The sequence below is a fragment of the Pygocentrus nattereri genome, chromosome 2, assembly GCF_015220715.1.
Source record: "Pygocentrus nattereri isolate fPygNat1 chromosome 2, fPygNat1.pri, whole genome shotgun sequence".
NCBI lineage: Eukaryota > Metazoa > Chordata > Actinopteri > Characiformes > Serrasalmidae > Pygocentrus > Pygocentrus nattereri.
Window position 1 is genome coordinate 23,973,277 of NC_051212.1, and position 109,155 is coordinate 24,082,431.

The window sequence follows — 109,155 nt, forward strand, 5'->3', positions numbered from 1 at the left end:
TGGATCATTTTTAAATGTTTTTTTGGACAGCAATGTTATCCACAATGTTATAATATCCATAATGTTATCCAAAAAAAAATAATTCATACAAAAGTTCAAGGCTAATGAACAGTATTAGTGATTATCTTGAATATGCAATGCCTTTGGTTGCCAGAAGCTTCCATTAATTCTTAGCTACATTAGCCTCGTCACTCCAGTGCAAAAATAAAGAAGCAAATTTCAGACATCAAACATATCTTGGCCAGTCAAGTACACATGGGATAGTAGAAAAATGGCCTTTGAATTTTCCCCAAACTATTGCTTTAATAATGCAATAATATATATATATATTTTTTTTTTTCATTCATGTAGCATTATTTATTAAATGTAATAACTGTATAAAGGTTCAGAATGACTGTTTTCTGTGGGTTTTATTGCTCTCTGTATCTACTTCACACCAGTAAGCCAGTAAGTGCAGCTTTAATATTAGTGAGGAGCCGCTCTGTGTTGCTTTTCAGTGGTTCCCAGGAGGACATCTGAACACAAAAACCAGTGTTTACTGACCCCCACATTCACACCTGGTTGACTGAAATGCTCCACTAAACTATGGCTGTTTTGCTCTGAGTAGATCAAAACCTTGTGCACTCTTGAGTTATGGTCCCTAGCTTAACCTTCTTTTAAGCAGCCTTATGGCTGTGTCCGGCAAGTGTCCACTCAGACATTTGGCTGTCCATGCTCTTCTCTATTCTTGTATCACATTTAAGAGCTGGACCTTATGATTAGTTTTCCGCATCTTGGCAAACAGCCCATATTTCATTTAGATCACATCACCAACGCAGTGGGTCCCGCCTTGGGGGCTGTTCGGGCGTCTTGGTAATGGCTTGGAAAACGTCTGCGTCAATAAATCTAGCTCCCCCGCCGGACCACTCCAAAGCTTCGCACTCTCCAAATGCATTACTCTCCAGAGAGAAGAGATGGAGGCTTGTAGAGATTTCATTTTCTGTTTGCCGGAATCCATTATGGACAGAAAAGCCTGGCTAGAGTGAGTTTGTGCAACGTCCAGTTCCTTCTAGCGCTCCACTTGTGCAGCGGCCCTTATTCTCCCCAGGTCTTCTGTCTGCTGTCTCTAAAGCTGGACAGCTCCAGGTCTCCTGCCTCTGCCTGAAGGGGCTGTGGTTCTGTCTGGCACAGCATGCATGTCTATGAACATGTGGTCTGAAAAACTCACCACTGTCATCTGGGTATAGTTCAGCAACCCTTCTGTTACCTAAAGGAATTCTCCACTGGGTCTCAACCTCATTTACGGCATTTGCTGCATACGATTAATCACCACAGATAATCATTTTGATTTGTACTTAGAAAAGAAAGAAAAATAAGATCATCTGGGCACTTTCTGAATTCTGCCAGTAAACATGTGAACAGGTACAATTCATTCTTTCGGAAATTGAACTAGTTTTCCAGATAAGGAAAAAGTGCTTCCACCTGCTACCAAAATTCAAAAAGGGGGGTCAGAGGTGTAACGTTTCAACACGCACTCTATCCTCAGCTAACGGGTAACTTTATCTGGTTAAAAACGTGACATTTGGGCCTACATGCAAGGGCCTTTTTCGGATATCACATGACCTTTTTACTGAAGATAAGAGCGTAGCACCTTCACACCTGAGACTAGTTTTCTAGAAGAAAGACTGAGTGCTAATATGTTACCAGCATGACACTGCATGTGGAGTTTTTACAGGTTCCAGCCTGATCAGGCATGGCTACCAGAAAAACAGGAAAAGCAAAATAAACATTCTTGTTTATCTTGGCTGTTGCATCTCTCCTGTCTATGGTGTACAAATACATCCTCACAAATAATACTCAACAGCACTGTTTTTAGTAAAAACTTGTAATGGGGCATTTTATATAAGAAATGCAAAAATCCATACAGCAAAGAACAAATTAAGTCAACAAACAACATCTTTGGCAGATGACAAAAAATGTAAACAGGACAATGGCATAATAGAACAATCAACACTTCGAACAAGAAACTGTAAAGTTAAAAAAGCAAAAAACACAACAAAACAAACAACAAACAACAAAAATTAAGGTTTTGGCAATGTGACGGCCCACCAGAATCTTATTATCTCAGTCTGCATGTTCATCGATGCAAAACCGCGTCTCCTCTTATGTTGGGCTGGATTGTACTCTGGCTTAAATAAGTGAGGCCTGGGAAATTCCGGCCTTAGCACCGTACTCTTCTGTCCTTCTATTCTTCCAATCCAGTACCGGAGTCGGTCTCTAATCAAAGGCCTTTATATAGTGCAAAAAAGGCTGGCTGCTGTTTTTTACAGTTGATCCTACAAAGGTCATTTTCGAAAAGGTGACTGTGAGACTGTGTTTGGCTTGGGTCCTGGAACAGGTCTGAAAGAGAAATCAAACAATATGTTGGTTTCCTAAAAAGTATCTTCATAACAATGTATTATTAAACATCCTGTAAACCACTTAAAACCTACATGGATACATTTTTATGTTTCTTCTAATTAGGCTTGTCACAAGTGATAAATTGCAGCTTTTTAGCTGCTTACAATTATTTAGGATGACTGCAGTTATTTGCCATAGTTGTTAGCATTCACAATCATATGTTCACCAACATAACTATATTGTTGCCATGCCTTACTAAGTGGTGGTCACGACTTGACTATATCATTCCGATGCCTTACTAAGTGGTGGTCACGACTTGACTGTATTATTCCCATGCCTTACTAAGTGGTGGTCACGACTTGACTATATCATTCCCATGCCTTACTAAGTGGTGGTCACGACTTGACTATATCATTCCCATGCCTTACTAAGTGGTGGTCACGACTTGACTATATCATTCCCATGCCTTACTAAGTGGTGGTCACGACTTGACTATATCATTCCCATGCCTTACTAAGTGGTGGTTACGATTTGACTATATCGTTCCGATGCCTTACTAAGTGGTGGTCACGACTTGACTGTAATATTCCCATGCCTTACTAAGTGGTGGTCACGACTTGACTGTATTATTCCCATGCCTTACTAAGTGGTGGTCACGACTTGACTATATCATTCCCATGCCTTACTAAGTGGTGGTCACGATTTGACTATATCATTCCCATGCCTTACTAAGTGGTGGTTACGATTTGACTATATCGTACCGATGCCTTACTAAGTGGTGGTTACGACTTGACTGTATTATTCCCATGCCTTACTAAGTGGTGGTCACGACTTGACTATATCATTCCCATGCCTTACTAAGTTGTGAACAAGCAAGCTAATCAGTGAACATGGTCCATTTCAACTTTTACTATAATAGTTGCATTTGTATGGAAAACACTGTCTAGCAGCTCTTTAAATGAAACAGTCTGTGCATTCTTCAAGACTCTGTAGAATTTATGTTGATCTTTTGCTTCATGATGCACTGCAGTGGTGACGGACTTCATTATTGTGCATCTTTCTGATGCTGACCTTGACTCCATCTAAACTCACATGAGCCTTTCTTTTTCATTCCAGTCCTGTCTATGCTCATGTATAGAGAAGCAAAATAATAATTGCCTATTGTGTGTACTCACACACCCACCACCACACACACAAAATACTGAATATGAGATGGACACCCCACTGAGCTTATCAAAATCAAATCCAGCTCTCACAATGCGTGGCTGATTCTTAGGAGTCATGGTGTCACCAATGACCGATTGCTACTGCAGCTTCTCATTGTAATCCATATTTTATTGCGCAACGTTGGTGGAAGCACCACCTCCAAAGCCCCCTCCTGTCCCCAATGCCTAAGATTTGGATGCAAATCAGGCGGACCTGCTCTTTTCTCTGCATTAGAGGGCAGCTTCTACTCAGAGCCTCAGATATTCATGGAGGGACGTAAAAGCACTCTTATCTTTAAATTTAAGCTCTATTTGCTATGGCAACTCTGATCTCTGAGGACTTTGTTGATGCAACTGTAGAAGGTTAGTGATCAACTGATATAAGTCTAGAATGGAGGTGCTGTTTCTTTTCTCTTTAGACTGGAAGCTTTTGTGTCAGAAGATAATGGATAGAAAGCTGTGGGCCAGCCAGGTCGGTGGCTGCGGGGTTATCTATGCCTGTTCAGTGTTATTTTGGTGCAGTGTTGTGAATGGACCCTGTCCTCTTCGAAGGTCCTTGACAAGTGATATAAAAAGGACACAGAATTGTATTTTGGATTCGTCCATCTCGGTTAAGTACAGGAGACTTGTAGGAGATTCATGTAATGTGCGCTATCTGATGTATGTGCAGTGTATATTGCATTAAGATTCAGCCGAAGGACTTCTATGCTCACATGACATAGGCATAAGGGGAATGTCATATTCATTACTGAAGTAATTGAAGAGTGGTGCGTTGGGGCTTTCTCACCTGAGTGCTCTGAGAGGGGGGATAGCGGTCACCTTGCCCACGGGCTTAGAGCCCACAGCAGGGGGCATCATCACCAGCAGCCCCCCGCTGGAGGGTTTGGCTTGGGTTCCTCGTGCAGGGCTCAGAGGGAGTGGCCTCTGGGGGGGTGTGGGGGAAGGTTTTGGATATAGCTCTGATGCCTGAGACAGAGAGAGAGAGAGAGAGAGAGAGAGGGAAAGAGAGAGAGAGAGAGAGAGAGAGAGAGAGAGAGAGAGAGAGAGAGAGAGAGAGAGAGAAAGATAATAGGAAAAGAGCAAGGAGGGAAGAAAGAGTAAAACTACAGTTGGTCTTTCCTCACAATGTGAACAAGCATCCATGACACAAATCATTTGAAACTGATAACTGTCACTATTGGCTCCTCCCACTCCTCCATATGCTTTTTGTTTACTTTTTGATTGTCCACGTGCTTTTTTATTTTGGTTTTTACAGTCTTGCCCCCTTGTTTCGTGACTCCATCCCTGATTGTTTCCATCCTGTTTTCCTCCCGTCCCTCGTTATCCCTGTTTTATAAGCCCCATGTTTGCCCTGGTCTGTGTTGGTCTTTGTTTGTTTTGCTAGTCTTTGTTTGCTTTGTATGCTTGTTTGAATTGTTTGTATGTCCTGTTGGAGGTGTTTTGGTTTGTGTTTTTGTGAGTGTATATCCTCATGTCTGCCTATCGATCTCTCAGTGTTGGTTATATGAACCTGGACTGTCATGACCACGACCCTGGATTTTCCCTCAATAAAAGTCGCTTATCTCAGCACATGCGTCCGCCTCCTCCCTCTCCGCCGTTACAATAACACTGTAAATGTAGGTATTTTGAGATGAACCAGGTCGTGTGCACAGTTTCTTCTTATGCAAAAGTTGCATTAAAAAATGGCTAATATGTAATACCAATAACACATCATGTCATGTCACAACAGAAAATGTGCCATATTTTAAAACCACTTTCAAAAAATATGAATACAATTATTTATATTTAATACTGCCTTCTCCCCTGGGATAGGCTCCAGCACCCCTGTGATCCAGAAGGATAAGCGGCTTAGATACTACTGCACTGCACTAAATTAAATTAACCAGGTCTAATTATTCTCTTTTTGTAATATGACGTCTGTGATGTACTGATGACATGCATGACATGAAAGTCATATTGCGCCATACTGTTATTGCCATACTATCACAATAAATACTATGATATTGCTCAGCCCTGGGTCAAATGAAAAAGGATTAGAACCAATGTGACAAACAAATGTACACAAATGTACCACTGCATGGAAATCGACATGCATCTGTTGTCTCTAGGTTTCATGACAATTCTGAGCCATCCAAACGGAAGTATAGCCCTCCTGCAGCCCTGATTGGGAATGAGTTTGCATTGTACTGTTGCACTTATGACATAAGAACACTGGAAGACTGCTTCTTCAACCCACTGGCCTGCACACATTACTGGTTCACTGCTGTGAAGGCCTTTACGCACTAAATAAATGGTCACAAAAATGTTCTGACAAATCTGGTGCAACAGTTTTTTTTGGTTTATTCATGTTGTGTGGTCATGAATAAAACAAACAAACAAGCAGAATGTCTTTAAAGTGACAAAAAGACTTCCTTAGCTCCTCACAAAAACAGTGGGCAAATAGTGAGGCTACTTTCTATTTGGAAAAGTAAAAGGAACATGAAGAGTTTTGTCATCTCACACGGGAAGTGACACTTTGTACGTTTTTGGAGACACAGCACCACACATGATGAAGCAAAGGACAATCAAATGTTAAGAATGTTGACAATCAATGTCAAGAATCTTGGCTGTCGCCATGCCAAAAGTTGAGCCAACAGTGATTGGTCAAGTATTTGTCGCCTATGAAAGTTACAAAAATTGGACAAAGGGCTAATAAAAAAGGTCACATTTTCACCATCTGTGAACGGGTGGTGTGCAAGGACATCAGTTACACTCACATTCCAATTTATTTACTGGCGTCTGAATGAATCACGCTCGTGTGAAAAGGCATTAACACACCTCTGTGAAATCATGAAGGCCTGGCAAGTAGCAGATAAACTGCAGTGCAGATCCAGGAAAACTAACATTTAAAAAAAAATCTCTAGGCCACTTGTGCAAAACTAGTAGTCCTCTAGTACTTGCATGAACAAATGAAAGAATGGACTGTCCTTACCCCTGGGTTGCGTGTGGGGTTGAGCGGAAGGGGTTTCTTGGGTGGGCTGAGTTTGGGAGCAGTAGGGCTGGACTTCGCTGCCTCCAGAGGTTTGCTAATGGGAGGGGGAGGCCGAGGCACTTTGACATCGCGAAGGTGTGGAGAGGGGGCGGGACGAAGGGGCCTGACGATGTTGACTGGCTGGGTGCCGTTAGAAGCGAGGCCTGGTCGGAGTGGGAGAACCTCCTTACTGGTGTGAGGTAGCTAAAGAGAACAAAATATGCATAATCAATATTTCTATAATCGTTACAAGAAACTACTTTGTTCAAATTTCCCTTTACCTCAACATGTGATCAATCTTATGTTTGATATTTATATCTGATATTTGAGTTCTGTAGGTTTTTTGTAGTGCTTTTGAAGTTTTGGTCTGGAGCAACAATGCTAGTGCAGCACTGTGAAAACTGCAGGTCTAAATCATCATACATTTGCCTCACACCACATTGATTTGTTAAGTCTCAGATTTCTTTTGTTTTCTGACACTGTATGGCTTACTATTATCTCTAAAAATGATATACGTAGCGGAAACAGTAGTAGAAGCCACCCTGTTGGCTGATAATAAGATGACTTTGTCTACACTTTTGTAGATTACTAGAATACTTTGGAGCAAGAGGGTTTGCAAAGTACTGACTAAGCTTCTATTACATGTTAGCTACATTAGCCTGATAGCTCAAGAGTAAAGCTAAAGAGGCAAACTTCAGACAACATGTCTAAGCTAATCAACTACATTGGGAGAAATGCAAAACTGTGTAAATCTGATCTTTTACAGAATTTTTCCTTTAATGCTACACCAAGCAAAAAGTACTTCTCTCTTATAACTTTTTTCTGTGGATAACCGGATAATCATTGGATAATTCAGTACCAATCAGGTGATGGTCAGTAACTTGTGGTAACAGGATAAAATTTCTGAACAAAATAATAATGTTAGGCTGCATTTTAATTGCTGGTGTTACTGCTTTGTACCTTGAGATTGGTGCTTTTGTTGGAGGGTCCCACTACTTTCAGATGGAAAGCCGGGTTTAAGTGTCCATTGTTTCCTTTTTCTATAGAGCTCTCATGTCTACTGAGGTAAGACGCCCCACACACACACAGACACACACACACACACACACACACACACACACACACACACACAAACACACAGACAGAGTTATGTGACAGGAAAAAGGACTTCTGAAGGACATTCAGTCTATTTCACAGGACTCTATAGAGAAATGTTGGCTGAATTCTGAATGTGTTATTTTTTTTTTCAGCAGAGTTTTTCCAAACATAAATTAAACTCTCACTGGTCTGTGAAGGCCAGCGACACAAATGCCTTCCAGCAAAAAGAGCATGTGGTCCTTGAAACTCTGAACTATCCACAACAGCAGCATATGCCTAGGACATTTTAGGTCTACAGTGCCTTGCGAAAGTATTCACCCCCCTTGGAATTTTTCGTGTTTTACCTCACAACCTGGAATTAAAATGGATTATTTGAGGGTTTGCATAATTTCATTTACAGAACATGCCTACAACTTTGAACATTTGATTTTTTTTATTGTGAAGCAAACAGCAAATAGGACAAAATAACAGAAAACTTCCGTGTGCATAACTATTCACCCCCCTAAAGTCAGTACTTAGTAGAGCCACCTTTTGCAGCAATTACAGCTGCAAGTCACTTTGGACAAGTCTCTATGAGCTTGCCACATTCCTCCCATTCCTGCCCATTCCTCAAGGCAAAACTGCTCCAGCTCCTTTAAGTTAGATGGTTTCTGTGGGTGAACAGCAATCTTCAAGTCTGACCACAGATTCTCAACTGGATTAAGGTCTGGACTTTGACTAGGGCATTCCAATATATTTACGCGTTTCCCCTTAAACCACTTGAGTGTTGCTTTAGCAGTATGCTTTGGGTCATTGTCCTGTTGGATGGTGACCCTCTGTCCCAGTCTCAAATCACTGACAGACTGAAATGGGTTTTGCTCAAGAATATCCCTGCATTTAGCACCACCCATCTTCCCCTCGACTCGGACCAGTTTCCCAGTCCCTGTTGCGGAAAAACATCCCCACAGCATGATGCTGCCACCACCATGTTTCACTGTGGGGATGGTGTTTTTGGGATGATGAGATATGTTGGTTTTGCGCCAGACATTGCGTTTTCCTTGGTGGCCTCCCACATGCCTTGGCAAACTCAAAATGAGCCTTCCTATGTCTGTAAGTAAAGGCTTTTTTTCTGGCCATCGTCCATAAAGCTTTTTTTCTGGCCATCGTTCATAAACCCAGCTCCTTCAGGGTTAGAAACCTTTGGTCTCTGTGCTGCCTCTCTGACTAATGCCCTCCTTGCCTGGTCTGAGAGTTTTGGTGGGCAGCCCTCCTTTGGCAGGTTTGTTGTGGTACCATGTTCTTTCCATTTGCTGATAATGGATTTGATGGTGCTCGAGGCGTTCATCAGAGATTTGGATATTTTTTTATAACCCAACCCTGACTTGTACTTCTCAACAACTTTGTCCCTGACTTATTTGGAGATCTCCTTGGTCTTCATGGTGTTTGGTTAGTGGTGCCTCTTGCTTAATGGTGTTGCAGCCTCTGGGGCCTTTAAGAAAAGGTGTGTATATACTGACAGATCATGTGACATTTAGACTGCACACAGGTGGACTTCATTTCACTAAGCATGTGACTTTTGAAGGTAATTGGTTGCACCAGAACATTTTAGGGTTTTATATATTTTATATATATATATATTTTTTTTTTATATATATTTTTATAATTTCACTCCACCAACTTTTTTACACATACAGTTCAGATTAAAAAAAACATTTAAATACAAGTTGCAATGTCACAAAATAAAAAAGCCAAGGGGGATGAATACTTTCGCAGGGCACTGTAAATGTGAAAGTTTATTATGATTATATTTTGAGGACTGAACTGTTTGTGTTTCAGTGTGTGCTGCTATAACTGAAGATAAAACAGTTCTTCTTGTTGAAGTATGCTCCAACAAACGCCTTGACTTACATATAGACCACATTGGACTGCATGAAGACCGCATTGGACTAAACTGTTCCTATCAGATTTTAGTGTGTTAGTTCACCCTCTATTGGAGTGACACTATTCTGTACCACATCTACAAAATACTGGCATTTTTTCCATTATTATGTCTCTAAACTGTGGAACTCAATTCTACCTTTAATTAAACATCTTTAAAAAGAACTCTTCAGAAGTATTAAACAAACAGGACTTTGTTCTATTACTTTCAAGCTTTATCACCTGTCTGTGAAGCACTTTGAGCTGTCACCAGCATAAGAAATCTCTGTAACTATTACTATTATTATTATTATTATTATTATTATGAATCATCTTACATGGAAGTACTCTAAGCAAATCCTGGACTATCCTTTAGAGGATGAGAAATATTAGGGTTTTTGCTACACTTCAGATGTAATTACTTTATTATATATTTAATAACAGAATTTTACATCATGAATTTTACATTTGCATGTGATGTAATTCTGTATCTCTTTTCTGTTTGCTAAGCAATGACAAAACCATGGCAAAAATGTCAAGACATTTTTCCCTCTGCAAAACAAAACCCTCCTTCAGGGAGTGATTAGTAAGAAATAGTCGATATCGTGTGTGTAGTACAATACAGCATGGAACTGCAACTTATATATAGAACTGTAAAAACCTCAAAGAACTATCTGAATAGAAAGCAAATGGCTTTTGCATGGTTGATTGGTTCTTAATGACAGAAAATCTGTACTGAAAATCTTTACAGAACCTTTTACAAATGTTTCTTTGTAGCACCAAAAAGGTTCTACTCTTGTTACAAGTCAAATACCCTTTTTAAAATATGATATGGAACAAGACATACTATAGTATTCTTTATCACACGGATCTTGCCAAATCACCTTTTTAAACACTATATGGACAATTCATTTTTTAAGATTATTTTGACTTCTTTTCATTAAAAATTTAGATTGATGACTTTAATTTTTAAATAAAAAAAACTATTGAAAAAAAAAAACCCTCCTTGCTGTTCCATGTTTTCATGTTATTTTTGTGATTTTATGTGAGTACAACTAGTCATATACTGGTTAGTGTTTTTATGTTATGGTTAAAATTAGCTAAAACTATCACTACAAAAACAGTCAACAACAAGACATTAAATAAAGTTTCAGAAGTAGTATGAATGTTTTGATATTGAAAAATTGGAGTGTTCAGTCTTTTATTTTAATCAAATAAACAGGAAGTGTTGGGTCGTTCAAAGCTAAAGGGTTTAGTCTACGGTCCAAGGCTTTGGGATTTCAACTTTGACTTTGTACCCTTTAGAATTGTAGTGTATTTCACGCACAAACTTCTTAAAAATTTTCGTGGGAATTAGACTCTTCTCCTAACATCTTAACACTTGGTTGTTTATGCTGCTGTCCTAACTGAATAGTCGGCTGTGCTGCTTGTGGTAAATAAAGATCAATTTCTGAAGTCCTGGTCTGATAACAGTTGGATAACCTGAATCTGTCATAAATTTCCTTGATCAAAATCGTTTAGTTCTTCCATTTATTCTCACTGAACCACTTTCATCGCCCCGTTGACTGTAATACCTGTTAGCCTTGTTCTTTTCTCTCTGTGACAACCACTTGTGGTAATAGGAAGTCTTGATCTTGATGCAGTAAAAGGCAATGAGAACAGCAGGCAGCAGCACCAGAAAAGCAAAGAGCAGGCCAACGACCAGCCCCACCTGACCTGAGAGCACACACCAAATACATAGATGAGCTTTACAAACAGACCTAAGTACCACTTTCACCATAACGTGTGGACCCCTAAATATCAAAATAACAGTCTGCAGACAATCATTACACAGAACCATAACATACTGTATTATAAATTACTGAGAAAAATCGCAAAAGCGTCAAAGCCCTTGTCACCTTGAGATGGGCGGAAAAAACAGAAACACTGACAGAAAAGAGATTAATAGAGAAGGTGACATTCTGATAAAAGGTGAGTGAGGGAGGGAGAGAAAGAAAGAGAGTGATGGGAGACTGGATAGTGAGAGAATAAGAGATAAAATCATGGTGATATTAATCTTTCAGAGCGGGGTAAGGAAGAGAAAGCAGAGAATGATAGAAGGAGCGAAGGTGAAGCTCACTGTCGTACTGCACCGGCCCGCTGTCCACACTGCCTCCCAGTCCAGGTTTGTCACAATAGGGCGGCGCCCAGCCGCCGTTACAGTGACAGTTCCCATTACTGTTGCACACCTGCATACAAACCAGCATATTACAGTGAATAAGGACAAACAGAAATCACCTTCAGTCTGATTTGAGCCTGACTTTCATCTGCCTTCTGCTTTTTTTTCGTTGTTTTGCTGTGTGTTCATCTGGCACAGACAAATACACAAAATCTATTTAGTGAGATTTTTTTCTTTTCACAAATGAAAGAATTTGTTTGGTGAAAAACTCATTTATATGTATAATTATTATAATTCTTATTAGAATTTCCCACTTAGATGCAGTCCATCAGCCAAGTCACTGTTGCTATCCAAAATTTGCTTCTTCAGTTATAAACTGCAGCTACAAGGCTAATGCTACTAAAACTGGAAGTCAACAGGCACCAAAACATTTTGCGTAAACACATCCCCAAAGCTTCTCTCAACCTGCTCAAACCACAACCAGCTCTTCACTAAGGTCGTGCAGACTTGTTGATGTGTTTTAGGACACAGTGTGACTTACTGTGGACTATAATAATGAACAAAACTTCACTTTGATGCTGGACACTGCGGGCATCCACTTTTGACAAAAACCTTTGACATAAATGTTTAAAAATACAAACAACAGTAATGTTGCATTATGTGGATGCATAGAAAGGGGAGTCAGATTCTGTGGGGGCAGAATTCAGCACAACACCAATGTCTAAGATAGCTGCATTAAACTGTATAGTGCTTTTTTCATTTTTAGAATACCCAGTAAGTCGTACTATCCTCTAATTAGGATAGTTTTAGGGATTTATTTACATAAAAGTTTGGCTGACTATTGGCTGCTAGTGTTTCTAAGTGTGGCGGTGCAGAGATAAGCAAAGTTAGCCTGGTCCAGCACTGAACTTAAGAAGTAAACCTTGGACATGAATATATCTTGTCTAATCGACTACATCTGAGGTTTGTTACTTTAATGCCAAATGGCTGCAAGAGCCAAGTCTAATCTACATATAACCTATTCTACTGCTTTTCTGTCATTGCCATTGTTCTTTTTTGAAGGTGTATACTTGCAATCCCTTTCCTTTCCCTATAAATGGAATGTTTCATATTCACAACTCGTTTCATGTCTAATATAAAACCAAATCCAGAGGCCTCCAAAGAAAAAAAGCAGAAGCCTGAGGTATTGCAATGACGCTGTATACTTTGCTCACGATCCGCAACTGCTGCTAAGCCACAGGATCAATAGGAATCAAATGATAATGCAAATGAATAATAAAAAGGGGCTTTTTCGAGTCACTAATCCACCCTCAAAGCCCATTCTTGTTTGGCTGCCCTTTTGAATCCTGACAGAGTAAACAAATGAGAAATAAAAATGAGAGAAAGGAAGAAAAAAGGGAGAAAGACAGGAAAGGCAAAAGGATTAAGGATGACAGAGTTGGGTGTTTATGCTGCTGGAAGGCTGTTTAGGACCATTTGACCAAAAACACACTTAGCAATAGGTTGGCTGATGTAAGAAAATGTTCGTCTTTAGGAGTGCCAGCAGGGGCAGATATCTAAGCGGCCCATGGGGTGGTATTAAAGGATTTAGAGGTGTGACTCCGTCAGGGTTAAGACGAGCTTAGGAAGGGGGAGAATACTAAAGTTTATGCTTATAATGTGGGTGAGTTAAGTTTCACTTAGTTTAGACTGCCATCATAAAGGAAGAGACCAGTTTTAAAATCATTATTTTGGATTGTTAACCAAGTGCAGCACTCTTTACAAAGAAAATCTTACCCCATGACCATTGCAGCGAGCTATGCAAGCCTCCAGCTCAGTAAAAGAGGCGTTCTGGCACCGGCGATCTTTGCACACCTGGAAAAGAGGAAACAAATATAGCTTTAACATGGAAACAATTCAGAGATTCAGTTTTGGTGGCTGATAAACATGATGGTGCTCCCAACATCAAATATGAAGAATGATGAGTGATATCTTAATCACTGACAATATACCTGAACATATAAACATACAAATAGGTTCAAGTTAGGTATGAAATGATCTCATCCTGTTGTATGTAATTTCACAGCCTCCAACCATTGATTTCTTAAATATGTTATCATTTCCAGTGTTTCACACCAGGATTCATATTAAATTCTGATTTCTAACCGAGATTAGCTCTTTTACTATGAGTTGCTTGTTGCATATTGACCGGCATATCCAGTGCTGCCTTACTAATTTATCAAGTAATGATACTGAAACATTCTTAGCACAAATCTCCAGTGAGAACAGGGCTGCTGGAAATTAGTCAGGATTATTAGGCTAAGAGTTGCTGAAAGAAATGATGTTATTGTGATATGTGTAATTCAAACACGTACTATGCTGTTTATTTGGAGCTGTTCATTTTTCAAGCTGAAAAAGATTTGGATTTAACAAGACCACAATCACAGTTCAAAGTCAAAACTACTAACAGCCTCTAACGTAAGATAAACATTTTCTGGGTTACTGTGTTTTCTTGTGCTCATTTTAATATTATGGCTAATGATAAATAACACCACAAAACAGCATAAATATTGGTTTTCTTCAATCAAGTGTTAGCTTTAACATCAGCTCTAGTGTCTCTGTTAATTTAACTGAAAAGCTAAGTTCAGTCGCTCAAACCTCATCTTAATTAGAGGTGAAAATTTCACTTTAAAGTGCAGTGACTAAAATATGTATCTATTTACCTGATTTATTTAATGTAAATATGGTTAACAGAATCTTTTTATGTGCTTTAAATTGGCCTACATTTATATTTTGTGTAATCGCAAACATGTATGTCTGCACTAAATGCCCTGTAAAGCGAGTTTCTGAGTAATAAAAGGTTCTCAGAGGTGCTATATGTCTATATGTTTTCCCTTTGTGCTACTGACATTTTTAGTCTACAGATGCTAACTGGCCTGGGCTGAAAGTTTGATGCTTATATTAACAGCAACTAAGTGAGGTGGGGCTTGTTATAATTGTGTAAATGTTCAATTAGTGTGAAAAAAGTTAAGAGGCAATATTATTGAGAGGTATGCTGCATATACATGCATAAAACATCATTCCATGCCCCACTGCAGGATTGAGATAAATAACAACAATACACAAACAATGGAAGCAAACAGCAATGTATACATGTAGTAATAGCACTACATGTAGGCTATTGTAGCTCCATTCCTTGGATGTTGTGTGTGTGGGGTGGCTGTGGTATCCACATCTATGAAGTGTTTTGAACAGACATGTTTTTAATGCTGCATTTTGTCACAGTTTGAATTTTGTTGTGCATTTCCAAGTATGCCTAGACTTCAACTACAAGCTGTTCTGCACTTATGCTTCTCAAAAGATCAACATCTGGTTTATTTCACCACTATGACATGGCAGCAACAGTTAGGAAAACTGAACTCCACTGTGGAGTTTTCATGTCAGTGTTGCAGCTCCACTAAAATTAAAACATTTGCTGAGCCTGCTTTACTTGCCTTTCCCTCTCCACACTTGGTTCCAGTCATGACAAGGCCAGGATCTGGTAGGTCTCCTTGGCCATCCTGGGTGCTGTACACATACGTGCCCCGGCACTTCACCTCGATTCCATCTGTGCGGATGGTGGTGTCGATCGATACAGCGTTGGTGCCCTTTGGCTTTTTGGCAGCACTGTGACACTGAATCTTCCCACACTTGGCATCGCTGTGGGAAAGAGTTTTTACACAAACAAATGTCAGATTTCTCCTAATTATTCTCTGCAGAAGTGAGCACAATGAACAGCCAAACTGCAGGAGATAATTCTACATTATTGACACTGACTTTCCAAATATCACAATGGAGACAATTTTATAGAGCTAGCCTCTATTATCTGCCTGAAAATAAAGAATGCTTAGGTTTCAAATGAGTAGAACGGAGTAGAAACATTTCATCTGTTAACTTTCACCATGATCACCTTGATCAACCATCTCTTTGCCGTATGCTTAATCATGACATTTCCCTTACCTTTTCTCACACTTCACATAGTTGCCATGCACATCCTTGCCGCAGTTTCCGAAGGCATTTCCTGCTGCATTCACATCTTGGAAACAGGCATCGTGTGCAGGCCGTGCACCTGGACAAATCACATTCATTTTTCGACCTTAATCTGCAACACTGTCATGCTCACTTACTTAAAAGGTGTTTTCTACTTAATCTTTCTGTTGAACAGAACATACAGTACACACACCACTACAATAATATGGACGAGTTTCTCTATAATTGGAGGCTTCAGCACCTGCCCACTGCTATGTTTGGAGTCAATGCGTTTTCTACTCTTTTAATATGTACTGGGGAACGTGCTGAAATTACTGTGCGTGGTAATCAACTGTAAGTTACAGATATGGCAGAATAAGAAAAGGCTGAAAAACTCTTTTTTTTACTACACTTTCTAAAATGAAATCAATGTTCAATCAAATTTCTTCTTGCACTCAGTTATGTTATTTCAGTACAGACTCTTCATGTGGTCTAAATATTGGAAGAACTGCTTATTGGAATGCCCTCATTACTTCAAAAAACAAAAATCTTCCCTGTGTCAGTGTAGGTCATAAGTACTTTACAGACAGATGATTTAATAGTTTAACAGTAAGTGAGAAAATTCAAGTTGAGTTTGATGTTCCTCTATTACAGTTACTGTTCAGTGACAGCAATATAAGGGAAAAAATGTATTGAAAGTTATTCATTTAAAATCAAATGAAGCAATGACACAGATCAAATTAAAATGTCAGATACCAAAACAAAGGCAGACATGTAATTAAAAGCAAAATTAAAGATGGATTTTCAAATGTTTAGTAAAAGTGTGCACCAGGCTTGACTGTCCCTCAGTTTAGATGCATAAAAACAGTTAACAGGCCTCTCCATGTTTTCTGTATTTTATGAACAGTATTTGTAGAAGGCCAGATTCTGCGGATCTAAGATTGCAATCTAGAACATAAACAGACTGTGAGGTACGAAGGCACTTTAACGTCTTTTAGAGTTCTCAAAAAGAAGTAAAAGAAATGTAACGTCTACTCTACAAGATACAGGCAGACAGTGTGGTTCTTTGAGACGGGTGATATGAGCTCTCTTTTTTATTAGAATCTGTGTCGCAATGTGGTAGAAGATATATTGTTTTCTTGGGAAGGCCTGTAAAAAGATTACAGCCCAGATGTGAGATATTTTAACTCCACATGCTCAATGTTTTGACATTTCATCAACATTATTTCCTCTTGCTTACTGTATCATCATTAATAGTGCATGGGCTGATATGAAAATATCTGTCATCCACCATACATATTAAGAGATCCATGTGGTGACTCTAAGCATAATGGTGTGTGTCTGGTCTGATTTGTGTGTTGTTAACTACAAGCCTGACTGGACTGGATGCCACAGCCAGCTGGAGAGGAGTTTCACCACCAGAATATTTAACAAGCGTTTGATCAGCAAGGCTGACAAAATCCCAAATGTGTTTAATTACTGTTTAGAGCAAAAAGGTGAAACTTGAGAGGATTTTTTTGTTGGAAGGTGATTGACTTAGGGGATTTGGATCAATATAGGAACCAAACAAAAAGGACTGATGCGAATAAAAAGAAGCCAGAGAATGAAAAAATTCAAATGCAGATTCTTGATGAATCAAATCTGCAGACCTATTTCACGTTTGTAAACAAAACCCTTAAGCCCAGACAGCTGCGTCATCTACAAGCACCCCAAATCAGCGCTTCACTCAATCAGCCATCAGAGGGATATAATGCTCCAGTCAGCTTCAAATTTCAGGAAATGACTTGCCTTCTTCTAAGTAATTTAAACAACTGTGTTCCCAACAGGACCCAGGGAAATTTAACTAGGCCCACCTTTCAGAATTTAGCTTAGCAGACAACATAGCAATCAAGAATACCAACCCTAGATCTGTGATTGCCTATGGACCTGTCTTATTATTCCACATGTAAATGTCATGCACTACAGTAGACTAACAAATGGTCATTATTTTCTAAAATTTTGTATCTTTAAAATAGTAACTTTATAGGAGATGGGGAAAAAGATTAATAAATTAATATCTGCTAATGTAAAAAAACATTGCTTTTCAACATTTCAAAATGCTGCTGTTTTCAAATGGTAATAAAGTAATAAATAAAAAAATCATAATACAGCAATAAATCATGGACAATGTCACTTCCAAAGTTTTAGCTACCATTACAATCAATCCACTGAGACAGAATGCTTTATCTGATACCATTTATATAATCACTACAGTATTGTTTTAGCAAGAAATTAATATTACCATATTAGTTCAGTCATTGTATAAAAATACATAAATACATACAAATACTAAAGATATTATGTATTTTTTCAACATAAAGCAGAAATTGTATTATGAATATAGACTTTACAGTAAAATACTAAACACTCTAGTATAGTATATAGTACAGTATTTTAGGTGTGTGCTCTCACCGTAGCCCCAGAGCTGCAGGCACTGTTGCTCATGAGTAAGACACATGCCATTATAGCAGTAGGCATTGCCAGACTGGCAGGAGGAACCGTCCAGCAGGTAAACATTAGAAGGACAGTAAGGTGATCCTCCAGTGCAGTACTCAGGGAGGTCACATGTACCAGCTGGACCACGGCACATAGTGCCTGCCTGCTTCAGCTGAGAGACCGGATGGGGAACAGAGGGTCATACAGATATCAGTATTCATGGACGTGCTTATATGATTAATCAGAATATACACTATGGAACAAGCATTTGGAAGTAACACAAACACTGCAGACATAACAAATTTTTTTTTGGTTCAAGAGAAAATGGATTCTAACTGACTGATTCTTCAGTTAAAAATATTTCACAATTCATTCAGTCAGAGACCACTGAAAGAAAATGCTGGCCCTTGATACTGTGCATAATGATTTCTAACTTACCTTGACTTTAAAAAGAAAGAACCGAGGGAGAAGACAGTTTTAAAGTCAAAATGAATCGGATATGATGCATATTCCTTTCATACTGTGATGTATTTCAGAGTGAAAAAGGGTCTCTGAGGTAGCTAAGTGTTCTCACTTCACGATACGTGGAGATGAATTTTGTGTTTTCAATAAAAAAAAAGCTGAATTTTGTGTTTTCAATAATATGATTTGATCCATCATGCCTAAATTGAATAGGGATAGAATAACAACATGTGATTTCTGGTGAGGTCAGAGAGAAATGACGGAAGGAAACCAGAGACAAAGCAATATGGGTACATGACAGTGACAAGGAGAGAGAGACAATTAGAGATCTGGAGAAACAGACAGGGAAGAGCGACAGAGAACAGAAAGAGGATATGGAGTGGAGGAAGAGAAAGGGCCAAGAGGAAGGAGAGACAGAGACATAAATAGAGTGATGACAGTTGGACACCTTGCAGCCTTCACAGCAGACACCATGGGCACACTGAGCGTCTTCCTTCAGTGTGCAGTTACTGGCGTGGCAGCAGTCATTCGTACACTCCTGTAGGAAGATGAAAACACAGACACAGACACAAACACACACACACACACACACACACACACACACACACACACACACACACACACAATTACACACGTAAGCCACCTCTCTGCTTTTGTTACTGGCTGCTGAAGCGCATAAATGTGTGACCCTGTACCCACACAGTCAGTCACTTAGTGCAAGTTGAGTTATTCACAGCTAGCTCAGGCCTTATACAGCACACATATAAGCCGCCTGCACATGGACTGTGGGTGGTGAACGGAATAGTTTTCTTGATCGATGTGTCAGAGAAAGTAGAAAAGGCAAGGAAAAAAAAGACTGAACTCTGGATGTCAGATGCTAAATGATGCCTGCCACCTGCATTTCCACTGGTGTGTTGTGGGGTTACCTCCATACGCTCAGGCTTTTGACAGGCATCAATTTTACAGCAGAGGTGGACACGTGGAGAAAAGATTACACAGACATGCGTATGGGTGAATTTTAAAATGCTTTGTGTAGTGTGCATATGCACGTGTTCACAAACACAGCACATGCACACTAGCAAAGCAACGTTTCCACATCTGCCGCTGTTTCCTCTGACATTTCCTAAATAACTAAAAGCAGGTGACAGAAAGAATGAGGGACTAAGCACCATTAGGAGTAATTAACACATCCACAATAACTGTATGGCAGGACCAGCTCCAATAAATCTGTCTGAAGCTGGAGGGTAGGGCAGCCAGATGAGTGTGGCATGTTGAAAGGTGGCCTGAGGGTCACTGCAGCAATACAAACATTCATTGCCTCACATCACAACCAGCAGAATGCGCACAGGATCACAATGAGTGGTGTCTTTAAAATACCCAAACAGTTTCTAACCAAAGCCTGTTAGAATGTGCTGTTTGCAATGGTATGTGTACTATTTATGTATGTAAACATAAGGTTTCCAGTCCTGATTCTGAAGTATAGCCATCTGCAGCACATTTTAGTGTTATCCCATTCCCAACACACCTGACTAGGGTACGGCAAAGGACTGAATATTTGCAATATACTTGTGATTATTTTTTGAAGACACAAAAATAATATTGTTAATTATGAGTGTATCTTGCACATTATGCATGAATTTGAGTTTCCATAAGACTCTGGCAGTTGCAGCAGTCTTGTGATTTTCCTTTGTGTTTTGCGAGTATGACCATTAGAGCTACATGATTAATTGTATCTTTATTGTGATCACAGTATGAGTATCTGTGATGAACACATCATTAATGTCTGCAATGACAGAATGAAACAAATTACATTACATGCACTAAGCATGAGTATGATGTAATTATAATTTGCAGGAAGGTAGTGTCAGGAACTGTCTCCAATAGTAGAGAAATTTGCTTGCACACACAGCTCAAAAACTACTAATTAATCTTTAACTAAATAACCTGTAATAGTACTTTTAACATGACGACCAGTCTCAATCCCAGAGTTATGTACACCTTTTTAAGAAAAAACTTCAAACATTCCAAAACATTAAGGAAGTGGGACAGCATAATGGATAACACCTCTGCCTTACTCACTGGTGTTCAGGTCCCTCTTCAGGCAGGAAAACCACTGTTATAAGAAAGACCGCGGCCCTTATATTTGCCTACCAGGTCCGTACAGAAGTGCTTACTACAAGTCCTAATTTACTGAGAGATGGGAAAATCTCATAAACATGAATTAACTAGTTCAAACAGTATTCCTTGTAGATTGCATGGAACTAATATAAATGCTTTATGATTGTCTACCATTACAAAAAACTAAACACTCTTTAAAGTGATTTCAGAGAGAATGCATTAATATTGAGATACAAACTCTTTATTTTCCAAAACGCTGAAAAAGGTGGCGATTTTTAAAGCATACTGCCCAGCCCTAAACCTCACTCAATGCATTAGCTGATAGACCTTTCATGACTTTAAAAGGGCATGTTAAAGCAGTGTTTTCTAACTCCAATCACAAAGACCTGACTGTACCGCTTTGTTTTGTGGTTTCTATGATCAAACACACCTAATTCAACTCAAGATGGGCTTGAAAATTTGCTAATGCTATGACTCAACTGTGTTAGAGTAGGGAGACACTAAAATTTGAAGTGCAGGGGTAGTTCCACCAGGACAAGTACTGGGAAGAGCTGCTGTACACAATGAACAACAACTCTTTCAGCATAATGCTCAGTAGATATTGATAGTGCAGAATAAGATTCCTAATAAGAGTCCAGGTGTTAATGTATAATTAGGATTTGGAGTCTCAACTAAAGTCTACCTACACCAGATGGCAACCCATCCACCCATGATATGAGCACTGACAGCCTGCCAATTTGAGCTTTGCAGGAAGGTGAGATTTTTCTCTCCACACCACATTTCTGTCATTCATTGTTATGCATCCTATTTTCTATAGTTTGTGTAACTGCATTAAAGAACATTTGATTTACCACTTTCCCCCCCAGTGATTACGAAAACAACAAATCCTAAATATTAGTCATAAATAATTATACTCAAATAAATAAGCGTTACAATTAGATTCACACAGAATCATTGATTATTGTTTGTTTATAATCATTGTTTTGTTGATTAAAAGTGTTTGCTATGAGTAATACAATTTTTTTTATTTAATACATGACAGGGAGTCCATGTCTCTATCTTACCTAATGTTTTGTTAGCAATGTCCTCTTTAACCCATTAAAATCTGGCTCCAGAGTAGCTTTGTTGTGTGCATGGCCATGTTTGGCATAATAAAATGTTTCAGCATACAGGGCTTTCTGTGAGCCAACATGTTTTGTATGACTACACAAAAGATGGACTCCAGAATTCAAAGGATAAGAATATATTAAAAGACAGAAATTGACACTTTTGGCTCTGCATTAGTTTAATTCATGATTAATCAAAAGCAGGTAAGTTTGTTTGAGTCAGACATGTGTAGAGTGTGTGTGTGTTACCTCTGGCTCTCCGCAGTCACATTCCTCTCCATCCTCTACAAAGCCGTTCCCACATCTCTTTCCCCCAACCAGGTCCTTCATGTTCGGCATGTTGAACAGGCACATTCCCCCTCCTTTTTGAAAGTAGTTGTCCAGGTCCTTCTTGCTACAGCGGCTGAATACCTTAGGGAACGGATGCCTGTCGGGCATGTGAAATGGCATGATAAGCACAAGATAAAAGGCGAATATAGATAGAGCGAACTCTGGCAGAGTGCAGCAGACCATTACAGCTTTCACATGTGGAAACAGTAGAGTTTACCCAGCACAGAGGACTATGATGGTGCTTACCCTGTAGCTGCTGCCATCACACAACCTCCCTGCTCTGCTGTGGCCTCCACACAGCAGCCCTCATGGTCATGACTCATGCCAAAGTTATGGCCAATCTCATGGGCCATGGTGGCAGCTGCCCCAATGGGCAGTTCTGAATGGTCCTGTAGGAATTACAGAATATGCACTGGAATAAAGTGACAAAGTGAATTTAAAAACTTTAATTGTGTACATTATTTCCACATTATGTACACTTTTGCGTTAAGTGTACACTACAGACCAAAGGCTGTAACACAAATGTAACCCTGAGATGCCACAGCTATTCATGTCCTGGAGTTCAAGAAAGCATAACAGGCCTCACTCTCTCTGGGTGGGTAGGATGATCCTCCCTTTCCCTCACTCGCTCAGTGCAATGCTAGCCAAGGTGTGGGTCTGTTAGTTGATGTTACAGAACTGGCAGTTAGCATTCTCATGTTGACATAGCATTAACAGCAGTTCAAAAAGATGAGGTGCCTGGCATCATGTTTCTCAGAGAAAGCACATGCTAGTCCTCACCCTTCCAGCTTGGCAGTAGGGCTGCAAGTAACGATTATTTCAATAATCGATGAATCGGGCGATTCGTTTTTCGATTAATCGATGAATCGGAGGGTGGTGGTCATTTCCATGTCTTTATTCAGAAATAGAACATTGAATAACAGAACAAATAAATGCTTACAATAATTAAATAATAGATTAAATCAAATAACATTTATTAATAAATTATAATAAAATAAATTAAACAAAGAAAAATAAGTGCATCTCTGATGCAAACACTAAATACAAACTAACTCACTGATACAAACTCACTCACTCCCTTTCTTTAGGAACTTTGCATTGCAATGCAAAAATGTTAGCATGGCAACATGCTCCTGGCTAAGGCTGGCTCTCTTTTTAGAAACTATATTACCTGCTGCAGAGAACAGACGCTCAGACGGTGTTGAAGTACCAGGAATGCATAAATAGGACTTGGCTAGCCTAGCCAATATAGGATATCTATCTCTGTTAGCTTTCCACCACTGCAGTGCATTTTGTTCCTTGGCAATGTTTCTTTCTCCAAAGTATGTGAGGACTTCATTTCTCACTTGGTTTTGAACATCGTCCCCTTCGCTTGCTCTGTCCTCGTCTTCACCATCAGAACCAAGGAGAGAATCCAATAGGGTGGCACGAGGTCCTGATTCAGCACCTGGAGTATCGGTGGAGGTGCTACTGCAACTGCCATGCTGCTGCACATCCATCTCCCTTTTCTCTGCGTCGGTCATGTTTCCTTTGTAGAATTTATTTATATGTTAAAGATATGATAAATGTTAACTTAATGTTAAACTTATTTTAAAGAATCCGCCTCCGCTCCGGCTCCGCCTCGCTATGTTCAACTCGCTCTTTTTTTTTTGCGTTGACGAAGCGCCGCAGGTGACTAATATGACAAGGCGAGTGAAACATAAATCGTGCGACACAACGAATCGATAATCAAATTCGTTGCCAACACTTTTAATAATCGATTATTATCGATTTTATCGATTCGTTGTTGCAGCCCTACTTGGCAGCTTCATTTGTGGAACACTTAACTAGTGGGTGGACTAAAGTCAGGTTTAAAAAGTTCAAAAATTTCTGTTGTTTACATATTTTTGGTCTGTAGTGTAGCTATATATAAGAGTTGACTATATGATGACAAAAATATGATTCTAGGGCAAATGTACAGAAAGAATGTACAGCAAGTTGACCTCAATCCAGCAGAAACTGAGGGTTCTAGTAGGAACAGGGTGTTTTATTTTCTAAGGGACTGCCCGTGTTGGGATGACTTTTTCAGGACCTGGACCATAAAACAAACAGCACGGTGTGGTCCTCGTAAACTACAGGCTGCCTCGTGACAAGTTACAGGCCACTTAAATGATTCCTAAAACTAATGCTCTGGCAGAGTTCTGTCATGATTTGAACTGGCTTGTGTTAGGAAAGTTCCAGCATCGTTCCAAGTCTAGTTTTGTGGAGGGGCACCTGTGCTTATACGTGGTCTAGCATGTTCATTGTACATATGAGTCAGTTTTGTAGCTGGCACAAAACCTCCACTTGGCGATTAGACAATTCCACATCAATCATTTGCTATTTGCAGCTGTTGGTAATGGACAGTTGCTATGGGGCAAGTGGCCACTTGGAATATGCTGTTAATGGTGATTAAGTTTACAGAGATTACAACATATCCCTATGCTATTAGAGGCCATTAGAGTTAGACAAGCCACTTAGGATTCTGAAGGTGTTCAGGCTGCATTCCCGTCTAGCCTTGGTCATCTTTCACTGGAAGCATTTTATTTTTTATTTTTTTCTTCCTTAGAGAAAAACTTTCTGATGTACCTCCTATATCATAAAAATAACCATACCACAAAAAGTATGGACAGTGAAACTAGCACAGTCCCAGTAATTTACAGAATGGTATTTAGTTAGTGATGTGAAAGTCAACATGTTAATAATGTGTAAATGTAATAAATTATAAATGCCACTAAATTTTTGTGTGTTATTATTAAGTGTTATTAATACAACCCAATGGCCAATGAAGTTGGGGTGTGGTGTAAAACATAAATAAAAACAGAATGCAATGATTTGCAAATCCTTTTCAACCTATATTCAATTGAATACCCTACAAGGACAAGATATTTAATGTTCAAACTGATAAACTTGCAAATATTCACTCACTTTGAATTTGATGCCTGTGACACATTCCAAAGAAGTTAGGACAGGGGCAACAAAAGACTGGGAAAGTTGAGGAATGCTCAAAAAACACCTGTTTGGAACATTCCACAGGTGAACAGGTTAATTGGAAACAGGTGGGTGTCATGATTGGGTATAAAGGGAGCATCCATGAAAGGCTCAGTCGTTCACAAGCAAGGATGGGGTGAAGTTCACCACTGTGAACAACTGCGTGAGCAAATATTCCAACAGTTTAAGAACAATGTTTCTCAACGTGCAATTGCAAGGAATTTAGGGATTTCATCATCTACAGTTCATAATCTAATCTAAAGATTCAGAGAATCTGGAGAAATCTCTGCAAGTAAGCAGCAAGGCAGAAAACCTACACTGAATGCCCGTGACCTTCGATCCCTCAGACAGCACTGCATTAAAAACCGACATCATTCTGTAAGGGATATTACCACATGGGCTCAGGAACACTTCAGAAAACCACTGTCAGTGAACACAGTTCGTCGCTCCATCTACAAGTGCAAGTTAAAACTCTGCCATGCAAAGTGAAAACCATATATAAACAACACCCAGAAACACCGCCGGCTCCTCTGGGCCCGAGCTCATCTGAGATGGACTGACGCAAAGTGGAACAGTGTCCTGTGGTCTGACGAGTCCACATTTCAAATTGTTTTTGGAAATCATGGACATCGTGTCCTCCAGGCCAAAGAGGAAAAGGACTGTCCGGATTGGTATCAGCGCCAAGTTCAAAAGCCAGCATCTCTGATGGTCTTGGGGTGTGTTAGCGCCCATGGCATGGATAACTTGCACATCTGTGAAGGCACCATTAATGCTGAAAGGTACATACAGGTTTTGGAGCAACATGTGCTGCCATCCAAGCAACGTCTTTTTCAGGGACGTCCTGCTTATTTCAGCAAGACAGTGCCAAGCCACATTCTGCACGTGTTACAACAGCGTGGCTTCATAGTAAAAGAGTGCAGGTACTAGACTTGCCTGCCTGCAGTCCAGACCTGTCTCCCGTTGAAAATGTGTGCCACATTATGAAGCGCAAAATACATCAACGGAGACCCCGGACTGTCGAGCAACTGAAGTTGTATATCAAGCAAGAATGGGAAAGAATTCCACCTACAAAGCTTCAACAATTAGTGTCCTCAGTTCCCAAACGCTTATTGAGTGTTGTTAAAAGGAAAGGTGATGTAACACAGTGGTAAACATGCCCCTGTCCCAACTTCTTTGGAACGTGTTGCAGGCATCAAATTCAAAATGAGTGAATATTTGCAAAAAACTATAAAGTTTATCAGTTTGAACATTAAATATCTTGCCATTGTAGTGTATTCAATGGAATATAGGTTGAAAAGGATTTGCAAATCATCGTATTCTCTGATTATTTATGTTTTACACAATGTCCCAACTTCATTGGAATTGGGGTTCTACAATTTCCTAGCATTACCCTTCAAACCATTTGTAGTTCCACTTTGAAACCCTTCCACTCATATGCTGTTGCTAGGACTACGATTGTAGCCATCTAGTTCTAATGCAGCTTTGAAATGGCAGCTTCCATTGCAGCCAGCTTGTCTCTCTTGATAAAAACAAAGTTATGGTCAATTACTACCATGCAATGAACAACAAAGTACATCCAGTCTGAAGTTTCATTTACAAGCAAAACCCACCGCTGATGTTGGCAATATCAGTAATTCAGCAGACTACATTGGACAGGGCTCAAGAAAGAATTATGGATAAATCAATAAACAGCAAATTAAAAGCAACAACGAAGTGAAAAAACAGTTTTCCTTGAAACAAGATGTAACATAGCAGAATGAGAGTGAGCATGCTACAGTCGCAGAGGAACACTGGGCATGATGAAAACGACAAACTGCACTGACTCTATGGGGAATCACATGATTTTCAGGTTCAGGTTCTAATCATGGTTAACTACAAAGAGGCATGTGATAATGCTAAAGGGCTCATATAACGGAACACAAATTTTCCCTCGCTTTTTTAAAACTATGGAGTTCGAAGAGATGTAATCATTCAAAAGATTTCATATCATGCTAAATACCACAGTCCAAGCATGGAAACCATGCAGCAATAACAGCCATTTTTAAACTCCCTCTTTCAGTGATGTCATGAAAACCAGCACATTTACATCTATCAATCTATTCTGCCTACAGCAGTTTAGCTCTGCCCATTCATGTTGTAGCTGTAAGGGGTGTAGCAGCTCTAAGTACTTTTTGAATAAGGCACAACACAGGACCAGCCAATTAGAACAGAAACTGCTCATCTTATATTAGTCTTTAAGGTACTGAAACAAAAACAGCCGGTTTAATTCTAAGGAATAACGAGAGGTTGGAAAATTGTCATGTAAAAATTAACTATGACCAATTTTGGTACATAAAATCACACAAATAAATGGATCTCAAGGGAAAAAATTAAACAGAAGACAAATACAGGATATGGACTCTTTGACTGTTTGACAGCCCTAATTCAATTATACAATTAATTCAGAATTTACATTTAACAAGTCAGTAATATTCTGCATTGTTCTTTTATTAAATGCCTGTGCCGAACAATCTTTCTGAGTGTGAGAGGAAACAGAGCATGCATTTGCCTCTTCACTATACAAATGATTCTGGGCAGCAAATGAAACAATAACAGCATGTTTGCTCTTGGAGTTAAAAAGGTGGAAATAATGCAGTGCAATGGCACACTTCTGAGCTTTTATTGCTTAGCAGGTAAACTGTAGACACGTTTTTCAATAAGAAGTCTTAGAAAAGGCTGGGATTTGCTTTAGTCCTGCAGGAAGCACATTTCATACCAAGCCAGCACAAAAGCAAAATGCACTTTCTTTTATCTCTGTGTGACATTGTCTTTCTCTGTGTCTCTCTCTTCACTGTAGGGGACACAATCTGATAACCCAGTGATGATGAGCATGTAGCATTGATTTTGTGAACAGCAGCATCAACACCATCTCCGTTTGTCTTTATGAGATCAAAAATGAAATACAGCAGCGGTATTACACTTCCCCTGCCATTACGAGGTTGGCACCTCACTACAAAGTCTTGAAAATGAGATTGTACCTGGGATATTTAATCTAGAGCAAGTGCAGTTCAGAAATCATTGTCACAGAGAAACTCTTGAACCCTATGCTTATTCGGTTATTTACTGTTAAAGTAATTACACAATAACTACTTTGAAGCTAACTGAATCATGAAGTATGTAGGGTTTAAGGGGTTAATCATACATCATAACATGTTTCCTATGTACAGCATACAGTGCACTTACATTCTACATTACATATTTGCTTTATTGGGTATGAAATATAAATGCTATGAATCTGTGCACTTTTAGTGCAAAACTAGCATCCATCACTTCCTATTAGTATTCCACAAAGCCTCTTCTCTGCTACTGAGCAAGCTAATAGAGCCCATTAGAGCCTAATCAGCTGTGTGAGAGATATTGATCTCTTAATCAGACCCCCTTGTACACCAGAATCACACGCATACACATACACAGACACTTGCACACATGCACAATGATTATAACCACATAACAGTAAAGTCCAAAAGGATGTCCATGTGCTGTCTTACCACGTTGATGCCGCCCGAGTTCTCAAGACTGCACATGCCCTCCAGGGGCGCCATGCCGATGGTGGTGCCCTTGAATATCACCCCGCTGGCAGGAAGAAAAGAAAAACATATCAATAAACATGAGAGTGTGATCATGCCATGTGGCAGATATACAATGATAGTGGAGTCATATGAAGCTTCTGATGTGAGTGCACAAAAAGAAACGAGCAGTTATCGATCACCGATAAAGCAAGGGGGTGGAATCTGTTTTTAAAGCTATGTTTTTGAGGGTGGTGGTGAATTAGTGTAAATATACTTTTGCAATTACTGGTCAATGAAACATCACAAACAAGCTAATAAGATTGCAGTTGGATGTCTAAGTGTGCTTACAGGACAACATACACTACCATTCAAAATTTTGGAATGGATGATTTCAATATAAATAAAATGAACATTGAATAAAATGGCTCTAAATTCACATGTTGCAAATAATTAATAGGACACTAGAACGCTGTAAATGATATTAAGAAATGTTACAGCTGTATGCAAAATTGTATATTATCCAGAGTATTCAGAGTGATGGAGATGAAAAAGATTATCAGATGATTGGAAGAGGTGTATAGCATCGACAATATCCAGAATTCATATTTCAAAAGTAGAGATCAAAGGCACATGACAAAAAATGAATATATAAAAATATATAAATATATATTATCTGATAACACAATTGCAGTTTATGATTTATCAATTTATTCACTCGTTTGCAGACTAACGTGAGAAGCTGTGCGTTGTCGTGTTTCTTCCGGGACTTGAGCTTCTGCCTCCACTGAAGGAAAGACCACAGAGTGGCGTTGGGTTCCTCATTGATGATGCACTGATCCCGTTCTGTCCACACCTCCAGACCAATCAGAGGGACTCGGATATTGAGAGCTCTGTAGAACTGACCAATTGAAAATACTTTTAACTATGTTGTTAAAAGTGACATGAGTTACGGATTATTATCGCTGTAGCTGAGAGTGAAATGAATCCATCCACGCAGAGTAACAGACTTATTTCCGAATTTTAAATGTTCCACTCACTGAGTCAGCAACAAAACAGTAAGAAAGCAGTGAATAAATTGTTGCTCACACATACCTTATCAACGTAATTGGCGATTTCCATGATTCTTCGTTTAGTTTTTTCAAAGTCCTTGTTCTGCTTTTTGTACTAATAAAACAGAAAGACACAATGAGACAAACACTGTTTGATGCCCACTCTAAATTTATACATTAAATTAAAATACTAATTTATTAAGCATGCACAAATATTTAGATATGTATAAAATGCACTTTTAAAAACACAAAACAAAATACAAGATACAAAAACTATGTACCCTTCAACAGACATTGAAACCTGTTGCAACCCAAGGACAAATAAACAACTATTCAAACTTCTGGAATCATTATTGAAAATATAGAACTACTATGGTGGCATATGAAGAAACTTCTTATATATCAGTCCTGTGCATATTAATATAATTGAAAATAATGATTGGACATCTGTAATATGAGGTGTCCAGAATGATGATGAAAGGTGCAGATGATTTCAAAAAGACTGCATAAAGTTACTATATATATATATATATATATATATATATATATATATATATATATATATATATATACACATACACACACACATATACACACACAAAGTGTACCAGCTTATAAGGGCCAACATAAAGACAAATTTAATCAGGTTTAAAATTAGATTCCAGCATTAGCCTAAAGAGATGCACTGACGATTGATAAAATGTTTGCATAATAAATGGACTAATAAACAGCTGACTGAATGTTATAGGTTTCAGGTTTAAGGATGGAAATTAGCTATTTAACTGAGACTTGGTGACAGTAATTAAACTGCTTGGTAGCTCTCTTTTCATTACTGACACTATCAGTATCTTAACTGCTGAGCATACAGAGAAGAGAGCTAAAGAGAGAAAGTCAAACACTACTAAAATATTATTGGCTCGGTTACTGTATATAAAGAAGGCAATCCTTCTTAAACCTTTCCTAATATCACATTCAAAGCCCAAGTCTGCTTTTCCTCTCCCTCTATTCTAAGACTCAGATTAGCTGTTGCTGAGTTATGGGTGTGAACATTGCATATCATTTCCTCCACTGTATAAGCTGTAATTAACGAAGCTGGGGGTGCAAAAGGATCATGGGCTTACCAGTGCGTTGTCAGCTACTATATAAAGCTCCATGTACTTGGTCGTGCCCCAGGCATTTCGTTTCACCTGTAAAGTAAACAGACTTAAGGGTAAGTGTCCAGATCAGTATACACTTTCACTTCTTTTTTACAAGCATAATATGTTTCAATATTATGCTCATAATGGAAGGCGCATGAAATGCTTTAACCCCTCACATGGCCAGGGCCTGCCGGCAGGCCTGACGTTTTATTACACTCTTCTATAATCTATAAATACTTTCATCAGTTTGCAGTGAAGTCCCTGGAGCTATTGAATAAGCCTTAGTATGTAATAAGTCTGGCATTGTAAGGGGTTAATAGATGGACATGACTAGTATAAGGTACAGCATAAGCAGTAATGAGAAAGTAATATTTCAAAGTAGCCCTTTAAACTGGATTGGATATTTTAACTTTTGAAACATATCAGAAAATAGGTAAAATGATAAACATAAAACATCAGTCTCTCCTTCATTAAGCAACAAATTGTTACTATTACTATAACTATAATTAGCTCTGATTACTGATGATGTTGCCAAGAAACAACTGCAGATATACCTACAGAGATACTACTACTACCACTATTACCACTGCTCCTGCTACTCCTACCATTACTACTATCACCAGACCTGAACAATGGGGGAAAATATCTAATCATATGCATATTCTCCTCTGCAAATTGCACAAACCTGCACACTCGATGCAATTCCCTCAAAATTACTCAAAGAAGTATTACCAGTCATTATAAACCCTCTTTTAACTATAGTAAACTCGTCCCTTAGCCTGGGCTATGTACCCAAAGCTTTTGAACTAGCAGTTATCAAACCTCAGCACTGAGACAGCTCTAGTTAAGATAACTAATGATCTTCTTCTTGCCTCTGATCAAGGCTACGTATCCCTGTTAGTGCTACTTGACCCCAGCGCAGATTTCGATACAATAGACCACAATATTCTCCAAGAAAGGTTAGAAAACATGGTTGGAATCACAGGGACAGCCCTACCGTGGTTCAAATCTTACTTAACAGAATGTTATCAGTTCATCAGTGTAAACAATTTATCTTCCAACTATTCAAAAGACTTGGAATTCCGCAAGGCTCTATTTTAGGACCATTATTATTTACACTATACATGTTACCATTGGGTACAGTTATAAGTAACCATGGCATTAACTTTCACTGTCATGCAGACGATATGCAACTGTATATATAGCCAAGCCTCATTACAAATACAGATTAAAAATAGAGGACTGTAAAAGTTGTGAAATGCTGGATGTTACGTATTTTCCTCCTACTAAACAGTAACAAAACAGAGGTTCTCCTTCTGGGTCCAAAATTGGCAAAAAATAAACTACCAGATTTAATTTTAAATCTCGCTGACTTTCCAGTTACACCTGGCTCAGCAGCAAAAAATCTTGGCATCATAATTGATTCAGATTTATCATTTGGTCAATACATTGGCAGCATCACTAGGACAGCTTTTCTACATCTTCGCAACATTGCCAATACAAGAAATGCCCTGTCCCTGCGTGATGCAGAAACACTACTACATGCATTATTACTTCCAGGCTAGACTATTGTAATGCACTACTGTCAGGATGTGCGAGCAGGAATCTAAGCAAACTTCAACTAGTTCAAAATGCCACAGCCAGGGTCCTCATTAAAACTAGAAAGTTTGATAATATCAGTCCAGTGCTATCATCACTTCATTGGCTGCCTGTTAAATTCTGTATTGATTATAAAATTCTTTTATTGACATATAAAGCCCTACATGGGCTCGCTCCTGAGTACCTGCAAGACCTTATTTCCTATTATGAGCCATCACGACTACTTAAATCACAGAGTGCTGCCTTATTAATAGAATTCATAAGGCTGCAGCTGGGGGAAGAGCCTTTTCCTATAAAGCCCCCAAACTCTGGAATGAAAATGTTCGGGACTCAGACACAGTCTCAATCTTTAAATCTAAGCTGAAAACTCACTTGTTCAGTTTAGCTTTTGGTAGGTAACAATCCCCATTAGATCAAGGCATTTGGTATTACTACTACTATTATCTATCTATTACTTCTACTAATACTACTGCTATTAATATTAGTAGTATAATCATTCGTAGGTAGTTTGACCGGTGGACGATGGGTCCCCCCTTGTGAGCCTTGGTTCCTCCCAAGATTTCTTCCTCAGCTCTGAGGGAGTTTTTCCTTGAAACCGTCACCCTTGGCTTGCTCACCTGGGGTTTTTTTACATTCTTGTTAAAACTTTGTCTTTTCTGGAATTCTGTAAAGCTGCTTTGTGACAACATCAGACAAATAAATTTGATTTGATTTGATTTAACAGCCTGCTGAACACACTTTGTGTGTTCAACCACTGCAGCTCAACAGCTGGGCTTCTACACATACATTGCTCATCTTCGCTCATTTCTGACTGACAATGATGCACAAATGTTGGTTCATTCCTTCGTTAGGTCTCATTGATTACTGTAACTCCCTCTTCATTGGTCCTCCTGTAAAGTCTATACATCTACATATACAAGTCTATACATCTACAGTATATTCAAAACTCTCCAGCTAGAGTTCTCACCCATACTAAGTGCTCAGCTCACACCACCCCCATCCTCTTTCAGCTACACTGGCTACCGCGTCTGTCCCGGATAAAGTTTAAAATTCTACTTCTCGCTTTAAAAGCCCTGCATAACCTACATAACTCTTTTTCTCAATCCCTCTGTGAGTGTTCTTTATTCTTTACTTTTTAAATCTGATCTAAAAAAAATTTCATGAGCATTTCTTTCTCTCCTTTAATTCTTAGGTTTACCTTTCTTCCTTTTTTGTGTTCTTTGTTATATATAGCAACCTTGGGATTGTGAAATGTGCTATACACATGAAACCTATTATTAGTAGTCATTATTATACTAATCTGTCAATGTATGTGAGGGATGATAAATGTGTTTAAAAGTTCAACTATGTTTCAGGTGATACACTATAAATTTACATACAGATTTGATATAATTAATTACCAGGTATTCCAAATGAAACTTTCCACTGATAAACTGCTCTAAATGCTCTTCAGACTCTTTCTGAACATTTATTCATATTTTCTGACAGTGCCCTCCAGTGAAGCATCTTTGAGAAATGACAGTTTCCTTGTTCACCTTGTTCTACAAGCAGACCTGGCCTTATATCCAGCTTTGTTTCAGCTTCGAGATATTTCAGTACTTAACTTGAAATCCAGTCAGAGGAAAATAGTAATGGCTTCTCTGACAGCAGAGAAGAAAGCAATTTCAAAATTTCGTACAGAACAGAGCATGCACTTAAGATCTACATTCGCGCTCTATTTTATGGTTGTCATGGCACCGGAGAACGCCACTCACAGACTGAATCAATCAAAAGCTGATACTGTGCTTGGTTTGTAGCAATTGACTCTATCAAAAAAGTTTAGGACAGGATCTTGTGTAATTAAATTTATTTTAATTAACTGTGCGTCTTTGCGTATGTCTTTGTTGGATTGTCTGTTTTTTTGTCCTAAAAATGCTTAGTAAAAATATTTTCACAAAAAATGTATTATGTTTATCTGCGGATATCTCAGTATGGTGTGTTATGGTTTGAATAAAATCAATCAATAAATGAACAACAGGTTTTTAAACGGGCTGAAATGAGTTTTCACCATCACTGTCACCAGGCACAAGCCTACATAACTCTACATATAAATTTACACCAGACCCTCTGTGTTTAGACACTTGAAGACACCTGATCGCCCAACATTTCTTTATGGAATCAAAAGGATTCATGCGTGGTTCATGTGCGGCTGCTCCAGAGCATCCCATTCTATTGGAAATGCTTTTCTGTGGTGATCATACAAACTGTCTGTATGCACAACTGAACACTTGTGTTAGTAATAGGTGCACCTTAAAGTAGCTGAGTTCAGTAATTAGCAGGGGCTTCTGGATATTTTTGGACAAACATATGCAAAAGTTTGAACACCCCTGGTCAAATGATTGGTTTTGCTTGTTTTCTAAGTGAAAACAAGTACAAACCCTTTCTAAAAAAAACATATGTTTAAACACACTAATGCACAGTTACAGTTTACTGAATTTAGCATATTGGGTAAAAAAAAATAAAACATAAAATGTGCCCTGTACAAAAGTTATGGTGCATTTTATATTGAACCATAATAGAAAAGAACATATTTAAATTTGTTACCTGTAGAGGATAAGTTATTGTCACTTAGAAAGCATTTTTTTAAATAAGAAAATATTGCTGTATATCTCAAAAGGTTATTTTATAAATAAAGACTTTTGTATATAAAACTAACTTTTATAAATAAAATCTATTGGCTAAAGCCATGAGTTTTTCTTTATATTTTTCACTATTTATATGAGTCCAATCATTATGAAATGTTCACACAATGTAAAAGGCACCTTTTCATTTTCAACTGAAATAAGAATATGAAAATAAATCGAATTGAGGTTCTGATATGGCAGCGACAATATGCTTATTCTGTATAAACATCTGGTTTGCACTGCCATTCGAATGGAGCTTTCACTGCAATCAAAATGAACTGAACTTAATAGGAAGTAGATACTGCCAAGAGGAAAAAGGGATGTTTAGAAAGGCAGTGAATGCAGGAAAGGCCCTGGAATATGCCACTGAACAAAGGTAATTGTTATAGAGAGGCCATCAGTGATAGAGTCAGCAGTACTGCTGTTCCTGTGTCATTTCCCAGAATCTCCATCTATACTAATCTGCCAGACTGATTCTGTCGCACTGTCCCACAGCACGATGGAGACGAGCTTGTTTTTACTAAGATGTAATGAAAAGTGTCCACTCATCTCAAAGCCTCATTAAGTCCGCCTAGGCTGGTCATTTAAATCTGAGTGAGCTGGAGCGTGTTCTATAAAATATGTCTTTCAAGTAAAAGATGAGTGAAAGAGAAGAAGTAATTAGTCTGATTTGCATACGTGAGTCATTGATTCAATCTCAGAATATGAGAGTAGATTTTGATGTATCTTCCCCAACAGCAGGCCAAAAAACATGATCCAGTCAAGAATAATCTACTATGTGAATGGATTTGCTGCGTATGTAAAGATCTAGAGGGAAACCCGTCTTTCACAACCAAACACCATTCAGAACTTCTCATTAACATCACAGCTTAAAACTGTTTTGTGAACTTTCAGGCTTGTGTATTTTCTCCTTGAAGAAATGAGCTGTTTGGTTTCCTGGGGTTCTAGTGAGCCAAAACAACAGACCAAAGCACTGCTCGTTAACTTAAAATGCCTTCATTAGAATGTCATATTTGCTGTTCTCAACAGAGCCTAAATGACTTTACCCAAGTATTAACGACTGGATTGAATATGACACATCCAAGCAATTTTAACTAATGAAGACAGCAGAATGGGTCCATTCTGTTTATTGGCTTATGGCCGACCTTGTGCTGCTTATTTAGAGTAGAAAACATGAGGAGCTTTTGCTTCCCTAAGGAAACAAAATTACTGTGTAAGCAAGGATAAAAAATGACAAACACAAAGCAGATGCCAGAACCCTGACTCTTGCACCTATCACTAGCTCTGGTCAGGGTCTTTTTCAGTCTTAACGGTTAAACTGGGCTTCAGCAGGCTCTAAAACACCAAGACCCTCAGTTTAGCTTTCAGTGTATAATGTGTCCCAAAATGGCTAAAAACTGCATGCAGTGAATTGCAGAGCAAGCGACTCCCTTTCTCAGCAGAACTAAATGTTCCTATACATTAGTGGTCCTGGTTCAATAAGAACATAACCACTGCAGCACAGAAAGCACGGCTATACTGTCACTCAACCGCGTGCGTGAGAGATTGCCTCTTTTATTACATTGCATGCAATTGAAGCCATGAAGCGAAGAAAGTCAAGTTTGATGACGACAATGACTCATTGTTACGATTCTAAAGACACTCACAGATATATTATGCTGAGATAGGTGCGTTGGGTGCTTCATTATTTAACTCTTATCTAACATACTGCTGGAAATACATTCATAGATTTTGTCTTTGTCTTGTTTAACTCATAGAATAATGTGAGAAACTGCATGAGTAACTGGAGATTTCTGTGTACTATTGTGTTTTCTATCACCGTATAAAAGAAGCACAATGGTGCCTTTGTTGTTGAACGCTCTGCAGTTTCTGAGTGATAATAGAATTCAGATATCTAAGAGCACATTTTTCATTTCTTTCATCAGAGTAACATTAAAAGGCAATTGAAGTGTGAAGTGTACTCCTATTAGGGATTTAAGTGGATAATTTACGTTTTATTTCATTTTCAACAAACAACAGTTTCTATTCGAATAGGTGGTTTTATTATTCAGATCTAACAATGTTTTTAAACTGTCTGCATGAGGGCACTGTACACAATTGGTTTCACTAGATAAACCTACAAAAAAATGAAGTGAGCGTTAGTGGTGTTCAGGTCCACTTTTCAGGAAGAAATTAGTACAGCTACAATGATGTACCATAGGGAAGAGTAGGGTTATTATGTAAGGTTTGTTTTGTATCTAACAAAACAATAGTAACATTAATAATAATAATAGCATTTATAAAACTTTGGTACTGGATAGAGTAACTAACCCTTTGATGCAAAGGTTTAAGGAGACCACCAAACATGTTTTCAGGTCCAGTCTGATGGCCATGTCCACATGTGCCACCTTTGACTGGCAGGTCATCCGTGTGGTAGAAAGTGTGGTGGAGAATCTCCTGCTCTCCTTCTGGCTCCAGGTAGTATGTTTCATTGGAGCTCAGCACAATCAGGCCCCTAAGGAAGGAATAAGAGACAGTTAAGGCATTGGGACATTTACTCAAGTAAACTAGAAAAAACAAAGATTAAAATTCACTTTCTCAATAAATCAGCAATGTTTGGTTGGTAATCTGCATGATGATAATGCATCATTTAATGCCTTACATGGACTCCTCCACAAGAAATGTTTTATAAAATATGTTTCAGGTCAAAAATCTATCTCAAGTGTATCGTAAAACAAAGTTTCAGGCATCAGGAAATTTCTGCATTTCTTTTTTAAATTAAAGGGTCCATATCATGGGAAAAAACACATTTTGCTTTTGTAAGTAAAACAGTTTTATAAACTGTGTGAACATGTTAAAATTTCAAAATATACCAGTTACTCTGCAAAAAAAGCCCTTTTTGAACTCACTTCATTTGTGATGTCACGAAAATCAACACATTTACATATATCTGCCTATTTAGCCTATAGCAGTTTAGCCCTGCCTATTCATACTGAAGTCATCAGGAATATTTCCATATGCTTTCCACATCAGTCATAAAGGCACAGCAATAAAACAACCTGTTTAATTCTCAAAGAGAGGTGGAAAATGGTCATGTAAAAGTGACTTCTTGTTTTTGGTACATAAACCTAAACAATTATTATAAGTTGACCTCAAAGGAAAGAGTTAAAAGAAAATCCATAGGTTGTTATTGTTCATTTCAGTCAGTTTTATGGTTTGGACTTTTTAGCAATGATTACTGAATTAATCATCAAAATAATGCGTAGATTACCTGATTAATAATATACACTCGTTAATGACAACCCTAGGGATAGCATGTCAAAAAGGTGTCTAACAGCCAGACAGCACACTTTTATAGCATACTTCGCTGAGGGCGACAGACATAGAAAAAGTGTTGCTTTTCTATTAGCCATCAGCAGGGGGCTCCTAAAAGAGCAGATGGTTATCGTGGATTTGCCCTCTGGCAAAAGTACTAAATCATGACAATTAAAAGTAAAGTAACTAGAAGTTTAGATGGCTCTTCTGTAATTGCTGGTGACACTCAATTCAATGTTTAACGGAGGCTGTTTCTGTCACACAATCTCTCTCTTCCAATTACTACACGTACATGCAGACATGCACACACACAGTGTAGTGAGTGGAATTTTAATAACGTTGAGTCCTTTATCTGGCCCCAGTGTGACTGGTAATTGGCCATGAGTGGAGTGGGCTTTACTGTAATGGTAGCTATATGTTTTCTAATCAAAGTGGGTGAAAAAGCCACTCAGAAAGCCATGCATGTACCATAACTTAGATGCTCCCCTATAGCAGCAACAACACTGAAAGTTAATGAGGTTTTTTAAAGGTGCCATACAACAATGTTACTTATGCTGATCACATCTTCTGTATTGATTGAGATGCTTTAAGTGTTGTCACACATAGTACAATTGTAGAAATCTTAAATTTGATCTGAAATATTAAGCAACAAGTTAAAACATTCACTGCTTATTAACATTCTCCAAACGTATTTATTTGCTAATTGACTGAAGACAAATTCTGTTTATGCTTGAAGGCCTAAAACTCTGAGTGCATCTTGCTTAACCAGCTGGAAAAGTCTCAAACACGAGCAAATTATGTTAAACATTGCTTGACACAGATTCTGGTCACTAAGGCCTCAAGCAAGTTTGGCTTTGCTTTTAACTGCTTTGGTATGACCCTTATTATATTTTAAATATCATTTATTTTCATAAACGCCAAATTTTCAAATTCCTCCTTTATTTCTTCAGCACTACAGTGAAATACACATTTACAACTCCACTGACTCCAGTGCCATGTCTCCAAAGAAACTGAAATTGTAATAAGACTGCAATAAAATAAGTATGAGGTTTTACAAAATCCCCTACATTTCCTTGCTTGCTTTTGTGAAGTGAAAGATTTTGATGTAGTACATAACACTTTGTACTAAAATGTAGTAAATCCCATTCATTTCCTAATCCTTGTGTGTACACACACACACATATAATATATATATATATATATATATATATATATATATATATATATATATACACTGCTCAAAAAAAGGGAACACTCAAATAACACATCCTAGATCTGAATGAATGAAATATTCTCATTGAATACTTTGTTCTGTACAAAGTTGAATGTACTGACAACAAAATCACACAAAAACCATCAATGGAAATCAAATTTATTAACCAATGGAGGCCTGGATTTGGAGTCACACACAAAATTAAAGTGGAAAAACACACAACAGGCTGATCCAACTTTGATGTAATGTCCTTAAAACAAGTCAAAATGAGGCTTAGTATTGTGTGTGGCCTCCACGTGCCTGTATGACCTCCCTACAATGCCTGGGCCTGCTCCTGATGAAGTGGCGCATGGTCTCCTGAGGGATCTCCTCCCAGACCTGGACTAAAGCATCCGCCAACTCCTGGACAGTCTGTGGTACAACGTGGCGTTGGTGGATGGAGCGAGACATGATGTCCCAGATCTGCTCAATCGGATTCAGGTCTGGGGAACGGGCGGGCCAGTCCATAGCTTCAATGCCTTCATCTTGCAGGAACTGCTGACACACTCCAGCCACATGAGGTCTAGCATTGTCCTGCATTAGGAGGAACCCAGGGCCAACCACACCAGCATACAAGGGGTCTGAGGATCTCATCTCGGTACCTAATGGCAGTCAGGCTACTTCTGGCGAGCACATGGAGGGCTGTGCGGCCCTCCAAAGAAATGCCACCCCACACCATTACTGACCCACTGCCAAACCGGTCATGCTGAAGGATGTTGCAGGCAGCAGATCGCTCTCCATGGCGTCTCCAGACTCTGTCACGTCTGTCACATGTGTTCAGTGGCGAATTTGCCAATCCTGGTGTTCTCTGGCAAATGCCAAGCGTCCTGCAAGGTGTTGCTGTGAACACAACCTCCATCTGTGGACGTCAGGCCCTCATACCATCCTCATGGAGTCGGTTTCTAACTGTTTGTACAGACACATACACGTATATGGCCTGCTGGAGGTCATTCTGCAGGGCTCTGGGAGTGCTCCTCCTGTTCCTCCTTGCACAAAGGCGGAGGTACCGGTCCTGCTGCTGGGTTGTTGCCGTCCTACGGCCTCCTCCACGTCTCCTGGTGTACTGGCCTGTCTCCTGGTAGCGCCTCCAGCCTCTGGACACTACGCTGACAGACACAGCAAACTTTCTTGCCATAGCTCGCATTGATGTGCCATCCTGGATGAGCTGCACTACCTGAGCCACTTGTGTGGGTTGTAGAGTCCGTCTCATGCTACCACGAGTGTGAAAGCACCACCAACATTCAAAACTGACCAAAACATCAGCCAGAAAGCAGAAAGGTACTGAGAAGTGGTCTGTGGTCCCCACCTGCAGAACCACTCCTTTATTGAGTGTGTCTTGCTAATTGCCAATAATTTCCACCTGTTGTCTATTCCATTTGCACAACAGCTGTGAAATTGATTGTAAATCAGTGTTGGTTCCTAAGTGGACAGTTTGATTTCACAGAAGTTTGATTTACTTGGAGTTATATTGTGTTGTTTAAGTGTTCCTTTTATTTTTTTGAGCAGTGTGTATATATATATATATATATATATATATATATATATATATATATATATGGAAAGCTGCAAAAACAGACTGTCTTAAATTCCTTTAGAATCAGAATCTTTATTTGCCAGGTACCAGATATTTTCTGGCAATCATTTTCTCTTGGTGCTCCATATGTCCTCCTATTCAGCCTACAGCAGTTTAGCTCTGCCCCTTCATGCTATAGTTACAAGGAGTGTTTCACCTTGGTCTGCTGAGGCATAGTACAGGACAGGCATCAGAACAGTACTTACACATAAGTCATAAAAGCACAGTAACAAAACCAGTCCTTTTTTCTCTCTGGCCTACTTTTGGTGTTTGTGTTGGTCATCATAATAATATAACAATGTCATATTGTCACACATATTGTCACTTCATCCCTTAAAATAAAACAGGCTGTTTTTAATTCTGCTTTAAAGAGTGATTTATGTATATGATCTCTGTTCTGATTGGCTGCCCTGTACTGTGCCTCATTCATTAAGCTGGCCAGGCTAAAATACTTACTAATTTCGACCCAAATGGTCAGGGCTAAACTGCTGTAGGCTGAATAGGCAACTCTATGTATATGCATTAGTTTTCATGACATCACACACACATTTTCTAAAACTCTTATCCCTCTGGGTCACGAGGATGAAATCATAAAAACAATTATATCAAGATGGGCTGCTTTTGTACCTTAGTTTCCACATATGAAACGTTTTGAAAATGTTAACAATGTTTAATGCAACTTTTATTAAAAAAAAAAGCAAGTTAAAAAAAAAAAAACCCTGATATGAACCCTTTAAGTCCACAAAAGATGAAATGAAAACTTTTACTACTTTGGTTCTACCAAAGGCTTTAGAATTAATATTATTACTCAATCTGTCTGTTAATTGAAAGAACTTTGCCAATATCTCTAGAGACAGCCTCCTGCAGTTTGCACTTAATAACGCTGTCATTTCAATATCACTATCAAATACATTTTAATAGTCTGAACATCGTAGAGAACAGAGAGAATGTCTGGTGAGTTATGACTGATGTAGAGTGCTTCCTCAGTCGCTGTGGATGAACTCACTTCATTTCATATGCACGACTTAAGCGGTGCTTTATGGCCTTCATTCCAAACCTCTCCAAGCTCTTTCTCTCCCACACAGTTTTTCAATCATTGAATATGGAAGCTGCCAATAACTCCCTTCTCTAACGCTGGCTCGAACGTGATTCAGCTCAACCAAAACCCAGAATTTGGAACTGAACATCAGCAGTGTGTGTGTTCACAATACACAATAGAGTTGCCTCTGGCTGTTATGCATGACTGTGTTTTGACTCCTTTATATTCCATGACCTTTTATTTTTCAATGGCTATAAATATATATTTAACTCTCTGAATGAGGATTAGTATGCATATCACTAGTACACGCTTAGAAGTTAGTATAGTGGTAGGAGCCAACTGCTTTAACTCAAGAGTGAGGCAATGGCCAGCTATAGTCATCATAAGCTTTTTGTTTACATGAACAAAAACAAACTTGCTCATTGAAATGTATAACACGGATGAATATGTGTAAATTCTTGTGTGTTAATTCTTGTGTTTGTTATCAGTATCTGAGCGTTCAAGGTCACTACAGAGAATTTGCATAAAAAGGACAAATTTCCTTTGTAGAAGTGTGGTGCTACTGTGAATTATCACAAATGACTGATAAACATAGCATGTTTTTGGAATAGTAAATTAATCTAAGACTTGTTTCAGAGGTCAGGGAGGGCATACATTCAGCAGTAATGCCTGGGCAATTTGTGAAATAAGGAAAACAACTGAAGACTCATTCATAAAAGGTACACATGAAGCTAGAGTTTAGTGCAGGGTGAAACAAGCACAGATATTTGTATTTTCACTCATTTATTCTTTTTTTTAGAGAAATGTCCACAGAAAACAGAGTTGATCTACAATGTCAGACAAAAACGTTTCTTTCTGGTAACTGAGGTCATATACAGTATTGTGCGCACTTATTAAATTATTTAATTATCTGTATAAAACGTGTCTTTTTCTGAGCTTTAAACATTTATTTGCTTTATTTACTAATATTATTTAGTAATATAATACTTATTTACTAATATAATAAATACAATGCCTATTAAACAACTATTTAACAATTATCATGGAAAACCTAAGTTTCCTTGATCTTACAAAATAAAGGAGTTTGGAGTAATATGTAAACACTGTCAAAGTTTTTACATACTAAACTGCAAACAGCCTGTTGAATTCACTGTTTCTGTGATCTCATGAGAACCAGTTCATTTACATTCATACACCCTATTCAGCCTACAGCAGTTCTTCTGTTCACACTGAAGTTATGTAAGTTATGAAGGTGTGTTTCAGCTCTAAGTGCTTTTTGAATAAGCCACAATGCAAGACAGCCAATCCAAGCAGATATAATTTATCTTTTCGCAGTCTTAAAGGCACAAGAACCAAAACAGTCTGTTTAACATTAAGGGATAAAGAGAGGTTAGAAAAAATAAAATCCAAGAAAGCTGTAGGATATATGCCCTTTAATATAACAATTATTCATATCATGTATGTCAATGTGTTCATTAAATCATGTTCAAATCTCTCCTTGGAAAAAACTAATAAGCATCATCATCAATAACATGGACAATACAATTTTTAAAATGGCAACAAATCTTGTTATTGATAACTTTGATTTGGGGATGTTTGCATTTCCAATTTATATCAATTGATTCAGTATGGAGGCGTGCATAACCCAACATCTCAAAAACATGCCAACACTTCACTTTAACATCATGTCAAAAGACAGTTACTGTAAGAGCTCACCTAGCTCTGCAGCAGAAATGATACACATGAATAACTTAGACAGAACAGTCTGTATCCATAGCAGAAGCTCAGCTTGGTGAATAACTAAGACACTAAAATTGTTATCACAAATCAGAAATAATATGCCAATTTCTGTTGTCTGTGTAGTCAGTAATCTCAGGTTTATTTATGGTGTATATGGAAGCTAATTAATTTATCTTTGTTTTAGAAATGAATAGATCCCAAATGATTAGATGCTGTTTTTGCAGCTTAATTTTTATATCTGGATTATATGGACTGTGAAGCAAAGGGGATGTTTTGAAAGTTTACCATACGTACTACTTTAAACTCTTTTATTAAAAAATGAGAGGTAAATTCGGTTTTCATTAGCCTTTATATAACACTGAGCAACTGGACTTATTACAGTGCAATACGTGAAATGTTAAATTCAAATCATTTTACCCAGAGTTTTTTTTGTAACCCCACATCCTCACAAGCCATGACTGTGTGTGTTTGTATGTGAAAACAGATGCTTTCTTCAGAAAACTGCATGTGACTGGGCACAAGGCACACACACACAGACACACACACACACACACACACACACACACACACACACACACACACACACACACACACACACACAGACACACACACAAACACATAACTCGTAAACAATCATGTAACTATTGTGACACTAATGCAATACAAAGCAGCAATACAACAGCAGTTCATGCATTTTCCTTGCCACTAGCTTGTGTCATCAACCACAGAAATTCATGAGGCACAAATGAATTGAACTCATTGTGGCCTCGTGTGGAACCAATCAGTAAAAAATCCAGGACATACCTTACTCCAGAGCATGTGCTCAGAGCAACCCAGGAGGAAGAGTGGTCTCTAACGTGCCCATGATAGAAGCAATGTTCCTAGAAAGCGAGAGAGAAAGAGAGAGACATGAGGAGAGAGTTTGGTGAGCCAGGCCTTGAGGTTGGGGCAGCAGGACTACAAATCAATGCTACCCATCTAGATCCAGTATGTTCTTTTGAAAACAGAAAACAGAAGCTGTTCAGCTGGGCTGACATTTGGAACTAAAATAATCCGGTGGAACAGCCTAATCAATAGCTGCTCTCATGGTGATATTTATAAATAAAACGGGATTTTCTACCTTGTTCTTATCAACAGACAAGCCGACGGTGTCTCAGTTGGAACAGAAACGTGTGCTATTATCGACCTTTAACCTCTTTTGGGTATGCCCTCATAATAATCACTCCCCCGAGTCTTCTACTAGTATTTGGAAAATAATTGCTCCACTTAATTTTTCTGAAACAGATCCAAATTGTGTGTGAGTCTTTGGCTATTTAAAGAGCTCCTTCAAACGATCGGAGCGTGAAATTAGCTCATTTATTTGAACAGAGAGGAAGCAAGGCGGGACACTCATGCGCAGCGGACACACAAATCAGCTGTCACTGGAGACACTGGCTGACAATCTAGACCGCTGCGTATCTCATTGGCTATTCAGTCGCCACTGCACCAACAGGAATGTTGCAGATAAATGTGGCAAACCTAGGAGGTCTCTAAAGGTGCAGGCTTCATAAAAAGTGTTTCTTTTTTATATTTTTTTCTACAAGTATATATGGATGGGAGTCACAAAAAATACAGATTTTGCATTTGCAATTTTAACAGAATATAAGCACTATGTTAATGTTTTATTCTACAAAATAGTGATGTTCTTGTTGCACTGCTGATAGAAATACTATGTAAGACTTGCTTTGGTGTTACTTTAAGAAGAAAACACTACAAAACAACCTGTCACATTTGAAGGACATTTTATCACAGAATAACAGCTGCCAGACATTATGGGTTCATTAACTTTATTAACACAAACTTAAATATCATTGAAATAAAATATTTACATTTCTCTACATATGCAAACTCAGAGGACACTTGTTTTTGTTATCAGTGGTTTTGGATAGCAAACTGGCTATATTTGTGTCATAGACATCATACCCTCTGGTTCCTATCACTACTATTGTAAGGAAAATCTGAGTCCATAGATTTTTATTTTTTTACATCTGAATGACCGAATTATACAGATAGGCTGAAAAATTGGTGCGATTCCCCTTTAAATACTCCTGAATCAATATAGCACTAGTTATACATGCATGTCACAAAACATTTAGACTAAAAATAGTGCATAAAAAGAAGAACCTGCACAATAGCAGGCTAAAAAATAAACAACATAATAATAGCGAGTCCTATGAACTTTCCAATAAGACTTCAGCTGTGTCTGACATTTATAACCACAAGGTTACAGACTCTGGACAGTATGTTAGTATGTTTGTGTGTGTGTGTGTGTGTGTGTGTGTGTGTGTGTGTGTGTGTGTGTTTGTGTGTGTGTGTCTGGTAAGGCACAGAGAGAGAGAAGCAGAGATTACATTCAGAGAGCTTTTATAAAAAAAACATCCAATTTCCCTGTCTAAAGGTGCTGCGCAAACCTACCAATAGGTTTGGCCCTGGTTGCTTATCCAATAGTACATCCCTTAAGATCCCTTGAAATGATGATGTAGTTAAACCCCAATTCACAGTGTCTTCATTACATTCTTGCCTGCAGAGCCAATCTGAATAGAAACTAAATTATGCAGTAAATGCTGTACATTAGTGTCAAATTAGTTATTTGCCAATCAGGCCAAACTGAACACGGGGATATGCCTCAAGATTTTTAGGGAGAGACACGCACTGTATTGACAGTACAAGGACATGAATTCTAAGCAGTGTACGCAGCATGACTACTTGCTGGTGGATTGGAGTTACAGTCTGGATAAATAGGCTACTGTCAGGGGCCACAGCTATCATGTTTGTCTCACAATCTCTTCATTTGTTTCTCATTTTAGTGGGGGTTCGACAATACACACATAACATGTTTTTTTTTTTAACATATGGTCATTGCTCCTCTGTGCTGCACCCCAAACCATTTACACTCTCACACTGAAATTTCTGTCTTGTAAGTAAAGTGCTTGTACTTGAAAATGTATTTGAAATTACATGTTAATTATGGCTGCTGTTGGAACAAAATGTCATATCTCAAAAACGGTAACTTTACTGGAGGTGGAAAATTGACATGACAGTATTTGATTGAGTGATTGTGGACCGTTTCTATTTCTCTCTGCATTCATGAAATATCTGCACAACGTGAAGGGGACTGGGATTTTTACAAGGTGCTGCAGCCTTATTTATAGCTAAAGCATCTGATATATATAATTCTGCTAAAAATGTCATTTGCATCAAGTGTGTATAATCCAACAGGTAAATGACATCTACTCATTTATATATATATATAGTCATTTGTATATTTCATTTGCGGCATAGAACATAGGTTTTACCAAAAATATTTTGAAAATGTAATTGTAAATATCAGGACTTACAGGTTAGTTAGGTAACATAGAGTTAGCGTTAGGTGTCTGCATGGTATCAGTGTACATAGTATTTAAGGATCATCAGCCAAGAAATGGGAGAAAATCGGATTTTATCACAAATTACACTGAATCAAGGCACCACTGTTTCTCAACTAACCAAATTCTGAATTTTGTGAATAGTGACACCTGTACTGTCTCTCAAGCTAGTTGTGAAAGCTACAATGAGTTTATTATTCCATAATTGCTCTCTAAGAACTGGCTGGCTCGAACTAACTGGCTAGAATATCAGTAACTAAAGAGAATAAAATGAAAAAAGTTGGGGGAAAGGCCATGTATGCAATCGCCTAATTCACCCTCTGCCTCTCTCTATCTTACTATTTCTCTCTCTGCATTTTTCTTCCTGTTCCATTTGTCATTAATGTTTCTGTTCTGACTCCTCTGCTCTCTCTTCTCCCTCCCAAGGGCATCATTCTCACATAAGCCACATGTTCTCATGACCGTATAGTTGAAAGACAGCAGAGCTGCTCATAAAGTGATAGCACATGCTCTCCGCTCACATACACTCGCACATTTAGCCATGAACACTGAATACCATTGAGGGCAACCCATTCTGCTGAGAACATCTTTTTGCTATTGTTGATAGCTTCAAAACACGCAGTTCAAAGTCACAGCAGACTTTTTGTTGGCCTTTTTTTTCACAATATTTTTCTGCTGCCAACTGCAGTTTTATTTGGGCCATTTTATTGCACACGCTTGCAGAAAGGTGTGAAGAGTTGTCACCTGTGTTCTTGTTGTACAACTGTGAGGTGTGAACTGCCAGGGTCAAATAAGATGAGAAAATGATGCACTGTAGAGTGTGTTGCACATCCTGCACACTTCTGGCCTTGATGCCCTTGCAAGGGTACATTTTTTTCAGTCTGTGTATGCGAATAAATAGGATGTGGGTTCAGACTTTTTGCACACAAAATGTAGAAGAGCAAACGTTTCATATGAATAAAACCCTCCCACTATTTTTAACCATTTTTTAAAGCGAAAAAAAGTTCTATTCCAAGAAAGTGGAATAGAGTGCCACTACAAAGACAAGACATTTAATGTTCAAACGGATAAACTTTATTGTTTTTTGCAAATATTCACTCATTTTGAATTTGATGCCTCCAACACGTTCCAAAGAAGTTGGGACAGGGGCAACAAAAGACTGGGAAAGTTGAGGAATGCTCAAAAAACACCTGTTTGGAACATTCCACAGGTGAACAGGTTAATTGAAAACAGGTGAGTGTCATGATTGGGTATAAAGGGAGCATCCCTGAAAGGCTCAGTCATTCACAAGCAAGGATGGGGTTTCACCACTTTGTGAACAACTGTGTGAGCAAATAGTCCAATAGTTTAAGAACAATCTGAGATGGACTGACACAAAGTGGAAAAGTGTCCTGTGGTCTGACGAGTCCACATTTCAAATTGTTTTTGGAAATCATGGACGTTGTGTCCTCCGGGCCAAAGAGGAAAAGGACTGTCCGGATTGTTTTCAGCGCCAAGTTCAAAAGCCAGCATCTCTGATGGTGTGGGGGGGTGTTAGTGACCATGGCACGGGTAACTTACACATCTGTTAAGGCACCATTAATGCTGAAAGGTACATACAGGTTCTGGAACATATGCTGCCATCCAAGCAACGTCTATTTCAGGGACGTCCTGCTTATTTCAGCAAGACAATGCCAAGCCACATTCTGCACGTGTTACAACAGCGTGGCTTCGTAGTAAAAGAGTGCAGGTACTAGACTGGCCTGCCTGCAGTCCAGACCTGTCTCCCATTGAAAATGTGTGGCGCATTATGAAGCACAAAATACGACAACGGAGACCCCGGACTGTTGAGCAACTGAAGTTGTACATCAAGCAAGAATGGGAAAGAATTCCACCTACAAAGCTTCAACAATTAGTGTCCTCAGTTCCCAAACGCTTATTGAGTGTTGTTAAAAGGAAAGGTGATGTAACACAGTGATAAACATGCCCCTGTCCCAACTTCTTTGGAACATGTGGCATGCATCAAATTCAAAATGAGTGAATGTCATTTTGTATGATACTTGAAGTAAAAAAAATCCAAAATTTTATGGCTCCCGGACCACCTTTTGACATTAAAACTTGAAACCATTGATAACTGTGCAAGACTGCACACATCAACAAATGGCAATTAACATTAATACTTGTAATATTTAAAAAGCATTTCAAAGTAACATTCAGATAAAGTACATTCATAATACATGTGACAGTTTCCATTTGCAGCCTTTCCATTTTACAGATAAAGAAAAAACATCAAAACGAAAGACAGTTGTGAAACAGTGACTTTTATACCATCTTCCACATCTGAGTTAGTAATTGCTTTTAGTTGCTTATGGTTTGTTCACTCTCTTTAGTATTTGGAGCTCTGAAGCACAGTCTTGAGCATACACAGCACCTGCTTTGTAGTTTCAGGTCTTGTTTTAGCAGACTGGACTGTTAGCTAGTGACATCTTTGAGTCACACTGGCTAAAGTTGTGTTTTCTTCTGTTTGTACTCAATGAGTATTTCCTTTATTTCCTCTTTGTCTTCTTGTTTGTCTTCTGTACAAACTGATATTAATATTGTTAAAATAACCTCTACCCTCATGTGCACATGCATTCATACCTATTCAGGGGAAGGACTGGTTGCATTTTTCAGTGTTAATGAAAAAGTAATACATCAGAGGAAATCAAATGTATTTGAGTCATGCCATTGGCAAATCACACTGTCATCACACAGAGCCACACATTACTAGAACTTAATTTTATATGTCAGGCCTGGATATTAAAGCCAATTCAGATCTGTTCTAATTTGCTGGCATAAAGCAAGTCGGTAATTACACGATGCATGGCTGTGAAAATGTTAATCCGCTTGTGGACAGAGAGGAAATGTGTGGCCTTTGGCCAGTAGTCATTATTTCATATTGAATGTCTTCCGAGCACTACTCTCTGTCTCTTTATTAGGCAACATCTGCTTCAGCTGTTAAAGGGGAGGCTAAGCAGGAACTGCAGCTGCTAATTTCAGTCATGTGGCTCTGTTATTGTGCTGGCCTGAAGACACTGCCCTTCTTCTTTAAAAGGGCTTGGTCTGGTATTTTGTAAGAGGAAAAATGATCCCTGTATAAAAACAGTTTTTGATGTATTGTTGCCAGTTTAGGTTGCGTCTGATTTGAATAAACCTGCATAGAGTCAGTGAGGTGACTCTAAAATGTGTAGGTGTAATCATATACAAAACCACAACATATTAACACATTAACATATTAACGCTGCCCTCAGCAAGTGAGATGCTTAGTTAGGACAGCAGTGTTAAAAAATTCACTGTCTCAGTCGGGCAAGCAAACAAGCTGACATTTTCAGGGATGAACTATTCAGGTAACAACATACTCAATGTTGTCTTCATTCACTTTTATATCCAAACATCCTCTTATCATGGAAAAATAGTTTTATCTAGTTAAATCTAGCCAGTCTCTAAGCTATTGATATTATTTTTTTATTTACTATATATATATATATATATATATATATATATATACATTCAGCATTAACTATTATATAATTAGTAAATATGTAAATGTAAAATATCTTTATTGTGCAAAAAGAGTTAAAAATAGAACTAAACAAATTATAGTTAAACCAGTGGTGTGTACACATAACCACAGCAGGTTCTCTGGCTCGCCAAAAATGGTGCTAAACATTGTCTCATACGTGCATCATGTTCAACCGCACTACATCAGCAGACTCTGCTGGATTTCGGTAAATGTCACCATCGTTCATGGTGTCAGTAGCTCTGTGTTTTTTATGGCTTTGTTGAAACAATGGGCTGTGAGACCCCGCTGAGTGATACAGCTCACCGACAGAGGCTAGTGGACACACAGGCCATTCATTACGCTCAGAGTCCTGTGGTTTTATCTGCTCCCTCAACAACAACCTGGACTAACAATGAGTGTGTTCACATGTACTTAATAATCTGAACAATACAGAAAATCTAATTTGTCAATAATCTGTGTTTACCTGTGAAAGCTGAGTAAGAGTTTACATGTACTGAGAAATCCGATTACTGAGCTATTATTTATATGACCACTTGAACAATCATATAACTGCAGAAATCTGATTAAGAGCAGATTATTGGGTGCATGTAAACATACTTATTAACTCAGAGCATAAGTGACTACACAGCAGCAGATGAGTGATTACTGAGTGAGTGATTACTGATGAGTGATTAGCTGCTGTTTTTCCGACCAAACGCTGACATTACACACTGTACCATGAGCATTTTTACTGCTGCTTGTGTGTGTTTGTGTAAAAATATCAAAATATGTAAAATGTGTAAAAATTTAAGGGTTTAATTTATGGTTCTGATCTAATGTCTGCCTAGCAAAATGTCCACTATCACATATTGAAGCAGCACGCTACACAAAAATTGGTGTGGCAAAAGAATTCACAATGCAGTTAACCCATGTTTACAGTGTTTGCTGTATTTGTTTTAATTTTTTATTAATTTGGTGGGGTTAATGTCTTCATTAAGGGGTTAGAATCCTCCCAAACCCTCTGTAATTTGCACCCTGGAGGGAATGATAAAGAAAGAGAGAAAGAGAGAGCATAAATCTTTGCTTACAGAGTGACTGGCTGTGTGGGTTACAGGCTGGCCGTCTTCATAGTGAGTTGCAGTGAAGTCTTTTCCCAGAAGTTCCCTAACACACACACAGAAATAAACAAAGACAACTGTTTACTTTCATTTTTACTCATGAAAACATTCCCAATGAAAACAGCCCAGAATATTTTTCTGGTCAAACAGCCTTATCGCTCACAGTCTTGTGAAGTCTTGGCAAGCAATGTGATTTTGATCAAAACCTTTTGTTGCAACGATAAGATGTTTTGCCTGGCCACAATATTCTACCTTCTCCTCTGCCAAATTCATCATATTATGAAAAGGACGGCCATGAACAACAGCAACTGGATGGTCCAGTAAGATGAAGAATGGGCGTTGTGCTCTTGCACCTTTCTGACTAATACTTGCTCTACTTTCAGATCTGAAACCGATCTACAAAACACTTTCCTTCCCCCCCCTTTAGAAGCTCCCCGAGCTTCAAAGCAGAGTGTTCCCTGATCAGAGAGCATGCTGATCCCAGCCGCCACCACTTCTCCTCTATTCCATCAATCCTCCACTTTAGAAGTGAAATCTTTCTCATCATGCTTTCACAAAACACAAGCGTGATAAGAAGAGAATGGCTCAAGCTACAGTACAGTGGTGTGGTGCTCAGGCTTCAGAATGAGGGGAGAAAAAGAGAGAGAGGGCCGTGATCCTGTCAGAGAGAGGGTATGATTAGAGAGAGACGGAGTGGAAAATGTGAGGATCTGCACCGCAGCCTAATCACCACATTTATTCTCCACCTCGCTCTGTCTCCTCTCTCTCTCTGTCCTATACACACACACATGCAAGCACACATATCAGCCAACATAAAACAAGCACATCCAAAATCAAAATTTTACAGGTGAAGACTAAAATGTTCTTTATTTTTAATGTCAGTGAATGTAAAGAGATTTTATTAATTTGTTAAGTGTGTCTATTGGTCCATTCATTATGAATTTTTCCCACAATGTATAGCAGGCTGGTCTCCAAATGATGTAGAAAATAAAACTAAAGCAACAACAGAATTGTTATAAACACATACATGCACACATAGCCTCCCCAACACATAAAGTACAAACTATATCTGACACATACATTTAAGCATTATGATTCACAACCTCCCTCCCAAACTTTACATTCCTGTGTTTGTGTGGTATTTACATTGTCAAGTAACAGGTGTGGCAAAATGCACTGCAATCCCCTCTTGAAAGATTCTACAACACATCATGATTAGACTTTTACATAGTATTGATGCAATTAAAAATGTCCGATTATGCTGTTATACATTGTACAACGTGATGTAAACTAAAGGTGTTTACAAGTCACTTCATGCGAGTCGAGTCACGAGTCTTAAGGAAAGAATTTTAGTTTAGACTCAATATTAGCTGGAGGGATTGCATTGTACAAAAGTAACTTCTGCTAAAAACAGGCTTGTCAAATGTTTTATTCATTTATCAAACTAAGATTAGTAGCCCTAATTGAATTAATTTTGCTCATGTTGTTTCTTAGGGTTGTTACATATTTCCCCGGATTGTCTAGGTTTTTGGCTGCCTGTCCAAGAAAAAAAAAATTTCATTCCTGGACACAAATAGTCCAGTATTTCAAATATTTTCATAGGTTAGTATGTCTTATGAGTAGTAGTATTTCTTATTCTTATGATTAGTTCAGATTACACTGTATAAGTGTGTTGGAAAGTCACACTGCTGGTAATATTTTCTGGCAATAGGTAGCACCTAATCATTGATAACTGATAGAGTCGGTTCTGTTGCTGAACTGAATCTTAATCTTCTATCTTAAACTGCATCATAAGCATTTCTACCCATCCACTGAAAATATAAAATCAAGCCACTGATTGTAATGGTGGCAGATGGAACCAGACGCTCGCAGCAGAGTCAAGTCATATCATGAGTTAAGTCATGAGTTAGTTAATGGTGAGTTGAGTTGGGAGTCAGTCAACTTTTATGTTTTTTGAATATCAGCCCTTTATTTTCCTTTTTGAAACAGCCTTAAGTCCACATGGTGACAAAAAGACCATGTGTTTTCTCATGGGATTATCGGTCCCCAAACTTAGCTAAATATATGACCACATATACACATACACATATAACACATGTGGCAGTGGAGCATCAAGCTCAAGCTGTTGTAATTGCAGTCTCTTGGCTCGGTTTGCTGGACATGGCGGTGGGGGTGATAGATGGCTTTTTGGCTAAAATAATGCTGTATTTGCATGACGCCCAATTCCCCACCACAGCCACAAATAAACAGGCATCATAAGTGCAGCTGGTAGAGATTGAAGCACAAACGTTGACATATCACCCTGTGCACTAGTCATTACCCGCCAGTGCCGATCTTAATGGAAAATAAATTATACATTGCAGGACTTCCTGCAATAACTGAATGACAACTAATAGTAAACAACTATATGTGAACAGAAAATCTGTCTATGTGTGTGTGTAGAGAATGAACAGAGAGAATTGCCATTTCCTAATGCATGCTGTATCCATGACCAGTGCCCTCATACACAGCTGGTTTACATTCACAGCAGGTTTAAATCCAATATTCGGATGTATGAAATTGCACTGCACCTTTCAAGCTTTCGAAACACTGGAAAATAAAACATGAAAACAACACCAAAACGACACAGAGTGTGAAATCATATGACACAGGACAATGAATAGAAGTCTGAAGCTGTCAGAAATGTAGAGAGGGCTGAAATAAATCTCCCAATATGACTGGAGCAATCACCAGACAACATGACCTTTAGCACTCAGCAAATGTGGAATAATGCTTTGTCGTCGAGCTGCAATTTTAATGCAGACTGCCACTGTGATTTCGGAGGCTGTGTGTGTGAATGTGTTTGTGTGAAGGAATGAAGTTCATGAAAAGTGGAGGTCTGTGACATTTTGAACCACAGAATGCTGTTTTTCGATTTCAATCATTTGTTCATTCAACCTTTATACTCAGGAAACAGCCTCTCTTTTATAAGTTTTTTTTATAACTTTTATGAGTTTATAAAGAAAGATAAAAATAAAACAAAAGGTTAAAGCAAATGTACAAGACTAACATTGCATTAAAAGTAGAATCTGTTTTTAACAATAAGAAACAAAAACAAATATGTTAATTATCAAAATAGAACAAAACCCTGACATAAAAGGTAAAACTCAGAAACATAAATTGGTCAAGGCGTTTGTGTTGTGAGAAGATGTGTTTAGTGTTTGTGTCACGACTGGCCCCTCCCACTCCTCCATGTGCTTTTCTGTTTACTTTCCGTTTGTCCACATGTTTCTTTGTTTTGATTTTCACTGTCCTGCCCCCTTGTTTTGTGACTCTGCCCCTGATTGTTTCTACCTGTTTCCCACCTGTGTTTTGTGATCCCTTGTTATATAAGCCCTGTGTTTACCTGGTCTGTGTTGGTCTTTGTATGCATGCTTGTTTTGACGTGCTGTTTGTGGTCGATTTTGGCTTGTTCTGTTTGTAAGTGTATTGTTCGGATCATGTGGTACTTTTGTCATGTCTGACCCGCATTCTTTACATATTGGCCATTTGGACTGTTCCGACCATGACCCTGGATTTGCCCAGAATAAAACTTGCTTATCTTAGCACGTGTGTCCGCCTCATCGCTCCCAACGTCACAGTTTGCATTTTAACTACATATATATATATATATATATATATATATATATATATATATATATAAATACATGTACATATACACACACACACACACACACACACCTCAATGTTCCTGATGCACTCTTGAAAATAAAGGTGCAAAAAACGGTTCTTTGTGCATTGCCCTGGAAAAACTATTTTGGTCCCCTAAAGAACCTTTCAATAAATAGTATTTTGTAAACCATATTTGCAAATGAGTGTGGGTGTGAACAAGCTTTTAACAGTTTAAAGAACCTCCACAAAGTAAATGCTTTAGGAAAAATCCTTAAATTGGTAAATAACATTTATATTATATGATAAAACATTCTTCACAACTCACAAACTCTATTTTTCAAGGATGGTTTTTTCATGGATCCAAAAAATTATTCTTCTATGACATTGTTTAAAAAAAAAAAAAGTTATCAAGGTAGCCACCAGGCTATTTAGATACCTTACCTCAGTTTGGGTTCTTTTCTCTAACTGAGAGTGTAACAACTTGTGTCTGGTATTCAGACAGAATCACTGTTTACTTTACAATTTTATTCAATGACCAAGGTGAATTGCACTAATTGTAGCTTGTTTATGTCTATTAGCCTATAGAATAGTGGCTTTGTTATGGGGATGTGCATTCCAATTTATTTTGATATTTGAGTGAACTTAAGAGTTCATAAACAGATATCCGATAAGCTTCAGGAAAGCAATGAAGCAATGAAAGCCTCCATAATTCCACCAACCTCTACGTCCAACACCTGCAAAAAAGTAATGGAGGGCTGCAGGCTTACATTTTTAGGTGAATGCACTGGTGTTGCACAAAAAGATAGCACCATGCAGAGGAATATACTGGAAAATGTATTATTATTCAAAAACAGTCAATGGAAATTGGGAGGTTTTTACATTGGATGAGTAACAGAGAATGCCTCTTCAGTCAAGCTATAGAGCTAACAGAGGAAGCCCGTGTCATGTTGGATACTGACAAGGGCTACAGGAGCTATTTTCTCTTTAGCGGATAATTTGCCAACATGTTATTTGCCAGACAAAAAGAGTTTCATTGTTTTTGGACTTGGCTAAAATAAGCTAGAGTAGTTGATTTTTCAGTGAACTCTTCCTTTAATGGGTTAACTTGTCAAGTACTTCTTTTAAAGGTCAGTGGGCAGTGCTCCCAGTGTGTTACTCCAGCTTTAGAATGAAACTGCTCCACAGTTTCACCTGCTCTCAGCTGCACAAAAGCCCAGCAACACCCTGGTCTAAGAAAGCCTCTGATTAGCTCCTCCAATTAGCCCAGGCTTAGTGCGGAGAGAGCAGCAGTTCCCAAAGGCATGTGGGTAAACAGCTATATGCTCTCCAAACACAACCAGAGGGAAGACAGATAATAGCAACAACAAGCCCTCTGCTGCTGAGAGCATCAAAGCACTTTAAATTGTGTAGCGCGCACTATCACACACTGCTTTCTGGCCACATACACTCTCCTGTGGTGTTCCTGCTGATTTAGGTTCAGCTTCTTCTCTGCCAATCCTGTACTTAATCCTATCAAAGCGAATGTCTCGCTGGTGACTCAGAGACTCTTTAACTCGTGTAAATTTGCCACCACAGGAGTTAGGGCACATGCATGCCCACAGTGACCGTAGTAAAACAGATGAGCATCTGTAATCAGATCTTTCTGTGTGCTACAGTGTTGTCTATCACTGTACAAAAGATGCACAAGGCTTCCTTTATTGTTGGATACACTCAGACTTTTTCAGAGCAAGCGTGCAAGCTTTTACAAATGGACTGATAAGCAATTATTATTGATTCGCTTATTCAGAATAATAATGTGACTGTTGTATGACTTTTTTTCCCAACGAAATATAAATGTAAACATTTTTGGCTTTGTTTATTCACATTTTTTACATTTTAAATATATATATAATAGCATTGCTGAGAAATCACATTATTAACGGAAAGGAGTAGATTACATCGTGGAAATGGCCACGTTTTTTGCATGGGCCTCAAAGAGAAAGAGCCAGACTGCTCCCAGATCAGCACCAGAGGTCTCCAAATGACTGAATACAGAAAATAATTATAACGCTTCAGCAGGTTAATAGCATTAACCAGCTGGGCTGGCCTGAATAATTTGAATGCTCAGGTATTTGTCTGTTATGTTGGTATTTATTTATCTAAGCAATCACCACTCTTTATGACAGAAAAACAGCATCCTAACAGCCTACAATAAATGTAATCAGCAAAGGCCTGTGATAAGTTATTGTAAATACAGTATATGTAAAATGCTAAAAATGAAAAAATGATAGCTAACATAGTTGAATGCAGGGGCTGCTCTATAAGTACTATATCAACAATTGAGTAATTTCTTTATTGTCAGTTAATACTCCATGCTTAAATTCAAATGCATGTTAAATATAGAACAAAATGTACTCGCTTGTTCAAACACAAGAATTCTAACTGGTACTTGGTGCATTTATTAAATGTGTTAGGTAAACAAAGGATCTGTAGAGGAAGGTATTGTTACATATATTTCATGTATTATGCATAATTGGTATTTTTTAGAGCCACCCAAGACTATATGGCCATAATTTGTTCCTTTGATAAATCCAAACCAAAAAACACATTTATATTCCACATTCAAATTATCCACATACTGTATTTACATTCAGATCACTGTTATTAGCTAACTGTTGTGACACAGCTGCATTGGATCATGCTTTGCAGGTTAGACACCTCTGCTCTATCCACATGGAATGGCAAGTAGTGTCTCTGGTTGCACTTGTGCTTTAATGGAGCTAAAAGTATTCATGCCAAGCCTGGAGCTCAATATTTCAGCGGATAAGTGCTGGGCAGGAGGAGATAGTAGCTGCTTTGGAACTCAGCTGATGTAATTCCTTTTAATGAGCAGGCCTGAGCCACGCGACACTTCTTAACCGGACGCTGTGCTCTGTAAGAGCATGTGTATGTATGTGGGAGAGAGTGTTTGTGCTGTAATCTGCTCCTCCTGCTAATGATGATGATGATCAGTCCAGCTAGGGGCATGTTCAATAGTGTAGGAGAGAGATAATGAAAGAGGGAATAAAGGGGGGGCATGGGAGGCCAAAAGGAGAGAAAGTGTCAATCAATTTGGGCCTAGGAGAGAGAGAGAGAGAGAGAGAGAGAGATAAAGAGAAAGAAAGAAAAAGAGAGATGAGAGATAATCATTATTATTATTATAATTGTTGTTGTTGTTACAACTGTTATTGTCATTGTTCTTATTATCACTGACTGTAACTTCTTTAATAATCAGCTAAATAATCTAATTTAGTTTACTGCACTGATGATCAGAGAGAGAGAGAGAGAGAGAGAGAGAGAGAGAGAGAGAAAGAGAGAGAGAGAACTAGGGTGGTGCCATGGTAAGAAAGCATGCAGTTACAGAAATCAAGACTGAGTAGCAAAAACAAGATACTGAAAGTGTGTGTGTGTGTGTGTGTGTGTGTGTGTATTCTACAGCACTATTTTGAATGCCTCCTAGAGTCTGGAAGAGCTGTCCAGTGGGCTTTGTAGATTAATGTCTTTGTTTATTTGCAGCTGCACAGAAGATTCTAGGACAGTTTTGTGTGTGGGACTGTGTGTGAAAGTGTGTGTGTGAGAGAGAGTGTGTATGTGTGTGTGTATCTCTCTGCCAGAATTAAAACAGGTGCACTTTAGTAATCAGCAGTATATGGAAATTACTCACCACCCTCATTTGAAACGGTTTACTTCCTCCAAATGAATGGATGCCCTGAGAGAGCCCAGACCATCTTTCTTTAGCGTGGAGTATGAAAGCAAAGCTCAGTCCACCTTTCCTTCTCCTTCTGTTTACAGCACCTAATAAAGCCAGTGTGTGTGTTGAACGTTAAACAGGAAAGGCCAGGCTAAAGTGAGTTGTACTGGAGTGGGCAAAAAACGTCATTCATCTCCCTCCTGTTTTGCTATTTGTGGAGGGCTACATACAAAAGCACTTTATAAAGCAATAACAAGGCCTGCCGCTATGTGTTATAAAGTACTGAAAATGGCTGCATTTCCTTTTTGCTTAGCAACAAAAAAAGGCGTAAGCAGGAAGTCTGTGTGGGTGGAAATTCAAATGTTCACCACACATCTACTACCGCCGGTGCACCACAACCCAGTTTTAACACCTAGCTCACCACATAGGAGGTGTGGTTATCTTTATTTGTAACGGTAGAGAGTATCAGCTATGAGGTTCTGGTGAAATTATCAAAGCCACCAGTTGGAAATCTGAAGTTTTTCCCTTCAGTCAATTTTTTTTTTGATGTCTAAAGTTTACTTCTTTAGTTTCGTAGTTATAAGGCTAATGTTACATCAGTAGCATCCATCCATCAGCATTTCTTTGTGAATTCCAATCTGGCCTACCAATTCTTACTGCTGATGTGCAGTTTGCATCTTGTGGTATGGCCTCTGTATTTCTTCTCTCAGTCTTCATGTGGGTTTCTCGTTTTTACCAACAAATGCAATCTTCAAAGGTGAAACTCAAGGCTCAAACCAAGGGAGACATTCAGAGCTATTATTGTTAAAACAATAAATTTAACAGGACACAATGGGAACAAGAAACAAGACATCAGTCACATGTTCCAATATTTGTGTTTAGTTGAAAAATGGATGGAACAAAAGGTAATATATATATTCTAAGTTGTTTAACACATCTCGATGTAAATATCAGAAAAGATGAAATTCTGATCTATCGTCTTCTCTTTTCATCTTATGATCTTAAACCCAGATGTCTTCAGTGCGAAGCAAAAACAAAAGAACTGGCCTTGATATTCCAATAGTTTAACAGGAGACTGTATATTACACTCTGAAACAGAAGCGCCTAAACATGAGTGTGTTGCCAAGAACGCATAGCTAATTAAGGCAGATGTAGTGCGGCTTTATTGCTGAAAAAGGTGGTTACTCTACCTGATGTTAACTGATGACCAGAAACAAAATCAAAGTCAAAATACATTTCTGGTATAATGTTCATTGAAGAGAAAAGATGCCATGTAAAATGGTGAGTCCTCATTAGCCCTGATGACAGCTAACATCAGAACTGTTACTTATCTAACACAAGAACTAAAATGTTTTATTATTTATTTAAATAATAAAACATGTTATCAAAAGTATTCATCAGTGCCGTCACCTAAAAGTGTAAACCTTCAGCGCCAGCCCTGAGTTAAGTTAAACCGAAATACCTATTTTTGGTTGTTTTTCATGCTTTTTTCCTTCAATGTGGTTAACTGGACATCTGTTTATCAACTCTTGTGGATATTCAAATACTAAAATTAGTCCTAATGCATGTCCCTATTTAACACCCATTCAAGCTGAGGTTATAAGGAATGTTTCAACAAATAAAAAGAAGTTGGAAATTGTCATGTAAAAGTAAATAATGACTGCTGTTGGTACATAAACCCACTCAAGCTGAAAGCTGAAAAAAGTGGAATATGTAAATAGACTTACTTATGTGTTTCGGATACCAGTATAACATACTGGTATTACTACACAATTTATTTATTTGTGTTGATAAAAATAAGGAAATGGTAAATGACATTTTATCAAACATGAATATGAATGCGTGAACATCTAACACTTTGTACCTTTAGCAAGTTGTCTTGGCACAAATGTTTCCAGACTGTTCTTTTTCCTTTCTTTCTCTCATTTAAAAAATAACCCTGCAGAAAAATGGGGAGATGCAAAGGGCTTCATTTAATGGACGGATTTAGGAGAGACTGACTCTAGGAGAGCTTGGGGGAGACCTAATAGAAACCCATACTTTGCCGTGTTTTCTTTGTCAGTCATCTTTGAAAGTCTACTATTTTTCCCTGACTGTATTATTGAATGCATCTGCAGCTTTGACAAGCTCTGCTGGAAGTCAAAGTGACGGATGACAGAATATCAGAACACACTCTATACTGGATTAGCAGATCACATTGCGATGTTAATTGAAACAAATAACTTTATCTATGGCAGTGGGGTATTTCCGCCCAGAAAGGACAATATGATAAATCAGTTCTGAGATAAACTGAACATTAGCTCAGCAAGAAGCACACACACACACACACACACACACACACACACACACACACACACACACACACACACACACACACACACACAGTGACATCCTGTACAGCAAATGTTCTCTTTTTCGTTGTGTCAAAACATGGTGCTCATTTCCAGGTTTTCAAACACAGTGGACATAGAGAGGCCAGCTGCAAGCTGTCTGAAGGTGAAATGGTGCCAAATCTGAGTGAGTGAGCGAGTGAGTGAGAGAGAGAAAGCCGGAGAGCAAGAGAGAGAGAGAGAGAGATGTGTAGTATTTGTGTAGAGAAATGACCCAGTGACCCACTGAGGGCATAACATTCCTTCCCTCTTTTAAGCAGCACCATCTGTGGGCAATCAGCTCATACAACATGAACCATAATAGTTAAGACAAAAGCTGTGAGTCAGAGAGAGAGAGGGAGGGGGGGGGGTGAGGGGAGAGACATAGAGAGAGGGAATTAGGGGGAAAGAGAGACAGGGAGAGAGAAAGAGAGAGAATGAGAGACCGTGAGAAGGAGGAGAGAGACTGAGAGAAAGAATTTGGAAGAAAGATCTATATATAGAGAGAGAATGAGAGTAAGAAAGAACAAGAGAAAGAAAGAAAGAAAGGCGATAAAAGCAAGTGCACTTTTTTCTCGATCCTCTCTTCCACTGTGAGTGCTCCTTTTGGGCTAAGGCTAGAGACGTGGCAGGATATTGGGGGCAGGGTGGGGGAGGGACTATAAATATTTCAGTGCTAACAATACAGTGAGTTAGCTGTGCACTGTAAGCCTGCTGGCTTCATGCTAAAACAATCAGATGCACCGTTCCCCAATGAGGAAAACACAAACTCCATACCTACAGGCTCCAAGTTCTCTGTACTGCAAAGCCTCCTTTCCAGCAGAGGATCAGTTACACAAGCAGAGCAGCCAGAAAGTTTGGAAACTGTCTCTGCTGAAGAAGGTTTCTGAGAACCGTTCTGCCATGGATTTCTCATCCAAAAACATGATTCTGAATGAGCAGTTAGATTTGACTGGAACAGTGAACTATGTTCTGCTCACATGGCTCTGGCACAGCGAGGACTTAACGTACTACAGTGACAGTTTGTACTGGCAGGAAGAACGCTTACACTGTCCAGCACAGCTGAGCAATATTCAAAGTGCTTCATTTTGCAGTATCATTTACAAGCTATATATCACACTTGCAGTTGACATCAGCGTTCTCATGATTTCCTTTTCCCATGAATGACTTAAAAAGTTTAAAGTAAAGATGTTATTTACTGTGTTTGCTTCTCTATGGCTATGTTCATTTTACAGGCTATAATGTCTGATTTTTTGCTCAGGTCAGATTTGTCTGCCTTGGTGGTTCAGATTTGTGTTTGCAAGCAGCCCATATCTTTCATTAGAGTGACCTCAGCCCTGAAATGAATGACCACATATGGAACATGTATCCAGTCTTGGGCCACAAATCAGACTTTAAATCTGGACCAGAAATCAGATTTAAAATATATTTTTGTTTGCAAATCAGATTTATGCCACTTCAACCTTATTTAACATCAAGTCTATATTCCACATTTTTCCCTTTTTTCCCAAAGGTCTACTTATGATGTTTGTGTGGCTTTATGTTAACTGTCATTTTCCATGACCTTTTCCCATCTTTCCAGGCTGAAACACTCCTTATAAGTGTGAAAGAGTGAACCTGCTGGAGGCTGATATAAGCATCACAAACCATTGACTTGGGGGACTGGCATATATGTAAATGTGTGTAAATGGTTTATAATAAAGTTTTTAATTTTTGCAGCTTATTTTTTTCAAATATGAACTGGGGAACAAATGTTACATTTTGAAACTTGAGTATTTACATATTTATGTTTTATATAAAATAAGTGAGGTAAATTGGATGATATGGGCCCTTTAAACACTATACTTCATGTTTGCTTCAAATATTGCAATTGCAGGCCTTTTCCTGCATAGATTACATTTAGTGAACGGTGAATAGCACTGCTAGAGTGCATTCAACTGAAATACTATCTCAAACTGAGCCCTTATTAACTACGACAGTATGTTATGGCTGACAAGTTAATATCCCATTGAATATAGAAGCACAGATGGGGAGGAGTCATATTACATAAACATCGGCTGCTGCTTCTGAGCAGGACGGAATCTGCCTTATACAGAAAAACTAGAAGAGGCACAGAGCCCCAAAATGAGTCAGCCTCCTTGGGCCAGACGTGCAGATGTTGTTGTCAGCGCCAAAGAAAGCATTTATAAACACTTATTCATTGTGACTCAAACAGTGCAAAAGCAAAAACAAATAGGCACTTTTCTCACAACACTCAGTTACCCACAGGCAGACACAGAAGACTTGTTACTTACCTTTAGCTTTTCTAAGAAACTGTTCTCTAGAATTGACGGTATTGGAAAACACTTACGCTAAGCAGCGCTTATAGCTTAATTTATTTGCGGCAGTGCTATTTCCGGCGCTGGAGAATTAGCTGAGACAGATGCACTCATTAGCAGAAATGGATGAACTCATTGACGCCTTCTGATATATCACATGATCTTTCTGCTTTGTAATGCCTGGCCTTAATCAGCAGTCCAGCAAATAACATCTACTGCAAAAAGGAGCCCATCATTAACATAATTATTTACAAACTATAAATAAGAGCCAGATGCTCTGGGATTTGGAAACACAAATGGAACTGCCCGGGTCGAGTTCTCTTCCAGAGAGATTTTAAAGACAGTCTTCCTTCAAATGAACAATTCAGCCCAACCCCCGTGGACAACCATAGACAGGGCTCCACAGCTCCGATGCTGATAAGAATCCTGAGGGACACACAGCCATCCTCTCATTATCTTAAAGGTCAGTAGAATCTACAGACAAAAAGGGGGGTATAAATCCCCACAAAGACTACACTGGAAATCAGGTCTGCTAATCTAGTCAATAAACTTAGTATAGATTTACAGTCAACAGTGGTGTCGTTAACTGACCTGGGTAGAAAATTCTTGTTTAAGATGGCCTAAGAATGACCAAGATTCATGATCACTGCCAGATCTTATGTTTAAATAGACATGCGGCAAAGATTTTATGCTGCAAATATCAGCAAAAAAAAGATGGGTAAACAAATTTTAAGTTCTGATTTTTACTAAAAATATTGTTGTCATGTTTGTTGACACATAAAATACAGCATGAAATATACTAGTACTTGTACTCCAACAGAACATTATTCCCTTTAACAATTTCCACTAACGCCCCCATGGCATTTGCTATATAATTTGTCACCTTACGCTAATTTCAAGCTAATGATGGTGTATATTCGCTTTCCCATACTGACTTCAATACCATACGCAAACATTCTAAAACATAGTTTGTAACAAAGTTTGTAATATAACATTTTTATAATCTATATGCTGTGGCTTTGTAGTAATGACCGAATATTACTGTATTAGCCTGTAAGCCTTTTAGCATTTTGTCAAGCTGGTTGTTAAAAAAATCTAATTCTTACATAGGGACATGTTTATGTTTCTTTTTGGCTTTTTAATCCATATACTCAAAATTTGTGACTGTGAACATACATGTATTCTGAGATCTTGCATTTTTTCCTCCTCCAAGGTGGGCAGGACGTTTGTTTTTCAGCTGGGATCGTTTACATCAGTGATGGAATGTATCGTGATCAGATCATGATGTAATGATATAAAGTATTTCAGAATATCCACAATACCATTACCATGTGTGTCGAATATCACAGTATATAAAATAAATAAAATAAAATACCAGCTTGTGTCTATACTACAGTAAACAGGCTTGAGATTCCTATACACACTGAAAAAAGAAATGCACTGAATTTACATGTTTAAATGTGTACATAATTTCCACATGAATACACTGGACTACATCAACATAATTTTGTCTTTCAGTTTCTTTCCTTTACCACATAACTGCTTTGATGTCACATATTTTATTTGTATAGAAATAACAGACACAGTTGAAAGAAGTCATGCATTACTTTTTAGTGCAGTGTAAACGCCAACTTTCATTACCAAGAACTCTTGACAAAACTACTGAAGTTACCAGTATATAAGGCAAGAGATGGCCACACGTGGTTCAGAAGTGACTGCAAGGCTACCTCAAATGTGACAAAGTGACTTCACACCCACTGGCCAAGAATCTACATAAATCTGTCAAGAGGATATGAACAAAGCAAAGTCTGACACATTAACGTTCAAGCACAAACTACTACTAGGGGAGGCCTCGATGTGGACAATTTTCACTGTTACTTCTGAGTTCTACTATATAAAATAGCTCCCAAAGATTTCAGCATTTGGCCATGGGGGGAGAATTTCCACTATGTAGGTCACTGGCTTTAATTAAGCTACCATTTGAGGTCAAATGTGGAAAGTTACAATTGTCTTATGCAACCGACCAGCAGAACCACCTTTTATTTCTCTTCACTGCTTCTCAATTCCTGTCTTCTCTCACTCCTTATCATTTCACTCCATGCTCCTCACACTGCTTGTTCTCTTCTCTTCTTGCCTTTATCACCATTCTTCACACCTCAAGTCTTCCTTACCTCTGTCGCTCTTACACACCTCTCATCTTAGCCTTCTATCTCTCCTCTCGTTCCTTTCCCCTCTTTTCCCTGCAGTCTTATATAAGTGCTTATACATTGCTATTACCTTGAAAAGCCTTCTTCATCTACACTTTTCCAAATGCTCTTTTTGATGCTCCCTCTGAAGCACAGCAGGCACTACTGCAGGTCACCTTCTTTAAAAAAACACTCAGGCAACCAATACCCTCTTTTAAGATTAGTTACATCACACAATCAAAGGCTTATGCTAAATTTAAATAACAATAAAACTCCAAATGTCAACCTGTGCAGACAGGTTCAAGCAAACTTAATTCCTGAGGAGAGTGATTCCATTTCAAGATAAGGAAATCAGTGGAATAAGCTTTTAAAAAAATCCAATTTAAAAGTTATTGTGTAAAGTCTGACTCGCCGGAGATTAAAACTCATTACTCAGGGTTAAAACCACTGCCTAAAGCTTAGATGCTGTTTGATAACACCCCAGAAATTCTCTTGCTCACTGTAAACTGTCTGCTAGCCATTCATTTACATACCCAGCACAGACACACAAAGACACACAACACACACGCGCTAACACACACTTACCTACATGCATGGTTACAGCTACAGTGCAGGCATCTCATGAGAGGACATAATAGATGCCAAAACCTCTTCATTACCATAAATTGAGCAATGTAATCTAATCCTGCGCATGAATTTGAAATTAAAATGAAATGCAGCCTCCTAGTGCCTCACTGAAAAGGCTACTTCCTTTCTGCCTCTTTTGCTCATTTTGTCTTCTTCAGATGTAAAAAAGTGAAAGATAGGGAGTTGAATCTAAAATGTAATGGATTTTTTCAATCAAACCACATGAAAACAATAATGAACAATAATGATAATTCATATGATAATGTACACACAAGAATTGTAACTAAAATATGCTTTACAAACACAACTCTCTTAATGTGTTCACTTTAATAGACTGCGCTTAGAGTCAGGTTAGGAATCTTCTGTGCCTCAGAGCCATCAGACTGCAGACATCTGAACCTGAGCCGGGAGACGGCAGAAGTCAGATTATATTGGTCTCTCCGACTTTCCTATCTCAAATGTCTTAAAGGGCACATCACAACCCCTGCTGATTTTCCCACAAATTAACTTTCATTTAATATGTGTTCAAACTAACAAGGGAACAGGACAGTATACACATTATACATATTATCATTATTATTATTATTATACATACACTTTTAAAAGTGGCGTTGCCATACATGGTCTTTTGGACTGACACCACAAAACAATGGTCAGTAACCCCCTGGAGATCTACTTTCTTGCATTAGTTTACCCATAAGGGAAAAAAATTAAAAAGATATCTCTGTAGCTTTTTTCTAGCAATGGACCTCATTATTAATATATTCCTAAGTTTTTCTTAAACCTGTTCTTGGAAACGGTTCTAAGAAAAAGTCTACGTCAGATTCATGATGTGTTCTTAAACAGCAGTATTGTTCACACCTTTGTGCTCTTGATTGTGTGTATGAACAAATCCCAAATACGAAAACATTGATGAATGTCCCCATTGGCGAAACATTGGTGAATGTCCCCATTGGCGAAACATTGGTGAATTGGCCAAGCAAGATTTTTTTTTTCGGAGAAAAATACCTCTCGTACCTGTCTCCTTGAGCTTTAGTAAAGATCTCAATAAAGTCACACATCATGCTTAGATTTATTTGCAACTATGCTCTTACCTCTCCTTCTTCATCTTGTATCTCATCTCTCCTTTTTGTCTAAAACTATTTATCCTTAGAGAATTATCATTTCGTCTAAAGAGCCATCAACGACCAACATTTGAGCAATTAAATTTTCACGTGGACACTGCATTATCATGCATGCCATGTCGCATCTAGAAGACACATGCATCACTATGTTTTGACTGAGTTCTCTTTGTATGTTCTTTCAATGTACTCGCAATCAGATTCATCCACTTGGGGAAGGGGTCTAAAGCACACATTTCCAATTAAGATGGCCTCCAAATCCCCCAAAATACACAGTGTAGCTTTAGCATGTTGTTCCCTCCTTATCTAACACTAACACATCTGATCGAGTCAATCAAAGAGTTCTAATGAACTTCATTAACTGGATCAGATGTGGTAGATTGAGGTTTGAACTAGACTCTGCAGGAAGGTAGATCTCCACGACCAGGGCTGGTCTACTGCTACAGAAGAACCATTCTTGTTTCCTTAAAAAACCTTTCAATGAATTGTTGTAAATGGGATGTGTGTGTAAAGAAGGTTTATATCAATTAAAGTTTTCCTTAGAATGGTACATCTAAGCCAAGAGCCATTTAAAAAAAAAAAAAGTGTGCACAATTAATACAGGGCTGCTCCACCCTGTTCTCATTGACTCTTTTGAATTCTTCAGATTAGCTGACTTAATGCAGCATTTATTGACTTATCCCACTAAACCCAGACTCAAGAAAAACAAAGTCTATATCATTAACTAAAAGCGTACAGTCCAGAGAGCGCAGAGCGCTTTACTCAAGTCCCCTGACTCATTTAAGTGAAACAGGCAAAGAGCATAGAAATTATGGTTTTTTTAAAAGGAAATTACTAATGTGTTTTGTAAAGGAAAACAGGTATTGCCAAGAGACGGCCTCTTAGAATCACAAGCCAATACCAGTGATAGAGGTAATAGCAGGCTGGTGTAGATGTGGGCATTAACTAATTACGTTTACTCAGTTACATGCATTTAAGTAAACTTTTGATGGATTTGTACTCCTCTGAGCATGTTCAAATGAAGAAAGTGTATTTTTGACAAAAGGTATCTACTTTTTCTCAGTTCAACTTTAGCCTTTCTTGCTGATGTTACTGACTGTATTTAGTTTCATTCAGTTCTGTTGGTTTAACAGTTTGATTGCTTTGCTCTAGCTCCCTTTTCAGTCCTTGGAACTTTTATCATTTCACTTAAAAAAAAACAACAACAAAGTCTAAAGTAGTAAATCTATTACTGGATGGATTTACTAAGTACTATACTATAATGTCAGAAAAAAGGGTACACTGGGTAGAGACATTTTTGTCCCCCAAGGTTCAAACAAATAATATATAATAAGTATATTCTTAAAGACATAACAAGGCCCTTAAGGTTAAATTGTGTATCTTTACAAGGGAAACCAAAGCCTGCCCTACCAAGCAGAGCATACGTCCAAGCAAGAGAACAAAAGCACCCTTTCTAGCTGTCCTCAGGTTGTTTTTTTGGCTAGGCTACTTCAGTCACTGTTTCATTGAAGTAACAATATTTTAAGGTGCATATGGGTTTAGGCAACCAACTCTGGATTGGTGCAGTTCGTCTGAAAATTTAACAAAAGATCATTTTTGGAGTAGTTTCATTCCTGCGTCACAGCCCATGTGGTCACATTATATCGTTGCTGTCGGAAGAAAACCTTGTATCTCCATTTTTGGCATTTTTCAGTTTTTGACATAATTTGAAAGTATCTGTTACTCTTTATATTGTTTGTAAATTTTATGATGAATTACCTATATATAGCAGCGATATATACAACAGCTTCCTGTTCTTTTATGTGCTAGCTGTATGCTAGATGTACGCTGCTCTACTTATTTTGAATGTGCTTTTGGGGTGAAAGTATGGGTCAGAATCTGAATGGTCACACAGCAGGGTCGAGCAATCAGTGTTTACTCATCAAGTGTGTGGAGGCATGCAGCCATTAGCTCAGTAATGGTGGGCTACATACTGACTGTTCTCCCAGACCTGATACTGTGCATTGGGGAGAGAGCTGATGTGAATTGGTTATGATTATACTGGAAGATAATAGGGCAGGAAATGGTTAAAAAAAAATCTTGACTGGAGTCAATTCATCAAACAGCCCGGAGCCTTTTCCCCTGTCCCAAGACCCATTAAAGTTAGAACGTGATCTAAATTCTTAGTCATCCCTCTGTCCTCTGTCTCCTCTTTTAACATCACTCTACTTCACTTTGACCTGCTTGGGAAAGTACTTAGACTTGAAAAGTTCAAAAAAGGTTTTTGGGGTTTCTTTTGGCTGCAGTGTGTGACTGTGTATGAGTGAGTGTGTCCTGACCTACATTTCAAGAACCACAGCAGACGAGACAGTGAGGGAAAACGAGTCATCACATGGGGTTAACACAAACATATACCCTGCCAAGTGACATTAATGCGAGCCCTGAGTCTCGGCAGAAAACCCCATCTGTCCTCCAAGGCTTCCTTGTTGCCATTCTTAACCGAACTCCATGGCTACTTGTCAGCATTTGGCTACTCAAACATCCTGTGATGGAGGTACCTGGTCTGTTTTTCCCTGTCATGTGATCTACAGCTGAAGCAATTTACAGTCCATCTAATGTCCAGCACACTTCCTGCACTGTTCAGGCTTTCTTCTTAGAATCAGATGAAATCTCGCACAGTACTACAGCTTCCTCCTATTAACATTCATTAGGCAGCTGGGCCCCATGCAGCAACATAAGCATCATTGTTGCCTTTATGAAAATAAGAGAGAACCCTTAGGAGTCACAGTTCTGACCAGTGATGATTATGTATCAATATGAGTCATTTCTAACAAGAAGCTTGACAAAAACAAGCATGGAAATTCTGTCAAATGTGCAGATTCTAAACTTTCAATTATTATTATGTTCATGTTTGTAAGGAACAAAGATAAAGTTTGATTATGATTTGAATTTGATGGAATGTTATTATTGTCACTATGATCTTGTTTTGCAGAAAGAAAAGCATTATATCTTTATGTTTTTGTCAGAGCTTCAAATTAAAACAACTGGAAGAAAGCTGCCAGTGCAGTTTTGACCTTGTTAGTACACAATGTAAATGTAATTTGTTATAGAACTATGTAATTAAGTTAATTCATAATTATATTTGAATGGTGTATTTGAATGTATAAATTAAAGTAATATCTCTTGACTTCTAAGGGTAAAATCTGGCTGCACAGTTACTCTCTTACTCATACATCTTTCAACTGCCTTCCACTACAATAAGGAATATTTCTCATAATATACCAGGGCTGTCGTCCTCAATCTTTATTAACAAAGAGTATATTTCATCAAAAGCTGGCAGCACAGTGACAGCTGAAGAATGGGCTAAGCTAATGTTGCCAAGTAGCGTGGCAACTGTCTGTTCCTGCTGAGAACCAAAGGATAAGGCTTTCAAGCCGACAGATGAGCAGTATGCTACATGTGCTATACGTGTCCTATATATGTCCTTGTTTTAGCCTCAAACTTCAGAATTCTCTGTCCTAGTCAGAGGCTGCACCTCAAATTCTTCCTTCAAAACTTCCTTGTTACCTTGTAGCACATTTTTTTGCAAAGCAACCTTTTATATGTGAAAGACACTTTATAAATAAAACATCTTATTTATTATATGTTTATTATCTGTATATTCCCAAATGTTATGTCTTAGCAATGCATCTTCAAGCTGAATGGGAAAACTTACTGATTGCGTTCGACTTCCAGCACCAGCTCCAGATCCTGTGCTGAGACCAGAATCTCACCCCTCACTGGAAACTGCTCCTGCATACATTGAGCATATCAGGCATAGACTTCATTTTAACACATAGGTAGGTGATAAGGCACAGTTATAACATGATGATCCTTTAAGGCATTTTCAGAATACACAACAGGCATCACTATATTTAAGTTAGATCAGACAAAATGCTCCAAAACAATGGTGCCACCTTAAAAAAGAAAGCTATGAGAAAATATGAGTACAAAAGTTATTACTACTTTTTTTTAATTCAACAATTACAGATTTACATTTAGTAAAAATAAATGAACATTATGGCTTAATGGACTGATATCCAATCAGCTACTTGTTACTACAGACCTTCTGTAGCTACTACACTGGTAGTTGTTGCTTAAAGTAGAAGTGTACAATATTTATTGATATCTGGCCAAATTACACCATACTGCATCCCAATACGCTTTTCTGAGCATACTGTGGATGTTGCCAGTACTTAAAGAACACTGAACAACTGTGTAAATCATTACAGAGAGCTTAAATTTTCCTGTTTAATTGGATTTAGCCCAGCGCAGTTTTACAAAAACATTGTTTATTAACATATTGTCATATTTCCCACCTCTTTGTTAACACTCACAACATTGTTACAGGATAACTGACATGATTTCATTCAATTTATAATCTCAAAGTAATCAATGATTTCACTTGTAGGCATAGATATGAATGTAATGATTCCATGATATTTATTATTAGCTTTATTATTATATTTTCATAAGTGTGCAAACAGTGAAACTACAATTTACTGTCTTCAGTTATTTTGATCATGTTATGTTCTGCACAATGCATAGTGTGCAGTGTTGGGAGAGTTGGAGTAGCAAACAGTTCCATGGAAATGAGGGAACAAAATATGAGATGATGGGATTTTTGTGGGAAATCAAGTCATTGTGGTTGGAATGCTACGGAGCCTCTCTAAACCCAGCGCAGTCATATCATTTCGGGATTCCACCAATAAAATGCATGCTGGAAATGTGCAGCAATTCCAGTGGGTCATGCAATAACGGCCTTGACTTTTATAGTTAGCATACTGTGTTGTAGTAAATAGATATGATTACTTACAGTTATACGACAGACATCCTTTATAACACAGCTGAAAAAGCTAATTAACTGCAGGCTACAAGAAAAGACTGCTAACTAGCAATACGCTTATCTGGCAAACCTAAGAAAGGGCTTAAAGAAAAGTCTTAAAGGTTTTTTAAACATAATCTGTCAATGTGTAATATCTGTATCATAAGGTCAATTACTATGGACGATCCTTTCAATGTGTTTCCCAGTAGTTAGTAAAAGAATAAAATAGTCATTCACTGGAAACACACTTAACAGAAGTCACTGGGCAAATGCTGAAGACAAGTATGTTTTGAGGCAGGAGGATTTCTGTTTTTTCAAAGTTCAAGAAATTCTTTGTACACAGTCATTGCCCATATGCTAAAAATCAGGTTGACAACCACTGGAGTACACCTTTAACCTCACAACACTCCAAACTCATGCTCGCCAGTTTCTAGAGCTGTGCCAAAAAGACACAGACAGGTTTTTCTATTCCTATTCACTGCATGCCAGGCACTTGATTTTGACTACCACTTTCTACTGAACAGTCCACCTAATTTGCTCTGGTTTAGCAGAGTAATGGAATACATTACAGCAAGGAGAATGAGGCGAACATTTGCTCTAAATGAAGCATTTGTGGAAATAGATATTGCGCTTAGCGCAGCTGGTTAAGTGTGTGACTGGAGTAATCTGATGGGTTGGGACCCTAATTAATGCTCTCCTCTTTCTGGTCTTCTCTGCACACTCCTTTGGACAGGGCTCCTTGCTAGAGGCAGAGGAAGTAAGGTTTTTGAGCTTCTCAGCATTAGAGATACCCATTTGAGAGAAACTCTTAATTGACATGCATTCATTCCAGGTTGTGTTCAATTAAAAATGTCCCATGTCCTTTTTCTAAAAGCTAAATTCTATCATTTCATTCATACCCACTCTAAGGCTACAAAATGGCTTTAACCCCTTACATGACCAGTGAGCCCAAAGTCTCATTACACACTTCTACAACCAACAAATAGCTCAACCAGTTTTCAATGAAGTCCCTGTAGGTTCTGAACAATAAGGCTTAATATAAAATAATATAAGGACAACATTACACAGCTGTAACCTCAAAGGACTGTGCTGTGCTAGCAAAAAAAAATCTCCATGAATTTATTAAAACCATTAGAAATATGTTGGTCACACTTTATTTTGATAATTACCTACAGGTTTAGGTTGGGGGCTGAAGTTAAGGTTAGTGTTAGGTTTAGATTAAGGATTAGACTTAATGGAATCTATTATATTCAACTTAAAGTTCAGTTTAATTTTAATATATATTACATGAATATTACATAAAGGCAATGTGTGCACCTACAAAGCATCTATATTGGACTCTCAAAATAACACGTTACAAATATATCTATTTAAAGGAGTTGTCAACATATTTCATTAACCTATGGGTTCCTGTATGAATGTATCAATGAGTACCAAATAGCAATACTGGTCATTTAAAATGAAATTTTGGCATTTTTATGTTTTTTCTCTGTCGGATTTAAGCTAAGTGGAACTATGTTGGAAGCTACTGATATCAAGTGATCCCTCAAATCAATCAGAATAAGAGCATATTCTGCACTAGCAGGTCTTTAAAGCAGAACCACCCCACACAAGCCAAAGTCTCTTAAGTAAAACCTGACCCACTACCAAAGAGTAAGCGAGCTAAGCACTACTTTACAAAATGTCAGTCCCACAATTCCACAAAATGTGAAATTGAGTTTTGTAGAGCATCTTGATGGAGGTTGCCTTTTTCCTTCTCTCCCTCTAATGTGGCTAGATATCAGAGTTGTGTGGCAGAGTGCTCACATTCTACAAGGTTTACTGAATCACCAGAGATATTGCAGTCACTACTGGTTGAACAGAACTTTCCCCCCGTAATCCGATCTTACACAAACTCAAATTCCAACTTCTGCCACAGACTAAAAGCCACTGCAGGGTTGTTTATGTTGCCATGACCATTCCACTCTCATTTACCATGCAGTGTGAAATGCTTATACAGTCCTTTTCAGACAAAAAAGACGATTTGTCTCTTGCTGTTCACTTTATTTAAATATTACGATTTTTAAAAAAAAATCTCACTACATATATATGGTATATAACAATGAAAACCCTCTGGACTAGCAGGCTCATTACATCCAATTACTATTTGCAGTCTGTGGTCTTTGAGAATTGCCCCAGGAAAACAGAACCCAATATGTTTTGATGAACTAATTTACATGCACACTTATATATATATATATATAATGTTGTTGTCCAAATGTCATGTCCAATACACACTGACAACAAGGTTTTTTAGTATCAAAACAACCAAAATCAACATGGACTGTGAGTGAAAAAAGTGTTTCCCCAGAACAAAACATTCCCTTTCAGGCAAAAAACTGACTTATTTTAGTGCCAGCAATACACTTAAATTCTGTCATTATGAAAAACAAGACACTGTAGAGAGCACACAAGCACTAGCTGCTAGCTATTCCGTTCCTCTTTGCTCTATATGCATTGCATGTGGTTAGCTGTGCTAGCTGATAAAAAGAGCGCCTTTGAGTAGGAGGCTGAGGGTTTTCATCAAACATGTATCCCTTTTCCAAGAAGCCCCCGTCAATAGACAAGCTCCCCCCCTCCGGCCCTCCAGCCTGGAGAGATACAACAAGAGAGGAGGATAGAAATGCTTGAGCCAGCAGCAACCAAAATGCCTAGAACATTCTATAAACAGCCCCACTATGGACAACCGAGACTTGACTGGGCTGCAAGTAAATTTTCAGGGACAAGTCTAAACATGTTTTTTTGAGGATCTCCTTGCTACTATAATGCTGGTATGTCAGATTAAGGTATGAGATTATCTTGTGTTGTAGGCCCACCACACCAAAATAGTGTATAGGGTTTTAGTCCTATAAAAATGCATGCTTCATGAAAATTATGTAACTTTTATTTTTTGAGATACAGTATATCTCATGGGCCTTCTGTCAACGCAATGCACATTAAGAGAACTTTGAGAGTTAACTCAGGCTAATAGCACTCCCTAGGACAGTATTTAATATAGAGATGCATAATTAATGTCAGTTTAATGCGCTGAAAGTACAGCGCTGTATATTTAGATCTAAGTGAGAACATTATGGGCTGAAGAGCCCAGCTCAGTGAGATAAGAGGATAGAGGAGATGGAGATGCCTTGAGAGCAATTCATGCTCGAACACAAACTGGGAAAAGGTTGAAATGGGGAAAGCGAGAGTGAGAGAGAGAGAGAGAGAGAGAGAGAGAGAGAGAGAGGGGAGATGAGATCGTACCTTGAGTATGCAATCACTTAGTGACTCTAAGAGGCCTCACTGTGCTGGAAGAGAGGGGGAAGAAGGGATGTGATGGAGGAGGTAGAAGAGGATAAGAGTGGGGGAGATTAGAAAAGGGTCTCTAGTAGGGATGGTACGGTTACTGGTCTAAATACTAAAGTATGAATCCCAAGAAAGACCAGACTATTTAAAATTCCGATAACTGATTCCTGTCACAGTGGAAGTAAATAGCCTAGCGCTACAATCTTCTGGCAAAACATGGACCAAGATGACATATTTACATATTTAGAATACAGTACACAGACATAGTGCTGATGACACATTCTCTCACATATTTTGGTAATGTCCTGAGGTTGCATTGTTTTGGAATTACATAAATTCTGTTTTACCTGGTCTAATCCAAATGAACTACAGATGTAATCCATGCGCATGTATTATAAATTAATTCAAATATTGGTTTAAGTTGTAATAAAGTACAATGTTATTCGCAGGTTTTAAAAATGTTCAGGATTCATACAGTTGCTGTCAAAAAAAAACAAAAAAGTAAAACAAAGAATAACAAAGCTGAATGGACCAATAGAAATGCCAGTAAAATCTCTTCACAATATCTTATATTAAGAGTTAAGAATGTTTTTGCCCTCTTCTGTATAGTTACCATGGGATGCTTGTTTTGCATCCCATGCAATCATTTGGATATTTAATTTTCTTAAAAGAGTAAACCTTGAATGTACAACAGCATGATTCAACCTAGCACAGCCTACAACTGCTGAAGGCTGGCTAACTTTTGCATCACATGTCTGGACTATATGCAGCATTTTAACTGCAAGACAAACTCAATTAAGGTGATGAATGTCCTTGTAACTTCTATTACTTTTTGTATTTTTTACCCCTGGTTTTGTCTCCCCGCGACCCTGAGGGAGAAGCGGCTTAGAAAATGTGTGTGTGTGTGTGGTTTTGTCTCAGTTGTCTCTTGCCCTTCTTGTTTTGTTGAGGTGCTAAAATTTTAAGATAAAAACTTTGGATAACAGTATCGCTGATGATACTTTCATATTTCAACTGTAGATGATTTTCTGAGATTCATTTAAAAAGTCTATCAATATAATAATACCTTTGATGAATTGATTTTAATGTCTAATGCTTTATTTTTGCATTTTTTTTTTGCACCTGCATTTTCACTTACATTCAACTCTCTGGTCACAGTGCATTAGAGCATTTTGAATACTTTGAGTATATTGCAACAATATGGTGGTAATACAAAATCCTGGCCTGCGCAATGTGACAGTGCAAATGGTGTCCTATTTTTTACCATGAACATCCTGACCAGCCTCACATCTAAAGCAGGGGTGTCCAATCTTGTGTGGAAAGGGCTGGTGTGGCTGCACGTTTCCATTTCATCAAAGTAGGAGCATGCATGATCAGCAGTTTGAAGATTCAACTGATTAAACAAGTGGAATCAAGTGTGCTCCAGCTTGTTTGGAATGAAAACCTACAATTACACCATACCTTTGTTGGACATCCCTGATCTAGATGAATTTATATGGTTGTTATGATATATTAAGCCATTCAGGTGATCTGACAAACACTATATAAATAATTTTGGTCAAAACTAAAGCAGGTGGGATTGACCAACGTGTTTTTAACATGCTGCAAGGCATATCGCAATTACAGTATGCAGCATAATGATTCTGTGTCCTTACCATACAGCCCTAGAATAAAGGGTGTGAGGTGGGGTAAAGATAATCAACAGAAACTATTCTTCTTCATGACTTTCATATTTTGAGACAGATTCTGCAGATGAGCTATTGTGAAATCTCAATTCGCATCATTCTCGACAGACATGCAATCGACTACATTAAAAACAAAAATGGGAGAAAAATCATTTTCTCCAGCCACCACAACAAACACTGCAACGTGAACACACAGTCTGATGTGCCTGAATATTCTCCACTGCCAGGGGATAAATATTTATATGGGTGGACTCGGTCGCTCCACTGCTGACATGATTACGTCTGCATGACAAATGAAAGAGGAGTGCAGATCCGGAGAGCCTGGCGCCCGGTACAAGGTGCCCACTGACAGAGAGCACACACTGAGCTGCAGACCCACTTCACCAGCCTGAAGGACTGCACCCTGCTGGGGAAGCCATACCAGCACTAAGCCACCTAGCCCAGCTGGAGCTCGCACAGCAAGAGAGTGGCACACTGCATAGACAAGAAAGGCTCCTTATATAGCACCAAAGATGCAGAATCCCAATGAAATATCCATGTCAGTTCACCATACCTAATGCCAAGCATCAGGTAAAGGGTTACAGAGTCCCCAGCATTGGGCAGTGGATCAGTGGAACTGTGTTCTCTAGACTGGTGCAGCACCATTCAATACCTTTGAGATGAGTTGGAGCAGTGTTTCTGGTTAACTAAACGTCCAACATCAGTACCTGACCTCACTAATGCTCTTGCAGCTGAATGCAATCTAGAGTAAAGCCTTCCCGAAAGAGGTTAAGCAAAGGCAAAGGAAGGACAAACTACCCTTGATTTCAGAACAAACACAGAATGAGCAAGTGTCTACAAACTTTCAGACAAAAATATATGCATGAAAATCTTCCTCATGTTAATATATTAATGTTTTTATCAATGCTATGATGAATGAAACAATAGAAATGATCCAAAATAACTTGGAATAAAATCTCATTACATTATCACATATTAAAGTTAAGAACATTTTCTTCCTTTTCATGTAAGCTTACCATTTCTGAGAAGGTTTTCTTTTGGCAGTGGTTATATATATAAAACCTAATGTACTGAAAAATAATCCATTTATAACATGCTCCCTGTGGAATCCCACGCTCGAAGCATCACTTTTAGTGGATCAGCAGTGTAGAACATCTCTTAGAGCATCAAAGAGGTAAACAGTCAAAGCAGGATGTAAAGTTAAAATGTAAATTCTGCAATGAGAATAAAGCACCAACCTACGCTGCCTTCTAGCTATCACAGTGAAAATACAAAAACACTCCTGCAATTTCAGGTTTCATAAAAAGGCTGTGTATTGAAATGAGTAAGAGTGATGGGTATTCAGCTTTCACTGATGCTCGTAGGTCACCTAAGTGAGTTGACAGCAAGGGATCCTTTTTAAGATGATTAGGGGCAATTATAACACACAATAGCAGTCAAGGACAACTGAGAAATTTCATTAAAGGACACTCACACCACCCAATTACACTAAAATAACCCTCTCTTCTCGAACAGGCCACATAATTCTCTGCCCAAAACCACTCTCATTTACATAACCACCATTATTTTGTGTGTTCATAAGCTCGTGAGCAATACTTACATAACATCTTAGCCAGAAAGCTACTATCCTACTTGCATAGTTTAGTCTTACAGTGCACAACATCGTTAGCACTAAAAAAACAGTGAAAAGGAGGGATTCTGAGTAAGGAAAATGAGAAATTATGTTCAGTTGGCGTTTTGAAGTAGCTCGGCTGGAAGTCCGCTGAAGCACACAGAGCAGTACCTGGTGCAGAGACAGTTCTGGCACAGACCTATTTAATATGACCTGTCTGCCATTGTCTGTCTTTGTTACTCCCAGATCATATTTACCACCACCACCCCATGACATTCAGCCTTGCCTGACCCACCATCATTCATGCTTTGTGTTGTGCTGTCTCTAAAGAGAATTTCGAAGTGGAGAAATATGGCAAATTCGCACCGCCATGTTTCCAAATGACATTGAAAAATGAGCCCCGACTCATCACCCTGCCCTAAAACCCAAGCCCAGATTCCGCCTCAGCATTATGTTCCTGAAGAAGCTGCTGCAGTGTTGAACCTCTGCTGCTCATTTACCAGCAGCATTGTGCTTTTTTCACTGGTTTGTGGAACAATTTAAAATCAGCAGATCTGATTTAGGGCCTTCCAAAGCTATACAGCCTAACTTCAGACTCCTCAGAATAACAAATTATTGGCTATTCTCACTACAGTCCAGAGTTTTCACAGCATTTGAGAAAATCGCATTTTTAAAGTGCCATGAAGGTGGTCTTGAGCAAAGCCACAGCCAAAAAAAAAACACTTTTGGTTTCTCTAAAGGACCATGTTTGAGAAATAGGTATGTGAGTGTGTTGAACATTTTAAAGGTTAAATAACCTTCTTATAATATTAGATCTACACCAATTTAAAGGGTTTTTCCTACAACCTTTGCAGCACGTGGCAGTTCTTTAAACTTTAAAAAGGTTCTTTTCACTCACACATCCCATTGACCAAAACAGTTCCCTAAAGAAGAAGTTTTTTTTTCTAAGAACTGCAAGTTCTGCATCCTTTTAAAGAACCATTTATGGCATCTTATATGTAAGAGCATACTAGTGCTTACTGTCCATCCATGCATCCATCCATCCATCCATCCATCCATCCATCCACCCATCCACCCATCCATCTTCCGCTTCTCCCGGGTTCGGGTCGCGGGGGCAGCATCGTAAGCAATGAGGCCCAGACCTCCCTTTCCCCAGCCACTTCCACTAGATCTCCAAGGGGGATTCTGAGGCGCTCCCAGGCCAGCTGGGCAATATAGGCACACCAGCGTGTCCTGGGTCTTCCCCAGGGTCTACTCCCAGGTGGACTTGCCTGTGACACCTCCCGAGGGAGGCGTCCAGGAGGCATCCTAACCAGATGCCCGAACCACCTCAGCTGGCTCCTCTCGACGTGAAGAAGCAGCGGCTCTACTCCGAGTCCCTCCCGGATGACCAAACTTCTCACCCGATCTCTAAGGGAGAGTCCAGACACCCTGCGGAGGAAACTCATTTCGGCCGCTTGTATTCGTGATCTTATTCTTTCAGTCATTACCCAAAGCTCATGACCATAGGTGAGGGTGGGAACGTAGATCGACTGGTAAATCGAGAGCCTTGCCTTATGGCTCAGCTCTTTCTTTACCACAACAGACCGGTAAAGAGCCCGCATCACTGCTGACCCAGCACCAATCCGCCTGTCAATCTCCCGCTCCCTTGTACCGTCACTTGTGAACAAGACCCCAAGATGCTTGAACTCCTCCACTTGAGGCAAGAGCCTATCCCGACCCAGAGAGGGCTCTCCGCCCTTTTCCGCCTGAGAACCATGGTCTCTGATTTAGAGGTACTGATTCTCATCCCGGCCGCTTCACACTCGGCTGCAAACCGATACAGCGAAAGCTGAAGTTCGCGGCCTGATGTCCCCAATAGGACCACATCATCTGCAAACAGCAGCGATGTGACCCTGAGGTCACCAAACCGGACACCCTCCATCCCCTGACTGCGCCTAGAAATTCTATCCATAAAAATTATGAATAGAATCGGTGACAAAGGGCAGCCCTGACGGAGTCCAACTCTCACTGGGAACGAGTCTGACTTACTGCCGGCTAGGCGAACCAAACTCCAGCTTTGTTTGTACAGGGCCTGAATGACTCATAGCAAAGAGCCATGTACCCCGTACTCCCGAAGCACCTCCCACAGAATACCCTGGGGAACACAGTCGTATGCCTTCTCCAGATCCACAAAGTACATGTGGACTGGTTAGGCAAACTCCCATGAACCCTCCAGAATCCTGGAGAGGGTGAAGAGTTGGTCCAGTGTTCCACGACCAGGGCAGAACCCGCACTGCTCCTCCTGGATCCGAGGTTCGACTATAAGCCGGACTCTCTTCTCCAGTACCCCTGCATAGACCTTACCAGGGAGGCTGAGGAGTGTGATTCCCCTGTAGTTGGAACACACCCTCCAGTCCCCCTTTTTAAAAAGAGGCACCACCCCAGTCTGCCAATCCAGTGGCACCGCCCCCGATGTCCACGCAATGTTGAAAAGGCGTGTCAGCCAAGACAGCCCCACAACATCCAGAGCCTTGAGGAACTCAGGGTGGATCTCATCCATCCCTGGAGCCTTGCCACCAAGGAGCTTCTTAACTACCTTAGCGACTTCGGCCTCAGTAAGCCTATTCTGATGTCCCTAGTCCCTGCCTCCTCACTGGAGAACGTGTTGGTGGGATTGAGAAGGTCCTCAAAGTATTCCTTCCACCGCCCAATGACGTCTTCAGTCAAAGTCAGCAGCACACCATCTCCACTATATACAGTGCTAGTGGCACACTGCTTTCCCCTTCTGAGTCGCCGGACGGTTTGCCAGAATCTTTTCGGAGCCGACTTAAAGTCACTTTCCAAGGCCTCACCAAACTCCTCCCACACACAGGTTTTTGCCTTGGCAACGACTGAAGCCGCAGATCGCTTGGCCTGTTGATACCTGCCAACTGCCTCTGGTGTCCCACAGGCCAACGGTAGGACTCCTTCTTCAGCTTGACGGCATCTCTCACCTGGGGTGTCCACCACCGGGTTCAAGGATTACCGCCCCGACAGTCACCAACTACCTTACGGCCACAGCTACAGTCAGCCGCTTCAACAATGGAGGAGCGGAACACGGCCCATTCTGAGTCAATGTCCCCCACCTCCCCCGATATCTGGTCAAAGTTCTGACGGAGGTGTGTGTTGAAGATCAATCTAACAGGTTCTTCTGCCAGACGTTCCCAGCAAACCCTCACTATACGTTTGGGCTTGCCTGGTCTGACAGGTATCTTCCCCACCACCTGATCCAACTCACCACCAGGTGGTGACCAGTTGACAGCTCAGCTCCTCTCTTTACCCGAGTGTCCAAAACACATAGCCGCAAGTCCGATGACATGACTACAAAGTCAATCATTGAACTGCGGCCTAGGCTGTCCTGGTGCCATGTGCACTTATGGACATCCTTGTTTTCAAACATGGTGTTTGTGATGGACAAACTGTGGTTTGCACTGAAGTCCAAAAACTGAACACCACTCGGGTTCAGAGCAGAGAGGCCATTCCTCCCAATCACACCCCTCCATGTCTCACTGTCATTGCCCACGTGAGCGTTAAAGTCTCCCAGCAGGACAATAGAGTCTCCAGGAGGAGCACTTTCAAGCACCCTTCCCAAGGACTCTAAGAAGGCTGGGTACTCTGAACTGCTGTTCGGTGCATAAGCACAGACAGCAGTCAGGACCCGTTCCCCAACCCAAAGGCATAGGGAAGCTACCCTCTCGTCCACCGGAGAAAACCCCAATATACAGGCACCGAGGGGCTATGAGAAAGCCCACACCTGCCCGCCGCCTCTCACCATGGGCAACTCCAGAAAAGAATAAAGTCCAGCCCCTCTCAAAGAGATTAGACCCAGAGCCCAAGCTGTGTGTTTAGGTGAGCCCGACTATATCTAGCCGGTATCTCTCAACCTCGCGCACCAACTCAGGCTCCTTCCCCGCCAATGAGGTAACGTTTCAAGTTCCAAAAGCCAGTTTCAGCAACCGAGGATCAGAACACCAAGGCCCACGCCTTTGGACACTGCCCAATCCACAAAGCACCGAACCCCTACTACTGCCCCTCCCATTGGTGGTGGGTCTATGGGAGGCACTAGTGCTTACTGGAACTAGATAAAATAAGAAGCCATTAAAAACAATCATACATTAACATTACATATAACACTATGTAGGGAAATGTGTCCTCTCTGTGTAGCACCAGCTTATGGATTGCCTTGTTTCACATAAAACATTACTTCATAGACTGATACTACTTCAACTGCATCCGTGATGCCATTCAAACAACCACAGTCACCACAACATCATGTTAGATATAATGATTGCAGTTAACTCACGTACTTCCAATCCAACAGGTCTGTTAAAAGGGAAATAAATAAATAAATAAATAAATTTAAGCCAAGAAGCCATTCTGGAGGCCAATATGTGAAATCTGCAACAGGCAATGTCTACCCCTAATTATTAACAGGTAAACTAATCATTACCAATTTGTGAAGAAATTTGTTTTCAACCAATGGTAATAATATTTATGTTAACTTGAATAATCGTATCAGCTCTATAACTTATCAAGCACCTTGAGACTGCGTATGATGGTGTATTTACTTGTTAATAACACTGTGTTTGTTACTGCCTTGCACCCTCTTCAAATAAACTCCTTGAGAAAATTAGCAAACATGGAGCATGTCGTGTTAATTGTAGCGAAGCAAATGTTTAGTTAAGCTTTACATTTAGCCTCCCAACACTTCTGGAATATCGAGTGGGAGAGAAGACTGTGTGGGAGACCATACACACACATGCACAACCTTGGCAGAAGGTGCACAGAAACATGTAGGCAACAGACACTGCAGGGCAGAATCAAAAGTCATCCCATTCACCTTGGTGTATTAAAACATCACCAGAGCTCTGAGCTGTCTTTTCAATGAAGCCTCAACTTCTGAATTCCTGTGGTCTCACAAAAAGAAGTCCTAACAGCTGCAGTTCAAGCCCAATCACAGCTTGTCCATCTTCTTAGAAATGAGCTGCAATTCCACATTTTTTGAGTGTTTCGTGAATAGTGCTGAGTCAATTTAAGCACTTTAAAACACACACTGGTTTTATTCGCTAAAACAATCAACAGCATTTGAGGCTGCTGTTATTCTGCTAACATTTCAGAGCTTTCCTTAATAACTTGTGCAAAGACTGCAACAGCATGACTAAAAGAAAACCTCATTAATTTATCCCCTTATAAATCATAACCTCAGAAAAGTGTGTCACTGCTTGACCTGCTCAACTTACCAGTACAGAATAAAAAAAGAGAAAACCTTATGTAAAAGTGCTGAACACTTCATCCAGCTCTGTTAGCCTCCCATGTATGTGTTGTGCATTCACTGGCCTCATTGCTACACTCCTCTCGTCACTTTATATAAGATTAGCTTGGCTTGCACAAAAGGGGCCTTTCAGCCAGTGCCCACGGACTTACTCCAGTCTGTGTTATTCTGCAGCTTATCAATGCTGTTAATGACTGGGCCAAGCAGAGCAATGTACCCAAACACACTTGAATGAATAAAAACGCACTCACCACCGCATACACACACATACGTACACTTATTTACACAGAATAATAAGCTAACACTGACTAGCCAGTTCTGGAACACATTTTTTTCTTTTGTGCAAAACATGAATACATACCCATCAAATGTGTTCAAGCTCAGGACCAGTGAAGGAAGGGAAAAAAAACAACTAGAACACAACTAGAATTCTTTTTTTCACTGCTTGTCCCGAGGAGCACAAACAGAGCCCGCTTGAACATCACATCAGCGTCTAAGTGGGGCATAACTTCAACCCTAATCCAAATAGCCCCTCCACCATATAAGATTTCCTGGACTGCTCATGAAGTGAAACGAACTCAAAGCATGGTAAAGAAAAGACAACAGTGTTTGATTTGAAAGAAATGGACCAGGATTGAGAAACCAGGGAGCCAAATACATAAAGGAGCTGACATGGAAGCAGTCCTGGCACGCACACACACACACCCACACACACATACACACACACACACACACACACATGAACATATTGTATTAGATTGCTGAGTACTGCTATACTAGGCTAAATGAGTGTCTTACAAACCTGACATCGCTTGTTTTGAAGGGAGGTAGGGACTGTTTTGTTCTGATTCTTTTAAAAATTACACCAAAGTAAATCTTACACAGTATTATAAACATTAACCAGAAATCAGATTTTCAAAAAGAAATTGTATATTATTTGTTTAGATTTTTATCAGTGAGGAACCCTTAGGGCCTTTTAGGCCTTACGAGAAGACTGAATGACAGTTAAAAAGTGTAATATGTAGTTAATCTTTAGAAGAATCATCATTCTTTTTGCATTTAAACTCTGCAAGTACCATAGTACAAGTCTTATTTTATTGTTAAGATTTTAACAGTAGAATTAACATTATGAAACATCAAACAGAAAACTGTCTGATTAGATTGTTTTCACTGTGGTATCTAGGTACAGCCAACTTTGCTCGCCTTCTGGTTAGGCCTTCAGGAGGTGGACAGAAGGTCTTACAAATTAGATTAACTATTAACGTAATTAGAACGTGACAGAGCAATCAACTAATCACATTTGATTTACGTTGGGTGGGACAAATCTTGGGAGAAAATGTTACTCTTGGTCTCCTGGAAACCCTAGATATACCCCTGACTGTGAATACCAGTGGTAGCTGAACCAGGGTTTAGTTATTTGTTAGAAATGGAAATGAGCTCCTTAGTGAAAGAGACATTGCAACTGCTACATACGATGTGAAATATATTACAAGCTTCAAATAAAGTGTATAGAACCAAAAATGTTAATGGGAATTACTGTTAGCTTAATATTACTATTACACTATTGATTATCGTAGAGGTGTTTTCATCCTAGTTTTTGACTGAGTTTTGACATTTATGGCCCAAACTGAGGGTCTAGCTCAGTCACAGTTCACCACTGGATTTCATGCATTTGAAAGTTTTTTCAAAATAATCTGAAGCAAATCACATATATTGCAATTAACTTTTTGCTTTTTTGTTCTATTCATACCAATAAAACTAAGTATCAGTATATATGCTGTGGAAAAACAATACCAATGCAGATGATTTTATTGCCTATGCTATGTGAAGCGACCTTGGGTTTGTGAAAGGCGCTATATAAATGTAATTTGTTATCATTATTATTATTATTATTATTATTGCCTAGCACTAAACAGGAGAAGTGAAATAGGCTGAAAGGGAGAGGGGGTGGGGGGTGTATACGTGTAGACTGTCGGTGTCAAGAGTGCTTATTTTTGTTTCTCATGTCTCTTCCCTAAATAGCCTTTCAGTCTGTCTTTCTTTTCTACCTGTGTTTCTTTTTCTCTTTGGCTGGCTTTGGTCCCCTCTGGATACTGACTGCAGTAATGTTTATATATGATCATAGTTCTTTGCCAGTCACGTGATAAAACAACAAAAGTGGAAAGCTGCACTGATAACCTTCCCTCTCTCCTCTTACCCATCTCTGTCTCTTTCTCCGCCTCTTTTTTCTTTGTCTGTTTATCTCCTACTCTTGCTTGTCTTCTTGGACCCTGGTCAACATTTCCGGGAAACAGTGTTTCCACGAGAGGAGGGAAGGCAAGGCTATGATTCTATGTCATGTCAAAGAGATTTCTAAAGGGATTTGATAAGCTGTTGGGCTGCAAGTGTACTAGGTTTTCAACTATAGAAGGTAAACAGATCAGGAAAAAACAATTAAAAAAACAAAAAACAAATAAGAACTATCAGAACATGTCAATTGTTATCAGTCAGTCTCTCCTTGCCCCGAATAATTCAATGTAATATGTAATAAAGACATGGTTCGAAATTTGATGATATTGTCCTTCAATACAGTATTGGCAATCTTTGATTTATAATGATATAGTAGTCTACAATGATGGTGGTGCAAATTAATGGAAAGTAAAGAGCTTGTCTTTGTTCTTTATGCTGTTTAATCTAGGAACATATAGCACTGTGCAAGTCAGACTCCACCCTATATTTATCTAGTTTCCATTGTAAAGATCATTAAATACAAGTTTTCAATTTTTCAACATCAGGTAAAAGTAAAAAAAAAAAAACATCTAATAAGCAATTACTCAACATAACCTCCTTATACTACTACATTTTTCAATATATAATGTGTGCACTTTTTGTCTTTATTTCAATTATTTTCAAAAGACTTTCTTTCAATTTTTCAAAGAAATTGGCAGAGACATTTTTCCAAACCTACTGTTCAGTCTTAGAAGTTGGTTGAACTTTCTGCTCCTCAGAATCCAAATAATCTCAAACACATTCAGTGATGATAAGGTCTTGTCAGTACATTGTTCTGAGAACACCAGCATCTTCTATCTAATCTTCACAGAAATTTAACCTAAAAAAACTTGCACTTAATGTACATTTTGACTAGAAATTTAAATCCTAAAACAGCATAAAATGTTAAAATGTCTGTATGATACTAAAACTGAGTGTTATACTAACATACATGACTAACATACATGTCTCATTCAGTCTGTTAGACAGTATGTTAGTATAACATACAAGCTCATCAGAATATTAGAACCACACCCATCATAATTTTGTTGTTTTTCTCATTCAGACTGAGTGAAGAGTGTGATTAACCCCCCTCAGTCCAACACACCCACCCTGATATGTCACTGAAGCAGAACTCACACAACAGCGCTGGCAAAGTGGTGAGAAATGAGTGAAATGAGCTCTGCATAAACACTGGGGATTGTAAACGACTCCACTGTGTTCATGACTCACTAGTAACATTATGCTGCTTTTATAATGCAATGTCTTAAAAAAGGAAATGTTCTTACTCACTTTACTGATAGATTTGCTTGCAGGGTGGTGTGGCCTGCTGAACAACTGAATGAATGAACAGACAATAAAACAAACGGATGACAGGCAGACAGATGAGATACACTGATGGCCAGGTATGCATTCTAGACTAGCTTTGGTTTAGTTATTGACTTTCTTCTTGTGACTTTCTCTCTGACTCAAAAACAGAAAGACCATAAAGAAATTCAGTTTTTTAAAGATGTGTGGGTGGGACAACCCAAGTCAGCCATGTGATTGGAGGCTATAACCAAGATTAGGACTGTCCAGTTTACAGAATTTTGGCAAAATCTGTCTAACAGTTACTGGACATGGGAAAATTTTTCACAAAACATAGACTGTACAGGTATACTGCATGACAAAAAAAATAACCTTTTAAAAGGAAAATATAGATTTAGGCTCATCGAGAGTATAAGTTTCACAACATAATAAGGGATGTTAAAAATAATACCTGTCATAATTTGTAGGTATGCATAACTGTAATTGGCCAAGGTCAGAATTGATTGATATTCATGCCTAACAAGTGATCATTAATCAACCAATTAATGTTTTATGACATAAATAATTAAAGCTAACTCTGCTACCAGACTCGTGGTCCTTATTATTTTATTAATTTAGCATCAAATATCTATGCCTCAGGTAAAAATCAAATTAACAATCTCTAGTGTCTGATGTATTAAGAAAAAAGAACGCTCTGGTTACTTCAATTGGCCAATAAATAAAAAAATATAAAATATAAAATGAAGGAAAAAAAAACATCCATGTTTGATGATTAAATTATAAAGAAATCGCAAGAAACTTCAATCAGGAAAATACAGAGTCAGTATATTCCCTATAAATAATGGTCTGATACAGTGATACTGTATACAGTAAACTGTTTTTATACAGCAGAGTGAGAGAGGGAGTTAGAGTAGGGGAGAGTTTACTTGTAAGCGCATTTGAAAAGTAAAACTGGAGCTCTAATCCCAGCGCACGCCGGAAAGAAGGCAAGCGGGAGACTACTTCTCTCTCTCTAACGGTTTTCTGTTTCTGAGTAGTTTGGCAGATAGCCTGCTCTCTGGCCCCTATTCTCAGGGAGGAGCGTGCTTGTGTGTGTCAGTGTATGTGTGTGTATGTGTGTGTGTAAAATTACATCCGCATGACATGCATTCAGTTCCACTCCAAACAGCTCTGTGACTCATTACCTCATCAGCAGAACAGCAACAAGTCCAGCCAAGAGGCCAAAATCTCTCATGATCTGTGAGTGCATGTGTGAGGCCAACTGCTTGAGTGAACTTGAGTGAGAGAGGGAACCGCAAGAGTGTGAGAATCAGAAAAACAAAAAAGAGAGAGCGAGAGAGAGAGACTGCAATTCAAAGAATTACAGCTCATACTTATGACTGACTATTGCTATTCTTAGCAAAGAAGACATGAACATTGCCTTTTTTGGACAAAATGACAATATAGTGTATTTTGAGTGATACTGGGCCTATAATTAATGATAATTAGCATTCAGTACACTCTAGGACTTGTTAATGATATAAAGTAGAAGAGTCACAAAATATTCAGCATCTGGGTGATTGGTAACATGCCCTCAAAGCGTAGCGCAGACAACAGATGTTCCTGTGATTTCCTACTACAATCGTTCGAACAGCAGTGCTGGGTGGCCTCAGTCCGCACCCAGCACAGTTAAGTAGGTGTGGCTTGTGCTCAATATGTTTCCACTCCACCATAGCAGCTGCCAAAACGCAAGGCTATTCGAACTACGGAGAGGGGGTGTCTGATCTCTTCACTGAGTATACTGGTTACAGTGCCCATCATTTCCCTTTGATTTTACATTACATTTACTTTGCTCATACATTTAGGGCCATTTTCCCTTAAGTCTAGAGTAAAACAAATTGAATTACCTGTGGCACTTTGATTAGACAGGGTTTGGATTAGACATCCATTTCAACCCATGAAATGGATACTATGTGACCTTCACTCTGTTCACATTGAAGGGCGAAGCAATACAAATCCAATATTTTGCACAGATCTGATGTTTTCAGAAAAACTCAAAAATCTCATCTTTTCAAATCAGTCACCTTTATCTATTGTCCTACAGCGGACATATCCAAACTGTGGCCACATGACTATAACGAGTAATCGGACTGATGTTTTTTTTTTACTGTGCATGCACATGTTGCCGCCATCATCCAGAGTTGGCAACAGCAGCAAACTTGAAGTTAGTGCCAGGAATAACTGAAAAAGCAATAAAGAATCTGACCCTTTTCACCTTCTTGCGCTAATCATGAACAGCTGAGAGCTATTCAGAGCCAATAATCTTTGAAGGCTTGCAATCCAAGTTCACTGTTATTGTTGTTTATGACGCACATGGATCATTCATGTGATGTTACTGATTAAGACATACAAATGTTGTAAAATGTACTGTGCAAAAGTAAGAATTGGGGGAAAAAATTACACAAAAGCCTCAAAAACTAAACATATCATTTTTTTGTATTTAGTGTGTCCATCCTTTGGCTTTTCAGGAGATTTGCTTTTAGATTTTCAAATAAATCTACAGGGATATTTTTCCACACCTCCAAAATTCAGTCTTAGAAGTTGGTAGGACTTCGCAATCCAAGTAATTCCAAGCACATTCAGTGATGCTGAGGTCTGGGCTCTGGGGTAGACAGCTCAATGTCATCAGCAGCTTCTTTCCTTGTTTTTTTTATCTGTTACCTTTTCTTAGTAACGACTTCTTGTGAGCTCCACATCCTTTCCTCTCTAATAGTGATCGGTTGTTCTCTCACAGAGGAAGGATGAACAGAAACACTTGTAGATTTTTTCCAATCTGAAGCAAGAGTGAAGCTTGATCTTCTCCTCTCTCTCTAAACCTAAAGCTAAAGTACTGTTCACCCGATGACGGTTTAGATGGTCTACAAAGTCTTGTCCAAAAGGAGTCCCATTTTCTCTAAATCTTTCAATTTTTTTTTTTTTTTTGGAAATTTTTTTCACTCTTAGTCTTTGGATTTTCTGCATGCTTATCCTTATTAGATTTGATTACTTTAAAAATTAAATAAATGATGATCCATTACTGACTTTTGCACAGTATTCACACTACATGCAGATACTAGTCACTTATATACACGAATATGAACTGTCAAGGTAGATCAGAAATGAGCAACAAGATCAGCTATGAAAATATAGCCTTTTTCTCATAGTGTATAGCTTTCAGTGAACACAGTCATTCCAGGAGTAATCTCTGGCCGCACTGCCAGCTGAAGCACTCATCCTGATGCAAATTAAATCTACCCACTATTCAGAACTATAAAATAAAGAAAAAAGAAAAATTATTACTTGTGATTTATTTTATTTTACAAGAGCTGTTTTTTGGTTTACAAGATTGACTGCGCAGCCTTGCTCAACATCAGCACTCTGTTCTATCAACATCTGGGCCACAGACAGTTCTTAAGCTAGGGCAAAATGGGCATGCTGACCACACAAATCAGGTATGTAGTGCACTACAACCACATGCAAGCAGGCCAAACCACTCCTATCTCTTTCATTGATCCTAACTCTGCCACATGTTTGTGGACACCCACATATAGAGACCAGGACTGAGTGACAACCATATGTTCTTAGACATGCCATATGAATGTCACATGTTCTCGCAAGTGTGCAAAAACGTGTGTCATATGAATTTTATACACAATGGCTCCTTCTGTCATTCATCTTTGTTTAGTCTGACATTTCCAGGCTAAACAAGTCCAGTAGGTCAGAAGTGTGCAAAGGTCACTCAATCTATGCTAGTAGATATGTCAACATGTGAGGAAAGGCTCCGATGATAGGCAAGGGGTGGTAGAATTGGTTTTGTCTGTGTTAGATGTGTCTGTGAGTATTTATATTTGTGTACGTTCGCATCTGCGAACAGTCTTAGCCATCTCCTGTCTTGAAACAGGGTGGTACGTCTATAGATTTGACTGTGTGCAGGAAACACTTTTCTCACAGGAAATAATCACATCTCTTTTTCTAAGAAAAAGAAACTCAATAGAAGTAGAACTCAGTCTCAGATATATGGGTTCAATTCCGGAGAGAGCGTAAACGATAGCAGGACATACAAATCTTTTGCAGAAAGACAGCTTCCACTTACATGCTTACAGAATGAAAGAACAGGGTTCATATTTCTTAGAACACACTTAAAGATTCAAAATAGAGAGGCTTGGTGTGAATGTGTAGTTTTATGTGCAAAAAATAATAAAAATAAAAAGTAAACTTAAGTAAACATAAAACATAAGTCATGAAAAGTTTGACTTTTCATTTTTTGTCAATTGACAAAGCTCTTCATGAGTCCATTTTCCTACATTGTATTTGCTTTTTTCACTTTATTATATCACAAACTTCAATCCTCTCTTTGGCCCTTAGAAATAAATACTATTTTTTTTGGGAAATTTATAACTGATATATGTAATGTGCTCTGTGTTCTGATTGGCTACCATGTACTATACCTCATTCAGATAGCAGCGAAGGCTAAAACAATCATTACAATTTCAATGTGAATGAGAAGGGCTAAACGCCTGTAGGCTTAATAGATGTAGAAATTGTATGATTTACATACTAGTACTGTAAAATTTAATGGTCAATACTCATTTTATAAAAAGAAGGTTAAATACATATATCTGCATACATGTAAACCACACATATTCTTTATGCATTTTAACACTGCAGTTTAGTAGAAATTAAAATCTCAAAAACAAATGATTATATTATTACAAACATTTGCATTTATCTTAATGGTTGTTACTGTTATGGTAAAATGCTATATGTCAGATAAACTAACTAGTTAACTAAACCAGTGAAGCTGCTGTATAACAGCAAAAGGCAGTATTTCTAAGAATTCAACTTAAATTAATTTTATACATTTTTACCATCACAGAAAAAACATATTTTTACTGTTAATTAACAGGTTTTGTCTTGCTTTTCTACTTTTTACCCTTTTTTACTGATTTTTCTTACAGTGTACATTAAACTCTTTTATATTAATAAAATATATTTACATGGCACAGATACTTTAATTAAAGAAATAACTGCTTGACTGATCAAAAGAGTAAACCTTACCTGTAGAGGTGTATCTTTCTGTACCACGATGCTGGTCAGCCAATGGGCCTTTACTCTCCGCCCTGGGTCCTTCCCTGCTGAAGCAAAGTCACACACATGATTTCATGGACAGAAAAACATTCAGCTTACATTTATACATTTATTACTCATTGCATTTATTCATAGGGTGCTTTACACAGCATTTGTCACATAATCATCTAAAATCATTGGACTTAGAAAGCATGTTTTGCAGCATATGGGAATAAACTAGGCTAACAGAACTCATTTTTCTGGAAATCAAAGACGCCTTGAACCACATTTTAAGGTCAAGCTCATCCATATTACTCACTACAATGCCTAATTGGCTTAGACTTGCTATTAGACTCATCAGCTCTGGAGTGAAATTTAATTGTGGTCAATGGGTCAAACCTTTGCTTTCCATTAATCATGGGCAATTACGGGGAATATTCAGCATGAATCATTTCATAGAACTGTCATTCTTGGAGCCTTTAGCTGCATCCTAACTTGAGCATTAGACTTTGGCTGAATACCCAAACCTGGGGATTCCAACAACAGTGGAGAGAAATCAGGTATTCATCTTTCTGAATACCAATAACTGCTCACAGATTTCTTTACAAGATGAAGGTAAGTTCAAGTTACCAAGAAATCTCTCTCTCCTGTTCTTTCTCTGTCTCTCTTTGACAGCCATGTTTAATGGGCAGCTCATACTGCCAAGAGAAACACATAAGCGTTCCCCCTCCCTACATGAACTCAAGCTTATCTGTCCACAACAGCTCTTCACCCAGGGCTGTCACCAGCACAAATGTGGAAAAATAAGATCATTACCGTCCTTGCAATATCCATTTATGGCCTGAGTTGATGAAATACCTCAGCGACTAAAAAGGAAGCAATGGAATTGATCGAAGAGAGGCGTGCATGAGAGTCTCTCTCAGATCCACATTCTCTTTAGTTTCTTTTCATCTCCTTTTCTTCTGATCCTACACATCTCTTCTTTTATCCGTTTTTAACAGCCCTTAAAATCTCTAACCTGTCAATCACAAAATCTCAATGTTTGCTCATAGCTTTCTCAGCAATACATATTTCAAGTACACAATAGCCAAGTCATAGCTGAAGGTCTTAGCTTGACCTGTTGCTTAGTGAAGAATGATCCACATATAGGCTCCATCATCCCAACATCTGACCTTCCACTGAGAAAACCATTTACCAAACCTAACGGGTTTAAGAGAAGCGTTTGCCATGAGCTAACACATGACCCTGTGCCATCAGGGGAGAGTGGGAGAGAGAGAGAGAGAGAGATTTCGGAGAAGGCCAAGGCAGGATGGTGGCTAGCTGCTAGCCAAACATAGAAAGACTGAAAGAATGACCTTTCTCTGGTTGACACATCCACACTCCCCTGGGTATTCGATTGTGCACCACTTTCCACTGAGATTCTCTGAAGTGGTCTCACTCCTCTGACCAGGATTTCAATTACAAGACTTGGGTGAAATTTCAGAGATCCTTCTTTCATGAGAAAGATGATTCTTACTCTTCCTCTCTCCATGTCTCTCTCTCTCTCTCTCTCTCTGTCTCTCTCTCTCTCACTCTTTTGTTAGGGGTGGGCGATACAACAAAAATGTTACATCACAATATTTAAAGACATTGGTCACTACATGTACCATGATATTCAAGACAAGTCAATGTTTATTTTTATACCACTTTGTACAACAGGAATTGTCACAAAGCAGCTTTACAGAAAAATCCAGGCATAAATCCCCCATGAGCAAGTCAATGACAATAGTAGCAAAAGAAACTCCCTAAGAACAAGAGGAAGAAACTTTGGGGAACCAAGACCCAAAAGCAGAACCCATCCTCTTCTGGATAGCAAAATAATAACACAAGAGCAATAAGAGCAGAGAATAGTTTGGCCATTAGTATAAGACACAGAAAAAGGGGAAAAGCATGAAAAGCAATGGCTATGATTAAACAATTCAAGTCTGTCAGAAGGGTCAGTGGAGATATTAAGTTTGTTATTAAGTTAGAATTATTATTAATCTTATTAAGTTAGAATTTGGAGATTGCACAAGCACACTAGTGTCAGTTAAAAAGGCCATAAGTACACAGACTTACTATACACTACTGTTGCTTTTTATGTGTGTTTTGGCACAAGAAAACTGGAACTGTCCACTGCCAAAGGTTCTGTTTTTATGGTTTTTTGGTACCTGTTAAACATTGGTACCAAAAGGACCTACTGCTACTTCAGGGTGTTATACTCTGGCTTTGGTAAAACTTGGAGCTGAGGCCAATGCCAATTTTAGAAATGATTAACTTTTCCAGGTAGTGATACAGTCACCAAGCACTACTACATGACCAGTAAATGCACCAGGATATAACTTAGAATGGTGTGTTGGCAAATTTATTGGCATTTATGCTAGTCTCCGCACAACAAGTGTGTGTAATCTGTGTAAATGTAAGCATTTCTGTAAGCATGTGTGCACAAAACACTGCAATATATTTGTTCCATATCAATTGCAATTCATAATACCATTTAATTTTAAATTAAGCTAACAATTAAACAAGCAACATAGCTAAATAGCCAAATTAGATTACTTTGGAATGGTTATTACAGGGTCACTAATCTTACCAGTAAAGGAACAATATGGCTCAAGGCTTTCATTCTAACCAACCAAGAGCACATTTCATTAAACTACTCAACTGAGACCAACTGATTAAAGAAGAACCAGATGTGATTCCCCATCAGGACCTTGGTGAATACCAAGACTAGTGACCTCTAGGTTATTATGATGGTTCCAGCTGCCTCTCAAGTAGGTAGAAAATGAACTAGAACTAGAACCCTAAGCTCTGTTGATTCTTATTTTTGAATGTACAGTGGAAAAGCACTTATTTGACACATACAGTTGCTGAATGGCATAGAAGTACTGATGATACCCATGATATACTCAGAGAAGCATATTGTGACATAATTATCATGGTAACATTCACAGCTGATATCAATCATTTTCTTCTACCAAGCAACTCTCTCTATGTCAAACTGACGAAGCAAAAGTTGGAACCAAATAACTCTGAATTACGACCAGCTCTTTCCAACCAGTTGGAAAGCCCAAATAAGTCTAAATTACACTGACATCATAAAAATCTTGACTGCATGAGAAATATTTCCTGATTTAGGACCTGATGGGAAGGTCATGAGTACCTAATTATATAGGTCAGTTCTTTGGAAACAGCAGGCAGTGAATTTTCAAAATCACCAAGTTTCAGCTTTAAAGTGATAAGTATTTCCATGTATGCATTTGTCAGTAAGTCAAATAAAAGGGTCCAAAAGCACATCTCTCCCAGGGAAAACTCATTAAATTTTATAAAAGCAACCGGGCGGTTATGATTACCTATTGATCATCAGCACAGACTTCATTATAGAGCAATGAGATAAATGGATAGGGCGATTCCGATATTCCACTCCCTCTTAGATCCCTTCATCCTCACTTCAATATCAAGGGGAGCAAGATAGTGGGGAGGGAGCACAATTCGAGCTCTCTTAACAGTCAAATATCAACAGCCCTTCAAGGACTTCCTTTTCAATGTCCTCTAAGAGAAAACGACTAAAAAGCAATGCTTTCTGCTAGAAAATGACAATCTCACCCCCCTGTTGCACAAGAAATAGCTCAATCTGCAGTTTACCCGGCTTGAGTGAGTCATTTGCTTATAGAGAGGAACTGACTTTGAATGACAGCTGCACAATGTATTGTTTGTTTATTATGGTCCTGGCCTGTGCAATACTGATACTGCAAAATGAGCTTTTTAACCTGTCACAATGTGCTAAATAAAGGGAACCACCTAAGTACATAGCCAGCCCATTTATTATTATTATTTTTACCCATTGCTACTTTGGCTTATAAAAAGAACTTGAAAGTAGGAATGGCATTTCAACTATTTGTGATATTCACATTTCTGAACACAAATAGGTCCAACTTTGAATTAGCTGTAAACAGGGCTAAATAATTTAAAGAAAACATAATATTGTGACTGGAATTTAAACAAGACCAGGGCCCAGTTTCCCTCGCCCGGATTAGGGTTACCGGGGTCTCACCCTGGAGCCAGGCCTGGGGGAGGGGCTCCTCGGCGAGCGCCTGGTGGCCAGGCCTTTACCCATGGGTCCCAGCCGGCTCAGCCTGAAAGAGCAACATGGGACCACTCTTCCTTGGACCCACCACCCATGAGAGAGGATCTTACGGGGGTCAGGTGCAATGTGGATTGAAACTGGCTCTCAGAACATGGAACCTGACCTCTCTGGCAGGGAAAGAGCCTGAGGTAATGTATGAGGCTGAGAGATACCAACTAGATGTAGTTGAGCTCACTTCAACACATGGCAGGGGCTCTGGAACAGACTCTCTTGAGAGGGGTTGAACTTTATTCCATTCTGGAGTTGTCCAGGCTGAGAGGCGTTGGGCAGGAGGGGGCTTACTCATAGCTCCCCGACTCAGGGGTCGGGGAACGGGCTCTGACTGTTGTCTGTGCTTATGCACCGAATGGCAGTTCGGAGTACCTTGCAGGGGGTACTGGAAAGTGCTCCTTGTGGGCACTCCATTGTCTTGCTGGGTGACTTCAACGCTCACGTGGGCAATGACAGTTAGACCTGGAAGGGCGTGATCGGGAAGAACGGCCTCCCCGATCTGAACCCAATTGGTGTTTTGTTACTGGAGTTCTGTCCTCGCCACAGTCTGTCCATAACAAGCATCATGTTCGAACACAAAGGTGTGCATAAGTGCACATGCCATCAGGACACCTTAGGCCGCAATGACTTTGTAGTTGAGTCATCGGATTTATGACCATGCGTTTTGGACACCTCGGTGAAGAGAGGAGCAGAGCTGTCAACCGATCACCACGTAGTGGTCAGTTGGATCAGATGGCGGGTGAAAATACCAGTCAGACCTGGCAGACCCAAACAAGTTGTGAAGGTTTGTTGGGAACGTCTGGCAGAGGAACCTACCAGAAAGATCTTAAACTCCCACATCTGACTACATACCGAGGCCGGTGACATTGAGTCCGAGTGGCTCCTGTTCCATACCTCCATTGTCGATGCAGCAGGTTGGAGCTGTGGCTGCAAGGTTGTAGGTGCCTCTCGTGGCGGCAATCCCTGAACTCGTTGGTGGACACCTCGGGTAAAGGAAGCCGTCAAGTTGAAGAAAGGCTCCTATTGGGCCTGGTTGGCTTATGGGACTCTGGAGGCAATAGATGGGTACCGAAAGGCCAAGTGGGTCACTGCTTCAACGGTTGCTGAGGCAAAAACTCGGGTGTGGGAAGAGTTTGGTGAGGCCATGGAGAAAGACTATCGACAGGTACCAAGAAGGTTCTGGCAAACCGCCAGGCGCTTCAGGAGAGGAAAGTGGTTCCCGACAAACACTATACACAGTGGGGCTGGGGGGCTGCTGACTTTGACTGGTGACGTCATCTGATGGTGGAAGGAATACTTCAAGTATTTTCTCAATCCCACCAACGATCCTTCCGCAGAGGAGGCAGAGCTTGGAGATCAAGCGAGGGTCCGTCCATCACTCGGGCTGAGGTAGCCATGGTGGTTGGAAAACTCCTTGGTGGCAGAGCACTGGGGTGTATGAGATCCGCCTCGAATCTGAGGGCTCTGAATGATGTAGGGCTGTCATAACTGACAAGCCTGTGCAACATCACGTAGACATCTGGGGCGGTCCCCCTGGAATGGCAGACTGGAGTGGTGGTCACGCTTTTTAAGAAAGGGGACAGGAGAGTGTGTTCCAACTATTGGGGGGTCCCAGATTGTGGACCAGCTTTTTTATCCTCACCAGGGTCCTGGAGGATGTGTGGGAGTTCGTCCAACCAGTCTACATGTGTTTTGTGGATTTGGAGAAGGCATTCGACCACGTCCCTCGGGGGATCCTGAGGACAGTCAGGGTTGGACTCCGCCAGAGCCGTCCATTGTCACAGATTCTGTTCATAACTTTTATGGACAGAATTTCCCGGAACAGCTAAGTGATTGAGGGTGTCACCGGTCAATCAACGTTTTGACTTATGGTCACGAGCTTTGGGTAGTGACCGAAAGAACAAGATTGCAGATACAAGCAGCCAAAATGAGCTTTCTCCGCAGGGTCGCCGGGCTCTCCCTTAGAGATAGGGTGAGAAGATCCGCGACTCGGGAGAGGCACGGAGTAGAGCTGCTGCTCCTCCATGTTGAGAGAAGCCAGTTGAGGTGGTTCTGGCATCTGGTACGGATGGCCTCTGGGTGCCTCCCTAGGGAGATGTTCCAGACATGTCCGACAGGGAGGAGACCCTGGGGAAGACCCAGGACACGTTGGAGGAATTATATCTCTTGACTGTCTTGGGAACGCCTCAGTTTCCCTCCGGAAGAGCTAGAAGAGGTGGCGGGGGAGAGGGAGGCCTGGGCCTCTTTGTTTAGACTGCTGCCCCTGCGACCCGGACTCGGATAAGCGGTTGAGGATGGATGGATGGATGGATGGACTGGAATTTAAATTTGGAATTTAAACTTATTATTTTCTATAAATTGAGGTCCAGGCCTGCGAAGAACACAAACATATCTACTTTTTCTGCCTTAAGGTTGTCATGTGTAATGTGTTGTCAAGCTTCATATTCATCTAACTCACCTACAGGCAGCTTAAATCTTCATATAAGCAGGTCAAATTTTCTCTCTTTCAACAGAGGTTTTGATAATATTGGCTCGTAATTAAAATTGCAGCTCATGCAATTTTGATAACTGCAGCATTTCAACATGTGATTTTGATATATAGTGCTGTAAAAAGTATCTGCATCTTCCCAATTTCTTCTATTTTTGCATATTTGTCACAATTGAATGTTTCATCATCAAACTACTTCTAATATTAGACAAAGACAACCCAAGTAAACACAAAGTACTGTTTTTGAATGATGATTTCATTTACTGAAAGAAAAATGCTGGTGACCCTACTTGGTTCTATGTGGTAAAAGTAATTTCTCCTTTAGCTACTAAATCAACCAGTTAACCAAATTCAGTTGACTTGTGGGTTTAGTTTCACTTGCCACACCCATACACGACTGTTGCCAGATCTGTTGAATCTAAACATCTTAACAACTTAAATAGAACCCGTCTGGCAATGTGAAGCAGGTTCAAAGGTCTCATAAAGCAACACATGACGCCACGTTCTGAGATTCAAAGACAGATGCAAAACAAAGTCACTGAAATCTGCCAGTCTGGAAAGGGTTAGAAAGCCATTGCCAAGACTCTGGGACTACAGCGAACCATAGCAACAGTCATTATCCACAAATGGAGAAAGCTTGGAGCAGTGGAGAAGCTTACCAGGACTGGCCGGCCTATCAAAATTTTTTAAAATATCTTAATGACAACCCCTCCAGCAGGTTACAAAAGAACTTAAATGAACATCTAAAGAACTGAGGCCTCACTTGCCTCAGTTGAGGTCAATATACACGACTACACAATAAGAAAGACGTTGGGCAAAAATGGCATTGATGGGGGAGTCGCAAGGGCCAAAACCATTGCTGACCAAAAAGATCACAAAGCCTTATCTTGCACTTAAAAATCCTGAAGGAAAATGTCCACCCATCAGCTTGTGACCTAAAGCTTGAACACAGCTGGGTTACGCAGCAGGATCCGAGGCACACAAGCAAGTCCTCTACTGAATGGCTCAAAGGAAACAAAATGGTTTTGTAGTGCCCGAGTCAAAGTTCTGACTTGAATCCCATTGACATGCTGTGGCAAGACCTTAAAATGGTAGTTCATGCTCAAAAACCCTCCAATGTATCTGAATTAAAACAATTCTGCAAAGAAGAGTGGGTGGAAATTCCTCCACAGTGATGTAAAAGACTCACTGCATTTCATTGCAGTTGTTTTTGCCAAGGGTGGTACAACCAGTTAATAAGATTTACTTACTAATTAATTTTTTTACATGAGTGATATAGATTTTGAATAAATATTCAATGAATGGTATGATTATTAAAATCTGTATTTTGTCTTTACTTGTGTTGTCTTCATCTTATATCAAAATAATTGAGGGATACGAAACACATGAATACGACACATTCACAAAAACAGAACACATCAGGTAAGGCAAATACTTTTACACAGCATTGTAAATACATTTTGTTTTTCAACCTAAATATTAAACACTCACTCTTTGTGCACATCATGCAGGCCTACATAGAGTAAAAACAGTGCAGCACCAAAGTCCTTAGCACAGATGTTTAGTCTGAAGTTTATTTTTAAAAAATAACCCTTAGAACTCAAAAAGCATGTTATTTAATATGAATTATTTCTCACTCTTATTGAAAAAAATGGGGCAATTCTGACAAAACTGTGGATTCTAAACTTTCAATTAATACCACATAAATGTTAAAAAAAAAAACATAGCCATGCACTGTTTGGCTCAAAGAAAAAAATTCACCCACATTTTTGCTGCGTTTTTGTCATTGCTTGACTCAAATCTGTTGACACAGAATGTAACTTGAACAGAAATGTGTAATTACATAATTACAACTGAAGACTGTACCAAAACAAAAGTAATCACTCTTTAATACTATGGGCAAAAGATTGAGGATCTGGTGTAGATATGATGGCATGTATTACTGTTACATTGGTAAGGGATCTTTGGCTGGAATGAGGTTTGGTCCAAGAGCACGAGAAGATGGTCTGGCTGAGGTTTGGTGCAGGAATGAAATGGGACGGCCTTTAATGGGGTTTGCTTTAAGAGTGCTAGAGGATGGCCTGAATGAAGCTGTTTCTATCGCTGTTTCCAGGGTGCCGTTTAAAGCAAGTGCAATCTCAAAGCGCCCCAGGGACCAGACTCCACACTGACAGCTCACAAAACCACACCAACACTGCTCCGGCACCTTCACAAACGAATAATACTCTAAATTCTTCCAATTTCCCTCTTTCATCCCTCTTCTCCACTCACTCGCTCACTCCCTGTTCTTCTGCACTCTCTTTTAGTGTCTTTCTCTATCTGGGTATTTATCTGTTATTTCATTCCCTCGCTTCCTTCAACAGAGTAGCACAAAGGTACCAGTTTGCCCATAATCCAGTCTGCCTCATGAACCCTTCTGTATTCCTCCTACAAGAGCTACCAAACACAGCAATACAGCAGTTTGCACATCCATCTGTATTGAGGAATTATAATAATGGTTTTTAAAATAGAGGATTTCGTTTATAAGAAAAGTCAAAGGGATTTTCTGTAGATGTGTGCACGTTTGATAAATACATCAAGCAAAAATGGATTTTCATAGCTAATGTTTATGGAGGGCAAAAAAGTCCATCTCGAAAATGGGATAGTCATAAATGCCTTAGTTCTTCAAAATGGATAAACCAAATTGATCCTAGATGATTAGGTACAAAAAAAACAAAAAAAAACAATACCATTATGATATTGCTCAGACCACACCGCTCTTAACTGCTCTCACAGGGAACGTGTACCATATCTAATATTGGAGAGGGTTTATGTGGAGTCATTATCTTGAGACAAAAGCACCATAGGCCAGTGGCTAATGGAACATTCTAGAAATTAGGGGCTTTTTAGATGTACCGATGAAACCCCAAAAGTCATCTATCTTGCCACTCATCGCATAAACATAAGGCATATAAATGAGTAATGGCACCATAACTGAACCGGCTACGCAGAGCAGTGAGCTCCATGGGAAAAGTGCTGAAAAAGGCCTGACTGTTCTTTTTATCTCTGTAACGCTATGTAAATATTCTAAATAAACGGAAATGATGTAGACCTGAGCTATTCTTATAAATGCTTTGTTGACAGAGGAATATAGAGAAGAAATGATTTCTAGCCCATTAAAAAGAAAGATCACTAGAAGCTGTCTGGCTCTTTAAGTAAGTACCCTAAAAACAGGTCACTAATAGCTTTCCAGCTCTTTGAGTAACTACAACACAGACCTCCTCATCAGCCCAATGGACAAGAGCACTTGTCCCATTTTAAAATTCCTCTTGGTCTGGAATAGCAGAGTATGCATGCAGAGAGCAGTGGGGTTGAATGAGTCAGAGAATTAGACCTCTAAAAATGCAACAGCATAACAAGCCTGAGAGGAAGTTCTCAACCAAACCTAACAGCCTGTTTGGGGTGATGCATCATGGTGTTATCAGTTTTATCACTGATATCATTTGTGTAATCTCAGCCTGATCTGAACAGGCTGCGGAGGACGAGCTCCTAATGCCTTGTGTTATTTAGAGTGGTACTATGATCACTTGTAAAGCAAAGCAAGCTGAGGCAATGTACGCATAAGAGCTTACTCAATGAAAGCCTTTGTAGATGCTGTACGCACGCATAGTAGATAACATCTGTAGCCTTGTTAGAAATGCATTAAAAAGTCTGCTGACAAAAATGGAAGCGAACTTCAACTGAAGTCCCAGAGTCCCAGGTCAAATCTCGAGGAGTTGCGACTCATGTACAGTGCTGAATATGGGGAACTGGAAGTGAGAACGTACTGAACTAACTGGAAAAGAACGAGCATCAAAGTGGGACTCACAGAACAGACTGGTTAGACATTCGGGCACGGATAGTAACATATGAGGAGAGACATGGCATACAGTGAGAAATAAATGTTGTATGAGCTTAATTTCATGATGCCACACATTTCCATTCAATCAGACAGAACAGACTTTGTTACCTCAGTATAAAATTCATTTGTTGATGGAACAAAATTGAAACCATTCAGCGCAATTTATTTGGGTTTCATTGTAAAAGAAATCCTTTTTGGATCAAAACAAACACAAAGACACCTTTAATCATGCAAATGGTTCTTTGTGTTTTCATGGTTCTACATAGAACAGTTTTCTAAAGAATCTTTGAAGAACCATTTTTAAGTGCGTGGACAATGTGACATATACCACCATCGTTCTGGTGAAAACAGTAACCTTGGCAGAAATATGTTAAAAAAAAACACACACACACACACACACACACCTGAAGTATTTCTATTGGATTTGACAAAGCAAAACAGCAGGATATGTTTTGTCCAGACATCCTTTCTTTCTTTTATCACGCGGTGAGCATGTCTTTCAACAAGCAGCCAAACGGATTTAGTAGTTAACCATCTGGTACACACAACCTTCCCGAATACCCAAACACAGCCTCAGCGGGAAAATCTGCCTGTTTTGAATTAACTGTTGTCACAAAAATCAAATTTACTTACATCCACCTATTGGGCTAACAGTAGGTTAGCCTCACCCATTCATACTGAAGTTATACAGGGTGTTTCAGCCTGGACTGGGTTTTAAATACGGTGCGGCACAGGGCAGCCAATCAGTCTTACAGGCACAGATACAGAGAAGCTGGAAAACAGTCCGGTAAAAATGAACTACGTTTTTGGTACATAAGGTTTTAGGTATATGACGTATATAACGTAATAAATAGATGAGTGGACACGAGAGACACAAACTACATAGGAGCCCTTTAATCAAAGTACACTTCCTTGAATGTATTTAATCTGGTTCAAAGAAAACAAAGCCAAGCAAACTGCACTGAAGACGTTCAATTTCATTCATCTACCAACAACTGCATTTTATTTTGAAGCAATAAAATCCGTTTATTACTGATGTGCACTGTGTAAAAAAAGTCCATTAGAGTAATGCAGGCATTTGTCAATGCTGTGAGTGTAATAACGCAGCACAATAACAGCCATACACAGTTAGATTTCTCAACCCTGCCTAACTGGGTTTAAAGCTAAAAAACTGGGGTTGTCTCTGTTGGTGAAAAAGCTGGCTAACGGACACGGGGCAGGTAGTTAATAACTTTTAAAGTGAGTAAACGTCAAATTGTTGAACAACCTCGACTCGACTAGGCTGCATTTCCCCCAGTGAGTTAAATCAGTGACTGTCCGTCCAACAGACGGAGTATCACTTTTTAAAAGTCGTCAAACCGCAGGAGACGGGCTCCTACTGCAGCTCCCAGGCCGCCGCTGGACAGTAAACCACGGGGAATTAATCCGAACAGTTTTCCCTTTTCACTGAGCTCTACTGCGGGATGTGCCAAGCTCGCCCGAGTCTAACGACGTGTAGTTACCCACTTCAGAGTGAGAAAGGACGAAAACAACCCGCGTCTCTCGCTCGTCAATGTGATCGACATCCATCCTTTTAAGGCTTTGTCCCACAGTGGAGAGACGGTCTCCAGCCTTTCACTGTGCGAACTCATTAACACGTCCCTGCGGGCGACACAGCGAGCACGAGTCTGATCTCTTTCTCCCCCACTGCAGAAGTTACTAAGCTGAAGTTCGCTTCTTCCGAATTATTTTCCGTTCCCCCTTAAATGGTGCCGCTTAAGCTGAGCCTGTACAGACCCCGAGTGTTACTGCCGCACCATTTAAGGTGGAACGGAAAAGGCGAATAAGAAGCCAACTCCAGCCTCGCGGACGACTTCATCTGTTGCGCGCAACTGGTAGATATTAAACCGGACAACTTTTCGAGCAGCCTTTTGCCTTTCTCACCTCCTTCGGCTCCCAGCTCCCCGTCCCCGCTTTCCAACAAGCCGTTCAGCAGCAGCACAGTGAAGAGGATTCGCGCGTTTCTCGGCGGTGAGCTGTGTCCATTTTTCTGCCTGTGTTTGGTGTACATCCCTGCGGCCACTAGCCGACCGCCGCTTCTCTCTCTCCTCTTCTCTCCCCGTCGTGAGAGAAAAGAGAAACGGAGCGGAGCCTCCTCTCCCCTCCCCTCACCTCCCCGCCCCCTCCTCCTCCTCTCAGAGAAGCCCTGCCGTCTCACGTTAACGTGTAGAAGCGATGAGCCTCTTCAGGACTTCTGAACCGCCTCTGAGCGGCAGCTCAACCACGAGGCGATGAACCACGCGCATGGATGAATAAAGCGGTTTTGAGAGCTTTCCAGGCTCAGATGAAGTATTTACTCACTTCTGACACACTAAAAACCGCCTAATCTCCAGGCGTATCGCTCGGTTCTTAATCTTAAGATTTATTATTCAGTAACTACTGTGAAACTAACATGGTGTTCGAGTTGTGACAGTGAGGAGCTGAAGCGTGGACCTACATACGGGTCCTGAGGGGTTAAAAGTAAGTGCGTGTTTACTGGGAGCTGATTTTCAGTCAGTGAGGAGCTAATTTGGGAACACAGTTTAGGGTTTTTCTTTTCAGTCCGGTTCAGAAATAAAGGCCAATGTCCTGATATGATGTCAGAACTTGTAAATGCCGACGTGTAACACTATTCAAGGGCCCATATCACTTAAAGCCAAACTTAAGGGCACGTTTTATATATAAATACGAGTTCACTGTAATGTGTGAACACCGGAAAACCAGAGGCATGCTGTTTATTACTGGGGCTCATATATGGAAACCCTGCAGCACAGATCATCCTGTTTTGAGATGATTGTTTCTGTGGTGTCAGAAGAAGCAACTCGCACCTATTCAGCCTGCAGCAGCTTAGCCCCACCCATTCAAGCTGAAGTTCAGCTCTCCTGGTTTTTGAATGAGACAGCCAATCAGAACAGATCACTTATCAGCACTGTAAAAAGGAGCCTGTGTTTTTTTTCTAAGGGATAAAGAGAGTTTGGAAAACTGATTTATGCATTTTGGTGCATGAAATCACAAAAGTGTTTATAGGTGGACCTCAAGGGATAAATTACATGCAAAAATAAAAGTAGAATATAGGCCCTTTAAACTGACATAAATCAGACTGGGAATGAAATGTGATCTATCATCGTATGATCTACCATCGTATGATCTACCATCATAGAGCATCGATTCCATCTCACACGGCTGCCTGTGAGGGAACAGGAAGAGGGCCGAGCTAAGGACAAGTGTGAACTCAATTCAAGTAAAGTGGGACATTTTTGGCCAACCATATTAACCAATCAATTGCGGTTCAGGTGATATTATTGTCATTTAAACCTCTCTACATTTCTGTGCTGAAATATTTTCCATTTATTTTTTCCACCCAATGCAGCGTGTGCTTAAAATCTGCCCATATACTTATCTTGTGCAGATGGATTTTACCATGAATGAGACAAATGAATGAGTACAGCTGTTTTACTAAGCTGAAGCACTCACTCTGCCTGAACTCCCCATTTAGTGAAGGAGTTAGCTTTGTCGGTCACTTCACTGAGCTGCAGCTACTTTGGGAACACGGTTATGACAGTCACACAACTGACTTTCATTTATTGATTTATTTATTGTAAAGATGCAATACAGAAGACCGTTGTAAACGAACCAGTAGAAGCACCATCAGAGTTTGCAAAAACGTGCAGGTGCGCTCCTGCAAGCTGCACCTTACACCTTTTTGGAACACACCATGCTTATGCACTTAGGGAAATGTCCCATGGTTCCACAATAGATGTTCACAGAGCACTTTTGATCCAAGTTTATAATGTACTCTAATGCACCTGCACAATTAGCTACATTTTATGAACTGGAAATACATTTCACAAGCAAAATCACAATGTTCTAAATGCGAAACTGCAGCTTTTCATAATTGATTCTTACGCTGTCGACTTTTGCGAGGTTATGGAAGAAGAATTGATGCTGGCTAATGGAAGCGTGTGAACAAAGTTTAGTTTAAAGGCTCCAAATCAGCAAACTCTGAAAGTCGGAAGGGTTCTGTTTACAAAAACAAATCTTTTATGAGTGCATTAACTGTCCAGAGCTTGAGGAACTCGAGTCTTACTTTCTAAGGAGGACCTGAACTGTGTTATTTATTTATTTCCTCTGAAAAAAAAACCTCTGTAAAAAGAACTGCCTCAGCATGGACTGCGTAAGTCCATTTTTTGTGCTGATTTTTGTACCCCTAACCCAACATCAGGGGAACTGGCAAAGATAAATAGGTAAAGACAGCAGTGCCTCTGCTTAGGTGTCTTGTATGAAAGTCATTAGAAGGCCTGTTTCAGGGCTGTTTGGGTTCAGGGTGAAGTAGGCTGGAAATTAGACCAACAAATCTGTGCTGTAGCTGATGTTGCATCAGGGCCATTCAGACTTGGGCAATGTGAAACCTCTGATCTCTACTATACACAGTGGGTTAGCTTGGCTTTAATCTTTTCTCTAGAAAAGAGATCCCCATTCGGATTCCTTTGTGGACTAAAACCAAACATACTCTAAATATGTGCGGTGGTTTACAGCGCACATGATCCAGACTGATGAAACAGACACAAATGTGGATATGGCAGGTGAATTTTAATAAAAAGTGATGAAAGTTGTTTTTTATTGTGACATTCTTGCCCTGCTGTTTCACTTATTACGTTTTGATTGGGCTGGGCACAGCAGGTGGTGAAGCTCTCAAAGAAAAAAGAAAAAGCCCCATGAAATGAAAAAGCCCCATGCTTAGCATACCTAACCAATAAATAATCGTTTGAAGAAATCATAATCCTAATTTTAACCTTGCATAATGAATTTTACCCGGCATACTGAACTATCTCCAAAATGATAATGACACAGTGAGAAGGCAAAAAAGCACTTTTAATGTAAATCAGTGTAATGAAATTTTTGTCCAAGTAATTTTGGATCATTTGCGTTGGCCCATTCATCATGACATTTTGATGTAATGTATAGAGAAGTAAAAATCAAGTGCATACATATGTGCAGAGCGTCAACGTGTAGACACTGACACCTGTGTGTGTGTGTGTGTGTGTGTGTGTGTGTGTGTAAAAATGA

General features: G+C 39.3%; 1 protein-coding gene across 3 annotated transcripts; it reads right to left on the bottom strand.

Annotated features, from left to right (window-relative positions):
* Positions 1 to 1,846: 1,846 nt before the first annotated feature.
* adam19a (ADAM metallopeptidase domain 19a) lies at positions 1,847 to 106,191 on the bottom strand. 3 transcript variants are annotated; one of them, XM_017699645.2, is made up of 23 exons: positions 105,994 to 106,191; positions 93,538 to 93,614; positions 71,847 to 71,923; positions 52,142 to 52,217; positions 44,934 to 45,010; positions 37,542 to 37,725; positions 30,952 to 31,017; positions 29,874 to 29,945; positions 29,513 to 29,679; positions 28,761 to 28,845; positions 22,471 to 22,613; positions 22,144 to 22,321; positions 19,119 to 19,208; positions 18,185 to 18,380; positions 15,725 to 15,833; positions 15,220 to 15,424; positions 13,523 to 13,600; positions 11,708 to 11,816; positions 11,163 to 11,304; positions 7,555 to 7,651; positions 6,556 to 6,798; positions 4,372 to 4,550; positions 1,847 to 2,379 (listed from the first exon to the last, which is right to left on the bottom strand). In XM_017699645.2, the coding sequence occupies exons 1-23, from the start codon at positions 106,118 to 106,120 to the stop codon at positions 2,325 to 2,327; spliced, it is 2,832 nt and encodes a 943-aa protein (XP_017555134.1). In that variant the 5' UTR covers positions 106,121 to 106,191; the 3' UTR covers positions 1,847 to 2,324. The 3 variants fall into 3 exon arrangements, with proteins under 3 accessions (XP_017555134.1, XP_017555133.1, XP_017555132.1); XM_017699644.2 differs by having other exon boundaries at positions 7,555 to 7,654; positions 93,538 to 93,611; positions 105,994 to 106,190; XM_017699643.2 differs by having other exon boundaries at positions 7,555 to 7,654; positions 105,994 to 106,190.
* Positions 106,192 to 109,155: the final 2,964 nt, after the last annotated feature.

Excerpts from the sequence above, each read along its gene's own strand:
- adam19a (XM_017699643.2), bottom strand. The coding sequence starts at position 106,120 with ATGTACACCAAACACAGGCAGAAAAATGGACACAGCTCACCGCCGAGA. Across the intron at positions 71,924-93,537 it reads AGAAAGATACACCTCTACAG|GAGCAGTTTCCAGTGAGGGG; the intron begins GTAAGGTTTACT and ends CAATGTATGCAG. Across the intron at positions 52,218-71,846 it reads CTGGAAGTCGAACGCAATCA|GGAACTTCTGGGAAAAGACT; the intron begins GTAAGTTTTCCC and ends TGTGTGTGTTAG.